Source organism: Dryas octopetala, chromosome 8 (genome assembly GCF_963921425.1).
Source record: "Dryas octopetala chromosome 8, drDryOcto1.1, whole genome shotgun sequence".
NCBI lineage: Eukaryota > Viridiplantae > Streptophyta > Magnoliopsida > Rosales > Rosaceae > Dryas > Dryas octopetala.
This window is the reverse complement of record NC_141373.1, coordinates 9,052,641-9,192,406: the sequence shown is the minus strand read 5'-3', so window position 1 is coordinate 9,192,406 and position 139,766 is coordinate 9,052,641. Positions and strand designations below refer to the sequence as shown.

The window sequence follows — 139,766 nt, the reverse complement described above, 5'->3', positions numbered from 1 at the left end:
TACATGACATAATTTGAATAGTTTAACATATTATTTTCTCTGAGTCTAATGGTACATTCTTTTTTTCTTTGGTCAATATTTGTTTATGTAACAAGCTTAAAAAAGTAGAGTCAAACATACATAACTAGAATTTTGTAACAAGATAAACATTAGCTTGAATTGTAATTAAAAAAAAAAAAAACTTGCATATATTATTTCAAGTTCCCCCATTGTTATGTTAATATGTTTCTCTGACTCCGTCCCTGTGTATGAGTTGGGATATATAGGATTGAATTCCTGCTAAACTTGTTTAAAAATTGGGACTTTCTGCTAAAGTTTGTTGAAAATTAGCACTTTCTGCTATGTTTTGTTGAATTATTGTCACTTTCTCAATTTTTTGTCGTGAAAAAAATTGGAACTTTCTGCGTGGGAATTTGACCAATGTTGCTTCCGTTTCTATGTGGGTTTGTGAGGTGCTACGAGGATGAAAGGCCCATGTCACAGCCTAGATTAGCACATAATCTATGTTCTTTATATTCCGATACCTTTGACAATGTTGAAAATCTTTCCGATGATTCGCAACTACCCACATCTACCCAACGTACCTCTGGTGCAAGCTCTGGAATTTCTTGAAGCCTCTTGCAACAATTCAAGTCAAGCATTGACAAGTTACCAAATTTGCTAATGCATGATGGAAGACAGACTAACACATGCAATTGTTTCTTGACAGGTCAAGTGTGGATCGATAATGTTGACAAGCAATCAAGAGTGACAAGAAAATCATGCACATTCTGATAAATTGCATTCTCCGACACTGAATACCTCTATCTTGGGAAGTACTAATGAGCCATGATTGTCATCCCAAGGGTTTGAATTAGTTGGAAGCAGCAAAGGAAGTAATTTTGCAGTCGAAGAAGCTTCAGAGTTAACCTTATTTGGAAAAGTAACAAGTTTTGGACACATACTTAGATTAACAACCTTTAGACGTTGCAATTCAAAAATGCTGCATGGCAGAGTTGCAAGGTATTTGTGTGAGATGTTCAAGAACCCTCAGGGCCTCAACTCGTTGGAGAGATAGCAGGCAACTTTACCATGATACCTTTAATTCTATTTGTTGCCTATAGTATTAGCAAAGCAAGTTAATTATTTATCGAATAAACGCATAAGTGTTTTAAAACTATGTATTTTTTTCATTAGGATTTTAAATATGCTACATCTTGTGCAAGAATGCAGAAGAATCGATCGACTACCTTTTCCTTCACTGGCCCTTGCTGTGGGGTGTTGGCCAGCTTGCCTTAACAAAATTAGATGAACATCATTCATTTGTCTGAGATCAGGAGTTTCTGATTAAAGGAAACCTGCTGGCTCTTGCAAAACAGTGCTTTTCTAATGGTTTCTTCCTCCTGCTCTTCCGTCCGGTTCTTCCTCCTGCTCTTCCATCCGGTTTATGGAATGTTTACCGAATATTCAGATTAATCTGGGCATAAGTTTTGAACCTAGGAAAAATTTAAACAAAATTCCAACCACACAGGAATGGATGGTACAAAGTCATCTTGCTTATCGCCGGGAATGCTTGAGGGTGGCACGATTGTCAATTGGCACCGCCTGGCTTGGTTCTCAGTTTTTCCTTGGCCATTCCATCTTGGCCCGACCTCTCCAAAACAAGATAATTACTCTCCTCTTATCTTTTACGAGAAGGACTTGCCTATCACGGAAATAGGAGAGGTGACATCCCTCCCTCTCATCTCTGTCTCTCTCTTGGGAGGGATACCAAGTCCCCTATCACTAGGACATGCAAGTTTTATTCATCTTTTACTAGTCTGATTATTGGTTCTGCGAATTTTGTGACTGAAGTCCCATTGCCTGATAGGAACCTACATTTGTTTACATGGGCATAAGTGAGAGAGTGGTTGATGCTTTTAGCCCAAATTATTTTACCCAAGCAGTTTCCCCACTTTCCTTTTCAGCCAGTTCTAGCTTGTAGTTATGTCCCTTGTGAATATCACACAGTGCATCTTCTTGCTAAGCATGCACTGTTTCCTGATTCTGTATGGGTTGAAGCCTACTTGCTATTGATGTTTCAACCCATATGAATAAGTATCTCTTTTCACACCAAAAAATACAAAACAAAGGTATTGTACAAATAGAAAGGATTTGGGTGCAGCCATGAACACAAGAAAACTCTGCATGATTACCATGTCTTTATAATGGAGTTCACAATTGTAATCGAGGATTGGCCATGGATGGAACATATTAAGCAGCCGATTCACTACAAATATAATATCATAAGGTGCCTTTGCCAAAGTAATCTTCATCACCAGTTTAAGTCAAAAAGCAAATACGCATCAGTCATCAAATAACTGCAAAAGGAATTTGAAACAAACGAAAAACCAAATAACCTGATCTAGCTGTTCTCATTTTATCAAACAGGTTTCACTTTCCCCAAAAATTTTACAACAGTAACAGAAAATTCCAGTATGCTATAATCCAAGGCAGTAACAGAAAATTCCGGTATGCTATAATCCAAGGCGGCATATCTGGGTTTTCTTGATGAGACCAAGATTGACCTGAATGAAAAAAAAATATATATATATATATATATATATATATATATAAAGAGAGAGTAACATAGGAAATCCCAATTCAGATTAATGGTAAATCAACATCGAAGCTTGAAGATGAGATGTAAGATGTTACCTTGTGTCCGAAAAGATCCCGTATGTTATTTATCTTATTGAGAATCATTGTTGGTCTGGTTCAAATTAAAATTCACAAAAGATAAGAATCAGTATATTCATAGTATTTTTCTTGCAAGAATCCATATATTTAGAGTATTAAGATTGCTCTTCAGAAATTCTTCACTTCTTAAAAAATAGTAGCAATGATCAACAGTAAATATACGTTTATTTGTACCTTTCGAGGGAGAGGCCCCATGCAATAACACGAACATCTTCTGGGAGTTCCATAGGAAGCAACATTTCAGGTCTAAACATGCCAGAATTTCCAATCTCTACCCATTTGTCAAAGCCTTCATGATAACTGATTAAAAACAAGGATAACTTTATCAAACTTCCAACTACCAGACAAGAAACACTTCCCACTTTATTGAGAAATTCATAAATTAGCACCTGAAAATCTCCATGCTAGGCTCAGTATATGGATTATAAGCTGGCTTGAAGCGCAGATCGGACATGCCTGAAAATAGAAAAGATGTTTCCAATCATAGTATTACACGATCTCCAACATCACAAGCACAAAAACCAAGAGAACAGCACAATGCCAGCCAGTGTATTACCCAGACGTGAGAAGAAGTCTTCGAGGACTCCAATCAAGTCACCAAGAGTAAGCCCTCGATCACACACCAAACCTAAAACAAGAAGCAGAAATTCAAACAGGTGATTGATTTGCAAAAACCTACTTGACCTAGTTAATCAGATCTATAAACCAGAAACAGCATTGCAACATGGATCTACGACATATCCTGAGAATGACTACTTTTACTCTTCTTCTATAGTTATGGTATTAAGGACCAACTAGTGCTCGAATTAGAAGATCAGTGCTCAGATAACTACCCAGCTTAAGAATTTAATTATACCAAATATTTGTATATAGTATAATGCAACTAAACCAGAGTGACCCGTTATGGCCTTGAAGTAGAAAATTGGATAGGCCAGGTGTGCTTCCTAACTGGATTGTTAACAATTTCAGGAACCAGGATCAAGATCGCTCACTTTTATTTTAATCCCTAAAATTAATTCAGTCGTTAATTTTATAGCACAGCCTGAGTTGAACAGAATTATAGACCTAGTAAATCCCTGTAGATACCTAACCAGCATATACATATAAACTGAATTAGACCTTCTATCTGGTGGAACTCTGCGAGATGAGTTCGATCTACTGCTTCATTTCTGAACACACGATCTATAGAGAAGTACTTCTTGGGTTCAAAGGGTTTCTGTGCACAATGCAAGAAAGAAACAATTAGGACTTGGAGACTGTGTGTGTGTGTGTGTGTATGTTTGTGTGCGCACAAGCATGTGTCTGTAGCCAGAAACTATTTCAAATAATCACAACATATAGTTCAAGATATATAGACATCTGTTGGGAAAATTAAAGAAATGTCTACCAAAACTTTAACTTTAAGTTGTGTGCATACTAATTAGGTCTTTTACTATGACAAAAATTCAACATCAAGGTTGAACACTTTTTAGTTTTGCATTAGCAAAATCATGGTGCAAGCAAATACCAACATCAGAAAGGCATTGTCAGAAAAGTAATTTTGCGCCAAGGCAGCATTAATTGAACAAACGGTTATGACATTAAACAAGAAAGAGCACAAGAAGCAGAAGGAAAGAAGAGGCTTAAGACATTAGGATTTGAAGCTGAACATAGAAGAGTTCCGCTTTAGTCATTTATAAAGAAAACAGCAATGTGAATATTGAAAAGACACATGAAGAGGATTTAGACAGTAAAAACTAAACACACCTGTGCTAGTGAGTAAAGCATCCTGGAGGAAACAGCTGTTGTGTGGGTTCGCAGAAGATTTTTGTCTGCTTCCTCTCTTTCCCAATCATATCCATATCTGCCAGGAAAAAATAAGATGAAAAAAATAGTTATTTTAAATCTTGTTCTTGTGGGGGTGAAAACATTAAAGCAAGTTCAAATGTTATACCCCCGGGACTGATAACCACCAGACTCATGCACACGCTTCACCCGCTCAACGTAATCTTCGGGCAATTCTTTGGTGGTTGAAGGAACTATAAATGAAAATGCCAGACAATTATCAGTTGGAAGCAAGATACAGAAGCAATCATAAAAAGGGAAAATGAAAAAAGTCAAAAAGACCTTTCAGGAAGAAGGTGTCATGCGAATCGCGGGCAGGATGTTGTTGGGGCTGGAACAGCGCATCAAAGTTCCAAAAGCTGCAAGTAACAGAAACTATTTTGAGTGTCTTACCATTAGTTAATGTATATATAAGGAGCTGTAAGCACTAAAATCCAAGGAAGAAAAATTTCAAAAAAGAAATACTCAATTTCACAGATATAAAGAAGAGATAGACAAATCCCTAAAATAAAGCTACTGAGTCCATTTTTCTTTTGGTTGAAAAATGCATTCAAATATATTCCAACCCATAGAATCGCATCTAGATTCCACAATCCACATTAGATGTTTTAGCAATATGGTTATATGTGATTGAATCGACAAGCCTATAAGTGCTTGACCAATTATAAGAAGCTATAATTGACAATGAAATAATTATAAAATAAAACAAGTTGGCTAAAAGTAAAGAGATAGGCCACCTGCTCTCAACATAATTGTTTGTAGGCATCTCCTCAAACCTGCAGTCAGTACAAAACACCAAATAAAAATGTCAGACATATATATCCACAATTCACCAGGAATCACACCAAGATGGACTGCTGTAGCCCGGGGGGTATATATGTATATGAGAGAGAGAGAGAGCACATAAATCAGTAAAATATTACACAAATCGGGTCTCACCCCATCTGTTGGAAAATACCCTTCAATTGTTGCCGTACCTGAAAATTGAGAGACTCAGTTAGTAATGTTATGCAAATAGGAAATTTATACAAAACAACTTGCAAAGAAAAAAAAAAAAATCTTGCTTATACCAGCGTACATACTGACATTCTGTAACCTAGTCCTCATCTAAGAAAAATATTCTGTTGTGTACAGCAATAGCTCAATTTGAGCACCTGGAGACTTTGGTGGGATAAATTATCCCATTCTAGCTTGGGTTGACTTTCAACCTTTTAAAACCTGCTCAAGTTGAAAGTCTGCTAAAACAAAAGAATCCCAAGTGATCCTTTTGCATCACTGATAAACCTATCACATCAAGCCCTTGCCCAGCTTGCAATAAAAAACTGTCAAGATGATATGTATCTTAACGAGTGTTTCTCATCAGAGGATACAAATCTACAAGAAAGGTCGCCAAACTTATTGGTACTAGATTACCAAACCAAAGGATGTGTTTTTATCTTCTTATTTTCTGTTGGCACGTATTATATAATCTTGTAATGCAGGAAATTTGCCCCTAATGAAATATACCTTTTTACCAGTTTTAAGCTACTTGAAATAAACTCATGTCTATAAAAAGATAATAAACAAAGGAAATTAGTTCCTTTCCTTGAGCAGTGGATGAAGATGACCAAACCAAATTACCAAAGCAAAGGATACCAGATTACCAAAGCAAAGGATGTGTTTTTATCTTCTTATTTTCTGTTGGTACAAATTATATAATCTTGTAATGCAGGAAATTTGCCTCTAAGGAAATATACCTTATTACCAGTTTTATGCTAGTTGAAATAAACTCATGCCTATAAAAAAATAATTAAAAAAAGAAAATTAGTTCCTTGCCTTGAGCAGTGGATGAAGATGACCACCTCCATTAGGCAGACCTTGAGCCTCGAAGTTATACTCTTTGAATTCTATTTCCTTCCAACTAGATTACAGAAACAATCATTTAATTCAATCAGAAAGATAAACTGCATATACCACCATTCCGCAATGTGCACACTTACAATCCACCAACAATAATCCATGTGTAGTCAGTATAATAGCCAGGACATCATGCATATCTAAAAAGGTGTCCCAAGAGTTAACATATGCTAATTCGTAATAACAAGGCTATAAAGAAAGCATCAGCACATCAGCTCATATAGGAATCGCAAAACATTGCTCATTTAGCTTAACTTCTTAAGAAATATGATTGAACTGGTGAAAAAGCTGTAGTCAGTATAGTAGCCAGGAAAACATTGAGTATGTACAACGGTTAACATATGCTAATTCATAATAACAGTGCTGCTCATATAGGACTTGCAAAACATTATCATTTAGCTTTAAGCAATATGGCTGAAATGGTGAAAAAGCAAAGGCATGATTATACTAAAAAATAATAAGCCAGTAAATACCTCTGCAGATTATCACGAGTCAAATCTGTAGCAGGTTTCTTTCTTTTTGGAGCATAATTGGGACCCTTTTTCACTGAGTAGCCCTTCCAAGTTCTATAACAAACGAATACAGAAAAAAAAAATTTAATATTCTGAGTAGCACATATAGAACCTTTGCAGGTGCAATAACCAGAAGCAAACTTCTCTGACATAAAATGAACTGCCAGAGTCGAAGAAATTTCATTGAAACCCACTCTGCAACCAAAAAAGGGAACCAAATAAGAAAAGGACACAAAAAGAATCTGATGCTTACTGTAGAATAATAAGCTTTCTTGTTTTAAGAGCCTTAATGGCATCTTGGTCCACGGCCTGCAATCACAAATAAGGAAAAGAAAATCCAAATGAATTGCTTGCAAATTAATTAAAGAGAGAAAAAAAGGAAATCATTCAAACAATGTAAGGATGACAAATGTGCATCACATATGATGGAGTGCGTGCGATAGTGTATTAAAAACCCTATCATGTCATTTTATGTAGAATAAACACAATGCAGCCAGCTCATTCAAATTACGATGAGACCCCACCTCCATTTGAGCGCTTTACAAGACAATGCCCTATTTCTAGCATGTTAAATACCCGCACCTCCTCAAGTTTTGATCAGTCCCCACCACAATATGAATACAGACATACCCCCATAATATCATTATGGGTACACATCAATGAAGCTTGGAGCTGAACATAAGTGCATGTGCATGTGTGCATATCATTGACGTTCTATGTGATATTATTGATGTTTGAAAATAATGCACCTGCCCATCTTGTATCTGTAGAAGCAAATCCTTGACTTTGTCATCCACATGTTGGATCTACAAAAAGTACAAAGAGATAATTATGATAAATATATTTAAGTAATAGGCATGATAGACACACAAATGAAACAAAATATGGTCATAGATAGCACCACCAGACACTTGGACCATTTTGGGATACAAATACAGCATGAATCACTTGAAATAAAAACCACGCAGCCACACACAGATAGAATGAAGCTGATGAACGTTTATACAAATATAAAATAAGAAAAATGAATGTGTGAAAATACTAATGCACCACATAAAAGAGACAATAACATCAGTCCATTTGACACCAAAATAAAGAATTAATCTTAAAAACAATCAAACAACAGGAAACATAGAGGCAACCATCAATAAACAGAAGAAAGAAGACCCATTGAAAAACAACTATAATTTTACAAAAATCATATTTTAGTGTATGCGAGTCATTTTGTTCCTAATAAAAAGTTCTTTGGCTGGATTGTCATCAGCCAACATGAAGGACTCCTGATTAAGAGTGTGTTCAAAGTGTAAAGTAAAAAACTATTCATAATTCTTGCCTAAATAAAATATAGACCCAGATTTGAAAGTAATTGAACAAGATAATTTTGTGGTAAATGGTGAAGTCATTTAAAATGACCAATCACTTTCAAAACCTACCCCACATCTGACTTAAAGTCAAATAATCAGAAGTTTCAGGCTCATAAAGCAGGACTGCAGGAGGAAGCCAAACTATTTGTACAATTGCAAACAAGAAATGTAAAAGAAAGGAAATTTTAACACAATACAAGTATCCATTGCTTCATCACCAATTATGCCCAAATACATCAATAAAAAGGCTTACTTATTTAGATGAATTGGAGCAAATTACTGGATTAGGATCAATTCCATAAAGCTAAAGCCTCTACGTAATATGTCTAAAACATTCTTAACAGATTAGTATTATTGAGATTTCATTAATAAAATGTTACCTTTCTGGTTACTAGTTGTTTTCCCATCTCCACCCATTTATTCTTTGCAGCCTGGGCACAAGCTATCTTGAAAACTGATGGATTGAAATTTCTCTGCATAAAACACCAGTTTCAACCACTAGACAAAGATACAATATAAAACCTATTATAAACATATGTAGCATCGAATGTTAATTAATCATCGTAACATGGAAACTACAAGCACGGGACATAATTGGATAGAACCACTAGGTCTTGCATCAGATCATAATTTCTAAATTAAAGGAGCAAGCAATAATAAACACCTGCAATTCTTCTTTTGAGATACCCTCTGGTGGTATGGCTAAAAACAGTTGCACTTCAGGAGATCCAGTAGCAGCATATGTCTGTCCTTCATCAGTAAGTACCCATGTCTCCCTTTTAATTTCCTGCAGATTAACAAGTAGCAAAAAGTATTCAACAGTAAGTATCCTCGTCAAGTCCACCATTTTACATCTGATAATCTAGGATTAGTAGTTGTACTTTCAATTATGTAAAACAAAACATGAAAATGTATTCCAACAAGGAATCAGAACTAACAATCAGAAAGAAATTCCTTTTGCAGGCAAATGTGAACTATCCCTCATGAGATTTGTTAAGTTGTAGCTCAAATTATCTGCACCAATACACCCACCACATAGCCCATGAATTCATATCCATGCACTGTCTGTGCCTCTATTTCTTTTTTGTTTTTGGCGGTAATATCAGTTTGTAACAAGTTTTTACATCTATTGGGGGGAAGATAACGAGTAAATGCAACCCAAATAAAGAAAAAAAGAAAGTACGTTAAAATTTTTGGGCATAAACTCTTTGTTAGTTTGGAACTAATAAAAATGCGCCATTACCATTCCTAATTATAGATTAGTATATAATACATAGTCATCAAATTTTCTCGGCAACCAAACTATTGTAGTTATGCAAAAACACTTTAAACAAATCCTCTTGTTGCTCACACTCAAATAATGGCGAAGAAAGTTTTAAGTACCTCAGCCTTGACGTATTTGAAACCATCGAGACTCTTGATAACGTTGACAATCACGTTGTGATCAATATTGCGTTCGGCAGCAAACTGACCTGAGTCTGAGATTTCATCATTCTTCTCCAGGTATCCTAGGATTGCCTCCTCCGCCATTGCCCGCACCTCCTCCGCCATTGCTCACTCGATTCTAAAGATTGAAAACCCAATAAAGATCTTGTACAGCTGATACTAGCTGATACTAGCTGATACTGTATATTTACGGCAGTAGTTTAGTTTTTCTGTTCTATTAGGAGATATTCCAGCTTAGTGCAAGCAACACATTCGCCATTAATTTCTGGCTTCTCAACAAAACAACGAAATCTGCCTTAAGCTCAATTTTTGTTTTTTTCCAATTTCGATATATGCTGAAAGTACGGTTAGAAAATGTAGCTCTTGTTTTTTTCTTTACACAGTTTTGATTTTTGAACAATAAAATTGTATGATGAAACAACCAGTTCAGGGAAAAGAAAGCAAAACCCTAATTAGCTTGAAAAGAATCTATGATATGAAAAGGGCATGGCCGAAATTATTAAAAAAAAAAAGCGAAAAAAAAAAAAAAAAAACAGTACTCAGAGATTAACAAAGAAAGAGAAGTAATAAAACAACTGAATAATACACTAACCTCTTCAAGTGACAAAAAGCTTGAAGAGTGAAACTAAGAAAAGAAGGAAGAAGAAGAAGAAGCAATGAATTGAAGAAGGGCCGTCGAGCCGAAGAAGAATAATATATGATGGGAGGGGGAGGGTCTGGGCTAGTAAGGCTGGGCCTGGGGACTGTTGCGTTAATTTTAAGGCCGAATGATACTTTCCTAAGGGCATGTTTATCTAAGGGAAATGAGAACGGGGGAATGGGAATTTCATCTTTGTGTTTATTAATATTTGGGAATCATTTTTGGAGAATGAGAATGGGGGAATGGAAATTTTATTTATGTGTTTACTAACATTTGAGAATCATTCTCATTCTCATTCATGTGTTTACTTAACAGTTGAGAATGTAAATGATTCTCATTCCCTTATTTACTAAACTTGAAGGGAAAAAAAAATGCATGTATGGCTCATTAAAATCAGGAATGGGAATTCCTGATTTTGGGGAATGAGATTCCTTAAAGGGGTCCAAAATGAGGGAGGGGGGATCGAAATGAAATTTTTATGTCCAAAATGCCCCCACATTTTTTATGAAAAATCAAAAATATCCTTTATTTTATCATTTAAAATAAATATTTAAATAAATATTCATCTTTTTGAATATTTATCATTTAAAAAATTGTGATTACTAAATATAATGGATTAAAAAAATTGTGAATATTAAATAGTTGATAGAAATAAATTGTAAAAAGTATTAAAATTGTAAATATAAATAGTTAGCAAATGGATTAATAAATAAAAATATTAAAATTGTGAATATTAATAAATACAAATATTAAAATTATGATTAATAAATATAATCGATTAATAAATAGTTTATAGAAATATAAATAGTAGTAAAATGAATATTTATCATTTAAAAAATTGTGATTAATAAATAACATCTAAAATATAATGAATGTTGTATAAGGGCATTTTAGTAATCAAACTCATTTTTATTATGATTCCTATTAGCTAGTAAATACATTTATGGAAATCAATTGTATTTTAATTCTCATTCTTAACAGTTAGTAAACACGTTAATGAGAATGACTGATTTCGATTCATGTTCATTCTGATTCCTATTCATTCCGATTCCTTCTCATTTTGGTTCATTCTAATTCTTTTCATTCTGATTCCTTCTTATTCATGTTCATTATGATTCATGTTTATTTCGATTCCTGTTTATTCTGATTCTTGTTCATTTCGATTCCAATTTAGTAAACATGATTTAAGTACTTTTAAGGGCATGTTTATCTATTGGGAATGGGAATGTGAATGGATGGAATGAGAATGATTCTCATTTCTATGTTTACTAATATTAGGAATACATTCACATTCTCATTCATGTGTTTACTTTACAGTTGAGAATAAGAATGATTCTCATTCCCTTGTTTACTAAACTTGGAGGGGAAAAGAAATGCACGTGGGGCCCACCAAAATTAGGAATGAGATTCCTGATTTTGGGGGAATGAGATTTCTTAGGGGGAGTCTGAAATGAGGGAAGGGGAATCAAAATAAAATTTTCATGTCTAAAATGCCCCCACATTTTTTTATGAAAAACAAAAAATATCCTTTATTTTATCATTTAAAATGAATATTTAAATGAATATTCATCTTTTTGAATATTTATCATTTAAAAATTGTAATTAATAAATAGTTTATAGAAATATAATGTATTAAAAAATTGTGAATATTAAATAATTGATAGAAATAAATTGTAAAAAGTATTAAAATTGTGAATGAGACTTACATGTCCCAGGGATACCTATAAGTGTGGTATCCTCATCCTCCTCCCTATCTCTCTCCTCTCTCTCTTTGTCTCTCTCCCTTTCTCTCTCCCTAAGGATACCACTTGTGTGGTATCCCAATGATAGGTAAGTTTTATTCTAAAATTGTAAATATAAATAGTAGTAAAATGAATATTTATCATTTTAAAAAATTGTGATTAATAAACAGCATCTAAAAAATATAATTAATGTTGTATAAGGGCATTTTAGTAATTAAACTCATTTGATTATGATTCTTACTAGTTAGTAAACACGTTTATGGAAATCAACTTTATTTTTTATTCTTATTATTAACGGTTAGTAAATACGTTAATGAGAATGACTGATTTCGATTCATGTTCATTATGATTCCTTCTTATTATGATTCCTGCTCATTCTGATTTATGTTCATTCCGATTCATTCTCATTCTGATTCATGCTCATTCTGATTCCTGTTCATTCTGATTCTTATTCATTCCGATTTCAGTTCAGTAAATATGCCCTAAAAAATTTTCAATTTGATCCTGTATTTTTATTTTTGGCAATTTTAGTCCAGTACTTTCTATACGATAGTAATTAATTTCAAATAGTTAACATTATTTAAATTGTTGACAGAAAATCTGACGTGGAATCACGTGTTTCGCACATGATTGGTATTTCGAACAATTTAGTCCTCTAGATGCCTATTTAAGCACATATTCGTCATTTAACATATTCAGTTTGATATTAAAACTTCTTATTTTTCCAAAATGATTGCATAGAATGGCGAGTATGACTTACATAGACATCCAGGTAGAGTAATATGTCTGAAATACCACTCACGTGCAAAGTACGCCAAATTTTTCATCATCAATTTAAACAAGGTTAACGATTTGAATTTACAAGACTGAAATTATCAAAATTAAAAGAACAAGATCAAAGTGGAAATTTCATAAAAATTACAAGGACCAAAGTATCATTTGGCCTAATTTCAAAGTATCTATTTTTAATTGTTTTAATTTTAACCTTTTTGTCTTCTTTTTTGGTCAAAATTTTAATCTCCTTGTTTATTTGATAACAGCTACATCCTACATGACCAAATAATTTTCGATTTAATTAATCTTTTACAGAGATGATCGTTGAAGGGTGATCTAGAAAATGAACGGTTTTGATCATGAGCTTACATAGTAAAACACGTAATTTTTATTGATTAATATGAGATTAGCAGAGATTTTGTTTGATTAGCGTTTAAACCAATCAAATCGTATGGCATTTGTCAAACCGCATATAATCGAGTAAACTGATGAAATCGAAACCCTACTTGGATATGGTTTAGCACCAAGGGATCATATACGGTTTGGTTTTCGATTTAATCAATTTAATCGATTATATGCCCAACCCTAAAGCTAATGGTCAGCCTCTTTGACAGATACCAATTTCTTATTTTAAATTAGAAATATTTAAAATGAGAATGATAAAATTGAAAAGTTCAAAAAATTTGTAGGAATAGAATATAGGTGGTGATTAAATTGTTAAATGTTAAGCATGTTCAAAGCAATCGGATCAAAAAGGCATTTAACAACATAAAGAACACTTTGCCCATTATTTTTGTGTCTCGCTATGAGTAGCAATGTAGCATAGATGGAAGGTTTTATCCTTGTGGTAGTTAGCACTTACAATTTGTTGCTTAGCACACGATACATGAATGGAAGAGTAATTCGTTAATATCAAATGATTGAATTAGTAAATCTTTAGAAAGAGTTAGAGACTGTGCAGCACAATGAACAGGCTGTGATGCCAGAACATTCTTTTTACTTAAAAAAATCATTTTGAAGCATGCTCAACATGTTTAAAAATCTTACAGAAAGAAACACTGTCCCTTGCATTTCATCACTTACAATGACTCAATGACAAAGATTAGGGTATCACAGACCAACAATACAACCTCTTTAAGATCCATGCATGGATCTATTATTTTTCCACATTATCAAAAAGTCAAGAACGCGCGAGTTTGGTAACTAGGAAAGGACCATTGGTGGAAAATCAGCGATAGAGGCTTTCAGATCTGAGGTTCTCAGCAATCTCAGTCTCCCAACGGTCTCCATTCTCAAGCAGCTTTTCTTTGTCATAAAGAAGCTCCTGCAACAAGGGCAGACAGAAATCCATGGATCAGTTGTTAGCCAAAGTTACTAAAATAAAGGTAGAAAGATAGAATTAGTTGCTTAAGAAAGGATGCTCATTAACCTCATGAGTCTCTGTTGAAAATTCAAAGTTCGGTCCTTCTACAATGGCATCAACTGGACATGCCTCTTGACAGAATCCACAGTAGATGCACTTTGTCATGTCAATGTCATACCTGAAAAACTAGACAAGTGTTAGGGGAAGATTGAGAAGGAGAGGAGGGGGAAAAGTGAGAATGATCCTTCACCTAGTAGTCCTACGGCTACCATCTTCTCTTTCCTCAGCCTCAATTGTGATTGCCTGTGCTGGACATATCTGACGAACAACAACTGCTTTGTGAGTTTAAATGCTACATTCAGCTGCCAAAACCTTATTACATGATAACACATGAAGCTATCCCATTGATGATTTGCACAGTGAAATTATTCTTCAAATTCTACATGAGATTAAATTACATCCAAAGCAGGGGATAATAGATGCAGAACGCACACCATGTATATAAATATAAGTCTGCAAGCAGAATAATATGATATATTACGTGTGCACATCAAGAATATATCCTAATCTGGCAAGCAATTGGACATAAATGAGCCCGGCTGCCAAACAAGGCCAAAAATTCAATGTGGTTTCCTGAATGTGACCAGGAGCAGTGTTGCATGGCCACTAATCTCTAGGCATTGTCCAATATAACAAAGTAGGAACTGTCCATTGGCAGCTCAAGGAGTACATATCAACAACAAAATAAACTCCGATGCAGAAAGCAAGTAACTGAAATGAGCTCCTATGAATTATCTAACCACGTTTAGCAGGCAGGAATGTTCACCATCATATCCTAAATTTATAAGGTCTGCTTCTTAATTCATATTTCAAAACCTAGAATAGCCAAAACAAGGTTTCAACACTTACAGCTTCACAAAGTTTGCATGCAATGCAACGCTCTTCTCCTGTAGGATATCTCCGCAGGGCATGTTCACCACGAAAACGGGGGCTCAAAGGGCCCTTCTCAAATGGATAATTGATCTGCAAAGCAAAAGATGGATGTCATAATTCACCAGGAAAAAAGTAAGGAAAAACAAAATGGAAAATGTGTGTAGGAAGACACTTACAGTAACTTTTTTCTCAAAAAAGTACTTAAGCGTCAGCATCAGACCTCGAACCATTTCAGTGAGGAATAACGTGTTTATGCTTCGCTCGAAAACTGCAGTTATTAAAGAAAATGAGGCTATATATTTCACATGGCCTACAATACAGTAACACCAAACTAAGAACAAAAATAATGGTTCTTTCTTTCTTTTTTATTTAGGAGAAGGGATACCAGAACTCCAATCCTTGGAAATCTCCTTTGCGAGTTGCTCTCTTTCCTCATCCTCTGCAGTTGGCATAAACATAGTAAAAATGAATTCTAAATAAGTAAAATCATTTACAACATGATGTTGTTGAAGATATCTATATAATTTTATCTTAAATTATCATTGTTCCAAAACCACATGACCCCTGAGAATAGCAAACCTTTTATCGTGGAGTAGTAGAATTCACCCTCTGCAGTTGGCATAAACAAATAATTAAAATGAATTCTTAAAAAGTAAAATTATTTACAACATGATAAAGCACCTTATACAGCCACATGATGTTGAAGATATCAGTATAACAATATCTTAAATTATCATTCTTCCAAAACGGCATGACCCCACAGAATAGCAAACCTTTTTTAGTGGAGTAGTTGTGTGAACTGGATCGCGGTCCATAGTAGTAAGAACCCTGCAATGCTTGCCCTGGTACAGCCTACACACAAACCAAAAAATAGACTGTTAAAAAAAGAATATGAAACAAGCATACATAAACCCAAAGTTCTAGGAAGGCCCTCCAGATAATTATACTAAAATGAAAACAGATATTAAAAAAACGAAGAAAAAAGTTTAGTCTAGGTTCATTAGATTCCATTTAAATATTTCACTTTTTCAGCATTATGATTCAAAATCATGACAATAATCTTACATGTATCTAGTAGAATTTTAAATCTACAAATTCTCATTTCATTAAATTTTTACATTTGATCTAACCTCTCTCTTCTTTTGTAAAGTTCTGAAAAGTATTAAACCATTAAGGATGATAAGGTTTTTTTTTTTTTTTTTTTTTCAAATTAAAGAAAGATAAGGAAGAGAGATGAGAAAGGAAAGAGAAGAGAGAGAGAGGAGAGAAATAATAGATAGAATTTTTTTTAAGATAAAACTAAAACCGAAGGTAAGAGATGGATATTCTAAACCCATACTCTTATATAGGTTTTTTCAGACGGTAAAATTCATTGGTGTACCTAATGAAATGACAATCGTTGGATTCCACTGATTTCTAAAAAGCCCATTCCAAGGAATAGGTTTAGGATTCTTAAAACCCCATCCCACAAAACAAACACACCCTAAATCTCAATAATCCAGAATTCTTCTAAGCTCCTTTGATAAGCACCAAAATCCCCCTAATTCTCAGCACAGATGATTTCTCGAGACGTGCTCAATTCTTTGATTTCTTATATGTTTCATGTCCTGTAAGTACAATTGTTTGTATAATAACTACTAACTAATACTTGTGGAGTTGTGGTGCACCACATGCTTTGTTCATGGATCATCCACATGCAATGAAACACCCATGTTTTTCCATTCAGACTAACCCTATATATGTCACTGGGCATGTATTAAGAAAGTGAATAAGAATATAAAACAGGTATATCCACCTCCTTAGTGCAAAAATTAGGTTTCTAACACAACTCCAAAGCTCACAAAAGGCATAGCACATTCAGAGAGCAAAAATTGGTCCATCTATAACCAAATCAATACCCAACCAAAAAACAAAGCAGTTAGCTTCAAACCCTTTCTATAACTAACTGGTATTAAAGCTCAAATATAGTGGCAGCTATATTAGATTTTAAGCAAGTAAAAAAATAATCAATATAATTATGTAACAGTAAAATCTAGAACTAAAGAAATAATCACTCAAAACTGGAGCTAATGATATCAGAAATAAATAAAAATCAGGTTTTGAATCGAAGTTCTTTTTAAAAAAAGAGCTCAGTTCTTCTCAAACAAATCAATTAATTGTACTATGCTTCTGATCCGAGAAATATGGAAGGAGTAAAAAGCTGGAAAATTTAACTCTGATAGGTGGCTAAAAGCGAATATCAATATTGAACCTTCGAAGTTTTGTTTTCTTCACCAATTTTCTCAGCAACCGAACGGAAAATAAGAAAAGCGCAGTTAGGGCAGGGGATAAACTTACAAGCTGTCTGGCGCGGAGAGCCTGAAGAGATTTCCGAGCTAAGATCGCAGCCATTGCCGATGATGGCTGAGTCGGTTGGGTCTTCTTCTATGCGACTCGGGTTCGATTTGGGAACGTTGAGAAAGAGGAGGGCAAGCAATGAAAATGGAACTTTGAGGTCCTCCTAGTTTCAGAGTATGTGTTCATGTGTCGCTCCGAGAGTCGTGCGAATGATCACTTAAACGGTGCGTTTAACCTGATGAAATACATGTTAACCTTTTTTATTTTTCACTATGCATCTTTATTTATTTAATAGCAAATTATAAAAAAATCAATAAAAAAATTTAATATTACAAATAGATCAATACAAAAATTTTTATCTCATATTAGTCAATGGTATATTTTAAGAAATTACATTTTAGTCAATGGCCCAGCCCATTTTAGTTACTAAGTTCAATTCACTTAATGATGTTATGTATTTTTGTGCATTAGAAAATATCAATTTGCCCATCTTTTTTCATTACTTATGTGCGTAAAATTATGACGTTACCCTTAATTTTGTTTAGAGTATAGAAATATAGTGCTTGTATATAAATGAGGTTTATGGTTTAAAATAGAGTTTCGGAGTTTATGGCTTAGGGTTTAAGTCTCAAGTTTTGGGCAGCCCAAAACTCGGGAGCTAAACGCTAAGCAGTTTTGTTGCATAACAGTCAAATACAAAATTATTATAAATCTAAATGAATAGTAATATATGTTTATTAATTTATTGTAATTCATATTTTTTCATTTTGGTTAATAATAACTAAAAAAAAATTATGAAAAAATACATTAATTAAAATGCAATTGTGCAAATTTTTATTAACTTATCTCTAATTAGCCCTTCATTTAAACTCAATCCAATCGTATGAGATGTAAAAGTAAAAGTAAAACCTCAACTTAAGTTCATTAAAATGCTATTCACAAATTTTATTTTTATTTTTTTGTTTATTTTTAAATTTTGGTTGTGGCATCTCATTCGTTAAATAATTATGATCATGTTTTTCTCCAAAACCCAAGGCCCACCCCTAACAAGATGAAGACATGTGCAAGACTATTTGTTATATGCTTTATTGCTACATTGTTAAGACAAGTGACTATATTGTACTAATGTATTGTTACATTGTGATTTTATGGTGCTACATGATTGATTAGGGTAATCTTATTTGCCAACCAGATATTCTAACAACAAAGAATGTTTATGTTATCGAAATCTAAATATAGACTAGAAGTTTGGAAAATTATCGATCTAATAGATAATTCATATTCATTAGTAAAGTATTTATATAGTGTGTCGATCTTTACTATATAAGTGATACAAGGAACCTCACCAATGACTTGTTTTCGGGTATCACATCAATGCGTTGAGCATGTCTCTAGGTTGTGATAATTTCGTCCTACTTGGTCTAAAGCTTTAAGCTACAAATCTAGTTTGTGTTTAACACTTGAGGTTCGAGGGTGGGGCAGGGGAGGGAGAAGAGTTGGGACTTGGGACAGGTGCTCGAGACTTTCTTTTTTCAACTTTTAATGTTTAATTTTTAATTAAATAGAAGGGTCAAAATAAAGATTTGATAAGAAAAAATAATTGGATAGGAAGTTTTTTAGCAAATGGGGAGTACATTTAGAAGGCCGCATAGGCCATAGGCCATATATTTAAACTTGAGCACAGTTCGACTTGTTTCATGTTTATCTTTTATTTTTATTTTTTGTTTGCAAAACGACTCGTCTCATTTATACTCAGCCAACATTTTAAGAATAAGAGAAATTTTTTTTGTAATAAGGATAGTGATGTAACATTACAAATAAAGAGAGGTCTGAATATTGAGATTTGAGAATAATTTTCATTGAGAAAAACTTACTTGTAACAAGTGTACACATTCACTCTCTCGTAACATCTCCTCACATGTTAATTATGTGACCATTTATTATGAGAAAAATAATGCATACACATGCAAATTTTTTTCATTCTCATCTCTATTTTGTGATGTCATATCAGGAAAAAAAACTTAAATGTAATAAGGATAACATTGTGGAATGGTGGCCTGTAAGTTATTCTCAGTGACCTGAGGGCAAGAATGACTTTACAAGGCGCATCAGGCCCAATCAGGTCTGGGCCCAAGCAAGTAGAAGAAATTATGAAAAGAAGAAGAAGCTGCTGTATTGTGCGACCAATACGGTGTCGTATAACAGCGCCTCAGCAACAGGTAGGGTTTAAAGCGAGTCTGCCTCTGCTTCTTCATCGACCTCTGCATTCATTCAACACTCAACTCACTCCCTCTCTACACTCTACTCTTTTTCCAAATCCCCCAAACAAGAAATGGCTTCGTTGTGCAGATCAGCGTTAGTAGCTGGCACAAGGTCCATGGCAGCTCGCTCCAGAACACTCAGCCAGAGCTCCCTAACCTCCCTAAGCCCCACAGCCATGCCCTCTCTATTTGCTTCGTCCACCAGAGCCGTCCCTTGCGCTTCAAGGTACAATATTTTCAAAACCCAGCTTAGCCATTGTTAACAAGTTTTGTGCTTTAGGACAACCCTTTTTGGGTCTCCATTTTTTCCCCTATAAAGATGTAAATTTAAGCAAAATTGTTATTGTTTTTATTGTGATTTTTATAGGTTGGTTTCGTTATTGGGAAGCATGGAATCAACGATGCCACTTCACAGTGCCATTGCTTCTGCTAGGCTCAAATCCAATATTGCTGTCGATTCCACCTGCTGGAGCTCCCTTTCTCAAGGTAACCCACTTTCTTTCTTTCTCTATTTTCAAAGATCTTTGTGTTTTTGAAGTGTTTTCTTTATCTGGGATTTGTTATTTCTTTCTTCCCGTTAGTTGTAGCTATAGAATTATATTGGCAACAGAAACTAGGATTGTTTTGCTGTCTATTTTTTGTGTAAAGTAAATTTAAGACTTGCTAGCTCTTGGAATAGTTGAGTGAACAAACCAGAAAGAAATATCAATAAACGTTGTCCTTGTTTTTTTTCAGTACTTACAGACTTTTTCGGCCTTCTTTTTCTCTCATTAATTTCGAGAATCAAAACTTGGGTCAGTGTCAAAATTAGATATTAATTAAGTTCCCAGTGCACCTTATGTGGTTGGAATTCAGTGTGTTCATTAACGAGTTGCTCTTAAGATAGTTGCCTGTTGTCTAGTGGATTTGGTGCACTGATTACATCTTCTTTCTGCGTTGGATGTCTATTTCTGACTCATTTTTCTACATCGTGGTATAGGTCTTGCATCACCATTGTGACAAGGCCGGCCGGCTATGTGAGACAATCGGTGCATAGGATTTTCCTTCTGTGTCACTTTCTGAACGGAAAAGAATCTTTCATGTCTTGAATTTTTGGACTTTGTATTCTGTAGCTTATGGAAACTTGTTTAAAATTTTAAATCAGCTATTTAGCTGCTGCAGTTAAACTTCTGTTAAGTTGTTTGGTGGTACTTTTCAGGATCATTCTTAATTCTTTTTTTTTTATTTCTTACATGTTGATTAATGCATAGAAAATGCACAGAAATTGCAGTTTCTTATTACAATAAAAATGCTGCACATGAATACATTATTTTTCTCTTTGAAACTCTGTTTAGTGTTAATAACTAATAGTTCATGTTTGTGAGTTGGTAGGGAGGGAGAAACTTTAAGGATTTTTTGTTGTTGTATTAAAGCCACATGTGATTGGGTAATCATGGCCAAAAAAAAAGAAGCCACATGTGATTAAGTGAGAACATCATTCAGCCTAGAAATTCTAAGGATATTCTAGTGCTAAAGCCACCTGTGATTAAGTGACAGCATTATTCAGCCATACCTGTTTGCGTTCATTCATTGTTCATAACAGAATCCACTTACCTTTGCTAGCGGAAGCTATGAAAAGATAGGATATTGTATTGCGAGGCAGTATAAACTTGATGTTCCCGTATCCTCTCTAGGTTAGATAAAGGAAAATAAGAAAAAGAGTTGGACATTTTCAAGTTAAGATCTTCCCATTGTACTCAAAACATCTATTACATGTCTGGTAGTGAAAGTCTGGTTCTATGAAAGAACCACTGACGTTGCAATTTTGCTCCTGACCTGAAATATGATGCAGTTTGTTGTCATCTTTCCTTTGAAACTTGAAATAATCTTAGGCTCTTCATTGCCACACCCCTTTTTCAACATGTTTTATCCTACTCACCGCTAAAACATATTTTTTCTCTTTATCGGTAGAATTTCTTCATCTGCTGATGTTCTTCCTATATTTCTTGATTGGTCTCTCTAGACGTTGCAGTTCCTCGGTGATAAAGACTCCTGGCTCCAGTCATTTCAAGTTTTCAACCAAATTGGCTTGCATATTGGTTCCTCTATCCTTTGTCCTTTTGCCTTTTCCTTTGGTTTCTGGAAAATGCATTGTGTAAGTTTCACTTGGCATTCCTAAAAATTAATGTTCACTTTGTCTTGAGTATTACATGCTAGTGTGCACATTGGCATTTTATCACTTACATTTGTAAGGTAGACAATGGAGGACCTTTTGTGTGCGTGCATTTTTGTTTGTTTTTTTTTTTTTTTTTCAATACACAGATATTTCACTTACACAGCTAATGTACTGAAATGATTTCAGCCTGCTTGAATGAAACATTCTTTGAGTCTGCCTGTCCTTCAATATAGGACTTAGGGATAGTTAAACCAGGAGTTTTAACACAAATATAAAGGTTTAGTGCGTAATGGAATGGTCAACGAAATTACAAACTTGTGTGGGGAATAGCTGGGTTGGAGTTCCTGCAAATTTTCTATTCATGATTTCCCTTGGGGGGTTGACCAAAAAAAAAAAAAAATAGATTTACCTTGGGGGCCTTCATGGGTTTCAAAATGACCAATCTAATGAATGGCTAGACTATACATCTTTTTGAACTGTATAGTGTAGTACAGAGAGTCCATTTGGAATGCAGTAAATTTTCTTGGTTACCTTATTTTTTTCATGTATTACTGCTCATAAGATTGTGTTTTAATACTCTCCAATAAAACCCATTAATAGGTTAAAGCACCTCTGTCCTAAACTACTCAAACTAGAGCACCTCCAATTTTTAACACTTAGATTGTGTGATTTGTTACATATGCTTCTTGGGTAAATAGTATGATTTGTGTTGAATGAGTTTAAGCTCGGCTAATTATAAATTATTCTTGGGTAGGACTTCTTGATCCAAGCTGAACATGAACCAAATTTAACCAAGCAACCTGGCCCCAGTGCGATCAAGTTGTACTGTACTGTGCTCCCCTTGTGTGCCTGTGGCGTAGAAGTTGCTGTTTCTTAAACGATTTCTGTTATCAATTTTTATTTTACTCAAACTGTAACAGACCCTTTTGATTGTGATGGCACATAATGTGGTGCTTGGACCGAAGAACTAATGAATTATGAACCTAGAAAAATAGGAATGGTACCTTCTCTTTGTATGTTAGTACTGCCTAGTCGGGTTTCTGCCTGTTAGGCATGTGGGATACATCATACATGTGAATGTGAAGGCATGGAGTTGATTTTGAGTTGAGATGAGGGACTTGAGGCCATGCTCATTAATAAAAGGTAATAAAATATTTACGGGCATAGTTTAAATTTATGTTTAGAACAACTTGCCTTGTGAGTTGTGATTGAAGAGGTGAAAAGCCTGAACAGAGCGGAACCTGAGATGAGTCTCAAGGTTTGTGCTATTTGCTGAGCAAGAAAAGAAAAAGAAAATTTTCTTGTTGCAGAAAAGCATGCATCCATGCCCAATGCATGCAATTCAGATTTTGTAGTACTTGCTAGCATATGTTTGTCAAAGTTCAAGGGAATTACCAAAATCTATAGCCAAAAAACAGAAGGAATATATTATCTGAAAACCCTTTTCATCATTACAATGCGAATACATCCTAATGGATTAAGATGATGTTCATCTATACTACGGTTACTACCAATATTCATGTTTATCACCTTCTTCGCATTGTGGGATTTTGACTCAAATGTTCTATGGGTATAGAAGATCACTATCTTCAAACAAAAACAATATAAAAAATGGTTTCTTGAAATTTACAGTGGAATTTCTTTCTCCTTTTTTTTTTTGGGTAAGAGAGTCAACTTTCAATTGCTTGAAATTGATCTCCTATTAAATGATCATCTGCACATAGAGTAAAAGTAGTATGAGTATTGACAATTGACCGAAAATTTGAAACTAATAAGAGAGAGCATTTATAATAGTGAGTAGGGGGTGGAGTTTCTAACTTAGTGTTAGGGCATTTAAATTTTTACCCCGTACCCATAACTTTAGTGGAATTCGAATTTTTTCATTCTCTTCTTTAATAAAAAAAAAAAAATAGTCAATAGAGAAGAATTGTATCATACACACATTCTGCAAAAACATCATACAGGAATACATGCTACAATGTTGCATGTCGTCTAAAGGTGAGGTTCGGCTCATGGATTGCGACCATAAGTCGGACCATGAGACTGATCCAAACTCATGCTACCAATTAGTTAGGAAAATGCTATGTCTATTAGAGCATCTCAAACATGCTCTTCAAAAGCTTGTGGCTGCTTGATTTGGTGAGTCACATCAGAAATACTTGCTTCAAGAGACTCATCAAACACACTTGTCAAATTGAGGACTTCAATCTCAATCTCACTCGGCTATTCTGCACTCTTCAAATAATTTTTTGTTATTGAAATACCAAAAGCTACAATACATTGGGACTATACTAAAACAATAATAAATAAAAATTACTTTAAATTAAAAACAATAATAATAAATTAATGAAGTTTGAATTAAGACTTTGTTGAAGTGAAAAATTTGAAAGTAACAATTATGACTCTTCAAAATTATCACATAGGTCAGCAAAGTAGAGTTTGAAGAGATAATTTTCCTTCTCTCAGAACATATGCATTGGTTAGCTATAAGAACTAGCTAAAGCTAAAATTTAGCTAAAATTCACAAAAATCCTCTACATTGGTTAGCATTTAACTAAACTAAAATTGCAATAGTTAAATTTTTAGCTAAGTTTAGCTAAAAATGTAAAAATGTAGCTATTGCAAGCTCAAAAGTCAATAAAAGGTTAGACCCCATATGCACATATGTTATTAGCAGAAAAGAGAAACTGAAGATGTGGCGCACACTGATTGAAAGATGTCCTGCAACTGAATCCCATGAAAGCTAAAGCTAAAAGTTATAAAAATTAAATAAATGGGTTTAAGTTATATTATTTATCAATATATAAATTTGTGGTTTTAACTAAAAGCTATAGTTAAATATTGCTTTTAGCTATAGTTAAAACCAATGCACATGCTCTTAGGGATGCTCTCAGTACACCAAATTTATTTATAAAATATAAAAATTATTGTGTATGATCGATTGATCGTAACACTAAATAACGTCTAGAAAAAAAAAATTTAATAAACCGGAGTCGATGAGCACTCACCCAAGGGACCGAGCGCTCGGTCCTGCACAAACACAGAGTGAAATAGCATTTCGATGAGATATATGTTTATATCATGACGAAACGGGCTTAGGAATTTCCCACGGATTGCTTCTTATGGTTATGGACTATGGAGAGTTACAGTATCTCGTAGATTCACATCCGATAAAGTTAAGGACGTCCCTTTCATATTACGTTGGCCTTGTCAAATGAGCACTCCATGCCCTCTCTCAGCACCTTGTAGGATAAGATCTGAGGAATAAGAGCGACCCCACTTCGAATAAACAAAACAAATAATATCCATAGCCTCTCGATCTCAATAAGCATCTAAAACCAAATTAAGATTAACCCATTGTTCTTTGTGAAATTTGAGGACTTGGGTTGGTCTTATTTCCCGATATTAATGCAAATCAAGCATATCCCAGTTCTCTCAGTCTTAGCCAGGAGTTGGGTACCTCTCTGTTTTCTGATTCGATAAAATTGTGATTTGCTTTGCGTGGCCACCAATTTCCTGTGGGGTGTAACAAAAGCTTCATTTTGTTGTATTGGAGTCCTTACAATTAGCATATGGACTGTAGGGGCTCTGAGATATTTGTGGTAAGTTTTTCTGGGTATTAAATTAGTGTTTGTGATTACACACACGCCCATGCACACAACACGCACACAGTTTGTCTGTTTATATGGCGTGGGAAAGTATGTCGTTTATAGCCTGTCATTTTGTTGGGGTCTGTGAAGTTTAATGTCTTTGTCAGTCTGTTATGATCATTAATAAGATAGCTTTCAGGGTCATTAGTTGGGTTTAATACTTATATTGAATTGTATATTTGTAAATACTTCATCAACAATTTGGACTAGAAATGAACATATCCTGTAGCCTTTAGCTTTATTGCTTCTGCTGCTACTATGTCATAGCTTTGGTGTATTGTTTTGAGCCTGATGTGATTTTAAACCAGCCCTGACTAGAGAGTCAAATACCATTTTTGTTGGGCTTTAGCTATCAATCTTTGGGGTTTCAACTTCCAAGACTTCTGATTTTTTTGGATTTTCTCCAATATTTTCCCACCTTATCCCTTATTTTATCTTTTTGTTTTTGCTTCGGTTTGGTGTGTCTTTGTCCTGCCGTTCTTGTTGTTCTGCAATTAATAGCTTTTTGTTCCTCAGCTGAGTTGTTACAGAAAAACTTGCATATATGGTGGTAAGTTTAGCCTCCTCTCTTACCATTTTTATCTCCTCTGATAATGGTTTTGTCTGTAGGAACTGGGTTCTCCTTTGTCTTAGCTGGTTTTGTTCTTATCTTCTGTTGCAAACAGAAAGTCCTTTCATTTTGAATAAATTCCTTTGTTCACATGGTAGTTGGACTGCTTACTAGTCAGGCAGGTTTCTGATGTTTCTTGCATCTTTTGTTTTCCATGACCAAGCTTTGTTGCGTAGATTGCTTTAATTTGATTTCATTGTTATGGATGTAGGCTTTCTGTACTCATAGGAGTTCCATTTGTATGGACTATCCCCATTCATCATCTCAATTAAGGAGGAAGGATTTCATTAAGGAGGAAAGTTGAATCATTGGGATTTGGGGGTCATGGATAATTCTTATGTGACATCCAACGGCCACGGGCCAACTGATAATGGCCACATGGTTGGAAGACAATCCACATACCAACCCTGCACTAAGGTGTCATTACCCTGGCTTGATGTAAGAGTTTTTTATGTTAGAATTAGCAAATGTGAGATAGATGATTCTGCTCCAGAGTTCCTCACACTAAATCATATTCCATTGGATCCCAATACCCTTCTTGAAGTCAATGGTGTTAGAACTAGCATCTATTCTGATGAGGCAACAACCCTTCTTCGAAGGGATCGGTTAGATAAGAAGTCTGAAGAAGCTACTTTTGTGAGCACTGATAGTATAAGGATGACTGGCAGTGTAAAGTTTGAGGTTTTTGACAAGAATGTTGTCGTGCTATCTGGGGATTTAGAACTGTGTAATAGTAATGGTTTCATTTCGGAAACAGATCATCATGGCCAGAGATGGAGAATGAATTGTGAATCAGATATAATTGCAAGCACTGGCTTCTGTAAAGGAAAGCAATTTATGGGTGCAGAGTCTGCTTCACCTTCAATTGAGGTATACATCGCAGGGTCCTTCTTGGGCACTCCAATAATTTTAACAAAGACGATTTGTCTTTCGAAGAAGCATATGAGGAAAGGGTTGCTGGATTCCATACCAGAGTATGAGGCAACCGAAGACCAGAAAAATAATCCTTCTAGGCATGCTTTTCTGGTACCTACTTTCAATTTAGTATTTGTTTAGATTTTATTTATAATGAACTTTCAAGTTTTAGATGTCATGCTCACCCTCATATTAACGTTTCATTAGCCATGGCCATGTTTGATACCATGGTTGGTTACTGCTCATACACTTCAACTGCTTGTTAAAAATTTCTTGTTGCATCAGCACCAACAAACAGATGAATAAGTGTTGCATAATGGATGCCCTGACAAGCAAATACAATCTTCTAATAGTACAGGCTCATATTGTGAAGCTGTAGTCTACAGAGCAACAGAATAATACTTAGTTTTATCATCTTATATAATACCTTGAGTTGCATATGGAGTAGTTATATGATATTCATGTGTGATATTTTCCTTTCAGTGTATCCTCCCAAACCCAAAATTTGCTCATCAAATAATAATCTAATAAAAGAAGCAGCAAGCTACTGTCTTAAAGAGATAAAAGTACTAGGAAACTATCTCTTGTTTACTCGTATTTTGAGGCCATATTACTCATTATGCATACCTATAGTGCTAAAGCTTCATTAGAATTCGAAAACCCTTCTCTGCAGCATAGTCTTAGTTTCCATAAAAAAAATAGTAAAGTTTATTCTATCCTGTTCAGTGTAAAGGAGATACTTGCATTTTAACACTTACAGAAAGGACTTTGCCTTCACCTCAATTGCTGAATACTTTATGGCTATTTGATTATTTGACATGAACTAGTTTTATGCATGAGAGATATGGAGGTATTTTGTCAAGACATAAAAATTGATATAATATTTGCATGTAGGATTGCATTAATTTGCTCACATTTGGTTTTAGCTGCCAATACTGATAATATTTGCATCATGATTTTCGTGTTCTTTTGGGAAACCATCCAAGTCCACTCACACTCAATTTGACCAAGCATTCTGCATTTTTTTGGTTGGGCATTCTGCATTTCATTTTAATCTTTCTCAACTTGCACATACTTTACAGGTGCCAGAATATTCAGACCACAAACCAGAAAACAGAGATAACAACCTGTACTTTGAAGGTGAAGATGGAGAGCTTTCATGGTTCAATGCTGGTGTGAGAGTGGGTGTTGGCATTGGCTTGAGTGTTTGTGTTGGAATTGGCATTGGAGTGGGATTGCTTGTACGAACCTACCAAGGCACCACCCGGAACTTTAGAAGGCGGCTTCTGTAATTCACATTTCCACTGATTGCCATTTTAGCCTAACACTGTTGAACTCAGTCACAGTCCAATGGCAGATCTGACATCCCACTCTGGATCAAAGCTCATGTTTACAACCTCCTACACTTGATTTCTTAGAGAATGATGTCACTAGTGAGTTGGGAACCTTGTGCAGCTAGTTAATCATCTGTCAGCCTTGTAGTTTTGTTTTCTTAGGGATGTTGATAGCAGTGAATTTTGGCATGGGCTATGACTTAATTTGTGTGTCATACATGTGTGTGGTTTTGCTTATGTGCTATATTGGTCATGACTCACTAGTCTCTTGGTATTCTCATTTAGAGTTTTAAATCTGCCTCCTTCCAGAGCCAATATCAAATTGCTAGTGGGAGAAGAAAAATGACCTACAGTAACATGAGGGGCGTTTCTTGAAGCGGAAGCCATCTATTTGGAAATGATATTCAATTCATGTTTGTGCTGGAGAACAGGAACAATAAACTCATCCAAAGTGATTGGGGGTTCTGATTTAGAAGCATTTTAGTAAAAGCCAGGCTTAAAGCTGTTGAATTATTCTCCTGCATAGTTATGTACAACTTATGAACTCCCAGAATAAGATTGCAGTTCATTTGCATTGCACAAAACGGTAAACGCATCTTGGTACTTATCAGTGTTGTTCAATTGCACTTAAGCTGAACGAGCATGCATGTTCTTATGGAATAAGATACGCGTAACAAAGACCACTTGGAATTTATTTCACTCGAAAAATTCACCACAAACAAACGAAGAAAGAAAAATGGGCAAAGCTGTTGTAATGTGGTGCCCAGCTTTTAAGATTTCATGTCACGTAAATATTTCAGAGACTGCAATATTGTCATCTTCTTCATAAGTTCTCTGCAATTCTCACCCAAATGACATGATGATGAGACAGAGGAAGCCTCAATTTTGGATAAGAGGTTTATCCGTTTCGATAAACCTTATTGATCGCAAGACCAAATACACAAACATCTATACTAAGCAGATAGAACAGCATCAAAAGCATTTAGGCTTCCTTCAACGTTAAGGTGTAAAGTTCTGCAATTCATATTCACATCAGAGATGGCAAGCTTGGACCCGCCAGATTTGTTAATGAACCAACTAGTACAACTCGAAAACAGTTAACTAGGTGTCAGATTGTTAACTTGGACAGTTGACTAGGTAGACTCTTATTTGATTATATGACAACAAAAGATACCAAAATTTATTGTAAGAGAACAGACCAAAAGGAACATTCACCTAAAAGATCATATATGTTTCAAGGATCCACTTATCCATTCGATTCTCACCACTATACATTAATTAAGCAGACTAAAATTTGAAATCAAAAGTTGGTCAGGAAGGTGAAGAAAGCTATCAGGAATAGCATCAAAAGCAGCTAACCTTCTTCCTGTTACAGAGGCAGAAAAGTTTCAGGTTTATATACCTAGTGCAAAGTATTGGCTCTCTAGGACAACAGTGTAATATGCACAATGTCAGAGAGCCTAAACATCCGTAGGGATAGGTACAAAGCAGCACTAGTTCATCTATTAACAAATGACCACTAGATTTTAACAAAGATTGTGTGCTTGAGGAGGATGAGTGGCACGGCGGAACCAAGTGTTGAATGCCCTGACCAAGTGAGGGCAGTCCTCCACATTTCGGGTTGAGAAACTGAGGCACTGCTGCAACAACTCCTGTGCATCTGACATTGGCAGCGTAGAGATGATTTTGAGGAATGTCTCTTCCAGGTCCAAGTACAGTGGTTTGTTATTCGGTGTCAGAGGTGAAGTATTATTGTCTTTGCATACAATCAGAACTGGAAGCCAATCTTTTACAAGCTTCTTTCGAACCTGAAAAATCAATTCGAAAATCAGCCTTAGATTACTTGATCTGCCTGGACCCCCCGATTTTCGGAACTTACATTGAAAAACACATTAAACCTTCATATAACATCTGAGCACCTAAGAAACAAGGATGAGAGGACACTGGTGAAATTGGGTTGCTAATTAAGTAGCACTATATTAAGTATTAGGATGTTCATAAATTTGGAACAAATTTGTGTAAAGCATTTTGGAGATCACGCATACACACTTCAGTAAAAAGCCACTTACTCTACATTTGCCACAAATGAATAAATATGTGAGAAGAGAAGAGAAGAAAAGAGAACCTTCTAATCAATCTTATTCTTGTGTGGATGGATAGGAAAGAAATGGAGAAAATCTATAAATGAGGTCATTTTGAAATATTCAAAATCAAACGACACTTGTATCTCATTTTCTCTCCAAATCCACTTTTGGAGGAACCAAAAATAAGGCTTCAAAAATCAAAAGTATCTTCTCTTCTCTCCACATATAACTATCCAACCAAGAAAAACTTTAAATTTCTCTCTTCTTTCTATTTTTCTCAATCAAAACATACTGTCAAAGGAAACCGTTTAGTGACTGCTGGTTCTATCAACAACAAAAGATTTACAGTTCAGGTGTTCAGCAAAAATCTACACGGCCCAAAAAATATTCCACATAAATAAATGTATGTAACATTTTTACAAGATAGTCCATTTTTCAAATGTATTAAAAGAAAACCAACATCAGCATAGATCAAAAGAAAACCAACATCAGCATAGATCAAACGAAAACCAACATGAAAAGTTCAACTATACCATCAATTTGAGCACTGAAGTGAAAAGGAAGAAAAAAAAAGATTCCTATCTAACCAAAACACATCAAAATTGTGGCTCCCAATCCTATAATTGAGCAAGCCACCATGTAAACTAATCAATGTAGAAATGTAGAACAAAATCATCTCTAATTCTCTATATTACAACAAATACCCATTATCAACCTAGCAAATGGCAAACCAACGAAGAGCAGTAATAAAATGTGCATGAAATTCCGCTAGTCTATTCAATACCTGGGTAGCAACCAAAATGGTACCGCCAGCCACGGCATGCGCAAGCTTGGAAGTGCAGCGAAGCAAGACACTAGGCAATCCGGGGAGGATGTTCCTCCATGCATCGTCGCGAAAAGCCCGCTGCAAATCGGCGGTAAAGGAGGGCTGCTCGCTCCACTCCTTAACAGCAGCATCAGCCACCCGGAGCTCAATCATCCTCTCCACCAGCCACAGCAAATTCCTCCCATTGGTCATGGCGGTGTGGAGGTTCAACCTCTGAATCGCCTCCGTCTCGTTGTGGTCGCCCCTAACCCTGGGGCTCGTGTAGTCCTCCATAGACTCCTTCACGACCTTGAAGGTGCTCTGGAACGCACGCTCCAGCACGCGCTCGGCCGAGTCCTTAGACGAGAACTCCCTCAGCAGCTTCGCCACGAAGGCCTTCACGAACGCCATGTTCGGGTTGTGGATCACGGCGCCGATCAGTCCGTACAGCATGTCCTCGCTGGAACCAGCGTTTCCGGAAACCCTATCGAGGAGGTCCCTGGACTCGTCGTCGGTGAGGTGGGGGATTAGGGTTAGGACACGGAGCTCTTCGTCCTCGGTCCACGGCACGGCCTCGAGGAACCGGACGGAGAACCGGACGCAGTCATCGAAGAGAAGCTCCAAGGCCACCGGGAGCAGGTCCAGAGCCGCCGACACGGTGGTGATGGCGGAGGCGAGGTCGTCGGTGTAGAGGAGCTGGAGGACGGCGATTCGGGTTTCGATGGCTCCAGGTGTGGGTGGGACCCCTAAATTGATGCGAATCGGGTCGGTGGCGGTTGAAGCGACGTCGTTTTGGTGTTGCTGCCATCGGTCGGATAATAGGGCGGCGAAGTATTTGGATCGGCGGAGGGCGGGGGAGTGGAGGTGCAAAACGACGTCGGTTTCGGAGGAGGAGTCAGCGGAGGCGGAGGAGATGGGGTCTAAGGGGTAGAGGTTTTCGATGAAGAGGCGGAGGATGACGTCGGCGGAGGCCGGGTCGTTGAATGAAAGATTCGGATTCGGGTTTCGGTTGCGGGTCGGGTTGGAGGGGGGATGTTGGGTTGCGGGCCTTTTAAGGTCGGAGTGGGAGGAGTCGATGATGACGGCGGCGCAGGGGCGGCTGGCGTTGGTGGTGGTGGTGGAGTTGGCGGCGCGCTGCCGCTTCTTGGAGCCTCCGGTTAACATTTCGGTTTGGAGGAGTGAGTTGTGGGGATCTGGAGGATTCGAGGAGTCGGAATTGGCGTCGACATTTTTCATTTTGGTGGGAAGAATAAAGTAACAGTTTCGAATATTTTTTTTTTTGGTGCTTTTTTTCTTAATAAGTGATGCACGGTGGACACGTGGACACGTAGGTGATGTTTCGTTTTCCTTTTTCTTTTCTTTTTCTTATTTACTTTCCAAATAGCTAAGTTTTAATTTAAATAATTTTGGTTTATCTAGTTTACCCATTTTTAGACATACTCACTCAGTCACTCTATACCTTCACTATTTCTTTTTCTTTATAAAAAAACAAAGGCTCACCTTCTGAAAAAACTGAGATGAAAGTTTAGAAAATACATATATACCGAGGATTTTTACTTATTTAATTATTTGTCAATTAAATGGGGAACTGGGGATTATCAGATTATGTGATAAGTAATAACTACGGCAAGGCTATCACTGTCGATTGTCAAAATTTGCTTAATATAGTTTCACAAAGTGGATAAGGTTGGAGATATTGGATAAGCCTAAAATTATAGGGGACCACGTGCTGGACATGCTCAATTTAAATGGTGCGATTTTCTAACTGCTACACGCTACTCGCGCTTCTTTTTCTTCTTTGGCCCAGTGAAATGCAAAGATGGAGTGAACAAGGGTAATTCTAAAAAGAAAAAGCCCAAAACAAAGATTTACACTTGATTGCAAGTTGCAACCTAATGTAAACTAGTACAGGGGTTTGATTGTACCTTTTTAAATTACAGGATGAAATTGGAAATTCTAACAAATTAGAAGGAATAAAGTGTTATTTGGCCAAAATAATATCAGGAAAATCTGAAAAGATGGAGTAAAACTTTCATATAACGGCATATGTATCAATTGTCTCTATCTCTCTAATTACATAACCTATCACGTGATAAAAGAGATAGACATATTAGTGTATACATCCGTGACATTTATTTTATTTTTTTTTTTGAAAAGATGAGAGAAAAGTTGGACTCCTAGCATGCTTTTGTAGTATTGGACTTGCAGTGGGTCTATTCATTCTATCCATGCAAGCCCAAGTGAATTTAGTAGCTTCAAGGCCCATCAAGCAAAGTTTGATAAAATCATTGGTTAAGCTTGAGGAAAATCATACCTGTAGTTTTAAAATGAAATATCTTCTTTAATTAGCATATAATTAAGAACTTTATCTATTGAAAATAATGCAAGAACAATGGCATGATTTGGAGGATATAAAACTTTTATCTAGTGTTAGACTTTAATTATGTGGTTCTAATCTCGAATCATTTTGAAGCAGGCAATGGTTGTATTGTCCACTGCCATCAAAAGAACCAAGTGATGAAATGATAAGTTATATTTGATGGTGAAACTATTAAAGCCCTTATGGGTCCACATAAAGAAAATATAAACACTAAACAATATTGAATAAGTAACTAAATCCTAAATTGTGGACCAAAGACCTTGGATTTAGGATAGGAGTTCCGAAATTCACGTACTTACATTTAATAAATAAATTCAACAGTCAAATAAGAAAAATATAAAATTCTTATATTTATAAGAAAAACTTGTGTGGTGTAGTTTTAAGTATTTCGGCTAGAACAACTATATACCTTTTTCAATTTTCTATTCACTCATGATTTGGTCTGGTCGACCCAATCATATCATGATATTAAAGGATTAGATCTTTTGTCAAAAAACTCCGGATCAAGAAAAGAGTTGACAATGGTGCAACATGGAATCCTGTTGAAAATGTAATGTGATTGAACAATTTAGTTAGAAAATATCATCAAATTTACGTACATGTCACACACTGAAACGTGCTAAAAGCAATCACACACAAGTTTTACTTCACCTTCTCTCTATTTTCCAGGTTGTTTTTGTTATTTATGAGTTGGGATCGGATTGAATTCTCTGGACCAAAATATGTTTTTGGGTGGTTATAAAAGGAATGTTGAGTTGATAGCTTTTGACCCGAATAATGTGGATATCTTGTATCTAAATATTGAGGGAGATGTTTTCATGTGCGACGTTGGTACAAGAGAGTGGTCAAAGCTAGCTGCAAAAGAGAGTAATCTTAATATTAATGGTTGCTTCTTCAAATTTGTGCTCCCATGGTGGCCGACACCAGTTCCTAGACTACCACAGCATGTCCTTGATCAGCTACCCCATGGTGGAGGAATTCGCAGCTAGCTAGTTTATAGGAAAAATTAAAGTAATAAGCACTTGAATTAGATTTATGTTCAGCAAAGCACGTGGTCCACTGTTTCTTATTATGTATGGATCAAGAACACTATGAATTTAAATAAATTCTGTATTATATGTATGGATCGATCTGCATACTTTATATTCTTACAAAGTGTAGTTTACCTTGGCAACGATGAAAAATATTAACTGTTATCTATCAAGTATCCATGCAAGCCCAAGTGAATTTAGTAGCTTCAAGGCCCATCGAGCAAAGTTTGATAAAATCATTGATTAAAGCGTGAGGAAAATCATTGCATTTGAAATGCAACGTGTAGTTTTAAAAGGATATCTTCTTTCATTGGCATATATATAATTAAGAACCTTTTCGTTTGAAAATTAATCCAAGAACAATGGCATGATTTGAATTGGGGGATATGAAACTTTTATATACTGTTAGACTTTGATTACGTGGTTCTAATCTCGAATCATTTTGAAACAGGCAAAGGTAGTATTGTCCCTGGCCATCAAAAGAACCAATTAAATGATGAAATGATGAGTTATATTTGATTATGAAACTATTAAAGCCCCTATCTCTCTGAGTCCACATAAAGAAAATGTAAACAACAATGAATAAGTAACTAAATTCTAGGTCGTGGACCAGAGACCTTGGATTTAGAATAGGAGTTCCTAAATACACCTACTTAAACATTTGATTAATAAATTAATTCAACACTCAAATAAGAAAAATATAAAATTCTTATATTTATAAGAAAAGCTTGTGTGGTGTTATACCATCTATGTGAAAATGCAATGTGATTGAACAATTTAGTTAGAAAATATTGTCAAATTTACATACACTTGACGTTACACATTGTAATGTGCTAGAAGCAATCACACACAAGTTTTACTTCACCTAAGATGCACTCATAAAAAATTGAAAAAGTTTAGAAAATTAAAATTAAAATTGGCTAGGGATGATGACATGATGCTCCCAACTATGATAGGGGAATTGAAAAGAACTTTTCTATAATAGAGATAGTGACGTGGTATCACAAATATAAGATGAGTGAGGATTTCACATCTCAATGTCTCATCCCTCTCTGGTTTATTCTTCTTATGTTTGTGATGTTACATGGAAGTTATTCTCTTTTAGCCGGCCAATCTTTCTTTTAGATAATAGCCAATTTTTTTCTTTTTCTACTTCAAATTATTCAACAGTGCACTAAAAGTAAGAAGTTTTAAAATTTTGGATGCTGGATGTACCCATCAAATTTTAATTGGAATATTGGATTTAAGCTCCCATTGGGATAAATTTCTATGAACAAGCACATGACCCCATGTCAGTAGATGGGCTTACAATGTTTCTCACCATATTAACTGAAGCAAAGAAACCAAGGAAACACGGCATGGTAGCCCCAAAATCTATGGTGTCCGAGGGCTCCAATCTGTAATCTCAAACAGTCCAATCTAATGAACAGGTGAGCATTAAAAGTTTCAAAAATCCAATCAGGTCTGTTTCATGGAAGCTTCAGGGGCACGCCGTTCCAGTGAACAACTGAACATTGGGTAACTTTTTCAATGCGTTTTGAATTTTTTGATGCTTATTTTCTGCAAACATCCAAACCAACATAGCCATTGTACAAAGCTTTCACAGCTAAGTTATCCATTTGTCCTGTCTTCTTGTCATACTCGGATTACATAAGCTTTACCAAGTAACAAAATTAATGTGTATCATTCATATATCGCTATCACTCATATATATAGGCCTACTTTTATAACTGTTTTAGAATAGGATACCAAACACACCCTTAGTTGATAAATACTTTATATATTAACCTAATTGACTATACACGATGTAATAACTTAAGGTAAAAGTTAAATAGGATGTACATTTTCATTTTGTAACATTAAGGACCCGTTTGGTTCACCGTAAAAGAGCTTGGGTATGGGCATCAGTGGGTATCTGTTACTACCCACATGGGTATCATATACCAATGTGTAGAGGGGCATCTGATACCCTTCATCCCCCTTGGGTATGCAATCCCCCCTTCATGGGAAAACATTTATTGCCAATTTTTATGACTAGCTTGCCCTCATTATAATTATATATATATATATGACAAATAAGGGCATTATTGGAAAACTGTATAAATTTGATTCCTATTTTTGCATGAACCAAACATTGGAATGTAAATAAAAAGCTATTTCTTAGTTATCATTCCTAATATTTCCAAACACTGTAATGAAATTTTTCATTTTTATCCCCCTGAATTGAGAAAGAGTATAGCATTCCCATGCAATCTATCCCGCGAACCAAACGGGCCCTAAATGAGATCAAAACTTATGGCATATCCTAATCTTAACCTTTTTTTCACCACCTTATTTACCACCTAACTAGATTTAGCCCTAAGGTCTTATACAACATATATAGTTAATATTTATGAGAAAGATTACACTAATCACAAAGAAAAATTTCTCCATATTGAGGTCGAATTATAACCTCAACTATTTTAAGTTACTCAATTATATTAGGAAAATTATTGTCCCTAAATTTTGCTACGTTTATATAATAATAATGGATGTCGTACAAAGAAAGCATCAAGTCTTAGGTAAACAATCGACATGGTATATAATATGCAATCCAAGTGAACCTCTTTAGGACTTCTCATTCTCAATATTTTGATTTATAATCCAAGCTAGTTTGTGATTATTTTCCTTTTTGCTACAATTAATTTTGAAACTCACCCTCCTTCAAAACCCTTTTTGCAAAGCTTTCTCACAGTCCCCCTATCATTTTTGCCACAAATTTGTATTAAATTGTGGCATTGAACTTTGAAGAGTACACAACATGGGTGCATTATATTTATGACCCATTAAAAGCATTTTCCTTATGACCTCCTTTAAGAAGAGGTTTCAACTTTCAATGCAACAATATTACGACATCCAAGTTGTTCATGACTCACGAAATTTCCAAATAAAAATTAATGCTTAACATCTAAAGGAAGGTCCCCCACTCGCGTACGCTCCCTCCAGATCAGTCCATACACACCCACAACCAAAATCACCTCTATTTGTCACAACATTTACACAACAAACCCATGCAGATATCGATCACGTATATCGCACAATTTAAGGGTCAATTAAGTAGCTACAAATAATCAACAATTAATAAGTATGTACAATTTTCTAAATCTAGCTAGGTCCATAGATACTTTTATAATTTTATTGGTTAAGGTCCAATGAATTTTTAAAGTATTAAATTATGTTCAGGAAGAAAAAGTATAAGAAAATAACAAATTGCCATTGACTTTTATTCTAAGGCAATTGTAATTGAAATATGCATGAAATCATCACGTCTAAATATTGTGCATTGTAGTCCATACTCCAAAGGATCCGAATAAGGATCTTTGGTTGACCAAACACAGATTTTAATAGTGGATAATGTAGTGCACTCGACTTCAAGTTAAAAGGTGATTATAAATTACTTATTAAATGTCTTTGGAATATTTGTATTTTTTTTTTTGTGCCTTTTCATTTTCCTATTAACTATACAAAAAATTTGAAGGGTCAATATTACAATGTACGTGCGTGCGAACGTTTTAATCTGAAGCATGTCTTCAATCTTGCGTCTATATTAAATTATTAACAAAGGACGTTTATATAAAGAGTTTAGGTTGTAAATATAAGATCTTATAAACTCTATTCAACTGGCCGGTGCTCTTTATCCACATTTTGTGGATGCAAGTTGTTGTCAAATTACCAATTCACCACTCACATATGGAACTATGGAAGGGTCCAAGGGCTACAAGCCTACAAGCACATGAATTAGGTAGTGAGTTACATTAGACAGCCACGTTCAACCTGATGTACTTGGTGAAGACAAAATGTTAATATATTGACATCGATGGATCGAATTCGTCCAAATGAATAATGGACTATAGATTATGTAACACGAAAAAGGGTTCAATGGCGATGACCCATCAAAAAATAAGAAGGTGGTTGAAGCTCAGACTAATATAGCCTATATAGGGAACATGACAAAGAGATGTTACCTCTCGTAAATAATATATAATTCTTTTTTTATATAATTAATATGCAATTATATATATGTATATGAACATCCTCAAAAATAATATATACTATATATCCAAAGTAGTTGATCTTTAATCGTGTTGTCACTTGCAACTTGCAAGACTAAAACAAATATATATACATATATAGCATGTGGGACAGTGGCTATATATTAGTTTATAATATCTTTATGGATATTGATCCATTCAAGCAATTATGGCTGCATGTGTGAAGTTTACAAGTGATAATTTGTGGCATTGTGAGCTACGAATTGTTTTGCTAACTATATATATTGTACCATCATCTTCATTGATAGATCATCTTTATAAAAATTAGTCAAATCAAAAATAATTTGCTTATCTGACTTTGATAAAATAAATGAACGATTTCATCGAAAAGATTTGGTTCGTCCATTGATTTAATCAAAGTTAGATAGACAAATGATTTCCAATTCGACTAATTTTTTGCAAGGATGATCTATCAATGAATAAAAAATAAATGGTTCGAATCGACACAAAATAACTCATGTGAGCCCTAATAGAGTATACCTTAACATATTTATGTTGAGATATACATCAATAGAAGAAGCTTGTATATAGATATAAACTGTTTTATTTTTCTTCTAAAAAAATATTAAAGATATTAAGCAATTAGGATTTCAACATAAAACGGCAAACCGGCTCAATACAACTTGAATTTGGTTTGTTTCTTTCTTTGTTCTAACTCAACTAAGAAACAAATGAGTTAAACTCAAACAAAATATTACATTTGTTAGAAAATGTTGTTTACATTATTTGTGTTTTCCATTTTTTCGGCTAAAGGTATGTAGAGTAAGTTTTACTCTTTAATAAATGTTTTTCTTGGCATCCAATAAAACTTTTATGACATATTCTCTTAATATAGATAACTAGACAGAATACATGCAATCAACTATAAATTACATATATCATATACTTTCTATGTAATATCAGATAAACTCAAATGCTTAAAGTTAAAGATGTTGAACTTTAAAAAACTTTTATAGAATTATTCCAAAGTAAACACAATAATGGCATACAACCATTCCAGTTTTCTCCCCTTCATAGCATCTGCAGTGATGAGATTCATTTTATTTTATTGTAATAAATTGAACTAAAAGTAAAATAATGACTTGCAATGATAGATTCAGTTTAAATTGAGGATGAATAATTTATTTTAGAAATTATAAAATTGAACTTTGAAGTAAAATTTATTTTAATAAATTGGCTCACTATATGAAAAAATATATCTCTACAACCTCTCTCATATCAACACATGAATTATATTCATTAAATGCCAAAACAGTTGATAAAATTAAACTGAATATTGAGCTTAATGCTCTCAAAACTATTTTACCTCAAAAGTCTACCGGCCATTGTGATTTTTGCCTTTACACTCAACCACATTTAAGTATTTAACTACAGACCACAGTGGCAGTTCCGTAATAACCTTCCAAACCAAACCCGGAAATCTAACAACTCTCACTTTTTTTTTTTTCTCGCGCTCCAACTCTGCCTTTCGCTTTTGTGTCCGTTGAAACCGCACTTTCTTTCTCTCCCTGCAAAAATCAAAATCCTCTCATGGCAGGCTGACTGAACTTTAACTTCAAGATATTCACCATCAACAACAACCAAACATTCACTCCCAACCTCTCTCTTTCTCTCAAACTTCCAAACTCATAATCTCGCTCGCCGGAAACAATGGCGGTCTCCGGCGACGAGATTCAGACTTCCAACACCACCACTACCTCCCTTTCCCACAAGCTCACCTCCAAAACCCCATTCTTCAGCCTCAAGCTCTACGCCGTCATCGCCATCCTCCTCCTCTGCGTCTTCGCCACCTTCCTCCTCATCTTCCTCTGCGTCCGCACCAATCGAATTTCGCGCAAGCGCAAGATGCGGCGCGTGAAGCACAGCTCCGGCCTCATTCCGCTCGTCTCCAAAGAGATCGCAGAGATCAAAGCTCCTCCTCCGGATCCTCCCGCCGAAAATGCCAAGAAAGATGAGGGCAAAATCGGAAATGCCAATAATAAGTTCAAGTTGGAAGCTCAAGAGATTCAGACTCAGACTGATATCGAAGAAGGAGGAGGGAATAAAGGGCAGAGGAGCGGCGGGGATGGTGACGTGTCGTCCGGGTCGCAGAACATCGGGTGGGGCCGATGGTTTGGCCTGAGGGAGCTGGAGATTGCGACACGTGGATTCGCTCCGGAGAACGTGATTGGAGAAGGAGGATACGGCGTCGTTTACAGGGGTGTTTTTCAGGACGGCTCTGTTGTCGCCGTCAAGAACCTTCTCAACAACAAGTACGTGAATTTACTGAATTTAAAATCTTGGCCATTTTTCTTTTTCTTTTCTTAATTCTTATACGTTGTTTTCTCGGCCTAATTTTTCATGGAAACATTTTCTGTCAAAACAGACAGGGGATTAGATCATTAGTTGACCAAAAGAATCACATATTTCTAGTTTATTTTGTGTATTATATCAAAGTTATGTAGTTGATAATGCTTAATTAGTTACATATTTTTCTGGTTTGGACCCGTAAAATTCAATTAGCTAGCTCAAGTAGCATTTCAAGGTGTGGTGGTGAAGGTAGAACCTACATGGCTACATTCAAATTTTGTTGTAAGCAAAAAAATAAATAAATAAGAGAAAATCAATTCGTGTGCTTTGGGGACTGTATATAATTCTGGGTTACATACCATAATTTTTCCAGTAATGGACTCTGTTTTTTGTCTTTTCTTTTTTCCTATATTCGTGGGTTTTGGATGCACAAAATTAATCCAATTAATATGTCACATCAATAATATAGACGTTAAATTAAAGAATATTATATATCATATATATGTATATTTTGCATATAATTATTTGTGTAGATGAGACTTTGAGACTGTATAATTATCACTGTCGTAGACTCCCGGCCAGCTTTTTTTGATTAAAAAGAAAAAGAGCCTGCCTTTGTTCCGCTGTACGAGGAAAAGAAAATAGTTACTTTGCGCTTTTATCATTTCTATTCTTCCTTCTTTTTCATTTTAAAATTATATATTTGTAATATGCTTTAAAGAATGTGCTTTCTACACTTCCTTTCATGCTTCATTGTATGTTATGGTGCTCTTCACAGGAACTTGATTTCACTTTTCATTGACCAGTTGTATATGCTATTACTTCGTCATCAAAATATGCCGATTTTAAAATTAAATAGCAAACAAAAATAATAAAAAATCAGTGACGCATCTCCTGTTAGAATGTGGAGTGTTGTTCCACATTGAAAATATAATTTTGTCTAAAGTGTTTATACGGGTTTTCGGTCTCTTCACCTATTATTATTGGATTTGGGTCCGATGTTCTAATTTCCTTCATAGTATCAGAACAAGTTCACCCACATATGTTGTCTATTTGTTTGGCTGAAATGGCTCCACACGCACGTGAGATGGCATATTAGAATGTAGAGTGTTGTACCACGTTAAAAACTATGGCTCTGTTTGGAAGGCATGACAGGTCTAGACAGTACAAAAGAGTAAAAATTTCATTGGGAGACAGCTTTTATGGTGGAGGAAGAACAAGGTAGAGATGACCAGAGTAAGTCATGTGTGAAGAAATTTTGTCCTAAGGTAACCCATGTGTTTGGAGGGGACAATTGTCCTGAGCTCTTATGGACACTTTCCCTAACATTTGGCTATCTCTCGATCTTCTTCCTCCACCAGAAAAACTGTCTCATATTAATATTTTTACTACTGAGTGCTGTCCAGACCTGTCCCGTTGTCCAAACAAAGCCTATAGTCTTTGTCTAAGTGCTTATAAGAGTCATGAGTTGGATGCTTCAGTTTCTTCGTCTCTATGATTTTGGATGTTTGTGACATTCCTGTGAAATTATATGGACTGAAATTGCTTTGTTTTTTTTTTTTCTTTTCCCTTTTAATGAATGGGACTGGAACTTGTTTTTAAAATTTCAGTAGGTTTTGAAACTTTCAGAACTGTACGCTACTTCATTGCTATGAATGCAAGTCTGTTAATTTAAACTTCATATTTTGGATAATATTTCTGTTAACTCAAAATTCAAGCTCTGCTTGTCATCTTATGTATAGGGGTCAGGCAGAGACGGAGTTTAAGATCGAAGTGGAAGCCATTGGGAAAGTAAAGCACAAGAACTTGGTGGGTCTAATTGGTTATTGTGCAGAAGGTGCCCAGAGGTAACACCATTATCATATCTTTACGTGAAATGAGATGAACCTCTTTTTTCCTCTGACATGTCCATGGAAACTTATACTTGCCTGCCAGGATGCTTGTATATGAATACATTGACAATGGCAATTTGGAGCAATGGTTGCATGGAGATGTTGGGCCTGTCAGCCCTCTGACTTGGGATATTCGAATGAGGATAGCAATTGGGACCGCAAAAGGGTGTGATAATTTTGCCTTCTCCTTGTTCATTTTATTTTTACCTTTCCTAGATTGTTAAAAGAGAAGCTAACTATGGTTTGTTTAGTTGTCTCAATATGCTTTTCAGTTGCCCAATAAACTTATCTAGACATAACTTAGCAGTACTATGACGATATCTGTAATCTGTTGCACTGATTTTGTCATTCTGATGAGGTCAACTTATGGTTCTTGTTTCTTTAACAGGTTGGCCTATTTGCATGAAGGGTTAGAACCCAAAGTGGTGCACCGTGATATAAAATCCAGTAACATTCTTCTGGATAGGAAGTGGAACCCAAGAGTATCAGATTTTGGTCTGGCCAAGCTCTTAGGACCGGAATCAAGCTATGTGACTACACGTGTAATGGGGACATTTGGGTTAGTTCTTCCTCAAATACTAACCCATATGGTATCTCTACTATGTAGTATTGATTCTTTATTATAACTTTTTTTGTAGATACGTGTCTCCAGAGTATGCAAGCACAGGTATGCTTAACGAAGGGAGTGATGTATATAGTTTTGGAATTCTACTCATGGAGATAATTTCAGGAAGAAGCCCAATTGACTATACCAGACCAGCTGGAGAGGTAAGACCAAGGTTTCCCTTTTCTGCTTCCTAAAAGCGCGCACTGCATCAATGTCATAACTGTTCCAGTTGGTGTATATCAGATGAACCTGGTTGACTGGTTTAAAGGAATGATTTCAAGTCGCCGTGGGGAGGAGGTATTAGATCCTCTGATAGAAGTTCAGCCCCCTCCAAAAGCTTTGAAGCGGGCATTGTTGGTTTGTCTCCGTTGTATAGATTTAGATGTCAATAAGCGACCAAAAATGGGGCAAATTGTTCATATGCTCGAGGCAGAAGACTTCCCTTTTCGATCAGTAAGTCATTTAATTATCATGTATATTTCAATGATTTCATATAAGTTTGTCACATTTGGTGTTATATCAATTTCTCAATCAAACTTAAATGCACGCTTAATTGTGGGCATCATGCTAGGAAGAGTACTATTATCAAAGACATGTAGTTGCAAATGAGACGCCACATCCTAATAGCGAGCAACTGATAGTCCCTTGTTGATTATTACAGTACTACTTTTACTAAATTTGTAACAAGAACTCTGCATCAACCCCATAGCAATGTTAGGAACATTTCAGTCTGATACTTGTATGGCATGTTATAATGTTACGAAAGCCATAAACTGTGCATATCCTTCGAGGATAGAGTAGTTTGTGAAACATCTAACCTTTCGAGTTATTCTGAATTTAGTATATCAGATGCCTCCGTGCATCGGTGTTGTCTGACTGCAAATTTTAAATATACCATGCTCATCTTTCTTTGGATTTTGGAAATTTTTAACATACCATAATGCAATCAGCAACAAAGACTGTCATATATGATTCTATACTTATCTTTTTTGGTCTGGTTGGAGAGTTGCCCTCACCCTTCACAAATTGCTATCTACCATAGACTCATAGTTTGATCTCACAACCTGTCTAGGGAGAGCTACCACATGGCAAAATTAACTGGTGGGATTAGACACACTGGTGGTGTCACTAGAAATTTTTCAATAAATGTAGAGTACTTTATTGATGCATATATTGCAGATTAGTAGTACTTAGGGTGATATTTTCAACAAGTTACTTGTCAGTTCGTTCTTTCCTCAACAGCAAGACATGAAAAAGTACTCATTTCTTCAATTGACATGCATGTTCTTCACTTTCAGCTTTTCTCAGTTTTCTGTTTTATGAGTTGCAGGAAACCCGATCAGCTCGATAGAAAAATCCTCCCTCTTTCCATGCAGCCGCATGCATCCAATCATGTTTATTATCCATCCAAGCATGCTGAGGGCAGTGATACAGAGAGATCGAGGTGGAGAAGATTATTTTTTGGCTGATAAGTGGTAGTTCCTGATGCCATTTTACTATGTGTCCTGATTCTCCATTAGTATATAGAGAAGAAATTACAAGCCTTGATTGTGCATATATTATTTTTGTAAAATATTTTCTTTATCTGATAGATTCTGTTGATATATTCAGCATCATACTTATAGTTATAGATATAAGCTTGTAAATACTTATATTTTTTATAGAGCAAATTACAACAATGGTCTTCGAACTTTACTCTTAGTATAACTTTGGTCCACAAACTTTCACCCATGTATCATTTAAGTTCATATATTCTGTCAATTTTAGTCGCGTGTCAAGCATGTGAGTCTCTTTGAAAGGTAAAAATGGTAACTCACTTCTTCTTTCTTCCCATTCGTGATCAAAATTAACGAAAAAATATAGATGAAATAAACACACAGGTGAAAGTTTGTGGACGTACTATATAATTCAAAAAATAAGTTCATAGAACAAAGTGATACTCAAAAAGTTTAAGTTTGAGAAACATTGCTATAATTCTCTCTGTTTTGTTGTGAATATCCAACTCTTTGTGGTCACTTTTAAATAAAATCAGAACAATTTTTAATACATGATGTGGTGCCAGCCAAGTAATGGACTTTGCAGGGAATCCTAAACTTGAATAGAATAGATCAGATCGGATCAGATCTGTTGGCTTTGGAACTAATTTATTGTAAATAAATCACTAGCTAGTGCTTGTGGTAGAATAGAAAGAGGTCTGAAGCCTCTTTTGTCATCTAGTTAGTGCGTGCTTCATCCGTTGAGTTGAAAAGGCATCCAAGATATCTCCAGACCCTGTGAGGTGTAAACTGACAAACAATGGTTGTAGTTAGAATTTAGAAATGGAAATGAATCAATTGAAGATCGCTGAATTCCTTGGTTTAAACCAGGTACACACCATAGAAAGGGGAAAAAAAACACCACTACTAAAGTAAAGAGAAGCACCAATTTTAATTGTATTTGAACCGATTGTAAACCTCATTTATTTCTAATAATACGCTGACATGTATATATTTGACATCATTTAATAAACAAATTTAATAGTTCTGGCATTATTCTTATCTTTGCATCTCTTTTCTTCATTGCTAGCCTACGACAATCCTTGAACTCATTTGTTCTTATCACTAAAAACAAACACATAAAGATATATCTAGGGTAATGATTTTGGGATTTAAAATGAGTGCCTTAAATTGTGCCTTTAATAACATGGAAATTCATGTCATTTGAAATTAACTCTTTATTAAGTTAAACATTCCACATCATTATATGTTAAATATCCAATTTACCCTTATGTGCAAATCTGAAAAACTTAATTAGTATTGATTGAAATTAAATACCCAATTAATATCTTTCCCTTTCATTTGCAACCCGCCTACAACCATCCAATGTCTCGCACAAACATAAAAGGAGTTTCCATTAGGCCTATTTTCTTGTGTTATAATCACACATAATAATTTTTTCTTATTATAGACTAATAATACAATTCAAGGCATGAGTAACATGAGAACAACTTGACAAATGAGCACATAAAAATATTCCATAAGAAGAAATTGTTATATCCATATATACTTGTCCAAAACAAAAAGCCAAATAGCATTTCTAATGGAACTGTGGAAGGTATAGAACTATATTTGACACTGACTTACTAGTTACCTTCTCTTTTTTATTTTTTCTTTTATAATTCTCATTCTGCACTATAGTCTTATTATCATAATTGTTTATTTTTTATACCACTCTTCAAAGATCATCTTTACAAAAAAAAAAATTGAAAATCATTTGGTCATTTAATTATTATCAAATAAATAAACGATTTTAGTAACAATTAGATTCACCATGTATGTATTTGATAACAGTTACATGATTAAATGAATTCTAATTTAGTTAATTTTTTACAAAAAATATCTTTATTAAAGGGTGATCTTAAAAATAAATAGTTTCAATAATAAAATTACACTGGAATGAAAATTTTAAGGTAAAAGTTAGAAGAAAAAGGTGAAAAAGGAAGGTAGCTACTAGCTAGCTTTCGTCTGTGTCACAAACCTACATATGCGGCATACCCAAAGGCCAAAAGAATGTCTATTATACCCATTTGTTCTACTCCAACGGTTTACACAATTTTTCCATATTCAAAGTGAGCTCCCTCTTAGTTGTTGTCTTGTGGCTTTTTGAACTTTTTTCTTCTCTAGCCAAGTAAGGCCATTCAAACATTTGCAACGATCAACAGATTTGGACTGTTGATTAGCAACGGTCCCAAACATTCAACCTTCTTGTGCCTAAGAAGCATGAAAGCAATGACATTTGCCTAATTGCCTTTAAAAATATTTGAGAAATATCTTCATTGTTGGTGACTTAGAGTCAGAGCGCTAAAATTTGATGCTTTTCTTATTTTTATTTTGAACTATAGCCGTCAGATTAAAGGCAACTCATTTGATCTAACGGCAGAGAGCAAAAGAACTAATTTTCTTCTCTGTAGCCTCTCAAATACAAATCTTCTCAAACCTGTCGTTCTCTTCTCCAAACCAAATTAACGTCCTTTCCCTCTCTCTCTCTCTCTCTCTCTCTCTCTCTCTCATGCACTTGCCAAAAAAAGATGTGGTGCATATATATATAAAGAGATGAATTACTGGGAGTACAAAAACCCACCTCGATCTCCTTCACTCCACCCAACTCTCCTCTCTCTCTCTCTCTCTCTCTCTCTCTCTCTCTCTCTCTCTCTCTCTCTCTCTCTCTCTCTCTCTCTCTCTCTCACACACACACACAAATATCTATCTATAACTTTCAGTTCTCCATATTGCAGTGCTTCAGAGGATATCATACATAAATAGCTTCAGTTATGAACTTATGATCTTCCAAGAACCAGTAGTAGTGAAGTTAGTTCCTTCAACTTTCATGTCATTTTCTTCAAATAATATTAATAGTAAATTGAATGAGCGATTTGAACTATTTGAAATTGTCTAAATCAAACCAAACTGAATAAGCTTAATGCATAAATCAAGATTATTAATTGATTCCCCTTATTTATCTCAAAGGGCAAAATTGACGTAAGAAAATAAGAAATGGGCTCAAATTTGGGCAGGATTTAAGAACCCCACGGGCCACTGATGGCTAATTTCATTTGTTTCAAGGTTTTTTTTTCCCTATCCTAACTGTTAATCTTTTATATTTTGAGAAAGGAGGTCTGTTTTTGTTGGCTAAATTGTATAATGTGATGCACTCAAATTTGATAGTTATGTTTGTTGGAGAAATTTTTTTAAGTAACCATAACTACGTAGCCGGTGTGATCAATTCATTTATATTATAATACGTACGTGTATACATGAATATTAATATCTAAAACTTTAAATCCTAAACAATATTCTTAAAATTATACCAAATGTTATAAATTTGAGTACGTTGGTCTCAAATTAAGAACTTTCATATTATGTCGCTGCATAAATTGATGGCAGACAAGGACAGAGGATTTAAGTGAGCAATAAATTCCCAAAATGAAACCCAATTCAACTTTTGCTTGTAAAACCCATAAAAGTTCTTTGTTGGTTGATTGGAGGCCGAAAGGCTCAAACTCACAAACAAAAAACGAAAAAATGAAGAAGGTAAGAACCTTTTGCATGCATTCGCTTAAGTTATTGATTGAAGAATATAGAGGAACAATCTTTCTATATTCTTGAATCAATAACTTAAACGAATCCACAACGTTCTTAACGTCTTCAACTTCTTGTAGTTTCTCTTCGATCAATTTCTTGATTCCATCCAATATTTCGTTAGCTTTGGATTCCATCTGCGAGTTAAAGTTAAGCTCTTTTGGCTTCTAACTACTTCTCTAGGAATATGGAGCTCTTGGAATCAATTGGGTCTCCATTGTCTACTGTTCCTGTGAAATCCCAAACTGTAGAATGGTAGTGGAAGTAATCATATTTTGAATTCCAAGCAGGATAGTTTGCAATCATAGCTATTCCTGGAGAGCTTGTGTTCATATAGAGGCATACCTCGAAGGTTCTCCATCAAGCTAGCTTGAGTCACCAAGTCCTTGAGTGTGGTACTGTGGTGGCTGCCAACAAGAAGCAAGAGATGTGCATGTGAGAGTGGAGAGACTAGGGTTACTCGTTCTCATTCCCTATTTTACAACATATATAATACAAAGCAAGAGGAGGATAGCCTTGAACTTTGCGTATTTTGAATGTGTATTTTGAAAAACAAGGCTAAGAAAAGTGAAACAAATTGAAAAAGATGATGTGGTAGACCAAATTGTGGTCAAATCCGTACCACTTTATCTGCATCAAATTTAAGTTGTCTTTGTGCCCCCACTGCCCAAATCAAAGCCACAGCCCCTTTCGACAGAAAAATGACTTCTCCTTGGAATGGTAGATATCATATCAAAGCATCAGACTTCTTTTTGCAACCTTAAGTTACAAGACTCTTTTGATTGCAAATTAATAAGACAGAAAAGTCACATGCTTGTGGACCATCTCAATTCTCATGGCAATGTGCCAACAGTACTCAAAATTCAAATGCTTTAATCCTTGAAATCCTAAACGAACTGTTTGAATGTTGGAACTGAAACCTCATTACCATCGACTCAAAACCATATTCATGATGGTTCTGTCAAGCTTGCTGAATATTTCAACCCTCTAGGCCCAAAAGCTTCTCTGACACTCAAGAGGTTCGAGTGTGTTGCATGGGCTTTTCACACTTTTTTGGATGGGCCAGACTCAAATTCTTTTGTTTCTTTTTTTGGTAACACACATTTCCTTGTCGTATCTTTCTTTCCAAGTTTCCATAGTATTTATATCAAGATATTTTTGGATTTCAAATTAGTGGTACGTTGGTAACCAACTAATAGTCCAGATGTTTCTCAAACAATAAACATTCGGTTCAAGTTTTGGAGGTCTATGAACGGAATTACATTTTCACGTTTGCGTAAGTACATGGTAGGGAAATCAATTCCTAACCCAAAGAAATCTGATGTCCTTATTGGAGAGAAAATGAAACTCTTGCTCCAGCTTCGGTTTTGTTTTCCCCCATTTTGGAAAAACATTTATTGCTTATTTTTTGAACAAAACTAACCATACTACTATTTTAAAATGTCATCTCTATTGTCATTCCTTAAATAAATAATAAATGAGGGTATAATTATAAAAATGACACTTTTCATTTTCAATTCCTGCACAACCCAAATATAGTAATGAAAATAAAAAGATAATTTCTAATTTACTTTCTCGGGATTACTAAACACGGGAAAGAGAATTTCACATTCTCTTCCTCCTAGAAAATGGGAAATCAATTTGGTGAACTAAATGGACTCTAAGTGCTTTCACCAATTTAAAAGTTCTTTTGGTCCTCTCAAAAAGCAACACCAAACCAGCCTTATATTGGCATTTCTCTCTACTTCGATAGAAAATGTTCAAATTTACCATAACAAATTATACAGCTAATTCACTAAATGCAATACACAACTACCCAATTAGTTTTTGGCTTATTTGTTGTCTTGCCACCCAAATTATTATGCGCATCTCATATTACAACTTAAAATAATTTTTGTCTTAGGTTAATTTACCTCCTATAACTGAAGTCTATGTCAACTTTACCCTTATCTCGTCAAGTCCACTAGCCATTCTATATGGCCACTGTGGACTTGTTTTTTGCTTATGAAAGATGCTACATGAACCAAAAAAAAATATCCCAAAAAGTAACACCCTCTCTTTCCTTCCTCCTCCCATCCCCCACCGAGCCCCGTCCCACCCGACCACCTTTCTCTCCCAGTTTTCTCACGACTTCCCCTTCTTTCTCTCTCTTTCCCTTCTCTCTGGTAAATGCTTGTATGAACATACTAGTCTAATGCCATATGCACTGACAAGCCAATTTATGCTCCAATAAAATTGAATTCAATCTATGACTAGGTGTTTATCTCCAGAGTGTTGTACGACAACAAATGCATTAGTTCCATATTTCTCAATTACTATGCTTGGTTATTCTTGAAATGACATGTAAATTTTCATCATTGTAAATAAATAAGTTCTATAATGTGCTCATAAATAAATAAATAAAACAGTAGTGCTAGACATCCCACATTTTTATACCATAATTTCATACCACCTTATGTGGCAACTTACATGGCATTCATGCATTGGACACTACAAAATAAAAACAAAAATCTAAAAACAAAAAAACAAAAATCCAAAAAGAAAAAGAAAAACTTTATCCAGTAAAATAATGACATGTAAGATGGTATAAAAATATGGTATAAAAATGTGGTAAATATACCATTATTCTAAATAAAATTACATCTTTTTGTGGATAAATCCACATGAATCCAACGACCAATCACTTATCTACACGTGGCTCCACATATCCTACATGGCATATTGATCGGTCAACGATTGACTTGGTCCTCATGCATCAGCCACCTCATCAGTCCAATTTAACTAGGTCTCGATCTGATCCTAACATCATTGTTCGGTTCGAGTCGAACACAATCAGGCATAGACTTGATTTATCTCGTCGCCACCACATTGTCTCGACCCTTTGGCTCGGCTCAGTCCAATACAGTGTCAGTCCGATCTGACATATCTAGCAACTTTACACTTGGGAGGATTACGAATGACATCTGCTCAACTCGACTCGGGGACTATGATCCACCACTCTTTTGGAAGGTTTAGATAATATCTTCAGCTACACTCAAGTGTCTAACACCTGACACTCTATTGTTCTTGACACTCTAGCTTGAGATGAGATTAGAGTTACTTTTGACCCCAAAGTCATACATATATGCATTCAATGCTACATTGCTGGGTAGCTATGCATGACATTGTTCCGAATTGGTGATGTGGCTTCATCCCTATCACTTATCAACATGTAGGTAATATCTTTCTTACCTCTTATATGTATATAAATACTCATTTATAACCACAAGGAAGGGGTTCATAACTCTAAACACTCACCCAAACTCTTGAGAGAATAACTTAGAAGTTCTTGTTTTGTTCTTTCATATTCTATCAAGTTCATCCATTGTTTTTGCTTGTTCTTGCTCAACTATCTCCACTTGCTCATCACTGACTTAATCATTGGAGCGTAGTTGGCTGGTACCACACCGGCACTATTTCCTTTGATCTTTGTTCATGCAAGTCGTCCTCGTTGAAGATCTCCAGCAAACTAACTCATCACAATCACCCTTGTTCATCCTCCAAGAAGGTTGAATCATCATCCACATCATCACTTTTAAGTTGTTGCATCATCTTACAAATTTTTTCATCAACAACATCAATTAAGATTTATAAAGTTAAAATTAATAATTAATCCCTCTAATACTCAGAACATATGCAAAATATCAACGGGGATCACTTAGGTCATACGCAAAATATCCAAGGCCCCACCATACATTACCACTATCCTGTCGGACTTCCACAAACGTTGAGCACAGTGGGTAACTATGTTTATTACTTTTAGTTTTAGAGGTGTTCAACAACGCACGAACAGCCAAGATTCGCTCCTTGTCCGCCACGTGTCCCCTCTTCTCTTTAAGCCAAAACCCCCAAACCCGCGCGCGAAGACTCAGATTACACCCGCCAAATCAAAATTCACTTTCTACCTTTCGGCGTCAGAAAAAAAACACTCCAAAAAACAAAAAATAAATAAATAAAGAAAACAAAAAAAGCAAAATACAAACGAACACTCATTCAGTCATTCTAGTAATTTTAACGGCCACACCACTCGCACTCAGATCCAATCTAACCGTAGAGAACAGACACACAGACAGAGCGAGAGCGAGAGAGAGAGAGAGAGAGAGAGAGAGAGAGAGAGAGAGAGAGAGAGAGTTTGGGCTTGCGATATGGAGGAGAAGCTGATACAGAGGCTGGAATCGGCGGTGGCGCGTCTGGAGACGCTGTCATTTTCGGGCGGTGGCGCGGCGGCGAGTGGGGATGACGCGCCGCTGGATCCGTCGGTGGTGGCTTTTGGGGATCTGATTGAGCAGTACCTGGGTAGGGTTTCGGCCGCCGCAGAAAAGATTGGGGGGCCGGTCTTGGACGTCACCAAGATTCTCCAGCAGGCTTTCGCTGTTCAGAAGGACCTGCTTACCAAGATTAAGCAAACTCAGGTCAGTGTCACTCACAATGCTTCTTTTTTATATTTGTTTAACTTTAATGTTTTGGTTTTATTTTGTGGTGAGCTTGTAGTTTTCCTAATTTTTTTTTTTTGTTTCATTTCTTTTGGGTGTTGAATTTTCGGATTTTCATATGGATGGTTTGGTTACATAAACATGGGGACGATTTTTCTTTTAGCTTGTGAAATGGTGGAATCCGAGTTCAAAATAGTGTCCTTGATGTTAAATATTAGTTGGGTCGGAAACTTGATCGATTATGTAAAGGACCATGAAAGGAATATGCTATATTGTTGTGTTTGGATCCAATCGGGTGCGTGTTCATTCTTCTTGGCCATTGGTTGATGTGTCATGTGGATTTGCTGTATAGTTGGTGAAGATTTGTAGTAGAGAAACTGTTGAAAGATACGATTGGCAATCGGGTTCCTTACCATAGCCAATTGGCTATGAAATGTTAGTGAATCGATTAGAGTTGATTGATTGATTGATTGGTCGATGCTGCAATTCTGACTAATATTCATGATGGAATTTGAATTCGGATAGTAGAATGAATTAGAGATTATACATTATCTACTTAAATGTGTTGTATCTGGTACCTTTCGTGGGAAAACAAAATTTGCTATGCTAATGGGATTTTTACTTGTTCTGCAGAAACCTGACAATGCACGGTTGGCTGAATTTTTGAAGCCACTGAACGAGGTGATCACAAAGGCAAATTCATTGACAGAAGGGAGGCGATCTGATTTCTTCAACCACTTGAAGAGTGCTGCTGACAGTCTCTCAGCTCTAGCATGGATTGCCTATACAGGGAAAGAATGTGGTAAGGAAAATAAATCACTGTTTTATTGTGTTAGAAACAGATGAACGGAAAATAAATCATTTCTTTATTATGTTAGAAACAGATGAACTCGTTCATTTTTCCAATCCCTTATTAGATTTTTCCCTTTCAAGGTATGAGCATGCCAATTGCACATGTTGAAGAAAGTTGGCAGATGGCTGAATTTTACAACAACAAGGTACTCTGCATATCTGTGAGAATCTGGTAATTTGCCTGAAAAGAACTGCACATGCGCAAGAATCACATGCTTGTATTGCATATGTCGTTTTCCTTGCAGTATTTAACTATTTATCATCAATTATGTAATGATTGCATTAAGGAAAAAGTTTTCCAGTGAGTAGGTGCTGACTCTGTGTTTTTTAAAAATACAGATTCTTGTCGAGTACAAAACCAAAGACCCAAATCATGTAGAGTGGGCCAAAGCTGTTAAGGAACTTTATTTGCCTGGTTTGAAAGATTATGTTAAGAGTTTCTACCCGTTGGGTCCAGTTTGGAATCCAACTGGAAAACCCTTTAGTGCTGCTCCATCAAAAGCTCCTACACCAGGTGCCCCTGCTCCCCCACCTCCTCCATCTGCTTCACTCTTCAGTTCTGAAACTTCTCAGGCTTCATCATCACGCCCAAAAGTAGGGATGGCAGCTGTTTTCCAAGAGATTAACTCTGGGAAGCCTGTGACTACAGGTAATTTTTTTTGCTTCCTGTAATTAATTTCTTAAGGGTATGTTGGAGAGATGTGATTTGGTTTTCTTGTTCCCTAGGTCTGCGAAAGGTAACAGATGATATGAAGGCGAAGAATCGTGCTGACAGAACTGGCATCGTTGGTACCCATGAGAAAGAAAGTCGTACAAGTTCACCTTCTGTTTCTAAAGTAGGACCTCCGAGGTTTGAGCTTCAAATGGGTCGCAAGTGAGTGTACTTGATCATTGTACTATGGTTAAACTTCATATGAGGGATTAAAGCAAGTAAGTGATTTGTTTATTTGTGTCATTGTTATGCCGTGGGCAGGTGGGTTGTTGAGAATCAGATTGGAAAGAAAGATTTGGTTATTGGTGACTGTGATGCAAAACAGTCTGTATATATTTTTGGATGCAAAGACTCTGTTCTGCAGATTCAAGGTAATAATTGTTTAAATATATTGAATGTCACATTGTCTTTCCATACAACCCTTTTTTTTTTTTGACCAATTATCTTTCCATACAACCTTTATATCATATTCATATGCATGTTCTACATAGATACTAGGGTACTTGTATGAAAGGCCATGTGAACTTATATTTGCACAATGTGCAGGGAAAGTAAACAACATTACACTTGACAAATGCACTAAGATGGCAGTTGTATTTAAGGTTAGTGTGAGATTGTTAATGGAAGCAATACACATTGATGTATCTAGGTTCATTTTGTGCATTCTTCTCTTGTGAACACAGGATGTTGTGGCTGCTTGTGAGATCGTAAATTGCAACCGTGTTGAGGTGCAATGTCAGGTATCCAATTCTTCCCATGAAACTTTGATGATTCTATGATTTGAAATTGAATGTGTGTTGCCATCCCAATTCTATGCAGTGGCTTCATATGTAATGGTATATAAAATCAATGGACAATCTTAGTTATATGCAATTTGGTTCTAGGACATCCAAATTGAACTTTTGCAATGTTATCAACCCAGTCAGTGGCTTTTATATAGTGATACAAATCTTTTTGTGATCTTAGTTTTATTCACTCATTTTATGGCTATTATAGGGCACGGCCCCTACAGTTTCAGTGGACAACACAGCTGGCTGCCAGTTTTATTTAAGCAAAGATGCTTTGGGGGCATCTATAACAACTGCTAAGTCAAGTGAGGTCAATATATTGGTACCTGGTGCTGAGCCTGATGGTGATTGGGTATGTTTCCAAGCTTGTTCTTTTATTATGTTGTCAGACTTTATCAAGACTTCCTTAATTGTTCATCCCCTGGGACTTCTCGTTATTGTGGAATGCAAGCTAGGGTTTTAGATGGTACTTCGACTTTCTAAATAATAGGCCTAAAACATAGTATACTTCTTGGGTATGGGGAGTATACCTAGATGTGTTTTTCATATAAACGCTACAGATTTTATTCTGACTAAAAGCTTGGTCAAAGTAGCATGTTTGTTATATCAGATGCTGCTTGAACTTAGAGTTGCACACTTGAATTTAATCTGAAAAATGGCAGAGTATGCAACAGTTAGATTGTCATCTTTTCCAACTCATTGGTAGATAACATTCTTATTGGCAAGTAGGGTGATGTGGTCTGAATGTCTGATGGTTGAAGTTGAGCTTGTGCGCAGTAGTTGTGCCCAAGTGTTTTTATCCTATATATGGATTATGGATGCTCACTACATCAAGTACTTGAGTTTTTCAGAGTGGAATTCCCTGTATTAAATCTTTCTGGCCACTTAACCTGCAGCTTAGGTGGGAAGGTGGGATTAGGGTTATTAGGCTTGAGGTCAGTGGTTCTAAGCACGCTGTTCTTAAGATCAAGAGGAAGAAAATGTTTACCACAATAGTAGGTTAACAAGATCAATGCTTGGAATACCATGCACTTTCAGTTGGGCTATGATATATTGTCTCACAATGCCTCATATATGAGATCCTGAAGATCAAGCCTTTCTGTCGGTACCTAACTTATATAGTTTCTGTAGGTACGTATTGGTTCACTACGAAATTTTTAGGTACTAATATACCATAAGCATCTGGGAACATACTCCGATGTATTAGGATTGTTATTTCCTACTTTGCTCCTACGCAGGCGATAACTATCTTTTATTCCATTAATCATTTTCAACCTCTATTTATATTGAGTACAAATAATTGGCCTCCTTAACAATTATGGGTTAACCAAAGAGCTAGAAAAAATATAAATGATGTGTATCATAGCTTTTTTATAACGAGGGATTGCATGCAGTTGATAAATGACCATCATTTATGTTAGTTTCTTGAAATTGACCTGGGAGGGCTTACCATTTTTTTATCTTGCAGGGGGAGCATGCTTTGCCAGAACAGTTTGTTCATGTTTTCAAGGATGGTCGTTTTGAAACCACTCCAGTCTCTCACTCAGCAGGAGGGTAATTTGGACTCTTTTGATTGCCATTTAAATGCGCGCATATCTCTTTGTTTTAATCAATTACTTTGGATGGTTGAGTGGCTTCCTTTTATTTGTCCTTTATCCAATTGATTTCAGTATATAAAGGTGACACTTTCACAGTATTGATAGCTATGCTCTTATCAATCTCACTGGTTTTTTGTGGGGTTTATCAAACCATGGGATTCTTTTACATGGTTTTTTTGGAAGTTTGTTTCTTTTTTTGGAAGTTTGTTACTAGATGAGTGTTGTTGCAAGGTTTTGGAACTGCGAGTGATCTGGAGTGAGCACTTGTGCTCTTGTAATACTTACACAATGTCAATTTTTCATTTTTAAATTTGTTATTTTATTTGTAAGCATCTTCCTACATATGGAAGTGATGTTTCAAAGGTGGAAACCTTTATTGGATTGGGATATGTTATTTTACTGAAGGCGGTTAATTTTATGGTTTTGAGTGTAAAAATTTGTATCAGTAAAGTCTGTAGGTATTTTTTTAATCATAAGTCAGCAGGTATTTGATTAAAGTTAAGTTGATCGATGTAGAAGCAAATACGAAAGTGGACAATGTTCATCCTCATTAATCATATTTGTAGTGTAGCCATATGAAATGGTTCTACAACCAATTTTTTTGTCCCAACGGGTTGCTTGAACCCAGTCACTTTCTACTGAGGAAATATATTGCCTAGGTGTCGGTGATGGTCCAAATACCCTTTTAGTAATATACTTGTAAGTTGTAACCAAATGAGCTAAAAAGATATGTGCCTTTAAGCGAAAGCTCAATAAAACAACAAAAGTTGCAAAAGGCTGGCCCCTACCTTAGGGTCCAAATGTGTATATATATATATATATTTTTTTTTTTTTTCGGTTATCGGGGGTAATCTATTCATGGACCTATCTTAATTCTAAGTTCTAACATATTTTTTCAATTTATCTTCTCCCTTATTATCTCATTCTATAGTGTAGTTTTATGGTCAAAAGTTCAGCACTGTTAACTTTTTAAATCATCCCTAAAAGATTATTTTGATAAAAAATTAACTAAATTGAAAATTATTTGAGTACGTAACCGTTATTAAATAGACAATAATAAGTTTAAGTGTTACTAAAACTGTATGTTTATTTGATCACAGTTATTAACTCAACGATTTTTTGAATTGGATGTTTTTTAGCAAAGATGATCATAAAATTGTAATCTATAAAATGAAGAGTGTCGATCAAGAGACTATACTTCGGAATGAAAATAATAAGAGAGTAAATTAAAAGGAGATGATAAATAGGAAAATATAGCTAGCATTTTTCTTGCTCCATCCATCCTCATTTAAAACTCCTTTAAAACTCCTTTTTTCTCACAATAACTCCATGATAAGAGGAGCATTTTACACACCCATGGTCCCGTTGTATACTAGTACTTTTTCTGAGGGGTCTCCTAAAACTCCTTAATCAAATCAAGATCAACACTCTCCCTCAGGTTTCCAAGTGGCCTATTCCATAACCATCCACTTGACCAAGCACAGTACAGCTGTACAGTAGTACACTATCTTTCTGAAACCCCCAACTCTCTTTTCCCACCACTCACTCACCAAGTCCTCCCCAGTCAAACCCACTCATTTCCATCGTCCTTCCAGTCCATCAAGTATAATTTTACACTTTTTTTTTTGTGTATTATTTTACTCATTCTCTCAGAATTTCTATATTTATTTTTATTTTCTTCTGAGTCAAAAGATAAAAGAGTGTAATTACCCAAGAACTTCCCGGGAGTGTTACTCATACTTTCCACATCAGACGAGTTTTTCTTCAGCTTTTCACATTGCGTTTTCCCTGAAAGTGTAATAAAGGAATAATACTTTTCAGCAACCAAACAGCCCTTAACCTTTTGAATCCCAGTTTCCACACGCAGTTGGTGGTTGCTTTTGGTTGCTCAGATTCGCAAAAGAAAATAAAAAAAAAACCAATGGCGAACCCTTTCTATACGCAACCACGTGGGACCACCCTCCCAACTTTATTATAGAAAAAATTGTAACATAATTTCGTCATGTAAAATTGTAAATATCATAACTTGACTATCAATAGAATAACTAACATTATTCGTTACTCATAGTATATAGCTTAATGGATTTGCTCTAAAGCTAATCAGTAGTTAATATGAAATTATTCATCTTTTTTGGGTCTACCAAACGACTATATTCATAATTTGAACAATTTATTTTTTTGTCTCACTTCAAATATTATCATTGTAAAAAAATCAATCAAATAAAGAATTACTTAGTCAAATGAATAGAGGAACATTATGTTCGATAAAAGTATATGAATAGTTTTTATTAGAATCAAATGGTTAAATAACTTTCGATTTTGAAATTTTTTTACAAATATGATATTTGAAGTGAAGCTAAAAAATGAATGGTTTGAATTATAAGATCACATATAGTAGGTTCAAAATGATAATTAACTTTGTATAGACAGACTTACTATTGATCACATTCTCCAATCCACCTTTTCTATCGACATTTTTATTATTATTCTCATTTCACAATATACTTTTATGATCAGAATTATTCATTTTTTAGATAATTGTTTTAAGATTATTTATGTAAAAAATTAAATAAATTAAAAATTATTTAATCATGTAATTATTATCAAATAAACTTACGGTAAATCAAATTATTATGAAAACTGTTTGTTTATTTAATCACAATACATAACTAAATAATTTTTGATTTAATTACTTTTTTTGCAGAGTTGATATTCTTAGTTAGAACTATTATGATCATGAATTTATACTATAAAATAAAAATAATAAAAGAGAAAATGAATGAAGAAGTGTGAACGAGCAGAAGAAAACGTGAGAGACAGACGTGGGTCCCAGTCCACGAGGCCCAGAGTCCAGTCCAGCTAAGTAAATAAGATCGATGATCGGGCTCAGAAGTTTCTTACCGTTATCGTTTGTTTGTTTACGACTTTTACTGCTCTTTCTGTCTCCTTAAATATTCCTATTCTTGCATCGTCTTCCACAATCTGCAGAGCACACACTGCTGAAACCTCTTAACATCATGGCCTCGCTTTCACACCTCCCCATCATCATCCTCTCCCTCTTAATCACCGCTTTCATTTCCGCAGGTCCGTCACTCCAAAACTCTTTTTTTTTTTCGTTAATTGAATTAATTCGACTGTTCACTTTCATTTCATCACACTTCAGTTACTCTGCAATAAACCAAAACGCACCGTTTTGACATTTACTTTTTGCTCTTTGCTCTTTCTATTCGCAGACTCGCAGTCATTCATCGGCGTCAACTACGGCCAAGTCGCCGACAACCTCCCGCCGCCATCCACCACCGCGAACCTCCTCAAGTCCACCGCCATCAAGCAGGTCCGCCTCTACGGCGCCGACCCGGCCATCATCAAATCCCTCGCCGGCACCGGCATCGGAATCGTAATCGGCGCCGCCAACGGCGACATCCCCGCCCTCGCCGCCGATCCCAACGCTGCGACTCAGTGGGTCAACTCGAACGTCCTCCCCTTCTACCCGGCCAGCAACATCACGCTCATCACCGTCGGCAACGAGGTCCTCCTCTCCAATGACCAGGGCCTCATCTCGCAGCTCCTCCCCGCCATGCGAAATGTCCAAACTGCCCTTACTGCCGCTTCGCTTGGCGGCAAGGTTCGGGTCTCGTCGGTGCACTCCATGGCGGTTCTGTCCCAGTCCGACCCGTCGTCCTCGGGTCGGTTCAACCCGGGATTCCAGGACGTCGTCAAGGGACTGCTCGCGTTTCAGCGGGACAACAAATCGCCCTTGGCGATCAACCCGTACCCGTTTTTTGCGTACCAGAGCGACCCGAGACCTGAAACGCTGGCGTTTTGTTTGTTTCAGCCTAATGCGGGACGAGTCGACTCGGGGACTGGGATCAAGTACATGAACATGTTCGATGCTCAGGTGAGTGAGTGTTCAAATTTTCATGGCGGTGTTTGCTTTTTTTTTTTTTTTTTTTAGAGTGAGTGTTCAACAAAAATTGTCTACCAAATGCAAGTTGTGTCCCATTTTAATCTAATAAAAAGCCATACAAAATTGACAGTTTAAACAAAAATGGGATATATTAACATTTCATAGTTGAAACTTAACCGTGTAGTATTCAAAAATTTTATTTTATTCTCTAATAATGTAAGAGGTGAACTCATATTTCATATTTTTTAAAAACATAAAAATAATAATATATTTTTTTGATAAAGGAATGATCAAATAATTTTAGTTAAAAATAAAATTATTTTTAAATAAAAAATGTTAAAAGGAGTAGGACTACTCCTATTTTTTCTTTAATTTATAAATTTTGTTTGCTGAGAGCCTGAGACTAAACCGAGACACAATGAAAAAGTCATGTAAACATTTGTTGAATATTACTACATATAATCTTTTTTTTAATTCAAGATTATGCGGGCCATGGCCCAGTTGAAAATTTGACCGGTAAGTCTACGTCAACGGACGCTTGTATACGGTTGGTCTTTGCGTCATACATTAATCGTAGCCACGAGTCCACAACATTGACGTAGGACTGTTCAGGGGGACAGCTCCTCTGCGGTCGTTATGATTTTATTCCTTGCAACCATCCCACTCCCTAAGGCCTAATCTACCTAATCTTTATTTAGTTTTTGTTTTCAATTAAATAATTTACATTCTCTATCTCTTTGTTGTAGTGGTTATAAATTATAATAGGTTCAATTGGTCAAAAAAATAAAGTTATAATAGGTTTAAGTTCTTTCTAGGATGAGGGTTTTGTTGAGTTTTTTTTTTTTTTTTTCTTATAAATTATTATTTCTAGTGGAAAATGGAATTGGGGTAGAAGTGGAAATACAGTATTTCAAGGGTAAATACAATAGTATCATTCACTTGATTCTTGTATTATTGTCCTTTTCTGTTTTAGTGAAATGATGAAGCATTGAAACATAACTGATGTGACTATATGCATGTTGACAGGCTGGCCATTACAATAATTTTAGATGAGTCATGAGTCCATGCATTACGATATTTCTCTTGTCATTTGGACTTATTAGATTAAACGTGCAAAACTATAGTTGTAGGATTGTTTTGGTCATTATTGCAAGTCGTTGAGATCGATAAAGGTTGAATCTTTGAGAAATGCAGTGTCAATCGATTCTCAATCGTTGAGGGTATATGGACCCATTAAAAGGACCCCAATCTTTAATGACGGTCGACCACTAACAATAGTAGTGTGGACGACCGACGTTAGTTTTTCTCGTGAATATTCTTTTATGGTGTCATTAATTGTTGGATACATATTACAAATGCATGACAATTTTGGATTTGCAGGTTGATGCAGTGAGGTCTGCCTTGAATGCAATTGGGTTCAATGACATTGATATTTTGATTGCTGAGACAGGGTGGCCATACCGAGGGGACCCAAATGAAGCAGGCCCAAGTGTTGAGAATGCAAAGGCATACAATGGAAATTTGATTGCACATCTTAGGTCCATGGTTGGGACCCCATTGATGCCTGGAAAATCTGTGGAGACCTATATCTTTGCACTCTATGATGAGAACTTGAAACCTGGTCCAACCTCTGAGCGCTCATTTGGGCTCTTCAAGCCTGATCTTTCTGCCACGTATGATGTTGGTCTATCAAAGACTAGCCAGGTGACACATACAATTAACCTTATAATTTATAACCCTTATAACATAGCTAGGCATTTGATTCTTAGTTAATTTCTTTATGAAATAACCCGTTTACATAATCATATATATATGTTAGAAAAATGCCCTTATGTCAAGTTTTTGAAATGAACTTGTTTTGAACTTGAAGAACCAAGTTGAGATCTCGTATCTCTTATTACAACTTGATCTTGACTATGACACGGTCTTGATGTAATACGAAATATGCTAATTTTAAAAAATTTAAACGGGTTATTTCTAAAAAGGACCAAAATATGTTTTTGGTCTCCCTAATTCGGGATAAGTTCCTTTAAGGTTCTTGGAGTTTTGGTGCTGATTTTACCCCCCTATAATTTCTTATTATTTGCAATTTGAGAACATGTTTTTAATTCTGACAATTTGTTTGATGGAAATAACACATAATGCACACAATTGAAAGTAACAAATTTTGTAATTATTAATAAACTATAGATGCAAAATTGGCACAACTGAAACTAGCTAGAAAAGCTTTTGTAGAATCTAACCAAACTACAAAGAAAAAAATGTAATTCGACTTTTTGAAAAACACCTTTATTCTTCTTTATCACCTGCATGGTCAATTGTAACCCTCAATCTCAATCCTCAGACTCCATCAACACCAACAGTGACTCCTTCACCAAAGCCTACAACAGCACAGTGGTGTCTGCCCAAAGCAGATGGCATTTCTGATGCTCAATTGCAGGCAAATCTTGACTATGCTTGTGGCCATGGCATTGACTGCAGCGCAATCCAACCGGGAGGCGCCTGTTTTGAGCCAAACACTGTGGCATCCCATGCTGCCTATGCCATGAATCTCTATTATCATACTTTCTCCAAAGATCCAAAGAGTTGCGATTTCTCACAAACAGCAACAGTCACTTCCTCAAATCCCAGTAAGTTCTCTTTCAACACATGGAATTTTATGTGTCTGTAGACAGAGTCCTTTTAAAATACAACCTTGTATCCTATGCAACCACATTGAGCGACAAAGGTGATCGAATCCAAAGGTTAAAAGAGTGGTTGTATGACATGAAAGGTTGTACTGTAAAATTCTCTGTGTCGATCTGCATGAGGTTATATATCTAAATGGCCCATTTTGCATGATGGGAACACACTTTACAAAAGGGTACATTTTATTGTCGGGGATTAATAATTTATAAAGTGAGTGATTAGAAATCTAAAAGATTATGAGCTTTTGATTTTAGTGGTGTATTCTCTTTGGAATCCACACCTTTTGTGAGTGATTGGAAACTTAAGAGAGTATGACAAAAGAACGATACCACAAGTATCCAATCTGTGAGAGACGTGATCAGCAGTGTGTTCCGTAATAGTTCTATTAGCTAGTCTCTCTAAAGACCAGCATTCATGTTTGCTTTATTTGATTGTAAAGTGTGAACTCTTTTTAATTGATTTGTTCAATTAATTTGATGATTGTAGGTTATAATGGTTGCGTTTACCCTGGTGGAAGTACATGACTACCTTTGGATCAGGCAGGCAAAATCAATATGATATCAAATAATGGGTTTTTGAAGGTTGGAAATCAATTAAATATTAGAAATAAGGTGTTGGTGTACCTTTTTTTGTTTTTAATTTATATATAGGTCTTTAATTGTAAAGATTCCTAGTTTTAATTGGGATATCTATTCATTATAAGAACATTACTGCAATTGGAAATGTGTATGTATTGGTTATCTCCCTCTCCCCCTTTTCTCCAAGTAAAATATTGTTTCTTAATCCTAGCAAAAGGTTCTATATATATTTTTATGAAAATATATTTAGTGGAGGAATTGTTCTAATGATGGAGTATTTACTTCTATATCTCGGATCAGAGATTCAGAGTTTAGCTCTCACAGTTTTTTGATCGTTTTCTTCCTTTCCATATCTTAAACTTCGTTTGTTAATTTGAAATGATTCATTTAGAATTTTGTTAGCATCAACCATCCCAATGAAATTAACCCTCAATTTGATGGTTATAAAATTTAGGGAAATTTTTCTAAATATGATACATACTTGGGGGTCAATTTTATTTCAGGAAATGTATTTAGGTTTGTGTTAATGAAAGACATTAATTTATCTTTTTTATCAAAGAAGGACTATCCCTCACGTGTACTTATGTTACTAACTCCGTTAAAATTGAGGGTAAATTGTAATTTCGTATTAAAAACAATTTTCATTCAATTTTTTAATTAAAAAACAGTAAAACAAAAAAATATTTAAATTAAAAAAAATTAAAACTAAAAAAGATTAAAATTAGAAAAAATTAAAACTAAAAATAAATTGAAAAATAATAAAATGAAAAAATATTAAAACCAAAAACAAAATAAAAAAAGAAGAAGAGGAGGTGCAGATCGCACCCCTACTCCACCTAGCCCGACACCGGCCCTCTTCTCCCACCCCCTCCTCGACGGCAGCCCTACTCGCCGGCCATGCCCAGTGCCCAACCTTCCCATTCTTTTTCTTCATCTCTCCCTCCATTCCTCTCTTTATCTTTCTCTCTAAAGTCTCTATCTATTTCTCTTTCTCTCTTTATTTTTCTTTCTCTATCTTCATCTTTGTCTCGCCGAAATGTTACCAGCTAGTGGGTTGGGCAAGGTGGGGTAGGGAGGGGAGGTGCAACATCAGGGCAGGGAGGGGGTGGGTAGAAAGCAGAGCAGAAGAGAGAGAAAGAGAGATAAGGGGGAGGGTGGGCAGCGCCAGTGCGGGCGGGTAGGGCTGTCGTTGGGGAGAGGGTGGGTGGGAGGGGGTGCGATCTACACCTCCTCTTCTTCTTTTTTCAATTTTCAATTTTTTTAAATTTTAGTTTTTAGTTTTAAATTTAATTATTTTTAATATGAAATGACAATTTTACCCTTAATTTTAACAAGTTTAGTAACATAAGTGAAAAATTGTCCTTCTTTGATACAAAACATAAATTAATGTTCTTCATCAACACAACTACAAATATGTGTCTTGAAATAAAATTGACTTCTAAATATTTGTCCTATTTAGAAACTTATCCCTAAAATTTACGTTGATCGGCAGTACTTTGTCTGTCATTCACGTTTGTTTGTAAGAAAAAAAAGTTTCCAACCATGTTTCAGACCACTAGTTGTGATTGTTCTACCTTACAACACTGTACACTGTATGTCTGTATGGTTACAAAGGTGTCTTTTTAGTCAGAATGATAGAAAAATGTTTAATAGGGTCGATTTGTTACACTTTATAGTTTTTATGTGTGTAGGTTGTGGTGGCTTTTTAGTCGTGTAAAAAAATTCCTCTTATTATCCCAATTAGAATCTTAACCCTCTCTTTTTTTTGGCCAATAATCCTCTTAATTATGTGTCTCATGATAACTCAACGGGAAAAATAAATAAGAGCATTCATCTCACATACATGTTTTAAAGAATATGACAAAAATAATATGCGATGTTCCAGCTGGCTAGCACAAAAAAGAAAAAAACAGAGGGGGTGTCTGGTTTTTTTTCTTACATAAAGGGGGTACCATAAAGAAAATGAAATGCAGACTGTCAAAGAAAAATAATAAATTAAAGCAAACTATAAGAAAGAAAAAAAAGGACAACACACATTACAACTAAGAAAAACAAGGAGGAAATTAAAAGAAACTCGATGAACCAATGAGGAAAATTGTGGGATAATGGAACAAACAAAGTTAAATTAGCTAAGAGGGAGCCAACCAAACAACACACGATTCTTTCATTACACTAGACAATTATACATTCAAAAGAAATAAGAAGCAATTAAAAAAAGAAAAAAATGTGTCTGTAACTTGCATTAAAAAAGATTGTAGGTGGATTCATTAACTAGGCTTGGATTGTGGGAGGGTCGTCATTGGCTTGAGCTGGGTTGTCTGGTTGAGATCCATATAGATTTTCAGCTTCATTTCATAAGTTTTTGGATTGATTGTGTTCTAAATTCTAGCCGGATCTATAATAGCACATATGAGAGCGCTTCCTTCTAAGAGTCTATATTGGCAGCGTATTCATATAAAAAATGCAGTGCATTTTCTTTTCATTTTCACTTTGACTCGCTTAGTCCAAAAGTTTGCCCTAATGTAAAACAAATGTAAAATATTGAAATTTAAAGCATAACTTTTGTTAAGTTTAAAAATACAAATAAAGTTATGCATTAAAAATATAAAAGAGAAATTTAGTTTTCTCCAATATCCTATTATATTTTGACTCAATAATATAATGAAGAAATAAACAAATTAGAACTAATAGAGAAAAATACTTGAAATCATTTTTTTTCCTTTTGATTGCATACTTAAAAATTAATTATAGAAAGCATAACTAACTTCGTTTTAAATAAGTGTCCATTTTATTTGCTATTCATGAGTTTATTGTTCGTCTTGTTAAAAATTTATGCTGCTAAGAAAATGTACCTTTAATGAATCATTCATTATATGATCATGCTACAAAATAACAGATCTTTGGTGATCGTCCATATAAAAAAACAGGTTTTTTGTGACACTTAGAAGAATGAATAATTATTTTGTGACATTTTGAGATATCAAACTTACCTCATGTATTACTTTTTCGAAATAAAATATTATATATATATATATACATATACATATACATGTGGGCTCGTTTGGTACGTCGGACTGTACTGATTAATTTATGTCGGATAGTATTAATATATTCCGGATAGTATTAATCTATTCTGGATAGTTTTGATTGTTTATCCAGAATATTATCAGACGTTTGGTACTGTTCCGGATAAACAGTTTGACTAAGTTATACTGTGTTTGATGCTCCATCAAATAGCAGCGTATCAGACTATATATATATATTTTTAATTCTTTAATAACTTAGTGAAAATTGAAATTCATATGATACAAATTATTTTTGGCAAGATTCATATGACAAGAAAAAAAAAATTTCTTTTGTTTTTGCCAAGATCTATAGGACAAGAAGACATGAATTAACCTATTCTCATAATTGTAGGACTTAGGATCATATGTTTTATATACAATCATATGTTTCAGTGAAGTTTAAGAGCTCAAAAAAGTGCCTATTCTTAGCAATATGAACCAAGAGCCTACTCTGATGAACCATATCTTCAATGATGCTAGAACTCATCTTATCCCAAAAATAATGATTCTGCACTACAAAGTCCCAAGGAACACAATCAAACAGCGTAGTACCACCTTATTCATACACAATGATTTCTAAACCCAAATGTTTACATGAACACCACAAAACAAATGAATTCAGCCCCTTTTCCAAAATAACCCCTGCACCCAACTAGAAAATTCCAAATTTTTATATCTTAAGCCTCGATAAAACCCCAAACTACCACAAACCCACCTCCAAAGTTTACAAATTTAACACAATCTAAACAGCCCACCAAGGATTTTATCGAAGAAAATCAATGATTGTCATCGACCAGCATTGAGAACTTCAAAAAATCCTAACATCAACAATACCCACCAGAGTTTTCTCATAATTGTTTGCAACTTTGAAGAAAAACTCTAAAAAAGATAAACAAAACCCTATTTGAAGAAAAACATTGTTGAAGCAAAACTTTGAAGAAAAAATCATAACCTAATTCTCATAAAAATGTAATAAAATCTGAATTAGATGAGTTTTCACGTAGAAACGTGTTTTTATTTTCTCAAATCTTTATAATTAAGCGTGTATTATTTAATCCTAAGTGTGTGTGTTGTATTAGTTAGTCAGGTAAGAAGAGGATTAAAAGCCCAGTCTGGTTTACATAGTCAGGTAATTAATTAATACAAGTTGACAACAAACAACTGATATAGACTATTTACTCATATCCAGAGTCTAATACGGTGTACCAAAATGCCCATATTGTATTGTGCAGACCCAAAGGAAAAAAATAAAACAAACAAACAAACAAAGATTACAGCATGATAGACCTGGGCCTTACACGAGTAACACGACACACATCATCCTCATTCATCAACCTCATGACATATTAATTTGGGGATGATGTGTGTCGTGTTAAACACTTGTGTAGACCAAAAATATTTTAGCAGACCCAAATCCAAAGAAACTGAACAAGGAGTCAACTAAAATATTTTGTTCCATATAAACATGCCCAAGAACACCCTCCCAATCACAATGCTAATAAAACATTCAACCTCCTTTTCGTGCATTCAGTGTTCATCTTAACAAAATGTTTTTGGATGAAGGAATAAAGTACAGTTTGATTTGAACTCTTGTTAAAAAAAAAATGGAAAATGATCGATGATTTTGATTTTGTTTTAACCTTAGTTTCAATTGAGTTAATGTAGTTACAATTTTTCAATCATATTCTTGTAGGTGACTTTGTTGCATCTAAATTCAAATTTAGAATTTTGTCAATTTCTTAGTTGGTATTTTTGTATACCAATTTCTTAAATTGTGACTATAAATACTAAAGTGAAACTTTAAACAAATTACAAGTACCAAAAGTGAAATTTAGCCTCATGAAAATATATTTGGTGGGAAAAATGTTAAAATGGGCGACAAATTGTTCTAATGATAAAATATCTACCCCTATATTTAGAGTTGGATCAGTTTGGCTATCGTTTTCTTCCTCTCATACTTTATTTGAAATGAATTTTATTAATTAGAATGATGCATTTAGAATTTTGTTGGTGTCAACGGTGAAAATCTCCACAATTTTTTTTTGGCCAGGGAAAATCTCCACAATTTGACGGTTATGAAATCCATTGTGAAATTCACATTGATTTACAGTTGTTGGTCATTAACGCAAATCGAGAAAAAGGTTTTCCAACCATGGTTCAAACCTCTCGTACGTTGTGATTAATTGTTCTACCTTACAAGTTACAACACAAATACACAATGGTTACAATCTTGGCTTTTAAATCAGAATGATTAAAAAGTGTGACACTTAGAATGGTTATAGATTGTTTGTGACACTTAAAAATTAGAAGAATGAAGAAATATTTTGTGATATTTGAAAATGTTAAACTTAACTCATGTATCACCTTCGTTAAATAAAATGCATCAAAAGGATGAGTCATTCCTATTCAAAGGTTTAAAATAAGTCTTTGAGGAAAAAAAAAAAGAAAAAGAGTTAATTGGATGAATTTCTTATGACCTTAAGATACATAATTAATTTAGTTGTTGAAAAAATTAACTATCTATTTATTTAATAGTATTTTTTTTTTTCATAATGTTAAAGATGTCCCAAATTTGATTTCTACTTACGCAGATATGAAAAAGGAATTAGTACTGATAAACAAATGAACCAACCACGCAGTATTGGCGGAACAAAATTGAGAAGAAAAGAAGTATTTTCGAGACCCAAAGAAAAAAAGATAGCAATTATGTGCGCAGAAGCCATTTGATATTTTTGTCAAAAGGAAAAGGACGAATACAATTTAGTTTATATAAATTAATTTTACATGAAATGACATGAATCCGTTGTCGTCCAGCGGTTAGGATATCTGGCTTTCACCCAGGAGACCCGGGTTCGATTCCCGGCAACGGAACTTTTTGCTACTACTTTCTTTTTTCTTGAAAGCTGTTTCTTCATTTCTCTGGAGTCTGTTTGTCCCTTTGCAGTCAGGTAATCAAATCTAAATTTTAAGCCTTAAATCCCCTAAAATATACTCAAATCTTACACTAATAAGTCCTAATAACTCACAGGAAAATCTATAATTTTTTGGTAAAAAATGTGAAATTTGGAAGCCCCAAATTCCAACTAAATATATATGCTATTTTCAAATTCTAAGATAAAACATAATTATCAGTACCTTTATCACTACTAATTTTATTGTGAACACCACTATTAGTACATCTATACCCCAAACACAGCCGCCCCACTCTCATTGCCACCACATACAGCTCCAACCCACCCTCGTTGCCACCAACACCACTCTCACTGCCACTGCCGCCACCACCGCACCCTTCCTCCACCACACCCTTCCTCCACCACTATCGCCACTACAATCACTATCACTATTGCCGCTATAGTCACTACAGACACCACCATCATACCATCATCACCATACCCGCTTCTATAAATGCTATCATTACCACCACCATTTATCAACACTATCTACATCGCTTTTAAATTTTATTATGCCTGATAAGTTAGCAAAAAAAAAAAAAAATACAAATTCCATATAACTTAGATTTCATCTTTAAAAATTCCATAATTTTGAAATTGTTTAGCACTTAACTCGCCCATCCAATTTCAAAGAATTTCAATTCCTTAAATTGGTTTATTTGGGTTATGGCCCTCCTTTTCTTAAGAGGCTGACCTCTAAACCTGGTCTTGGGATAGCAGCTAAACTAATCAATTCTCATTCCATTTGCCTAGTTTTGATATCCCTTTCGTCTCTCTGTCATTGTCATTTTTGTCTTTGTCAACCCATTTGCATACACACTTGAGCTAACGGAAAGAGTTAATTAAACAAGCTGGTCCCTTCCTCTTGATAAATTAAACACCATAGAATCATAGATTAATATTAAAAAATGGGTTTAGCATTTCATTGACCAAATTGGTAGCTTAAAAATATGTGAAAAAAAGTAAAGAAAAAGAAAAATCCGTATCTAGTGTAGTAGTATTCACATGTTCGTTGTGACACACCAACTAATACGTACTAATAAAAGACTTATGTGGCAGATAGATATTTAGGTGAGATGATGATATTATGTCACTATGCTATCGTGGTATGACGTTGATATTTGTAATAAAATAAAAAATTTAATATTATGAATGATTTTAAACTTTCAACTTTCATATATCATAATACACAATTAAGTAATTAACAATATTTTTAACTTGCCGAGTCTGTTTAATATAATGTTTGTATGACATAAAAATATATTTAAGGGTAAATATTCTATATCAAAATAACCAAAAAGTGACATTGTCAACATTTAATGTTGACATAATATTTGTATATTTTAGAGTGGTTGCATTTTAAATTAGTGAAATGTAAATTATGTAACACACTAGCGTGATAAGGTTGCATGATCATAAATTCATAACCAACCAAGCCTTTCTTGGCATGACATGGTGTCTTGCATTCAGCACTTCCACCAAGCACACGACAGGTGGAGCGAGGTGGGGCCCCCCGCAGCCGTCAGTCGAAATTACACTTATACCCTCACGACACGCGGGACTCACAAGTCAGTAAAGTCACCACAGGTCCACAAGCTCGTCACAGCTCTCTCTCTGCCCATCTCTCAGAGACTCGTTCAGAGACGACACCACATAAACACACTCCACCTTCTCCTTTTCACCTTCCACGCACGTACACGCACGCATACATACACAGTTACCTGTACTTCCTCAGAAGCTATAATTGCAATCGAAGAAGAAGAAGAAGAAGAAATGGAAACCCTAATTTCACTTTGAATCGGATCACTTACACTCCATGACCGAATTCTGAGCTCCAATTCCGACCAATGTCAGTCGCGGAGCTCAAAGAGCGCCATGTGGCGGCAAGCGAGACTGTCAACTCACTCAGGGAGCGCTTGAAGCAGAAGCGAGCCTCGTTGCTCGATACAGATGGTGGGTTATTTTTTTAATTATTGGTAAATATAAATTGTTTTTGGGGGTTTCAGATCTAATTGGTTTTAGGTGGTGAATTATTGCAGTTGCTGGGTATGCAAGGTCTCAGGGGAAGACTCCGCTCACTTTTGGCCCCACCGATCTCGTGTGCTGTAGGACCTTGCAAGGCCATACAGGAAAGGTATTGCACGCATACATATACGTGATGCATATACATTATGATTTCTTTGCGTGTTTTGTGTGTTTTAATTGTGTAAATGAGCTTCTTTGAATGCACATTCATATGGGTTGATGGGATTGTTGGGCATTGGTGGTGTGAAGACTGCTATTTAGATTACTAAGCTAGATTTTTGTGGTTTGAATGTTTGAAAATGAAATTGTGGGTTGAGTAATTTGGAGAGTGAGTGACTAGTTTTTGAAAGTGAAATCACGTTAACAAGAAAAGCACACAAAAAGCGCTAGATGCTTTATGTAGCAAGTTAGGTACAAATGAGGGGTAAAAGAATCCATGGCCAGTCGGCTCTGGATCTAGTGATGGTTTCTTCCATTTTTTAATATTTTATTTTATATTGTGGGTGTAGAATGGTAAAAAATGATAGGTGTAAATAGAGCTAGCGGTAGATAAAATACGTATAGAGTTTGTAGGAGTCGAGTGGCTAACAAAGTTATTTATAAAGTTTTGATTCAAGGTGATTTTCAATTGAGTGGAGAAAAACACCATACTACCGAGATTTATGAAAATAAAAGGGATGTATTAAACTTTGGAAATTTTAGAGCAATTAAATTGATAGGTCATGCTTTGAAATTATGGGAAAATTCAGACCAAAAAGAGATATATGGGAAAAAGTAATAGAACAAAGATTAAGGGAAGAACCAGCAGTGTCATACAACCATTTCGGATTCATGTCAGGTAGATTAGATAACCAATTTAGATTCATGCCAAGAGGATTTATTATTGAGGTAATCTACTTACTAAGAGAATTAATGTATGATTGCAGAAGTAGAAATAAAGACTTACTTACTTGTGGTATTTATTAACTGAAAAAAGACCTATGATAAAGTACCAAGAAATATACTTTCGTGAGTCCTACAAAGAAACAGAGCTCCTGTAATTGTGTTGAAATTATTTAAGATGTATGATGACACAAAAACTAGAGTTTGTACTACATGTAATAAAACTAACGACTTTCCAAGATAAGTAGGACTACACCCAGCATCAATACTAAGTCCTTATCAGTTCGCAATAGTGTTCGATCAAATAACAAAGCATATCCAAGAAGACATTCCATTACATGGTACACGTTGTTTTGATAATTCTAAAGAGACACTGCAAAACTAGAAACATGGAGGAACACATTAGAATTCATTCCATTAATTTTTACAATGTCATCTGATAGATTATGGAAAGAAAGGATGTGTCATTGTGATCTTCCAAATTAAGAACAGTGATGATAGAATAGGAAGTTTTACATAGAATTCATTCCATTTGGCGACGTTTGTTGCCATGTTTTTGGTAATTTGTAAGCATATAAGCCATATTCAGAGCGAAGAGACAAGATTTTCCATTGCATTTGAAATTCTTCGAGGGTCGACCATTTCAACAGTTTTGAATTAGGGATAGTGTCAGTAACAGTTATCACATTCTCACAACAAGTCATTTTTTTTTTTTCTTTTTTAATATATTCTTGTACCCATTCCTTTCCAAAGTGGGAGTAGGATACTTCACCTTTTCTGTTATCACTAATGACCCTGGAGATCCATAGAAATTAGCAACTATAATAGTCTCATAAACATTGATTTAAATGCTGATGATGATGCTGACAAGGTCTTTGATAGAGGTTGCAATTTCTTAAAGGTGCAACTTAAATTATCCTATTCCATTGTCACTAATCTTATTTTAAAGATTCTGATAAGATGTGCTTTGGCATATACATGCACACTAGTTTTATGCTTATTCTTTTATTACATTTTCATCCTTCTCTGTCTTCGTTATTGAATTTCTGGTTTTCCTTGAAATAATTTTTAGCATCAGTTGTTATACTAATTTTCTCCATGGTGAAATGCGTACCTGGTATTCATGTGTACTCAATAAAGCTTTACCCCAGTAATGGGGTTCTATCTTTGTCAAATTCTAACACAAAATTGGTCCATGGAAATGTTTTTGCTACTTAGTTTATGACCTAGGACAAGTCACACCATTATTTCATGTAGTTTCCTTTGGTGCTACAGAATCTTTAAATGTTTGGATGCCAAAAAAGTTTATAAAAAAGAAATCCATATTAGATTTAAAGCAGTAATAAGTTTATCATGTACTCATGATGAATTCGTGCAAAGCTCAACCTATACAAAGTAAAATTAGCCTTTTATTTTTGTTTTTATTTTTCTTATGGAAGACATGATAGTTGTATAAAGAAGTGGAGAGTACAATCAATGTGGACCAGCAGTCTAGTAACAAAGAAAAGTGGACCAGCAGTCCACAAGAAATACACCTCCCAACTTATGTTAGACAAAACAAAAATTGTAAAGGTATACAAACAAAACATAGACAAGCAAGTATCAGAACAATAAGCATCCAATCTGCACTAAGAAAATTCTGTGTATTATAGTCAATTTCTTCTCCAAGGAGCAGGGGTGACTGCTGTATTGCAATTATGCACAAAGTTGTTATATTAAGCCCTATGCATCAAGTGTTTAATTCATTAGGGAAGAATATATAAAGAAAATTAAGAACTTGAAAAAGGCCCTTCGAAAGACAGCAAAATTACAAAGCCCTTCTGAATTCAGGCTGATCATTATTTTTTTTTGACAGATCAGCAAAGAAGATATGACATTCTGGTGTATAATAATAAACTTTGAGATTGCAGAGTAGAAGTATTAAAATCTTCAATAATTTTGGCTTTTCCTTCCTTTTGTATTCACTTGTTGTGCTCTTTGCTTTTGGTTTATGAGTTAACGACTGTCTTTTGGTGTGCTTGTCTACTGGTCCCTAACCACTGCAGACAATATTTATTGCTAATCAAGTTCGGGTTTGTTTTATTTGGTGGCTTTCCAAAGGAATTAAACTAAGGATCATGTTTTCATGCATTAGGTTACCATATTTGTGATGACACTTCTAAGTTGATGAGGTTAAATAGGGTTTACACTCACTAAGACTGTTGCAGGTGTATTCATTAGATTGGACTCCTGAAAGGAATCGAATTGTCAGTGCATCTCAAGATGGGCGTTTGATGGTGTGGAATGCGCTAACAAGCCAGAAGACTCATGCTATAAAGCTGCCTTGTGCATGGGTCATGACTTGTGCTTTCTCACCGACTGGTCTATCTGTTGCATGTGGTGGTCTTGATAGTGTTTGCTCTATCTTCAACCTGAATTCCCAGTTGGACAAGGATGGTAATCTACCTGTAGCAAGAACACTTAGTGGGCATAAGGGTTATGTTTCTGCCTGTCAATATGTTCCAGATGAGGACACTCACCTGATTACTGGATCTGGTGATCAAACATGTGTTTTATGGGATATTACTACCGGACTCAGGACTTCAGTTTTTGGAGGTGAATTTCAGTCTGGACACACTGCAGATGTACTGAGGTATATCGGGTGATTTTAAATGGATGTATAGATAACATTTATTGCATCAGGTTCTTGTAGGTGATTGTGCTCAGTGAATGTGTGTATTTTACTTTTCAGCCTTACAAGTTGATGCATCTGCACAGTAGTGATTAAAATGATCTTTCCTTTAATCGATTTGCTATGAAATTCTTTGATTTCGCATTTTCTAGGTTTTCTATGGGTAGGATTATCTGTCCTTATTCATGTCCACTGATACTCACAATTTAATGGAACTGTTTGCCCTAATTGATTCAGTGCGGTGAGAAACTGTGACTACATCTTTTGCTATCTTTGTTAAAGGCTAGTGTGGTTTACCCTTCACGTATAGCTTTTGCTTGGAAAGCATGATGTCTTATTGGTGAATGCTCTTGTTGCTTATTATATGATTGGATCCTATACCCCTACATTAGTTAAGCCTGGTAGAAGGTGTTTTTGTTTTTGTTTTTGTTTTTTGAGTTAAAAAGAATCTTCCATAAAACCGTAATATTGCCATTTTACCTTTCGGGTTTTGTTTTCCCATCATGACCACACTAAATGTGACACCCAACTCAGTGTTGGTGACTTGTGGCAAGTAATTAACAAGAGTTTGTGGCAGAAAAGTTTGTTTTTTATACGAGAATGTTACTGCTCATGGAATTTTAAAGAAATTGTTTTGCATTTTTCCAGTGTCTCCATCAGTCAAATCAACTCAAGAATGTTTGTATCTGGTTCATGTGATACAACCGCTCGATTGTGGGACACTCGTGTTGCAAGTCGAGCAGTGCGGACGTTTCATGGTCATGAGGGAGATGTTAATGCAGTAAAGTTCTTTCCAGATGGAAACAGATTTGGAACTGGCTCAGATGATGGAACTTGCAGGTTATTTGACATCAGGACTGGGCACCAGCTTCAAGTATACCATCAGCAACATGGTGATAGTGATGCCGCACATGTGAAGACCATTGCATTCTCAATATCAGGAAGGCTTCTCTTCGCTGGATATACAAATGGTGATTGCTATGTGTGGGATACTTTATTGGCAAAGGTATTTGAATTTTAAAGTCAATTTGATTGGCCATATATTTACCTTTCCACAATTATTTTTTTGCATCGTCAGTTGAGCCCACTTCACTTTTTAAGAAATATAGCTGCTGATGCTGTATGATCATGTTGTCTTGTATGTTAGATTCTAGTTTGATTTCAGGGTTAGGTTTGTTGCCACAGAATCCTGCCTATACTGTGATATTATAATGTCAAACTAACATAGCCTTGCATGCAATTTGAAGAAGAAAGTTAGTTCAGCAAACATCCTTGAATACCTAAGAGGGGGAAAAAGTGGAAAGAGTAGCTGTTGGCTTCCACCGTGGACAGTTATGATTGTCCATGCTGTATCATATGAATATCAGACTTCAAAATTTTCATAAATAAAAGTATTAACACCTTAAAATGTCTAAGTCATAAGTTGACCCTATTAAACATGCATTTTGATTTTCTTCCATTTTTTTTTCTCAACATTGAATTGTGCGTGGTGGATTTTGTGGCAGGGCATGTTAATGAATGAATTGGCTCTAATTGCTCTGTCATTTTGTGGCAGGTGGTTTTGAACTTGGGATCTCTCCAAAACTCACATGAGGCCCAGATTAGCTGCTTGGGTTTGTCAGCTGATGGAAGCGCCTTGTGTACAGGAAGTTGGGATACAAATTTAAAGGTTAGACTCTTTCGGCCTAGCTCTGTTATTTCATTCAGGGCGTGCTTTGTGCTTGGGAGAACACACCACTTTTACTCAAATTTGTCAAATTTTTTTCTTAATATATTTGTTTCTGCATTAATGAATGCAGATAAAAGAAATGGTGAAAAAAAATGAGGCAGTGTAATATTCATGTTTCTCTTGCAAGTCTGCCCCTTTTAAGGCACTTTGGCCTGCAAAATTATTTTTCTATGTATGACATATCTATAAAGTTTGATGCTTTTGGTCTGGCACAATTGCCATATTTGTAAAATCATTTTCAATTTTGAAGTGCAGGGAACAATGAAAAAGAAAGAAAAAGAAAAAAGAAAAAAAAGAGCGTTTTTGTGAGCTAAATTCCTAGAAGTGAGAGAAAATTCAAGTTTTGATGAATAGTCCAGTGCTTCAGTTTGTGATGGTTTTCAAATTTTAATTTTTTTTACTCATAAGCATATGGAATGAAGTCATAGATAGAAACTTGGACAGTGACAAATGACGGATAACTAAGTTAACAAAATAATTTTCAATGTTATGCTATAGCATTGAGATTCATGAGCCTGACTAGTAATTTCCCTATGGTATTTTAATGTGCTTAAATAAGATGAAGCTTTAATGAAATATGACTTTGCTTTGTTTTATGTTTACATGTGCAGATATGGGCTTTTGGAGGGCATAGAAAAATAATTTGAGCCGTTAGAGAGCAGCGATCCCATCTTCTTCTGTATTGTGAATTTCGGCGCTTCTCAGACCCATGGTTCTCAGTGTTTCTCATAGTAAATCCTTTGTAGCTTTCTTTGTGTTGTTGGTGAAGAGCTGGGTTTGAGAAAACTAGAATCCTCTAATGTGTTGCTTGTTGTAACTCCCCACATTGGAAAAAAAAAAAACTGACGATTTTTGTATTGCAAAAAGAATATATATACATTTCTTGAGAACTTGGGCTGGAGAGACCGACTGATCTACTCTTTGCTTGAAAATGTTGCCTCCTTTGTACCTACCATCTCAAACATCATGTAGCTTCTATTAGAATGTTGTAAATGACCGTTTTTTCTAACCTTACCACACGTATGGTTTTTACACATGGATTGGATGCTGCTGTTCTTTTGTTTAAACGAGTCCATGCTGCAAATTCACAACAATCAACGAAATTGGGTCAAGATTTTAAGGGTCTAGTTTTTCTCTCCCAAGCCTATGGTCCTAAAACGACGAGGATTGTCCAAAACGGTTAAACCCAAATTCAAAGAGAGAGCAAAACTAGCAATGGCATCAACAACATAATTTCTCTCCCGATAGTTACAAGTAATATTACAACCCCACGCCTAACGCAAAAGAGCTTGACACACCCATCAATCAATGTATCCACAGGGTGAAGACTGCGTTTCTCCCCACATCCACTCCGTTTTCATCCCTCTCTTCTTTTTTTCTTCTTTTCTTTAATTTTTATTGTTTTTTCAAAAGTATTGTTAAAAAGACTAATTACTCAAAAAAAAAAAAGACTTAATTACCCTTACTTCTGTTAAGTTAACTGACAAAAATTTGATTGGGTATTTATTAGATCTAAAATAAAAGTTTAAATAGTTAATTGGGTCAAATAAAAATTCTTATATCAAGTTGAGACATGAGTTAAAGTTTATGAATCAAATTTGAAAAAAACCCATTTTAAAATATAAAAATTGTTGTCGAGAGTTTTAAAATGGACACCCAACTCCCAAATATTTGGACAGAACCTTTCAATTTTATCCCTATACTTTTTAGGCATAATATGTCCCTATACTTGCCAATTAATGCAAGACATTTTCAAAAGTGAATGGTGTGGGTCTCCTAAAAATTTAAAATAAATAAATCGGAAAAGCAATAAAGAAAAATATAAAGAAAATTGGCAAGGTTTTTTTTTTTTGGTCGAATAAATTGGCAAGGTTGATTCATTGAGTAATTTGAAGTAAAGAAAAAGAAATAAAAATGGTATTTTTTTTTTTTTTAAAAAAAAGGCCAAATGAAGGGTCCTCTAAAAAGAAAATTGGCAAGGTTGATTCATTTAGGAATTTTGAAGTAAATCGCACGCCTTGTAATTACGTGCGAATAAAAGGGTAGTTTTCAAAACCCCACTATCAGTCTATCACTACCCCTTGACGTGGCGCGCTTTCATTACCGAAACACCTTCACCACCCGACCTCACCCGCACTGGATCTCCGCTCCATCTTCTAGTTCACGCTCTCTATAGGCTTCTTCTCTGTCTGAGCGTTTAGAAACAAAGCCCATCGTTGGTCTTATTATTCACCTTCGAGCCCTCATCAAAAACCTCACTAACTACGCTCAGAGCGAGCCACCGAGCGCGCGCGCGAGAGAGAGAGCGAGCCCAACAGGTCCGTACAGTTCCTCCAGATCTCAGAGATCCATTTCGCTTCGCCATGGCTCAGCCTCTCGTAAAGAAGGACGACGATCGTGACGACGAAGGTGAGTGTGTGTCCCCGTCACTTGCAGACATTCAATTTGTTTCATTTTTCTCGCTCTCGAAATTCGATCTGGTTTTTCGCTCCCAATTTTGTTTAATTTTCGGTGCTCTACGTTGCGAGTAATGAATCCGCAATTCGTATTCCCAGATCTCTTTGTTTGTAGCTATTTTGTTTCCACCATTTGCGTATTGCGAGGCGTGTGAATCAGATTCCAGTGAATTAGGGTCTAATTCTTGTTGATCTGCTTCACTTTTGGCTGATCTGGTTCATTTCTGAGTTTTGCCACGCTTGTGTAGCAATGCGGATAGTAAACTCGTTGCAAATTTGCTTGGTTTGTTTTGATTTAATGTGATTGGCTTAGTGAGTTGGATCTTGTAGCCTTTCCGAATTGGTTTGGGTTTCTGGGGTATTAGCAATGTGAATTTTGTGAATTTTATAGTTATTATAGCTGCTTACTCAGGCTGTATGTTTGATAATGTTGGTTTACAGCAGAGTACTCACCATTTCTGGGGATTGAGAAGGGTGCTGTTCTTCAGGAAGCCAGGGTTTTCAATGATCCTCAGCTTGACGCAAGACGATGCTCTCAGGTTGTTGCTTTGCACCACCGCATTGCTCATCCAATTTCAGTTTTCTTTCTTCTTATTTGTTATGCAGAGATTGATTCTGTGTATTTTGTGTTCTCACATTTCAGGTTATCACAAAGCTTTTGTATCTTCTGAACCAGGGAGAAACCTTCACAAAGGTTAGCTTCCTTCTGTACTTAGTGGTTCTCGTTGCTTGTTGAACTGAAATCAATATTTTGTGTGTCAATTTTATTGATCAAGTTGCAGAATTTTGTTATTGACAATAACTTATTGTATTATTGGCCATCAATTGAATTATGTTATTTTTATAGGTTGAAGCTACAGAAGTTTTCTTTTCCGTGACTAAGCTTTTCCAATCGAGAGATATAGGATTGAGGAGAATGGTTTATCTGATGATAAAGGAGCTCTCACCCTCTGCGGATGAGGTGACATAACTTGATGATGTGATTTGATTTTCTTTATATATTTTCATGTACAAATATTGGGACTGACTCCTTATATATCTCCGATAACAAGGTTATTATTGTGACAAGCTCCCTGATGAAGGACATGAATAGTAAAACTGATATGTATCGGGCAAATGCTATTCGTGTGCTTTGCCGGATTACAGATGGAACCCTTCTTACCCAGATTGAGCGGTATTTGAAACAAGCCATTGTGGACAAGAATCCGGTGGTTGCAAGTGCAGCTCTAGTTAGTGGGATCCATCTGCTCCAGGTACTATTTCTGTCATTTCTGTTGTAGGATTTATTTGTTTGTTGACCTTGTCCCCTAACATTCCTCTTTTGACAGACTAACCCAGAGATTGTCAAAAGATGGAGTAATGAGGTTCAAGAAGCTGTCCAGTCAAGGGCAGCCCTTGTACAGTTCCATGCACTGGCTTTACTCCATCAGGTACGTGTGACTATTAGTTTGATTTATATTAACGATTTTTCTTTCGAAAATAGAGTAATTTGTTAGACTGAAATCCATTCCCTATGAAGGTTTTACCATATCATACCTAACTAATTATCTGAGTTCATAGACAAATGGTTGGTTGATGCCAGCATGTAAAACATGCAGACTAGGTAGTGCAGTGTGCCTAATGATTGGGTATTTGTACAGCCCTGTTTTACCTTTTAACACTCAGTCGTGGGCCTCTCAAACTTACTCAATCTTAATAGGTTCTATGTGTTGGCATTTATTCCATTTATGTGATCCTTGTAGTTAAGCAGGCACCTTTATTTTTTAAGTTTGTATTTGGAATATAAAGAACAAATCTTCATATTCCCAACATCTGTCAGTAGATTAAATTATAACGATCATGTTTAGAATTGAATGGTGTTGGGAAACTTGGTACTTTTGAATTTGCAGATACGGCAGAATGACCGTCTTGCTGTTAGCAAGTTGGTTACCAGCTTGACAAGGGGGACTGTTCGCTCGCCATTGGCCCAATGTCTGTTGATCCGTTATACTAGTCAGGTGCTTATTCTGCTGGAATTTTTTTTTTCATGAGTTGGTGTTTTTGTGCTTTATTTTATTTAATTATTTGTGTGCAGGTTATCCGTGAGTCAGCTGGAAATACACAAGCAGGCGACCGTCCTTTTTATGATTATCTTGAGGGTTGTCTGCGCCACAAAGCAGAGATGGTGATTTTTGAGGCTGCCAGAGCAATTACTGAGCTCCATGGCGTGACCAACAGGGAATTGACTCCAGCAATCACGGTTCTTCAGCTATTTTTAAGCTCTTCCAAACCAGTGTTGAGATTTGCTGCTGTCCGTACCTTGAACAAGGTTGCCCTTTTCCCCTTCTGCTGTACCACAAGTTCTGTGAAATTTATGCTAATTCACCATCAAGTTATTTTAGTGTCTCCTTTTGTTAGTAAATGAAATCAAAATGACATGCTTTTGTAGTTTTGAGGTAGATGAGATAACCTATATGAAAAGAGGTTGAGTGTATAATTAATCTATGAGACATTTATCCATACTTTATGGATCTTACTTCTCTCGTTTTTATTTTATGTAGAAAAGAAGCATTCTGATCTGTATTATCTTTATTGTAGTTACTTTATTAATGCACTTGATATATATTCTTCCTGATATCTTTTACTGATGACTTTGAACTTTCTGCAGGTGGCAATGACACATCCAATGGCTGTCACAAACTGCAACATTGATATGGAGAGTTTGATTTCTGACCAGAACAGAAGCATCGCCACACTTGCAATCACCACACTTCTGAAGACAGGAAATGAATCAAGTGTGGATCGCTTGATGAAGCAGATAACTAATTTCATGTCAGATATTGCTGACGAGTTCAAAATTGTAGTTGTGGAAGCCATAAGATCATTGTGCTTAAAGTTTCCATTGAAGTACAGAGCTCTGTGAGTGAGATATCAAATACTCTATTGTTATGTTTAACATCGGTTGGTTTTGTATGGCTCATATCTTCATTGGACATATCTTATTAATTTGTCTATATTTTTTCCCTTGCCTTTTTGTTTTTCACAGGATGAACTTCCTAAGCAACATTCTAAGAGAAGAAGGTGGATTTGAGTACAAAAAGGCAATTGTTGATTCAATTGTGATTCTCATAAGAGATATCCCTGAAGCAAAAGAAAGTGGTTTGCTTCATCTTTGCGAGTTCATTGAAGATTGTGAATTCACCTATCTTTCTACACAGGTGGCATTTTCTCTCATAATTTTCCTCAACAGTTTAATCAGCACAATTTGTTCTTGCCAATCCAACTCTTAATGTTCTTTTGGTTGATTGGATTTTATTATAATCAGATACTCCACTTTTTGGGGATTGAAGGGCCTAAAACCTCAGATCCAAGCAAATATATACGTTATATTTATAATCGAGTACATCTTGAGAATGCCACTGTCCGGGCCAGTGCAGTGAGCACATTGGCAAAATTTGGTGCTATGGTTGATTCATTGAAGGTAACATCCACATCTTTTTTGTTTTTGTTTTTTTTGCTATTTCTTTCCTCTTTTATGCAAATGAATTTTGTTTGCTGGCTATGGCTGGTTACTGATTTAAGTAAAATGTTTGTGTTCTTCTATGTTTCAGCCACGAGTGTTTGTTCTGTTGAGACGATGTCTCTTTGACAGTGATGATGAGGTATCTTTTATGTACTTTTGAGGCTTTATGTTTAGGTTATGTATAGCATACGTGTATGAACATTCACCTAAGAATAGGTGTGTGATAACTACACCTATTTGTTTTAGCTTTGGGCAATAACTACACCTAAGAATAGTATTTGTTTAAGAATAGGTGTATGAACATTAACGATTTATTTGTTTTAGCTTTGGGCAATAATTACATTGTTTTAATACTCTATCCTTCAGAAGATATTGAATTACTTTTTTGCTACATTCCCAGGTTCGTGATAGGGCAACGCTCTATCTGAATACACTTGGAGGAGATGGTTCAGTTGTTGAGACTGACAATGATGTAAAAGACTTCCTCTTTGGGTCTCTGGATGTTCCACTTGTCAATCTGGAGACAAGTTTGAAGAATTATGTAAGTCACCTCCAATCGATTTTTCCATTCTGTGCCATTAAGGTCCTTATCTCTTTACTGTTTTAATTTGGTTACAGGAGGCTTCAGAAGAACCCTTTGATATTAATTCTGTACCTAAGGAAGTTAAGTCTCAGCCTCTTGCTGAGAAGAAAGCCCAGAGTAAAAAACCAACTGGTCTGGGTGCTCCTCCAAGTGGTCCTGCATCCACAGTCGATGCTTACGAGAAGTTGCTATCCTCTATTCCAGAGTTTTCAAACTTTGGGAAGCTATTCAAGGTTCTGCAACGTGAATATTTCCTCATACTCCAATGCATGTTAAAACTAATATTTTTTTCTTTGGAATTAATTGTGTACTTTGTGCATATCAGTCCTCAGCACCTGTGGAATTGACAGAGGCAGAAACCGAATATGCAGTTAATTGTGTCAAGCACATTTTTGATAGTCATGTTGTGTTCCAGTACAACTGCACCAATACCATTCCTGAGCAATTACTGGAGAATGTAATGTCTGATTATATAGAACATCATTTCACTTTTGTAGCTCTACTTGAGAATTTCTTTGTAACTCTCTTTGTCTCTCAGGTCATTGTTGCCGTGGATGCTTCAGAAGCAGAGGACTTTTCTGAAGTGGCAACCAAGCCTCTCAGATCTCTTCCTTATGATACACCTGGACAGACCTTTTTGGCATTTGAGAAGCCAGAAGGTGTTCCTGCTGTTGGAAAATTTTCAAACATGTTGAGGTTCATTGTTAAAGAGGTACCAAGTTCTTCTCTTTATCCTTGTTTGTATATCAAGTTTCTTTACTGTCAATTGATCATTTAGAACCGGGCATTAGATTGAAACTGGTTTTAGCCATAGAACCCATGCAAAACTATATGTGAGTTTTGAAGTTCTTATAATGTGCCAGTCTTGTCATAAAAAATTATTGCATGGGAGGATATGTTATTCAAAGCTTATTTCCTACTAGATAAACTTCACACTCCATGTGTCTTGTTTGCTAATAAAGCCAGTTGATCTCCACTCATAACTTACCTCTTTAACTCACATATGAATTTGTTTGTAAATATTTCATTTATGAATTTGTTTTAATTCATGGGGATTCTCTGAATTGTGTGTTTGTGAAAAGAGACTAAAAAGATGTGTTCTAAGGACACTCAACAATATCATAGCTTCTTGTCTGGTTTTCATTTCTTATGAGTTGCGTGTATCTCACCAGGTCGATCCAACCACTGGCGAGGCAGAGGAAGATGGCGTGGAAGATGAATACCAGCTGGAGGACCTTGAGGTGGTTGCTGCTGATTATATGTTGAAGGTTCCGGTCTTCAATTTCAGGAATGCATGGGAAAGCATGGGCCCTGATTTTGAGCGGATAGATGAATATGGCCTGGGCCAAAGGGAGAGCTTGAATGAAGCTGTTAATGCTGTCATCGATCTCCTCGGAATGCAGCCCTGTGAGGTAATTTTGTTTTAAGGATAGAGTGTTTATCATTTGTTGATTATGCATTACTAATAATTATAACTATCGGAATCAGTTGATGTTCTAGATTGCAACAAGACTGATGCCTATTCAGTATATAAGCTTCTAGAAGGTTGATGTATCCATACTGTACTTGTTGGATACAATACTTCTCTCAATCCACATTTGACTAAATTACAACTTTTGTCACACCAAACTCACTTTCATCCTTGTGGTTGAAATTGCAACACATTTACCTTAACCACTTCAAGTTAGTCCAAATTGGTAATTTTATGAGCTTGATTGACAGAAAACACACCCTAAAATTATCTGACCTCATATTATGCCCTCCATTCCTCATTTGCTCCCTGTTCTGAGACTGAATGTTTGTTAATAATTTGTACTTTGTTAATTTGATTAGAAGCTTATGTCAAAATTGCTCTTATCTCAAAATTGCTCTCTAGAAGCTTATGTCAAAATTGCTCTTATCTCAAAATTGCTCTCTAGAAGCTTATGTCTATATGTATGGTTTCAGGGCACAGAGGTTCTTGCCAGCAACTCAAGGTCACACACATGTCTATTGTCTGGTGTATACATAGGCAATTTGAAGGTCCTTGTGCGGTTGTCATTTGGAATTGATAGTTCAAAGGAGGTTGCAATGAAGCTCGCAGTTAGATCCGAGGATGGGACCGTCAGCGATGCCATTCATGAGCTTGTGGCCAGCGGCTAGTCAGTAAACAACGTAGGAGGAATGTGTCATTTACACTATGGCCTTTTCTTTTTCTCCGATGAGAGATCACTGGTGGGATGGGATGGCTGCTGCATACAGAAACAAACATTTTGTAGAAAGAATTGCACATTAAATTTGAAGTTCAGGTGCTTGCAAGGGGTCAATTTGCATTTTTATTGAGCGTTTGCCTGCTCATCCGTTTAATTAGTAATAATGGTCGGAAGAATCATGTCAAGCTCATTGGATTGTAGCATCACCTGTTACCTTTTTCTCTCTTTTTTGGTTTTTCGTTTCTTTCATGTGTAGTTTCCCTTACATTGTCTAATGTACAAGACATGAATTTTGAGGCAGTCTTAATCACAAGTGAATTCTATTGTTTGGTTTCTCTGGTATTCAATCTGAACAACTGTATCACACAAATTGTGATCTCTCTCACGCACGTATATAGGGATAGAAATACTTGCTTAAGGGACTTAAATTGAAGAGTTGCATTTAATGGTTTAACATAGCTATTGAAATCAATAGCTCATTAAAGTTAATTAAACTCTTCAATTCATACTGTCTCAAGTTCGATCCCTCCCACCAATTCAAAAAAACAAAAAAAAAAGTGAAGTGCGCATCTAACGTAACGTACTTCAATTGAGAAATAATGAATGCTTGACGCAAGTTCATTCAAACACTGAAATATATATAGATCGGGTTCTTTTTTCAAGAGGGTTGGACCATTGTGTGCATGTTTGGTTTCATTTGTACTTATCTAAAATTATTTCTCTCACAGAGTCACAGCTACAACATTAATTACTTGTTTACACTCAGTTATATACGCTGGTTTAAAGATCCTATCAGTTTCTTTATACATTTAGATTACCTGGATATCCATGCATGGGATATATAGAATAAGATTGTAGCCAAAAGTTTTTTCCTTTCTCTCAATTCTCACCGGTTCAGTGAACAATGTTTAGATATAAAAATTAGAAAGTACGTACAAACTTGATCAACTACGTAGAAAGTATACTTGTCCCTCCAAATGTGTTGTTTCATATTTGGAATAAGTACAAACCCATATATATCCCCCCACCCTCCTCTCCCCCAAAAAGAAAGACATAGAAAAAAGACGAAAAAATTACAACTCCATCAATGGCTATGTTTGGGATACTCCGGAATGGAATGTCACAATTATTCATGTGCTTTCTACCATCATCAGCAATATATCATCATGGTGGTGAATACAAAAATGGCTGCAGGAGGAAGAGTGCCACTTAATCACTTTGACATGGTACATACATGACAATTAAATAAAGCAGTACCTAAATTAATTAACTCTAATTTATTAATTAACCTGCAGGATCTTTATGCATGATCTCTAGTACTCCAAGGACCTCCAGTTTCTCATCATCCCTCATGTTATTCTAGTTCAAGTGTTTGAGTAATTGGTTCAAGCAGGACTGTCCATCCGGCTTGCTCCAGCTTTCCTCTCAATCTCTTGCGAGTGATCGCTGCTAGTGGCCCCATATTCGCTGCTCGGATAGTCCGTGCTGTCATTCAGTGCCGTCTTCCTAAACTGCTTCATGTTCTCATTGTATGAGTCACGATCAAACTCCGAACTAGTACCAGAAGAGCCGAAGAAACCACGTTGGCCGGGCTTAACGCCCTCGCTCAAGTCTTCCATCGACACATCGCCTTCCAACGCACGCACAATCTATTCAAACAACATTTCATAAGCGACCACATCTCTAATAAAAGTGAAATTCATTTGAATAAAACTATTTGGACCATTTTAATTGACAACCTTTCTTTACCACCTCTCTATTACCTGACTCATTTTTGGACGCTTCCTTCCGGCCTGACGAGTGCTTGCAGCCGCACACGCAATCATGCGTGCCATCTCTTCAGGATTATAGTTCTTCTCTAGCCGTGGATCCGCCAACTCAGAAAAGTTCCCATCCTCTATTGCACGCTGGCAGAGAGGCCTAGCCTGTTCATCATCCATACATATGTATAATCCAATGAATTACTCAAATTCTTAATTTGTTATAACTAATCTGAAAATTAAGCAGATATATATGAAGTCATGCTCTCTTTTGATATATTGATCTGATATGTTATTTTGTTAGGCTAAAAATTAAGATCACATGTTCTTTTTTTTCTTTTTTTTGGCCAAAATTAAGATCACATGTTCAAACATGCATGATTCAACATAATCAATGGTTCAAATTTACAGCTTAAAACATGATAATGTTCTCTAATCATATCAATAAACTATGAATCTAAGCCAAACATTTAATGGATAGTTAACTTAATCAATAATCTAAATTCATAATATCAAAAGAAAACATTGTGCATATATAAATTGAGGGAGGTGAGGTGTTCAAACCCAGTCTACTAAAGTATCCTCCTCGTAGTCACCAGTGGTGTCTATAGGGCGCCGTCCGGTGATTAGCTCCAAGAGCATGATACCAAAAGAGAAAACATCGGACTTCTCAGTTAGCTTGCCACTTGATGCGTATTCAGGAGCCAAGTACCTGCATAACAATACTTTGTTTAATTCCATAATTTAATTTTCATCTTCTGTGAGTTTTTTATTTGGGTAAGAGAAGATTCGAATTTGAGATTCCTCCAACAATATAAAAAAGAATATCATCAGACTAATAACTAGTTGGTTAGAGTTTCTTAATTACGTACCCAAAAGTTCCCATGATGCGAGTAGAGACATGGGTTTCGTTTGCTTCATTGAGCTTTGCCAACCCAAAATCTGCTACCTGAAGAAAAGTATTCATGCACAAATGCACATATACCCCAAATCAATTAGCTGATAACAATTAATTAGCCAATGCAAATAATTATTCATAAGTCATATCATAGGATTTACTATTTGTATAACATTTCTTTTTTATCACATATCTAATAGAAGCAGGATCCACTTATATAGGTGGAGTTTGTCCTGCCTCTATTAAAAATATGATACTAATTAATACTAATTAAGGTGGTGCAAATAATATGTTACATTTAACATTACTCACATTCTATATATAATATCTTAAAACTAACAAATTAATTGGGGTAAAAGCTATGTAACAGCATATACCTTAGCTTCGAAATTATCGTCAATCAGAATATTTGCAGTTTTAATGTCTCGGTGGATAATCTTTGGGTGACCTGCAACACATAACATGCATTTGAGAGAGAGAGAGAGAGAGAGAGAGAGAGAGAGAGAGAGAGAGAGAGAGAGAGAGAGAGAGTTTCTGAAACTACTAACAGTCTTCGTGGAGGTAAGCAAGCCCTTTAGCCGATCCCAAAGCAATTTTGATTCTGGAGGCCCAGTCCAATGGTGGGCGACCCTTGCCTGTGAGATTATGATCAATATATATGGTGTTCATCAATAAATTCAATATGGAACTTGACCATTAATTATGGTGTTCATTCTGTTTGTATTGTTTTTGGCACTGCCAAAACCCTTTCAAATGACTAAAAACGGTTTTGGAAGTTAGGAACGCACTTGTAGTGCTTCCTGAAAAAGTACTTGTGAGTATGGAAGCACCTGCATTCTTAATGAAAATTTTGACCTACTTCTAATAAAAGTGTTATTGAACAATAGCGCTAAGTGTCATTTCAACTGATATATATGCATACCGTGAAGGTGGAACTCAAGGTTGTTATTAGGAACAAATTCATAAACCAAGAGCTTTCGTTCTCCGGAAAGGCAATATCCCACAAGAGAGACAAGGTGGCGGTGATGGACTCGGCTAATAATCTCAACCTCCGCTGCGAATTCGCGGTCTCCTTGTCCACTACCCGCCTTGAGGCTCTTCACAGCGATTTCCTTACCATTTGGCAACACCCCTTTGTGCACGTACCCAAACCCACCTTGCCCTAATAGCTTAGCCTGGGCGAACCCTGAGGTTGCAACTGCTAGTTCTTCATAGCTGAAGGTACTCTTGTTGAACCCCAGAGCCACAGAAGGGTGTGGTGGCGGCAAGGCGGGGCCATGTGGACCGGAGTTGTACGCCGAGCTCATGTCGCTACTCATCATGGCCGGCGGCGCATGCCCAGATTGCCAACCTCCATGGGGTGGAGGCATGTTCATAACATGCTCGTTGCTTTTATATGGTCCACTCTGCCAATAATCACTCCCTCCTCCTGCATGCACATTACCCATGTAAGTCTTTGGGATTGAAAGTATAAATATATATATTCATACTATCATTATTGTTTCACACAAAGTCATTAAGTATATTCTTTTTAGTTAGCACCAAGCAGGGTCCAAAACATAATTATTTCTTAAACTTCCTTGCAAGCCAAGATTCATTTATGTTAATTAAAAAGCCATACATGTTTTATATGTTGAAATAATCTTGAATTTGGTCAAGAAAATGAATGAGAAATTAGAATAAAACCATTCCTATCATCTCAAAAGACCATCATATATACTATATGTCTAATAAAAGTAGAATCCACTTGAGATAATACGTACAGAAGATGGTAAGTTGGGATAATCCACATAAGAGAAATAAATAAATAAAAAACATAAAAGGACTCAAATTGTATAAACGTTTAAGAATGAGGGCCTTGGAGAGTTAGAGTTTTGAAATACCAATGGGATTATTTTCATGGTGCATCCGTCGCTTCTTCTTCTTTTTAGAGCATGCCAAGCAGAGCAAAATCATGAGAAGCAACAATATCCCTGCCGCAGCTACAACTCCTACTATGAGAGGTGTGGTTGAGTTGGAGTTCGAGCGCGAAGGTGGCGAGCTATCATTTGATGTATCCAATGATGTTGCAGGGGACTTGTTTGATGATCCGAGTGCCGGTGGTGGCGACCATTTTCCATTGGACGATTTGGGTGGTGACCAATTCCCTTGGGATGAATTGGGTGATGACTGCGAAGATGAATTGTTATAATTGCTGGAATTTCCTCCATTGTTGTTATTGTTGGAATTTCCTCCATTGTTGTTATTGTTGGAATTCCCTCCATTATTGTTATTGTTGGAATTTCCTCCATTGTTGTTATTGTTGGAATTCCCTCCATTGTTGTTATTGTCAGAATTCCCTCCATTGTTGTTATTGTTGGAATTCCCTCCATTGTTGTTATTGTCAGAATTCCCTCCATTGTTGTTACTGTCAGATTTCCCACCATTGTTGTCAGAATTCCCACCATTGTTGTTGTTGTCAGAATTCCCTCCATTGTTGTCGTTGTTGGAATTCCCTCCATTGTTGCTGTTGTTGGAATTCCCTCCATTGTTGTTGTTGTTGTTGTTGTTAGAATTCCCGTCATTATTGTTGGAATCCCCACCTCCACTATTGTCAGAATTCCCTCCGTTGTTATTGTCGGAATTCCCTCCGTTGTTATTGTCGGAACTCCCTCCATTATTTTGGTTATCTGATGCTGACGATGATGATGAGTCATTTGAAGGCGATGATTGATCCTTTTGAGACTGTGAATTCGAATCCGAGTTTGATGAGCTATCCGAAGTAGGCGCCATTTTGAGGCGGAGTTTCCGACCAAGATTATCGTGGAACGGTGCCGGAGAAACCCCACCGCTCCTTCAATTAATGGTGAGCCTGATGACCCCTAACCATAACGTTAATCAAACATATAAAATATTAGGTAAACAATACTTCACTATTTCAAAATTAAACCAATCCAACACAATAGATAGATAGGTAGAGAGAGAGAGAGAGCTTAATTGGATAGAAATATCATGCATGCATGCATGACATGCAAAGAACAAAGAGTTAATTAATGTACAAAACAAATTCAACATGCATGCATGCATGCATGGATGAATGAACGTCAAGTTAATTGTTCTTGTTGCATGCATGCATGGTGTACATACGTAGGTGCGTGTGGTTGTGTAATTGAGAGAGGGATTGCAGGCACCTGAAGGAGAAGGGCATGCAGGGGAGGATTCTCAAAGGAGGAAGAGGAAAACGAGGTGCATGGTAATAGTTTCTTCAAGGGAACGAGCAAATCGTGGTCTTTTCCACATATCATCCCTCCCCCGACAAATAAGGATCAGGGTTAGTTTTCTCTGCCAACTTCTATTTTTAAGCAAATGCTTTCTGGTTTTTGCTATTTTTGAGCTACCATTTTTAATTCTTTGGTACAAAAAGAGGGTCAAGGTTGTTCAAACAATTTGCTATATATATATATATATCCTCATTTCCCCGTCCTCCTAATACTAAAGACATGTACATGTCCACATTAACAGACACAAAGGCACAAAGCACACCGTTAATTAACTCTCATCCAAAAAACTGAAAAAACAAAAGTTGATTCAACCCTCCCAGTCACAGGTTCATGTCTTCCTTACAACTTTTTTATACGCGTAAATTTTTGTGCAATAACTAATTGGTCACGTGATGCTCATATGAAGACTTTTTTTTTTTTGGGCCAACACATATGAAGACTTGGATATATAAAGCCTACGTACGGTTGTGGAGAAGAATTTTTCTTTCTTTTATTTTCTTTATTACTTTTAATACCATAAGTCATTAAGCATGAAAGAGATGGAAAAAAAAAAAGGTATGTTTAACTATAAGCTAGGAGAGAAACTTTCCGGTAATAAAGATATGACTGATTCAGTAACATGATAGAACATATGCTCATAATGCTCTTATACTTCATCACATAAAACTTTCTCTAATTTTAAAATAAAACATATCTCATGTAATGTCAAGTTATCCCTTATCCCTATTATAGGTAAATTTTTTTCCTAATTGTAAGTGACATACCACTCATTTAATTATCCAAAAGGACATCAACTTGTGTTATTATAGTGATCGACGCTTAGTGTCTAGCACTCGGCAAATGTAGTTATGTAGTTGTAGCTGCAATTAACTACAGTTGCAGTAATAACAGTGTAGCTATACTATATATCCCCAATAAAAATATTAACGTTAAATCTTAAACCAATAAATCTAGAAAACTTAATCAACCCAACAACTATTAAGATTTAAGTAGAAAATAAAGAAAAAAATTGATTGGCAACTATAGTTGCGCTATAGATATACTACCGAGCGATTATGGTAGCTACACTGAACACTCGTCGCACAGTCTAATATTCATTGATGCACACACCTGACACACACGGAAAATGTCCTTATTGTTATGTTATCTAGTTGTGCACTTGTGCATGTCCTTCTGAATATATAACAAATCAAATTTGCGTTAATTTTGAATATTTTAGAAGTTCGTACGCTAATAGCATGCACAATGGACATGCTAAATGCTAAATGCTATAGCAGAGATAGCATTTTTTTGGTAAAAAATGAACTACAATGGGAGAGGTTTGCTAAATGCTAATTTAGCAATTGCTAAATTTTTGTGCTAAATTTAGCATAGCAATCTTTTGAACCAAGACAAGTGTGGAACCCGACCAGAATAATGTGGAAGAAATGCTGTGCATGAAATCCATGTAGTGGCTTCCTAGCTTTTGTGTCATTGGAGCAAAACCAACAAAAGCTATAACTAAAGCTAAAAAGTTGTGCTAAATATAGAATTTAACAATTTAGCATAGCAAGTGGCCAAAAAAAAAAAAACAAGGGTAAATTACAATTATATACCTCAACTATACACCACTTTTCAATTAACTTAATACCTCAAGTTCAAAAAGTTGCATTAAGGTACACTAACTACGAAACCGTGTCAATTAGGTACCTCTGTTAGTCTGGCCGTCAAAAAGGCCGTTATCTGATGACGTGACATACCACTAAAAGACTTCATTTCAATGTAGTACCTCAACTTTATCATGTTTTTCAAGTTCATACCTCAAGTTAAAAAAGTTGCAAATAAATAAATGTTTTCAAGTTTTTATCTCAACTTCACCTCAACTTTTGACCCATCAAATCTTCACCAAAATCAACAATCTTATACTCATTTTGAAGCTATGAATCTCCTCTTTATAACCATATAGACATAATTCAAAAAAAAGCTATAAAACGCGAGATAAGTAGTCACAAATTAGGCTACCCGAAATTGCCAATTTGTTTGGAAAATTTGGCAGTTTCAAATAGCCTATTTTGTGACCAATTATCTCGAGTTTCATAACTCATTTTTGCATGATTTTTATATGGCTGTAAAGAGGAGATTCATAGCTTCAAAATGAGTATAAGATTGATAATTTTGGTGGAGATTTGATGGGTCAAAAGCTGGGGTGAAGTTGAGATAAAAATTGAAAAACATTTATTTATTTGTAAGTTTTTGAACTTGAGATATGAACTTGAAAAACATGGTAAAATTGAGGTACTAAATTGAAATGAAGCCTTTTAGTGGTGTGTCACGTCATCTGATAACGGCCTTTTTGACGGCCAGACTAACGGAGGTACCTAACTGACACGATTTAGTAATTGGGGTACCTTAATGCAACTTTTTGAACTTGAGGTACCAAGTTGAAAAGTAGTGTATAGTTGAGGTATATAATTGTAATTATAGAAAATTAGGATTAAATTCCAAATCCCAATAATTTTTTGGTATAGCATAAAAACCATATAATATTTCAATTGAACTACCAAATTTAAATGTAGTTTTTAGATTAGGTCACAAATATGTTGACCCCTTTGATTTGATCTTTTTCCATTTGACATTTTTATCCTTTGGCCTACATATGATGAGTGTTAGTTAAAATTTATAAGGTTTTGACAAAATTGCCCTTGTGACTTTTATATTATCTTAAAAATTTGCTAATGTAATCTCAACTTCACATTTAGTTGTGACTGTACGACACTCACAACTTCAAATTTAGTTGTGACTAAACGACAGTCACATCTAAGTTGTGACTTAATTGAATTTTTTTTAGAGAAATTATACTACAATATAGTATAAATAGAGGTCAAAACAATACTTTTACTCAAAATAATATATAATATAGTGGTGTGAGTTGTCTCTAACAATTTACCAAGACAGTCACAATTAAGTTGTGACTAGATTAATTTTTATTTATTTTATAATACAATATAGTATAAATTAATGTAATATTTGTGATGTAATATTATTTTTATTTTTTTTACTGTAGTGGCATGTGATGTAATATTTATAAATTCTAATACTTTTTACTTTATTAATTTGTTTGACTTTTCAATTAGTACCTAGTCTAAAATGCTATTTAATTTTGATACCTAAACTAAATTTTTTTTAAAATTTAGTAGTTAAAATCAATGGACCTTTGTAATTAACCCAAAAAACAATTTAGCATAGCAAAAACCATTCTGCATGCTCTTAATCATAATAAATGTAAAAAAAATAAATTGCATATGTGATATTCTCTACCAACAAGGAGCCCAATACCTTGACAAAATATTACAAGCTAAGAAGCTTTGAATTCTAAATCCAAAACTTATAAGTTCGTGTTGACCCGTAAAACATGTTAAGAAATAAATATATTTTATTTTATTTTTTCTTATCATATTAATAATTTAATTTGCACATTTCTTTAGATTTTTCTGATGTATGTATAATATTTAAACTATACATTCATGGAATAAAATGTATTTACTTATGTAATACAGTAAATTAAATTTAAATTTTTGTTGAAAAAATGTATATTTTTATTCTTAATCGAGTCAAATGGGTCATGTTGTGTTCCTATTGGCATTTTTTTACCCGTTAGCTTAACAGGTTGTGTCGCGTTCACCCGTTAGCTTAACGAGTAGTGTCGTGTTTGACCCGAACCCGCAAAAACACAACTCGTTATAAGGTCTACCTTGGAGTATGACTTTAGAAGCATCAAAACATGACTTAGAATTTCATTAGGTACAATATAAAATTCATCAAGTGTATAAACATTTAAAATGCTTCGATCTGGAAACTGAAATTCTCAAGGAACAACTTAGCATACCCTAAGGAACGACTTAAGATGCCTTAATGTACGATTTTCGAAATTCTAGGATATGACTTTGGAAGCATCAAGACATGACTTGAGATGTCACTAGATACAACTTGAAATGCATTAATGGTATAAAAAAAAATTAAATTGTCTCGAGTTATAAACTGAAATTTTGAAGAAATGACTTGAGATGCCTTAAACAACGACTTGAGATGCCCTAATGCTAGACTTGAGATATTCTAAGGTATGATTTGGGAAACGTTAAAACATAACTTAGGATGTCTATAGGTATAATATGAAATGCATCAAGGGTATTAACATTTAAAATGCCTCGAGCTATGAAATGAAATTCTTTAGGAACGACTTAGAATACCCTAAGGAACGACTTGAGATGACATAAGGCACGACTTGAGAAATTCTTTTGAAAGAGTCAAAACATGATTTGAGATGTCACTAGGTACAATTTGAAATGCATCAAGGGTATAAACATTTAAAATGTCTGGAGGTACGAACTGAAATTCAGAAGAAACGATTTGAGATGCTTTAAGGAACGACTTAAGATGCCCTAAGACACGATTTGAGAAACTCAAGGGTATGACTTTGGAACCGGCAAAACATGACTTGGAATGTCACTAAGTACAATTTGAAATGCATCAGAGGTATAAACATTTAAAATGCCTCGAGTTAAGAACGAAAATTCTTAAGGAATTACTTCGGATGTCCTAAAGAACGGCTTGAGATGCCCTAAGGCACGACTTAAGAAACTCTAGGGTATGACTTTGGAAGCGTCAAAACATGACTTGAAATTTCATTACGTACAAAATAAAATGCATCAATTTAAAATGTCTCGATCTATGAACTGAAATTCTCAAGAAACAACTTAGCATACCCTAAGAAAAAATTTAGGATGTGTTAAGGCACGACTTGAGAAACTCTAGGTCAAAACATGACTTGAGATGTCACTAGGTACAATTTGAAATGTATGAAGGGTATAAAAAATTAAAATTTCTCGAGTTATGAACTTAAATTATAAATAAACGACTTGGGATGCCTTAAGTAACAACTTGAGATACCCTAATGTTAGACTTAAGAAACTCTAGGATATGACTTTGGAAGCGTTAAAACATGATTTGAAACTTCATTAAGTACAATATAAAATTCATCAAGGGTATAAAAATTTAAAATGTCTCGATCTACAAACTGAAATTCTTAAGGAATAACTTAGCATACCTTAAGGCACGACTTTAGAAACTCTACAATATGACTTTGGAAGCGTCAAAACATGAATTGAGATGTCACTAGGTACAATTTGAAATGCATCAATGGTATAAAAAAATTAAAATTTCTCGAGTTATGAATTGAAATTCTCAAAAAATGACTTGGGATGCCGTAAGCAACGACTTAAGATGCCCTAATGCTAGACTTGAGAAACTCTATGGTATGACTTGGGAAGCGTTAAAACATAACTTAGGATGTTTGTAGGTATAATATGAAATGCATAAAAGGTATTAACATTTAAAATGTCTCGAGTTACGAAATGAAATTCTTAAGGAACGACTTAGGATGCCCTAAGAAACAACTTGAGATGACATAAGACATTACTCTTTTGGAAGCGTCAAAACATAATTTGAGATGTCACTAGGTACAATTTGAAATGCATCAAGAGTATAAACATTTAAAATGTTTCAAGTTATGAACTGAAATTTTCAAAGAAACGACTTGGGATACCCTAAGGAATGACTTGAGATGTCCTAAGGCACAAATTGAGAAACTTAAGCGTATGACTTTGGAAGTGGCAAAACATGACTTAGACTGTCACTAGGTACAGTTTGAAATGCATAATGGGTATAAAAAAAATTAAAATTCATCGAGCTACGAACTGAAATTTTTAAGGAACGACTTGAAATGTCCTAAACAACGACTTAAGATGCCCTAATGCATGACTTGGGATACTCTAGGTTATGACTTGAGAAGCGTTAAAACATAACTTATGATGTTTGTAGGTATAATATGAAATGCATCAAAGGTATTAACATTTAAAATGCCTCGAGCTACGAAATGAAATTCTCAAAAATTGATTTGGGATGCCCTAAGGAACAACTTGAGAAACTTTAGGTTATGACTTTGGAAACGTCAAAACATGACTTGGAATGTCACTAGGTAAAATTTGAAATGCATCAAAGGTATAAACATTTAAAATGTCTCGAGGTAAGAACTGAAATTCTCAAGGAACAACTTGGGATGCCTTAAACAACGACTTAAGAAACTCTAGGGTATGACTTGAGAAATGTTAAAACATAACTTAGGATGTTTGTAGCTATAATATGAAATGCATCAAAGGTATTAACATTTAAAATGTTTTGAGCTACGAAATAAAATTCTCAAAGAAACACTTAGGATGCCCTAAGGAACGACTTGAGATGACATAAAGCACAATTTGAGAAGCTCCTTTGGAAGCGTCAAAACATGACTTGAGATGTCACTAGATACAATATATTTGAAATGCATCAAGAGTATAAACATTTAAAATGTCTTGAGCTACGAACTGAAATTCTCAAGGAATGACTTAGGATACCCTAAGGTATGATTTGAGACACCCTAAGGCACAACTTAAGAAACTTAAGCGTATGATTTTGGAAGCGGCAAAACATGATTTAGAATGCCACTAGATATAGTTTGAAATGCATGCATCATGGGTATAAAAAATTAAAATTCATCGAGCTACGAACTGAAATTCTTAAAGAATTACTTGAGATGCCCTAATGCATGACTTGAGATACTTTAAGGTATGACTTTTATATTATAGTTAAACCTTATTTGAAGATGGGTTTTGTCCAGGGGTTGACACTCGATCGAACGAACCGTTGCAAAGGTTTGGTGACATCAATTGCTACACAAACTCGTAGAAAATCCTCGGCATAATTACTCTCCCGATTTTGCTCCACACCCACAAGTCGTCCCAACCCCTGCCTTAGGGTTTCCCCCGTACTTGGAGTCAATAATAATGGAGGGAGGCCATTACACTGAACCCAAAACTTCTTATGGTTGACCAGAATACAAATTGGATCTTTCATACCTAATATATATATGTCTCCTCCAACACCAATAAGGCTTGATCAAAGGTCTAGAGTCCACCTCTAAGGATATGCTTTTTATTTCCATCAATTCGAAATGCAAAGAGGAATCGTTTGGCAAATATGCCTTGGATGTGCACATAAGCCCTGGAACTCTAGAGTCGTTTCATGGTGCTAATGAACGCGCCTTGGTTGACATCTTTCTTCGTGATTAATTGATGCATAAGGTAATTTTTTTTTTAATTTATGACTCAACATAGTCACATCTCCAACCACGATTTCAACATCCTCATCCTCAGTTAAAGCAAAATGCCAATGAAAACGATTAAGAATCTCGTCCATAATAAAAACACTTTGAAAATCCAAGAAAAAAGAGACATAAACCAATAGCAAAAACCTTTCAAATTCATGCAGAAGCGTAGCCGTAATTGGGAAGTTTTGTCGCCTAGGTTTAGCTCACTCAAACAAGACATTCTTTACCCTTTAACGTCAGAGTCGTCCCTGAGCAAGGGCACCAGGGGCAACCGCCCAGGGCCCAATTTCAAGGGGGGCCCAAATTTTTTTGGCTTATTCGCGCCAATGCCCCCTGAAAGTAACTTCGATTTTCAATTTGCCCCCTGAAACTTCATTCCTCCCACTTTGCCCCCCGAACTTTACAATTTCAATATTCCGTCAACTCCATCTATGGGTCCGTCAAAAACGCCTACGTGGAAGGGGCAATTTGGTCTTTTACATTAAAATAAATAAAACAGCCCCAGCATTCCCTCCCCCACCTGAACCCCGACCCCACCCAACCCAACCCACCCCACCCCACCATTCCCTCCCCCATCTGAACCCTGACCCAACCCACCTCAGTCTTCCGTCATCACATACCCACCAACCCAACCCTCATCGGTCTCTGCTCCGCCGTTCCACCACCTCCTGCAGCACCAGCACCAGCAGCTCCAGATGTTCTGGACCTACCAGCGCCACGACATCGAGCAAGTGAACGACTTTAAGAACCACCAGCTCCCCCTTGCCCGCATCAAGAAGATCATGAAGGCCGACGAGGACGTCCGCATGATCTCCGCAGAAGCCCTCGTCTTCTTCGCCAAGGCTTGCGAGCTCTTCATCCTCGAGCTCACCATTTGCTCTTGGCTCCACGCCGAGGAGAACAAACGACGCACACTCCAGAAAAACGACATTGCTGCTGCCATCACCCGCACCGACATCTTCGATTTCCTCATCGATATTGTCCCCCGGGATGAGATCAAGGACGAGGCCGCCGTCGGCCTCGGCGCCATGGTGGGGGCCACCGCCAGTGGGGTTCCTACTATCCTCCAATGGGACAGCCTGCAGGTGCCCCCGGAGGGATGATGATTGGGAGGCCCGCCGTGGACCCCACCGGGGTTTACGGCTTGCATCCGCTGCCCTCGCATGCCTGGAAGTCCGCGTGGCAGGCGGCGGCGGAAGATGGGTCGTACGGCAGTGGAGGGAGCAGTGGGCAGGGCAATCTTGATGGTCAAAGGTATGTGGCTGTGTTGTGTCTATAGATAATGTGGGTTCTTTTGGGCTTTGCTGGGTGATTCTTCATATGGGTATTGTTTGTTTGCTTGGTTTAATTGAGATTTCTCTGAGTTTTGGTTGTTGGGTTTGTGATAAATTGATGCTTCTTTGATGAATTAACTTAAAATGTGTACCTTCATTTGTGCTGTTGAATTTCATGGTTTCATTTTTTGCCTGTTAATGGTGTGGTGGGGAGGTTGGTGGGGTGGGTTGGGTTGGGTGGGGTCGGGGTTCAGGTGGGGGAGGGAATGCTAGGGCTGTTTTATTTAGTTTAATGTAAAAGACCAAATTGCCCCTTCCACGTAGGCGTTTTTGACGGACCCATAGACGGAGTTGACGGAATATTGAAATTGTAAAGTTCGGGGGGCAAAGTGGGAGGAATGAAGTTTCAGGGGGCAAATTGAAAATCGAAGTTACTTTCAGGGGGCATTGGCGCGAATAAGCCAATTTTTTTTAATTATATATATAATATATGGTATATATTATAATATTTAAAATAATAAAATATATATATGATTGATGCTGAGTAGCCTGATGTGTTGTTATAAAAAAAAAACGTTAGTATGTATATATAATTGCTAGTGGTTAGAAATTATAGTTTTTTTTTTAAATGGGGCCTAAAGTTATTGACCCAAAGGTGCATAATCATTGCATATGCCTTGGGAAAAAAAAGAGAAGAAGAAATTGAAAGTTGAAATGTTTTTTTTTTTTTTTAAACAAATATCTCACTCTCTCACTCTCTCTCTCTCTCTCTCTTTCAGGCTTTCAGCTCGCCCAGAACTAATCCAGTTTCCCAGTCGCCCTCTTCCTCGATCCTCAATTAATTGATTCAATTAAATTGAAGACTTGAAGTTAATCTATTCGATTCTCAAGGCATTTTCTCTTGAGTCTTAATCTCTTTCTTAGCCATGTCTTCAGGCATTTTCATTAACTGTTTTAGCCCTTATCCTTATTGTAATTGTGTTTTTTAGGTGGTGCATTTGATCACATAGTTGCTCAGATTGTTGAAGAACCTTTTTTTGACAAGTCTAAGGATTGCAACTTTAATTTCTTTTTGTTCAAAGTTTGTATGTTCAAAGGCCCTATAACTTTAATTATTTCTTGTCCAAAGTTTTTTATTCAAAATTTGTATAAAATGTGATATCATTTTATTATTTTCTTTTTAACTTTCAAGTAAAAGTAAATGAAAAACATGTCTATAGAATTTTATATATATATATTGTACAAAGGCCCATTTCAGATTTTCGCCCCGTCTCTAAAATGTTAGAAATGACACTGTTTAACATAGGTTATAGAGGGACCCATATATTACGGATTATATAATTCAAAAAACAAGTTCGTAGATCAAAATAATATTAAGGGTAAATTTTGATGATCATTGTTGTAATTTGCTCAAGTATTAATTCTATAGTGTAACTGCAATTTTGTTATTGTGGTCGCAGGCTTGCAGCTGCAATTAGTAACAGTGTGAACCATCAATGATCGAGATAAAGCAACGATCAATTGGTTTTACTTTTTATAATGTAAGGTAAACCGTAAACCCAAAAGCTTTATGTCCTTGTGGGAAATAAAATCTATTGTCTGTCATTTATAATTAACACACCCAATTAATTATTAGTTTCTTTACTTTGTAGCAATCGAGCACGTACCCAATTGGTCTTTAACATTGGATATAGTCACCAACAAAGTGAGCCAAGGAAATTCCTGAAAATAAATAAATATTTATTTAATAAACGATCGCTTACAGGTCAGCTCCAGCTTTGGATGACCAGGAGACCAACAACAAGACTAGAAAGCTCCGACCAGACCAGCTTCTCTTCTCAGAAACGTCTACTAAAAAACTAAAAAACTAGAAACTAGCTCTACTGTCTCTCTCTCTCTCTCTCTCTCTCTCTCTCTCTCTCTCAGCTCCGAATTCAGATCGTTTCCCAATTCACTTCACCAAAACGATGCCGTCTCGGAGAAGAACGCTCTTGAAGGTCATCATCCTCGGCGACAGCGGGTCCGTCTCTCTCTCTCTCTATCCCTCTCTCCTTGCTTGTAACCTTTGTGTGTTCTAGGGTTTTCTGCTTAAGATTGGGCGGATCTTTCTAGATCTTACATCACACACAACGATCCAAAAACCTAATTTTCAGCTCTTACTGTAGCAGCACATGAATTTGACTTTCATATAGTTTAAGAATTTATGATTTCATTAATTTTTTTAATATTTTGGTGATGTTTCTAGATAGTGAAATTTAAATTTGTTATGCTTATTAGTAAAAGGTTACAATTTTTTTTTTTGGTGGTAAGAGGGTTTGTTTAATTTGTGATTTGCAGGGTGGGGAAGACTTCTTTGATGAATCAGTATCCTTGGCAGCTGGAATGTTGAGTTTATGTATTTGGTTATTCAGTTTTAAGCATAATGGTTTTGTTGGTTAGTTAAAGCAATTTCATTTTTTTAGATGGTGGGTTTGCCTTTAACATAATTCTTATAGATATGTAAATAAGAAGTTTAGTAACCAGTACAAGGCCACGATTGGAGCTGATTTTTTGACGAAAGAAGTGCAGTTTGAGGATAGGCTCTTCACCTTGCAGGTTTCTTTGTAGTCCTAATGCTTATTTTATTATTCAAGTTTCCAGCTTTCTTTTTTTAATTAATAAAAAGCTTCCAGCTTTTTAATTTCCTTAAGAAGTGGAAAAAGATGTTTCTGGGCGTGTGTGCATTCTAATTGGGCGTGTTTGGTTGGGTTTATATTTGGTTGCTTATTTTGGGACTTTTCTATATTTATTGTGTTTGCATTACTTTTGTTCAATCTTTGATTGTGGTGGCCTAGAGGAACCTATGCCAATCCAGCCTGGACCAGGTGGTTTAACAGGGGAATGGACACCCAAATTAGCAATTTCTTGTATCCTATAAGTTGGGGGGTGGGGGGAGAAAAACTAGGACTAGATAAATTTTGCTGTATCTCATCAATTTTCCTTTTGGGATTCTCACACTAAATCCCACTAAAATATAATTCTACAATTTGTTACTGTGAGCGAATGGTTAGGATCAACAACTTTTACAGCTACAGAAAACATTCACATAATAAAACTAGAATGGTCAGATGGTTCTGACCATTTTATTCAACCGGGTAATTCTTAATGATTAGAGGTTCCTTTAGGACTTCATATTAACAATTTCATTTAGTTTAATGGTCCTATCTAAGGAATCATTTACTTAACATGATGATTTTCGGCTTAGCCATCTGCTAGTGCCTAGTATGAACTGGTGGGTCCTACACTTTTGAAAGTTTTCACGTGCATTTTAGAAGTGCTCAAGCACCCTCAGTTCCCTTAGTTCGTGTTTTTGAGAACCATACATTAAAAGAGGCACCCCTATTTGGTTACTACCCACAAGAAGTGGTAGAAATTAGACAAGTCTTCACCCTTGAAGATTATCAGGTGATGTCTTTTAGGAATATAATGAATCACAACTTGCTAATATTGCATGTGTGGAGGCTTGCATTTTCTCCTGTGTTTTTTGCAACAACTTTCTCTTCTGTCTCTGTGGACAAGGATTCATAGAGAATCCTTTGTTTCTGTGTCTAAAGACTACAATGGCACTTCTGATAAATCTGCATTTACTTGTCTCTGTTTACTTGGAGGAAGCCGAGCTTTGACTTTGTCTTCATTCTCTCCTACCTGTACTGTTACCATGGCCAAGGCTTTCATTCAATTATACTATCCTTCTTGATAATTAATGACGGATGTGCATTTTTCTTTCAGGATTTGTCTTTAGCTATGCTGGCTTGTCTTCACTTCATTTTTAGTTTCACAATATTACTTTTCATTTTTTTAAAAAAATCTGGTTTGGTTTTTATCATCCAAAGAAAGTTGTTGTATGAACAAGCTAATTGTAAATTGGTACCTTTAGTATATTGATTTGAATAGCATGAAAAGGATTTCACACTGTTAATTTATGATCATCAGATTATCACAGTTGATTAATTGATTGTTATCTCAATTGCTCATTGTGGAACTACTTTTCTTTGTATGGCTACTGCATGAAGATTGTAATATAGGGAATTATGTTGGCCATATATAGCATAAGTTGCATAACCAAGCAGAATTCATGTGAGAAATTGATTTTCTTATCTCTTAATTGATAATAATAGTAATGATACTTTGGAGTGCATGTTATGCCCTTAACCTCATAGCTATTGTTGAAAATGTTTTGGCTAACCACTTCTGCAAGTACTTTCTGCAGTATTTTTATGTTATAAATTCTTGGATAAGTTGGTGCGAAGTGTGTTTGAATGTCAACCCACATTGTATTGTTTTGTCAGATTTGGGATACAGCTGGTCAGGAGCGATTCCAAAGCCTTGGTGTAGCTTTTTACCGTGGTGCTGATTGCTGTGTTCTAGTTTATGATGTTAATTCGATGAAATCATTTGATAACCTTAACAACTGGAGGGAAGAATTCCTTATTCAAGTATGATTTTGGCTTTTTTATTATTTTTTAAAGAGTTGCATCCCTTGCAGATTTTTCTGTTGGTTATTTTTTTCTTTTTGGATCAACTTCCATTTGTTATGAGGTACAAAAAAAAAAAAAAAAATTGAACTTCTGATGATGACTTGACAATTCTTCGGCAGGCAAGTCCTTCAGATCCAGAAAATTTTCCATTTGTTGTTATAGGAAACAAGATTGATGTAGATGGTGGAAATAGTAGAGTGGTATGCATCTCTTAACCAAAAAATTTGTCATCTTCTCTCTCTCTCTCTCTCTCTCCCCCCTCCCCAAATCTCTTTCACACACACGCATGCAAACTATGCACAAATGATTTAGTTATAATATGTGTTTGAAGTCTACATTTCACTTTCTTTTTAATACTCCAGGTTTCAGAGAAAAAGGCTCGAGCTTGGTGTGCATCAAAAGGAAATATTCCATACTTTGAAACCTCTGCCAAGGAAGGCATTAATGTGGAAGAAGCTTTCCAGACCATAGCAAAGGATGCTCTGAAGAGTGGGGAAGAGGAGGAGATGTAAGTTGAACTAGAAACCACCTCCATTGATATGCTAATGCACCCACACATGTCCTCGGGTGTTTTTATAGTTCATGCCATATGCTTATATAAAACAAATTTAATCATCTAGTACTAGCCAAACCATTTCCTCTAAGGGAATTAAAATCCACAGTGCCCCAGTTAGATATTATAGCTCACCTGCTCACAAAGTAATAATTTAGTAGTTTTACTGAAAACGTTTCTCTCAATTTTCTTTTATATGTAGGAAATGAACTTTACTCTTGAGCTGTTCTTAATATTAGTTTCAGAACAGAAATCGGTCGCATAGTTATAATTATTACTTTTTTTTGGTAAACAAATTGGTTTGCTTGGTTTAACATTCTCAAAAAATTGATTAGGTGCCCCACTAACACAGAAACACATAATAAAAATTGGTGTTGCATGATGTACCTCAATTTCATTCGAGTTTGGTATGCCCTCTACTCTAGGACTCGTATTATTAGTGTATATATACCTCATTGAATAAGTATTAATATTAGTTTCAGTGTGACAGTTGGTAACTATTCAGCCTATTCTGATTTTGAGTATTACATCTATGCTAAAAAAGACAGTTACATATTTTTCTTTTCCAGAGTTCATCTGTTGATATCTTTTTCCTTTTGTTTTTGTTTTTCCTTTTGTCTCGGGTTGGAATTATCTGCTTCATAAAGATACTTGCCGGATACCATTGATGTCGGAAGCAGCAATCAGCCGAGGTCAACTGGATGCGAGTGTTAAATATTGTACCTGAATTCTTTCCCAGTAAACAATAAGTCATCTTTGGAAGTTACATTTATTGTTATGTATGCGGTGACAATGTACATTAGTGTTTGTGTGGAACAAAATGGTCTCATCAATGTTTTTTCAGTTTGGTTGTACGGTGCCTTCTTCTGAGTACTGTTTGATTTAATCAGGTTACATATAAGATTTATCCCCTTGATATGCCATTATTCTTGGTGAAAAGGATGGTCCAACTTTTATTTTTGGGAAAATAATGCAATTTTCATCAACCATAATGAGTTTGTCGATTGGTCATGCATTTCTAGTGCATTTCTAGTTCAACTCCTACAAACTTAAGTAGTTGGGGACAGACTTCTTGTTCCGCCGAGGCATCTTAAATTAATACATCCATTTTCCTAAAAATATTTTCGAAATTTAACTCTGCCCGAGGAAAAATAAAAAGTAGGCTTATTTACACTATTGCTCCCTGTAAGATACATTTTTTTTCACTTTGCCCCCTGAAACTTAAATCTTCTCAGTTTGCCACCTGAACTTCACAAAGTTATTACAAAAAACCCTATGCCGTTAACTCCGTCAATTTTTCCGTTAAAATAGCTGATATGGCACCTATATGGCATGAGTGAGGCCATTTTTTAGTTATGTAAAATCTATGTGGACAAAAAAAATAATTTTTAAACTAAAAAATAATAAGATCCATGTCAATTTTTTATAATTTTGTTTGTCTACATGGATCTTACATAACTAAAAAAGGGTCTCACTCATGCCATATAGGTGTTATGTCAGCTATTTTAACGGAAAAATTGACAGAGTTAACGGCATAGGGCCTTTTGTAACAACTTTATGAAGTTCAGGTGGCAAACTGAGAGGATTTAAGTTTCAGGGGGCAAAGTGAAAAAAAGTATATCTTACAAGGAGCAATGGTGTGAATAAGCCTAAAAAGTAATAATTGGCACTTAAACTTTAAATCATAAAACACTCGCGAACTTTTATAGGTAGCAACTAAAATTTGGCATTTTTGGAACGCAACAATTCAAGCAAATGAATGTGTCATTGGACATTTGTACAAAATGAGATCCTTCCCCTCCTTTTTTCTTTTCTTAGTATGTGAGAGAACCATTTTACACGGTAAAGAGTTGAAAGAAAAGGTTCCAAAACAGAGCACAATGGACTGTTGAATATCTCTCTGGCGTCTGGTTTATCAGCGGCAATGTTGGCAACTAGGACAGAGGTTGTATTCAGTTGGGGCACCTCTAACTTCTAAAACAGCATCCAAGAATCTGCCAAATTCTAACACACTAGGTATAGAAGATGGTTGATGACCGTGGCATAAGAATGGATTAGCACCTATTCACATGTTCATAGGTGAAGTTTACTTTGTCCCAACTGAAGAAAGGTTGTCCTGGCTGGGAGGCCGTATTGAACTTCCTGCCAATGTTGTGGATGAAAATTGGTTCGGAGGAGTCGGAGCCATTTGCCCCATGGGTCTCAACATAGGTGGCCTTTGGGAACCCATGCTTAGTGGGGGTCTTGGAGCTGAGTTAGTATTCATGGCAATTCTATTGGTAGGCATTGCTCTAGATGAGGAACCTTGTAAGCCAAGTCGGGTTGCAATTATCTGCGCCCGTTCATGGTAGAGCTTCTGTCTTGACCTGTCCAATTGCTCCCTTACCTTCATCACAACACTTTCCATCTCGCTAAAGAAAGTCAATTTGGCTTCCAACTTATGCAACTGCAGTAAAAAATAATAATAATAATAATTAAAAAAAACACCTCCAAAAAGTAAAAATTGATTTTATTAACAACAAACAAAAAGGAGGCAATTTGGCATTGGGATGACCTGCTTCTCTATCAACATGGCTGTAAGTTGTCGGATTTGATCTTCTTCCTGCTCTGCTAGAAGTTTTGCCTTCACTGCAGCTGCTGAGACTGCAGAAACTGCAGCATGCTTTATTTTATCAATTTTCTGATCAGCTTTTATCTCTGTACCATCATGTTTCTCTCTTTTACCATCTTTGGTTTTATCCTCAGCTGCAATGTACAAACAGGAAATCAGTAAATCACAGGCAATGAACATTAAACTCATGAAACTAAACTTTCCAAGTTTTTACTTGATTTGTTGCACAGTAATTTATGATCCAAGCATAACTGGCATGCATAAGAACCATTTCCTAGATTTTTATTTCTATCAAAATCCAACATGCTCACTTAACCAAAAAAGCATCCAATATGATCTAATTCTCCCCCTTGGCTTCTGCCAACCCCCTCCCCTTCACACATGATCATGCATGCACAAACACAAGAAGACTCAATTAAGCATTAAGTTCTTCCTCTCAATCAAATTTGATATGCTTTACATAGTATCCTAATACTGTAAGAATCCCCACAAATGAGGGGGGGAAGGGGGGGGGGGGGGGGGGGGGGAGGGAGAGAGAGAGAGAGAGAGAGAGAGCTGTACTTGCTCCATCTTCAACCATTGAATTCGATGTAACTGGTTGTGGAGGCTCATTCTTTTGTGGGGTCTGAGAATCACACACCATATCTACATCCTTTGGTATCTCTGTAGGTTGAGGGGGTTCTTCTGACTTGGTTGTAACTGGTTGCGGAGGCTCATTATTTTCTGAAACCAGAGAATTAGACACATCCACATCTTTTGATGCCTCTGTAGAACGGGGAGGTTCTTCAACTGAATTTAATGTTTCTGGTTGCTGAGGTTCATTCATTGTAGAGGGAAGTGAATCAGACATCTCCACATCCTTTGGTATCTCTGAAGGTTCAGAAGACTTTCCGGCTGAAATCCCTTCTTGTGACTCCTTAACAGAACTTGGTGGATGCTCTGCCTCGACTTTTGAATCATCTGACTCCCCCACAGTAGTTGGTGGTTGGTCCTTTGCTAACTCTAAATTGTTTGTTTTGTCCAAATTATCAGCTCCTACTTCCTCATGAGAAACTATGTCATCTTGTTCTGTTGCAGATTGTGACTTTTCTTCAGGAGGAAACTTTTCAAATTTCTTGTCACTATTTTCATTTGATAAATCTTTCTCTTCCAAACCTGAGGTGGAGTTATCATCTTTCTGGTTTTTGTCTTCATGGACTTTGTCTTTCTGAGCTTCCGTTTCAGAAGCAACACTGCAAATCCATCACTGACATTAGATAGAATACACACAAACAAGTAGAGGAATAAATGCTCTACACAAAATCACATACCTATCAGGACCAGCTTGCTCCTTACTATCATTCGGTGGATCTTCCAAAAGAAAGCAGTGCCTTGCAGCCAGTTCAATGCCAGGAGAGTTAGCAGATATGGATTTTAAAGAATTATGTGCTGAAGCAATAGCTACATCAGGTCCCACCAAACGTGCCAGGAATGCTGCCTGTAAAAGAGTGCAACCTATAAGTAGTGACACATAAGCAGTGTTTGAAGGCCAAAGTATGAGCTATATGTTTTCCTTGTTGCACCGAAATGCTTAAGTCCCACAGCATTAACGCCAGTCCCATTTGATTTTACTTGTGTATTGATACTGACATAAAATACATCATACGTAGACGGATGCATGTACGCATCATAGATATATTGATACCTGCATGCACTTACACACATACATCATACATACAACTAGCATGAATAATCAAGTAAGCAATAGCATCTAGAGATCACTTCAAATGCTCCAACTGGAAAAGAATGAAAGGTGAACAAATTCAATTCAGTCATAGTTATCTCAACTTCTGGAAATAAGCAGGAAATTTCTGAATGCACCTATAGTTGATAATTTGAAACATAAAATAAAATTCAATTGCCAAACATACTAGACCCACTAAAGGCACAAAAATAAGTATTAAGTTGTTGAAATTTGTAATAGAATGGGTACCTCAACAAAATACTTGTACCTTTTATTTATTGTTATGCAATATTGATATTTGGCTAACCATGTGAAGTGTGCTAGCCACCTGGGTAACAAAAGTTGTATAACCAGAGCAGGCTACCCGGAGACAAGATCTTCTAAAGAGATTCTTCAGTACTGTTATATGTCAAAGGTCCAATCTTGAATCATTTCAGTTTATTTTAGAACTTATATGCGAGTTCATAATTTAACTTTTTACATCACTTATTAATCTATTTATTTCTTTGTGGAACAAGTTCAACAGATTTACTTAGAATCATGTTCACTAACCCACCTGTTGATGCACCATATATCCACATATATGCATTCAACTTACCAGTGCCATGACAGGGTTTCCCACTTCTGCAAATGAAAGTTGACCTTCAGGTGTTGGAGAATAACCAACAACTTCAAATGCTTCTTTAAGAGCCTTGAGTGCAATATTCTCATCTGTTTCCTGATCAACTTTCAATTCACTAGTATATTCCAATTTTGAGGTTTCCTGACCAACTTTGACTTCATTTACATCTTCTGGCTTTGAAGTATCCTGCCCAACTTTTACTTCAGTCACTTCTTCTTTTGAAGTTTCCATTGCGGAAGTTTGGGGGTCACTCTCGTTAGCACCAGTATTATTCTCTGTTGTTTCGGGGGCATCTTTGGGGCAAGTTTTGGGGTCAGTTGAAGTTGGATCTGCAGTTTCTTTGGCACTAGCATCAAGATCATCATAATCAAGAAAGGTGTCCTCAATTGGCATTTGAACAAAGTGCAAAATACATTGAGCTTTTGTTTTTGTAGCAACATGTTCAGCAATCTCATTCCAGTTTTCTTTATACAGTTCCAATGCTTCAAGGAGAAGGAGGGTCTCCTGATCTGTCCACTTCCCACCACTTACCCCGGGAGCCTCAGCAGGCTCCATAAGAATGAAATCTGATGGAGACATACCAGAGTCTAATTTCCCATTATTAAAGCAATCAGTACATAGGTCATAATCAGCCTGTTAAAATGAATGTAATCAGTACACAGAATAAATGTAAATAGGACACTGAAAGTTCCAATAATCATAACATCCACTTCATCTCAAAAAAAAAAAAACAGAAAGTTGACATGAAAATCAGGTTGGATAAAGTTCTCGAGGTGGGATGCATTATTAATAGTAAGTAACTTTAATGCAATAGCATAGACTATTGACCAGGAAATATTAACAATTTACTATCAGCAGGTGATAAATCCTGCTGAACTACCAGAGATGTAAACAATACTGAATCTGACAACTTTGATATGAACAGATATAGCTTCATAATCATTAATACCTCGATCACATACATTACAATCACACACTTCAGATATTGCAGAAATATGACTGCAAAAGATTTGGTAAAATGACTTCTTTTCTTATTAACAATTTCAATTGGTTGAAGTGATCCACATGTTTTAGGACCCTTACAAATGTTCTACACTATTTAATTTAAAAAGCAAAATCAAAATGCAAATTAAGGTCAGGCAAAGTGTATCTTTCCATAGCAAGCATTGCTACAATATTCAATATACAATTGCTATGAAAGAACCAACCTGCTTCTGGCAATGGTAGCGCTTGCGTGAGCAATCAGCTGAACAAGAGTTGCAATGGTATTCAACAGCTGGCCCCTCAGGCCTCACCAACTCTTCAGCAATTGCAGACTCTGGAAATAACCCAGATGGCACAGTTGGGGTTGTGGTAGTTAAATTAGTCTTGGGAACGACTGATGAGCGTGATTCTAGTGCTTCAAAATGATATAACTTATCTACCAAAGAATCCTTTAGTGCCACCTCATCACTATCGGCACTGGCCACAGCAGAATCTGTTGGTTGAAACGGGTGGAAATTAATCAAACCCCAGTGATCCAAAAATTCCATTACTTCTTGTCTAGCATCAAATTCTCCGACTTCAAGCTCCAACAAATCCTTCAACTCAATCAATGTGCCCGGATTCATATGAAATCTCTTCATAATACAATTGCGTATCTCCAAGTACTTATCAGGAGTTCGCGTATCGGACTTCCCATTAAAGAAAGACGGCAACATACGCTCCTCAATGGGGTGAATTTTTGTCCATGAAAACCAACCTGGAAGCCAAAACAATGGTCCAATAAAAAATCAAGGTTAAAACCAAAATGCTTCCACCCCACATTATCAAACCATGCTCTTAAAACACAAAGTTTCAACACTAATGTTCCCTTTGCCTCCATTTGGTTCCAAAGTAATTTATTAACCTAACATTTCAAAGTAATGCTTCTAATTTTAAGAACTAAAACCAGTTCAGCACCAAAAAATTTAGCTCAGTCTCTCACTATCAGTAAACAAAAACCACCCAGTACACAGAATCAGAAACCAACCCAAAAAAAAAATTCAAACTTTCATTGAATTCTAAATTTCTAATCAAAATGTGCACAAAATCAAGGGTTTGACAAGAGCCAAAGAGTGTCACCACAATGACTGGGAACCACGTGAGCATTGACACCGCAAGATCTAATGGTTTCAAAGTCAGCCTCCATAGAAGCCTCCAGAGCCTCCAGCTCACTCTCCCTCTTCATCAGCTCAGCCACCGCCTCACCAGCCGACTGCTCAGACCGCTTAGCTTGCGCCGCCGCCGGCTTCGAGGCTGCAGCTGAAGCCGAAGCGAGGCTGTTGGGGCCCTGGCGGGCCCGGGTCAACGGGCCGTTGTGGTTGTGGATCGGAGGGTTGTGAGAAAGCGAAGTCTTCTCGCGAGTCATGCGCTTCGAAGGCGCGGACGAAGAGCCCGAGGCGCTGAGATTGCTGGCCTTCCGCTTTTGGGCTCCGGCGCGGCGCCGAGAAGAGGCCGGCTCGGATGACGGAGAAGAGTCGGCGTTAGCCGCCGGCTGAGCTCCAGCGTCGCGGCGTTTCTCTTCCATCGGGGAATGTTTGTTTGTTTGGAGGGTTTGGTTGTGAATCAAGGTTTGGCTCCTGGATATACACAGTTGGTTCACTATTGCTGTAGATTGTTACGGCCACAATTCGGAGGAATTCTATATGGACTTACCAAAATTAGGGGTGAGCGTGGTTAGAAAAACCAAACCAGATAACTTTAATCAAACCAACATTTCCAAAATGGTCAGTCTAAGAATCAAAATCAAACAAGCTTTAGCCCTATCTTGGTTTTTAATCGTGAATATTGGTTCAGATGGTTTAGTTATTCAAAAACTAAATAACAATTGGGCTAAAATATTAAGCCCAACTTTGTGAGTTTTATGGATAATGACCTTTTTTAAAGCCTAATTTGGCTAGCTAAAGACTCATTTTGCATACTTAATATAGCTATATAAAGGCTCATTTTGACAAAAACAGAATGAACAGCTATCATAATGAACAAGTGACAAGTACTTACATTTCTATAGTTTAAAAACATATATAAACTATAATAGGGAATTTGATTTACTCTATAATTAATAGGTATTAAAATTATATATAAAACAATTAAGATATAAAAATTAATACATATTATCAGTGGTGGTTTGGTTCGGTTAAAATCAAAAATTTTCATATTGAAAACCAAAACCAAACCACAAAGTTTGGATTGGTTTGGTTTGGTTCGAAACTCGATTTTTTAGTATTTTTACACACCCCTAACCAAAATCTTTGAGTTGACCCTGCGACCATTTTTCCCAATTTACTTTCACATCCGATTTTCTTTTTTATTATTATCAGTTTGATGTTTATTTTTTTAGATCATTTTTAAAGAGCAATTCTATAAAAAATCAACTAAATTGGAAGTCTTTTATTTATATAACAATTACTTTATATGATTAAACGATTTTTAATTTGGTTGATTTTTTGCAGAGATATCTTTCAAGATTGATCTAAGAAATAAATGATTCCGAAAGTCAGAAAGATGGTAAATTGTGAAAATCCGGCACATTTTTTTGTTCTTAAGTGTGAAAATCCTAGGTACGGTGGTTTTTAAGTGAGTAGAATATAGATTAGGGGCTTTTAAGTTGAAAACCTTTTTTTTTTTTTTTTCCTTTTTGCCCGCACTGTGCTGATTTGTGTGTAATTACAGCTAGGTGTCAAAAAAAGTTTAAAGAAATTATATTTACACCCACTCGAATTGCTCTTTATATATACTCCCTCATTTTGAAAATTTCAGTTAATTTATACCCTCATTTTTAAAGACTATCATGAACAACACCATCACCTCAGTTTCCTTCCTTCCCTCTCTTCTTCCATTCTACACCAAACCGCCATGGTGGCTGATTACCCTTTTGACCTCTAGACCGAGTGATAATTTCAAGTTTTTAGTTCAAGAGAAATATGAGTTCACACAAGCACAACATGATTAATAAATAGATTGTTTAATTTCAAGTCATTTATTACAATTAATTAAACAAGTAATGTTAAGATTGACTACTATTGGATACAAATTTGAAAGAATAATATTTGGCAGCTTACTTGTAAGGAATCATTCCTTCTCAAGTCAATCACAATTCTATACATAATGACTTACAATAAGGAATTGGTCATTGAAAAACAAAGTAAAGGGATAAAAAGTTACACACTTGTCAAGCACGGCTCATCCTTAGATGTTTGGGATGAGGTCTGTGAGTGCATTGCTGAGGTGCTTTCTGGAAAAATAACAAGAAGGGGTGGGGTGGTCGCCAGAGGTGGTGAGCTGCTCGGCGGCATGGTCGGGGATGGGGATGTGTGCCAGAGAGAGGAGAGGTGGCTAGGGAGGTGGTCGGGGTGAGGGAGGGGTGTGTAAGTGTTGTGTGTGTGTGTTTATTTTTTTTTAAGAGAGGTGTGCAAAAAGATAAAAGATGGGATATAAGGTCTTTTCTCTTGAGGTTTTTCTTTTTTTCTTGAAAGAGGTGTGCAAATAGCAGCTTTTTTTTTTTTTTGGGAATAAATTGTTTTTAGTCCCTGTGTTTTATTTTAAAAACAGATTTTGTCCATGTGGCCGGTTTCAAAACTTTACATTTAATCTCTGTGTTTAATGTTATTTGCAATATGAGTACAATTTTAATAAACTCAAATTTTTAAATTTTGTTTGAAAACTAAATTGAAGGTAACATACATGATTTTTTTGCCAGAGTTTTGAAACCACGGAGACCAACCAAGTATGTTTATGAGGTAAAACACATGGATCAAAATTATCTTTTTTTCATCGGAAATGAGAGAACTCATATTAAGGCTATTGGCCAATGAAGGGTAGGATACAACCAAGGTGGCGCATCTTCCACCCAAACAAAGTCATCAGCAATTGATAAAAGAAAACTGAACTAGCCGGTGGGCTAATTTATTAGGTATCAAATTGTAATTGATTTGTAAAGAAAAATAATTTTATTTTACAAATAAAGAGCCAAATAGTTTTTCAATTTAAACCAACATAACTTGACATGAATCCGAAATGACTAACATTCTCTATTATTGTAGTTGAACTATTAGGCAGTCCTAAGCGGGACGTGCAAACTCGGCACCCGCATAAGGCTGCAAAGCTAATGGTAATTATAACAGATGGTGCATCCTTCGCCCAAAAAAAAAAAAAAAAAACAGATGGTGCATCCAAATAAAATCATTTTTTGTTGATGAACAACACTATTTGACTATGTGAATCTCAGCCACCAATTTCTCTAACTCTATGTCAGATTAAGTGGCAATCATTAAATGTATCTTTAGTATTATGAGTTTAGTATTAAGTACATTAATTTTCTTTGGAGCTTCCAATTTATTTATTATAAAAAATATATTATTTAGCTAGCCACATAGTACATGACAATAAGGCACAGACTATTGACAAAAATATTACATTCATGGCTGAAGCTATTTGTTTATTCGTTTTAAGATTACACAACTGGAAACATCAAATCCCAGACCACATATATCTTACAGTCATAATAATACATAGACTAATTCTCACATAGCCAGTGGCTTTCTTTTGGGGGGTACATAACACAACAGCTAATTACTAGCTACTTTTAAAATAGCTCCAGAATTGCACCAATTCAATATCTCTGTTCCTTCAGTCATTGTAAAAAGAAATGTTTGGCCTTGGCTCAAAATCTTCCTCACTCTTCTCTTCAGCACCACTATTACTATTGTCAGGGTAAGCCATGGACTTAGTTTGTGGCTCAGAGTCTTTCAAAGAGGACTCTTTTGCTTTACTGTCATCATCATGGTAAGATGAGATGTTGGGTCTTGGTTCAAACTCCTCATCAATCTCAACCTTAACCTCAACAAAAGGTTTCACAGTCTCATGGCAGTTGGCTTTCTCTTTTTCTGATGCTGAATCAGAATGATCACCAATGAGGCCTCCAATTGCTTCTGGCATGGGCTGCTCTTTCATGACACTTTTCCAGTAGTCTCCTGCACCTCTTCTTGATTCTGCAGTCTTAGCAAACTGCTCCACAAAAGAGAAACACCACAGAAAATGTTATGAAAAATTTCCAAGGCATTTTAAAGATCATATTGCTTTTCATTCATAAATTATATTATCAAACTGTTAATTCAAGCAAGTTTTCATTCAATTTAAATTCACAATTGAACAATATAACATGTCATAAAAAAACATTATCCTGCAATTAATAATAATATAACATGCTAAATCTTTAAATCGTAACACTGATATTATTAATGTGTTGTCAAACTGTCAATATTTAGACTAGATATGCAAATAAGGACCTACTTAATTTAATTAAATTGACAATTTGGTAGCGTAGCATCTCAAATTATCTAATAATATGACGTTTTCATGTGAACGAAAGATAAAATTTTGAGTTGAGTTTGCTTTTCCCACCTCTCAACTCTCAATTATAACCATTGGCTTGAACAATTGATGACATATGTTAAGCAACTAAGCAAGAACAGAATGACCAAATTCTTACCAAAAGAAGTGAGAAGAGAGCTAAAATGGAACAAAGAGATTTCATGTCTACAGTATGCAAAAAAAAAACTTAATCCTTGTAGTTGGACTGGAAGGATACGTAACCTCATGAGTGATGAGGCTACTTATAGATAATTATTTTGGAGCAGAATAATTGTCTAGGAAGCATGAAGACACGAGGGCACGAGAAACATGTCGGGTTTGATGATGAATTATACACATATATATATAATATGTATGGTACTACAATGATGATGAATAAAATATTATGGTAGTCCCATTAATGGCACTTGTCTAGTTGTCTTGATTATCATACCTAGCTGGAAGACATCAGGGGCTGATCTAATTGTGGACCCTAAAATTTTGGAAGGCTTCCAACATAGATATGCTTTTCTATTAACAACTAGTCACACTCTTGTCTCTCGCACTTATTTTTTGAATGCTCTACTAATGTTATTGATGATAATCTTGTACTTATGTTTAAAATTACATTTAGACTTTTATGCAATTAAATGTTATATTCATTCTAAGTGACAATTACCTAAGAATTCTTAATTCCTTCTTTATGGTAACAAATTTAAAATATTTATTATAATGTCACACTTCAAGTCTTAAGAGTCATGCATGACATAATGCACGACTACTATCGGCCCAAATCCCTTTGCCAGTCGACCATGAACCTTAATTCAAGTGACATGAGTTGAATGAGGTGAGGGTAGATATCTTAAATTAATTAAAACCCCCGTATTATAATGAAAATAAATCTTTTGGTCATTCTTGGTCAAAGATTTGGTCCTATATTAATAATCAATCAAAGCAACGAAAAAGAAACATTGTATATATAATTACATTTGTCTTTCATCATTTATGGCCAATAATATACAAATATTTCCTCACCAAGGAGGATAAAACAAAAAGAAAGATTAGAACTAAATCAAAAGAAAATAGGGTTGGTCTAGAGTATCTTAAAAAAAACGTGTTCTTAGCCTTTCTCCTAACTTTGTCTTGTCTAGTGAACAACTACTGATGATCTACAATTTGTTAATCATGTAGTCGCATCTTATAGCACATTTTTCACAATTTCTTTGTAATCTATTGGTTCATACATTTGAAATCAATGGAATTAATCATCGACATTTTGCATGCTTAATTAAATTTGGATTTTTCAATTAGATGAAAAATATTGGGATTAATTTTTTCTTTATTTTGTCTATTCGTATAAAGCATCAAAGCCTAGTACTTTATCCAATTGTTTGTAACAAGTTTATGGTCTTGCCTATTGGTGCCTAAAATCCTTGTAATTGAGTTCTTGGATGAAGAGAGTTCTCCCACATTATTGCTCTAGGATGCATTTTCACGTGGGTTGTCATATGTCTTATCGTCTACAGTTGAGGATATATAATCGAATCTTCAAGGTTGGTGACACTTTGTTTGTTTGCAAGTAATTACCATAGAGATGTGACTCAATGATGCCGACCCTTGTTTGTCACTTTTTCACTTTCAAATCTTAATGCAAAATAAATCTTTGTGCACGTGCAGTTGGATCTTGAGAATCAACTTTTATAATTGGATATTCCATCAGAAACCAATGAGCTGAGTTTGGATTATTTTCTTATTGTGGGTTTTGTGTTAATATTATGTTTAGTTCCAAACTAGCTAATTCGGTCTACACATTTGTCAGGTTGCTTTTTCTTATTTGGATAAAACTAGAACGAAAGTAGAAAGAAAGTCATGACTGAATGATTTCTCATTAAATAATAAAAATTTTCGATTATCAAAAGCTTATTTTGTAGTGCAAATAACATTCTCTTGACATATAAAGAAATTGTACTGTTCTCTAAATTAAGTAGATGTTGTCACAATGTGTTATACTGTTATGATTCAAATAATTCATCTTTTAAGCTCTGATTCAAATATAATCCCTAAAAACAATAGTCAAATAGAATACATAGATGTCTATTTTTTGAGATATATTTTATTTTAAACATAATGAGGTATGCTTTGTGGAATTCACTCCACATTATAATTCGATGATCGAAGTCATTTATTTTCTAAACCTCTATACAAGGATCATTTTTGTAAAAAATTACATAAATCGAAAATTGTTTAACTATTTAATCAAAGGGCCATCATTTCAAGTGTACGTTTATGGAATCATTATATTTGTCTATTCATTCAATCACAATTAGATGTCTTAATGGTTTTCGATTGACCTAATTTTTTGCAAGAATGATTCTTGTATAGAGGCTTAGAATATAGATGGCTTCGATCATCGAATTACAATATAGACTAGGTCCCACAAATCATGCCTTATTATGTTTAAGATAAAGTATATTTCAACGAAGATGGTCTCATAATCCATATTTATGTTTTTACTTGAAATCTCCTCCAATAAAGTCCAAAAAAATACAACTATACCATAGGGTCACGTGTATGGGCATTCCCTATAAATAATTGTTTTTAATAAAAATTTTAATAAAAAATATTCTACACGATATGGAAGAATATAAAAAAACAAAAAGGTATGTGTCTATTAGTCTATATGACTAGATTACAGGCTGACAGCAATAATAATTATGAGAAGACAAATTAAAGAGACAATAACAAGTGGATGGCCAGTAGGCCCATCCCTTACAAGTCAAATTAAGATGCATAGCAACAGTAAAATATCAAACTATAGTTGTAACAAAAAAAAAATGTCAAACTATAGCTGCCCATTTTTAGTCAGTAAATGAGTTTAGCCTATTGTTTTTAAGCTGAGTTGTGCCTGGGGAAATCACTTACTTGAGAAACAGCTTTCCCATATATATTTTGTTGGTCAAAGTTTAGGACTTCATATCTTTGTGCTCTTTCAAAATTAGCAGATGAACAGAATGGAAAAGAGTTGTAGTAAGGGAAGAAACATGTGTTCAGGACTTGGTTTCTGGAGCCCCTTGCTTCATCTACTGCTGCTTGTTATGGTAAACCAAGAATTTGACTTTGTTCACTCTTCATATTTATGTCCTTTAATTGATAAAATCTGATGATATTGCAGCATGTGAATTTCTAGTTCCAACTATTAGCTTTCCTTTAAAATTTAGGCTTGATTAAACATACAAGAAAAGAATGATCAGCGATTTAGATGAAATTTCAATTTTTCATGTCTTTTTCTCTTTTTATTTTTAAACATTTAATTGGTAATATTATGCAGTGTGCTCAAGGAATTGGAGGCAGGCAGATGAGTGAAAAAGAGTGGGGAACAACACACAACTTGATGTACCCTGTGGATCAAGGAATTCATGCTAAGCAAGATAGTGATGATGCCCATGAACCAAAACATACAGAGCATGCTCATGCTCATCCATCATCCCACATGGATCACATGGACCCTTCACTCATGATTTTCTTCACCTTAAAAGACCTAAAAGTGGGGAAAACAATGGCCATCTATTTTCCCAAGAGAGACCCTTCAACTTCTCCCCACTTTTTGCCGAGGCATGAAGCTGATTCAATTCCTTTCTCACCAAAACAACTACTGCACCTTCTTCAAATGTTCTCATTCTCTCAAGACTCACCCCAAGCCAAAGCCATGGAAGATACTCTAAGACAGTGTGAGATTAAACCCATCAAAGGAGAGACCAAGTTCTGTGCTACTTCCTTAGAATCCATGCTTGACTTCACAAAAGGTGTCTTTGGATCTGATTACCCTTTTAGTGTTGTAGCCACATCCCATCTCACAAGTTCAACTACCCTCTTCCAGAACTATACTATTTTGGAAGTGCCTAAAGAGATCTTAGCTCCCAAGATGGTAGCATGTCACACCATGCCTTACCCTTATGCAGTTTTCTATTGCCACAGCCAAGAAAGTCAGAACAAGGTGTTTAAGATTTCATTAAGTGGTGAGAATGGAGATAGAGTAGAAGCTGTTGCTGTTTGCCACTTGGATACCTCTCAATGGAGCCCTAATCATGCATCATTTAGTGTTCTTAGGATTAAGCCAGGGACTTCCCCTGTGTGCCATTTCTTTCCTGCAGATAATCTTGTATGGGTTCCAACATCCAAATTAATGTAATAATTTAATGCAAGACAACTACACATTGTCACTGGTTTCTCAATCAAAAGTTGATTGTATCTCTCTGTGAGTAAGAGCCCAATCAGTGAGACAGAGAGAAGATGGGGAAAAGGACTATAATCATGCTTTTGTTAGCAATGTGTTTCCTTGCTTTAGTGGTGAAGCAGCAGATCATCATCATGTAAATTCTAAAGCTAAACAAATTTCTTTGGAAGTTAATAACAAGAAGCTTCTCAATAAGCATGCAGTGAAGAGCATTAAAGATAACTGTCTAATTAAGTACTAATCAAACGGTAGAATAAGGTTGAAGTGGGAGACTAATTTCTATTAGTAGAATAAGGTAGGGTCCATTTGTAACATCAATTCTTCTTCAGACTAGTTGATAATTGACACATTACTTGTCACATAGTGTTCATGAATCAGAAACAATTAACAACAGAACGGTATAAAAATACAATCAGATTCAGACACAAGCCAAAGTCTCCTTATAACAATAAGCAACCCATCCTCTAACTTGTAAAGTCACAGAGCCTTTGGGAGTTAAGTCACAAAGTATTTTCCAGGTGTTATCCCTAAGATTATAAGAGATGAGCTTACGAGGAATATGCAGCACCAGAGATGAATCCTTGTCCTCTTCATTTTCATTTTCTGCTCGAGCAAAAAAGAGAAAATCCAGCAGCAGAGATGAATGAACCATCTCAGGAAATGCAGCCATCATCAGCCGGAGATCAATACGGTACTTTACAGACCAACCAGAGTAGTCCCTCCTCAATTCCAGCACACCCAATTGTTCCTTATCTGTGCTACAACCATCAATACGAAGCAAATGGCCACCAGACTCCCCAAAATAATGAAAGTTTTCCCAATCCTCTTTGAAATCCGGGGAACTATGCACAACTCCAAAACGCTCTTCATTTATGTCATAGTACACCAACGTACCTCGCCAGTTCATCCAATGAATTGCACCATTGCAGTATACCCCGTAGTGGTACCCATAGGTGATGTAGGAGATAGCATCCTCATCATCAAAAGTAGATGCTCCCAGGCTCCAGCTTCGAGTCTCAGACGAATATATCTCAATGTCAAGAGATGAGACATCCCAAAAAACGCAGACCACCTTGTAATGAATCGATTTGGCAGGGTCAAAAGCCAATGCAACACTCCAAATGTCCTCCTGTCTGGATGTAATAGTAGCTGGAAGAGTGAAGAACTGGCTGGTTGTGGGATTCAGAACATAATGTATCCACCGTATGTCCTGCATGTCCTGTATGTCCTCCTTGTCGTCCTCACAGTACTTGGGAATGACGCTCAGAACATAGGGAATCCAGGGTTTGTTTATTTTGAGGCAGGAACCGCATAAGAGCAAGCCATTACAGGACTGCAGGATTTCAATGCCTGCAGGGTGTTTGATGGAATTGAGAGGTTGTGAGGGACACCCAGCTGATGATGATGATGGGCTGCTTTCATTGTTAGGAAGAGGTATGGAGTAGAAATCAGAACTGCTCCACTTTAAGAAGAACACGGCGGAGATGTTAGGGTTTGGGTTTTGGAGGGTGTGGCGGTTGCGGAATTCGGGGTTGGAGATAAGGGAGTGCCAATGCTTGGACACGCATTTGAAGCGGAGCAGAGATCGAGCTGGCAAGTACATCAGGATTTGTGTAACTTCGATGTTGGCTCTCACTTTTGCTGCTGAGGATTGGGGCCGGACCCGAACTTGCCGTTGCAGTGGAGGAGGAACTTCCGCCGGTGGAGGTTTAATAAGGTGCAGAAAATGTTCTCCCCCTTTGAAGAAGAGTAGGTTCTGGTAAGACAAAGACCGCTCACTGCCTCTGATCCTGGCAAATCCCTATCAACAATATAACAATTCGTCTATTAATAAAAAATTATATAAATATAAAAGAGCCATAATTAAACAAAGCTTACCAACTTACCAGCCCAGTTAAAATGTTATTAAAATTGTTCATATGTATGAAGTCTGAACCGGATATGTATTGCAACAAACCATCTGTAAATTTCTCTTCATCTACGATCACAAACAGTGAACCATCCGTGCTCCATTTCAATGACGCACTATTTGCAGGGTTCTGCAATGCTTTATACAGCCTCTCCACAAAGCCATCAATTGGCTCCTGTCTATAAAAAAAATAATAAACAAAGGAAATTAGTTCCTTGCCTTGAGCAGTGGATGAAGATGACCACCTCCAGTAGGCAGACCTTTAGCCATGAAGTTATTCTCTCTGAACTCTATTTCCTTCCAACTAGATTACAGAAACAATCATTTAATTCTATCAGCAAGCATATTCCACCATTCAGCAATGGGCACACTCACAATCCACCAATAAAAAGCCATGTGTAGTCAGTATAATAGCCAGAACAACATCATGCACATCTAAAAAGGTGTCCAACAGTAAACATATGCTAATTCGTAATAACAAGGCTATTAATAAAGCATCAGCTCATGTAGGAAATGAAATACATTGCTCATTTAACTTAACTGCTTAAGAAATATGACTGAAATGGTGAAAAACATGTCGGTATAGTAGCCAGGAAAACATCGAGTGTGTACAACGGTTAACATATGATAACTCCTAAAAAACAGTGCTATTAACAAAACATATACTCATATAGGACTTGCAAAAGATCATCATTTACAAAGGCATGATTACACTCAAAATAATAAGCCTGTAAGTACCTCAGCAGATTATCTCGAGTCAAATCTGTAGCAGGTTTCGTTTTTTTTGGAGCATACTCAAAATAATATTCGTTTATTCTATAACAAACGAATACAGAAAATAATAATAATTAATATTATGAGTAGCACATATAGAACCTTTGCAGGTGCAATAACCAGAAGCAAACTTCTCTGACATAAAATTAACTCCCACAGTCGAAGAAATTTCATTGAAACCCACTCTGCAACCAAAAAAAGGGAACTAAATAAGCAAAGGACACAAACAGAATGATGCTTACTGTGGAATAATAAGCTTTCTTGCTTTGAGAGCCTCAATGGCATCTTGGTCAACGACCTGCAATCACAAATAAGGAAAAGAAAATCCAAATGAATTGCTTGATAATTATTGCAAGAGAGAAAAAAAGGAAATCAATGTAAGGATGACAAATGTGCATCACATATGATGAAGTGCAGTAGTGTATTAAAAACCCTATCATGTCATTTTATGTAGAATAAACACAATGCATCCAGCTCAATTAAATTACGATGAAGCCCCACCACCACTTGAGTGCTTTACAAGACAATGCCCTTTTTCTAGCATGTTAAATACCCCCCACCTCCTCAAGTTTTGATCAGGCCCCACCACAATATGAATACAGACACCCCCATAATATCATTATGGCTACACATCAATGAAACTTGGAGCCGAACACAAGTGCATGTGCATGTGTGCGTATCATTGACATTCTATGTGATATTATTGAAAATTATGCACCTGCCCATCTTGTATCTGTAGAAGCAAATCTTTGACTTCGTCATCCACATGTTGGATCTACAGAAAGTACAAAGAGATAATTTATGATAAATACATTTAAGTAATAGGCATGATAGACACACAACTGAAACAAAATATGGTCAAAGATAGCACCACCAGACACTTGGACAACATTTTGGGATACAAATATAGCCAGAATCACTTAAACTAAAAACCACGCAGCCACACACAGATAGAATGAATTTTCCTAATAAATAGTGTTTGGATACCAAGAATCGAAGAGAAAAGTCGTCTGACACTCAAGAAATGCAAGAAACGAAGCAACGAGGAAATACCACGTATTGCTGTTCATTTTCAGATCCCAATTGAAAACCAGTGACAAAATTTCAACAAAATTCACAAAAAAACCCAAAGAAAAGAAAAACGTACCAAATCTGTGAATCCAACAATACAAATTGTAGAATTTCACAAGGAAAATCATAAGGAAATACCACATACCGGAGCATCATCAACAACCGGATCAAGATCATCGATCCCATCAAAATGGATGACATCAAGCCAGTCATCGCCTTCCGCCGCCATAGTAGTGACTAGTGAGAAACGAGAGCTTAGCCGAAGCGTTTGGTTCGCGTGTGAGAAGGAACAGTGAGAAAAAGTGGAGAGGCAAAGCGTGTCGTTTCTTTTTTGTGAATGTGTTATAGAGCAGTCACCCCTTTTAACTCTAGGCCCCTCCCTTCTAAAACAGTAGTGCTAGACATCCCACATTTTTATACCATAATTTCATACCACCTTATGTGGCAACTTACATGGCATTCATGCATTGGACACTAAAAAATAAAAACAAAAATCCAAAAAGAAAAAGAAAAACTGTCCAGTAAAATAATGACACGTAAGATGGTATAAAAATATAGTATAAGAATGTGGTAAATATAGCATTATTCCTTCTAAAATATTGACAATATTGACATGTGTATAAAAAACTAATATATTATATTTAATTATTAACCCAAATTCTTTTTATTTTTTATTCCTCTCTCTCTCTTTTTTCCTCCGCCCACTGCTTAACCAGAAACCTAGTCAAAACCCAGAACAAAGCCCAACCACCCCGTTCACCTCTGGCAGCGATTCAGAGTTTCCGGCGGCGTTGTGATGCTGGACCGGCTTGGCTTTGTTCCTCTCGTCGTCCTGAGCACGGTGGTGACCTCCAATCAGCCACCCAACCGCCGTAGGCCGAGATTCGAAGTAGAGAAGCCGTCGGGCCCTCGCCGGCGATTTTATTTGGGTTATGCTTGGTTTGGTTTGGATTTTATTTGGTAGTCGAACTTTTCAGTGACAGTTGTACTTAAATGGAATGGGAACCTGAGATGGGATTTGTTTTGGGTGAACTTGATCTCATGGGGTGGTGGGCTCTGTTTTGGGTGTATTGTTGTTTTCCTACTAAGCTGGTTTGTTTATGAATAAAGAATCTTAGTGAAAAAGGAACATGTGAAAATATTGATGCTAAATATTAGTTGCAAAATCCAGGATAGGTGATGGGGTTTTGTACTTAAGAAAGAATGGTTTTGACTGGGTTTCTGGTTAAGCAGTGGCCGAAGGAAAGAAAGGAAAAAAACAGAGAGAGAGAGAGAGAGAGAGAGAGAGAGAGGAATAAAATATAAAAAGAATTTGGGTTAATAATTAAATATAATATAATAACTCATGATTAGTTTTTTATATACACGTGAGCATTTTAGAAGGGAGGTGAACATACACCTGAGTTAAAGGGGGTGAGCAAAACTGCTCTCATGTGTCATACTCTCAAAAGAAGCGTGTCATTTAATAATCCAACGGCGGATTTATTTTTTCATTTTAAATAAAAGGGGCAAATAAAAAAGGCTTATTTTCACAAACACCACCTGTCAAATAGGTTATGTTCGAATTGTACTAGTTTTAGCAGTATTCCGGTATAATTCCCTTGTCTACACTTTTCTTTGCACAATGAAAAGACACCACACAAATCCTTTGCTCAATGAGGCCTTGTTTGGAAGGCAATATTGCCAATTGAACAAAAGCGCCACGTTACGGGGAAATGAACGCCTACTTGAGAGAGACCATTTTTGGTTGAGCAAGTTTTAGGAAAAGACGACTATCAATTAATGAATGTCAATGAAGATATGCATGCAGCACCAATTAATGGTCAATTTTTAAAGAAATATCATCCAACGATTTGAGAAAATACAACATGAATAATCAAAATTTCCTTTCCTTTTCATTCAAAATTAAAATGTCAATTACAGGACACGGCCAAACCGGTCGAACGAGAAAAGAAAATTAAAATTACAAGTATGGTTGCAGAACAGCTTTCAAGGCTTCCCAACTCCCAGCTCGGGCCTTGGTGATAATGTCCTTCTCCTTGCATTTCCGCCGGAAATCCTCAACCACAGGTTTTAAGCCTTGATACACCGTGGCGTCATCCTGAGTCTCGGCGAGTACTTGGCAAATTTTTGAAGCACGTTCCTCTTTTTCCTTCTTCAAGGCAGCAGCCTTCGCTTCGACTTCGGCGATCCTCTCATCTATGGTAGATTGAGCCTTCTTTAACTCTTGGAATTTCAGTGTGTGGGGTTGAATCTTTGCAATTAGAGCGTCAAGTTGGGCAGACACCTTCTCCCTGCCGAGATCTCGCAAGCAGTCCGTCAAGAAATTTGGAGGTCAACCTCGGCAGAAGCCAGCTTATTCTTCACTAGATCAAGACTTGAGTCCTAATTAAATAAAGTTTGAATGAGTGTTTTGCCTATGATGTGGACAAAAAAGACATTAAAACCATGAAGAGAAAAGCATTTACAGAAGAGTCACTAATGTTGATGGGCTTCGAGGAAGCTTAAGCTTTCGCCGAAGCCTTGTGATGAGTAGTGGCCGCTGAATCTGGCAAAACATTTGTTATTTTCTCAACCACTTGAAATTCAGAGAAAGTTAATAAAGGTTCTTAAAGATTACAAGGATAATAGATGCCAAAAAGAGTAATCTATTGGGGTAGGTTGAGATACTCGGATTTGTGCAGGAGATGGAACTCTCGGCGGGGACCTAGGTGGCGTGGGAACCCTCGGCGGGGTGAGAGGACCAATGGAGACATTCTCCACCTAACATTATCAGAGATAGGAATTTTCAATAAGAAGATTATTCTTTTGTTGCTTATATATATGAAAGGAAAGAAACTCAAGGCGGGTGGAAGGTTGGTTGATTGGGCGGCCAAGTCATAGCCGGAAGGACTCGAAGTAGGGGGATCTTGAACGACAGATTGTTGAGAAGCTCCAATCGCCAGTGCAGCGGTACTCAAGATGGTGGCTGGAACCTCTTCCTACACCACCACAGTTAAGCTAAGTACGAGGCCAAATAAAGTTAAACTTTACTAAGAATAATTCTTACAGTTTGCTCAAGGTTCACGACCAAGATGTCCTCAACCACGTTTTCTTGAGGCTGATCAAGAGTCTCCTCAGCAACCTGTTCCTTAATAGCCTGCTCTTCGATCCTCTAAGAATTTTGAAGAAAAGAGAGTATTAAATTGGTTGAAGTGTGAAGTATTAAGTAAAGAGGAAAAAATCCTAATAGGTATGGTATCTCGGGTTCGCCTGAACCTTTGATGGCAGCGTATTTGAGCCGGGTGTGTTTTTGCCGAGGAAGCTCCTCGTGATCGCTCTCGTCTAAAAATCCAAAGAGTTAGTATAGAACCATAAAATGTGACAAAAGTTATAAGTTTCAGTCACTTACCAATAAGCAGAGTTTTCCTTTTCCTTGAAACATAGCCGAATGGCTGGGGAGCCACATCGGGCTTGCTTAGCAAGCTCGTTTGCATCATCGTCATCAGTCTTTTTCCCTTGCCAGGAGCTACGGCAAAAAAAAAAACTTAGGTAAATCAAACATGATAAGTGTTGAAATAAATATGGCCGAAGAATTGGAATATACCTTTCAGCGAAGCTTTCTGAGATTTGGTTGGCCGTGATCTGAAGTCAGGAATGCCTTTCAGTGCATTCCCTCGCACCTCACTCAATTCACGGCTGGAATTATCAGCATAGGGAAAAAGAGCCAACTTTGGTAAGTTGAAGTAATTGCTGAGGAAGCACGGCAGTATTTGACAGTCAGCTCCGCACTGTTTTCATCCAGATCTTTTTGAAGTTCCTTAAAGACTTGGTTGTCATTGATCATTTTTCTAAAGGAGCTGAAGTGATTGTAGGCTTAAATTAAAAGAAGGGCACGGCTTGGACGAACCCGAGCTGCCGAGCATAGAAGTGGGAAGCGTAGAACTCCACACATTCTTTCTGGCCGGGGCCTTCGCCAGTTGCGTCGCATGCCAACTCGCGACTATCAAGTATACTCCCCCAAAGAGCTCGTATCTTGTCCAAACTCTTCTCATCAGTGAGGGGTTGGGTGTTATGGTACGGCACGAGGAAGGATGGATAATTCCTCCTAAGGCAAACATGTCATTGTTCATCACTTCGCCCTTCAAGCTCATAGAAGAACTTTAAGCAATCATGCGCCGAAAGATTGGGCACAGCAACAAAAGCACGCTTTCTGAAGAGAACTTCATCGTCTCTCACTGCATGCGATGCCATTTCTGGAAAATAGACTTAGAGCCACACCTGGAACATCCAGAGTGGCCTGCCACGTTTCGGCATCATTTCATTCGTGGTTATGTCGTGAAGGCATTTGTACATATGGGCCAAAATGAATGGCCCAAGGTTGAACACATCGCCGGACGCCATGGCCTCGACGATGGGGATAAATTCCTTGGTTATCTTGACACTGTGGGTACAAAAGATAAATTTACAGAACCAATAGCAGAGGAATTGGACATGCTCTTCAATGGTTACTTCGCCCTTAGTCTTGGCAAAAATGTTGAGCCAAGACTCATAGTTCAGAGTCTTATCGTGGGCGTATTCCAGCGCTACGTCATATTGATAGTCATTAACCCTGATATCGGCGAGGTTGCCGTGCGCACGGAGGCTGAAGATTACTGCCATGTCCAAGACAGTTGGCGTCATTTGTTCGAACTTCAAGTTGAGAGTATTGGTCGCCGAGGACCAAAAGCAAAGCGCTGCCGAGAGTAAGGCGCGATCCACTCGCACTTCTTCAAGGCACATCAAGATCAAGTCCTTGATTCCTAGTTTCACCCACAATCACCCACAAGTCGCCGTGGGCAGCATCCATCCTCAGAATCCTTTTTTGCCAATCAGTTTTGACTGTGGGCCATTGTGATTGTGGCTAAGAAGTGTTCCATCCAGACCAATGTGCATACTTAAAGTAGTAGGAATCATCCGGCCAGCACCTTGCAAGAACATCCTTCATGCTCTCTGGGAGGTTCCCAGCAAAGATTGGGCTAAGACAACGCGTTTCACCTTTGCTGCCATTCTTCTCTCCGTTGCCGTAACACTTGGTCAAAATGTTTTATGTTTCACTTTTAGGATAAGTGTCCACGAGCAGCGATAGTTTTATGCATGTTTTTTAGGCATATTTTCCATCACCACCACATATCCTATCATCAGAGGGACATGTACAAGCTTGAGAGTGGCTGTTTAGGTGAATAGAGGGGCATTCAAGGGGTTGTCAACGATGGTGGCTTCGAGGACTCCCCGGTTTGTTGGCATATGAATGAGGATTCCAGCCTCAACGACGACGGTGACAGTGGAGGTAGCAGCGGCAGTGGAGGAAGAGGAAGTTGATGAAGATGAAGAAGCCATTAGAACATATATGGAATGAGAAGAGATGGTTTTCTGGAAATCGCAAGAACACAGAGAAAGTTGTAGAGAGAGAGTTTGAGAATTTGAAAGCAGAAATGAGTTATGTGGAATAAATTCGCTTTTATATGTTTCCAAAATGGGAAAAAATGCGAGTGGGGTTTGGTGGGAGGTTTGAAATTTTTTTATTAATCAAAGGTTGTGATGATGAATTGCGGATATTGAGGCATTTTTGGGGGCTGAAGTGAGTTTGATGATTGGGACTGGCCTTGAATTTTGCAAAACGTGCTCTGTCAGGTCATTTATATGATGGGGTGGTTGAGAGTATTAAATACTTGGATTTTATAGCTATTGAGATCTTATCTCATTACGAAATTCTCGGCGTGGAAGTTTGAAAGAAAAGAAAAGAAGAAGGATCCATGTAGGTTTTTGAGATATTACAAGTATTAGCCCATTCCGAGACTTATGAATAATTGAAGTGCAGATATACATTTTCTTAACTAACTCGACGATATGTTACCGAAGATCAAGGAAATTGGGGGGGGGGGGGGGCATATGTTTACAACCAAAATTGGGATTGGGCCGAGAGCACAGCTGGATCCATATGTTTGTTAGTAAACCCCAATTGTAGTCAAAGCCCGAGTACAAGTGCAAGCAAACAAACCTTATAGTCAAGGCCCAAGTCGGAAAAGTAAATTAAAAATATTCTGAAGTCGCCGAGAGTCCTTGGAAGACTAGGATTTTGAATCAGATAAGGCAATGATATGTTACTTTAATATGAAGAAAAGAGATAAGAGTCTGAAATCAATCAGGAAAGGGTTTCTTAAGCCTAGGAGGCTGATCACTATATAAGCAAGGCTTTGGAGGCATAAAATCTCTCTCAACACTTCTCACAAAAATCAAGCACAAGTTTTTCAACAACTCAAGTTTCAGATTTCTCGCAGATTTCAGTTTATTTTCAATTTTGTTCTAGTTCTTTAGGCCTAGTTCATTGTTTTTGGCTCTGCTAGGATATTTTCGTAGTATTGATTTCTCTTAGTTATTGTTTTTTTTCGTTAGTTATTTTCTTTCATGAAATTTATCGAAAAAACTCGTATTGTCACTCAATTTCGAGATAATCAAGTTGTTCATACCTTTTTCATTAAAATTCATTATTTTACAATCTATCTAGGTACTCAAGTTACAATTTTATGTACTTACGAATTCGAACATCAAGTCATTGAAACAAGTGATTAAAGTCCTTGAGGATCTCGGCAAGTTTTTGGTCCTTGCTCGTTTGCAATTGTTTTGGTTTAGAAGTTAGTAAGCTCGGTGCAAATAACAATTCACATATTTCTATTACGGTTTTTCAACTGAGTATAGTGGCACGCCCAAATCATTAAAGTAGGACTGCAGTGTTTCTAGCTAAAGTCTCAGCAATCATTGCCATGATTTTTAGAGGTAACACTTATATTTTGCAAACTGCATTCTAGAGAATAATTTCAGATTTTTGCACTCAAAATTGTTTTCAACATCTACGTGCTAGTGGAAAAAGTTCTCAATTGCCATTTAAGAGATTTTAATTTCTTATAGCCCTAATACAATCAGTGCTCATTAGTTAAATCAATAAAACACTCTTTACTGTTCTTTTTCATTACTAGCAAGGTTTCAGCCTTTGCGTACATCCACAGAACATCTCAGAAGGTACTTTTGTGATGCCACTCTCATTTTCGTATAGTGCGTACATGCAGTAGTAGTTAAAATCATTGGACAATGTGGTTGTGTATGTGTTCTTAGACATGTCTACATCTATGCAAAAGGTAATTCTTTTTCATTTCTAGTCTAACAAGTTATACAATATGCATAGTAAATTTTGTGAATAAAGTGTTGATACTTAAGAAAATCTTAGCTCTTATATATTCCGGGCGAATATAATTTTCATTGCCTGTATGTGCACCAATTTTAATGTGAGAATACACAATTCTGCAGGTTAAGATCACTGAGTCTGCAAAGTTAATGGAATCTCCCAAAACTATCAAATTGGATTAGACTAAACCCCTTCCATCCAAAGTATGCTTTTAAATTCGTATGATAAAATATTTTATTACTGCTAGGTAAGAACAATTTTTCACGTTTGTGTACATTGAGTGACATTTGATTCCAAGTCCAAGGTAGTACTTAATCCATAACTAAGATTCAGAAGATAAGGTGAATTTGCAGCTATCAAAAGAGAAATATATTTGTTTAATTTGTCTTCTTTTATTTCTTTAAAGGAGAATCATGTTCAATGCATAATATGGATGTGGAAATTCTCCTTTTCAATTGACTCCCTTCAAAACAGGCCACAAATTTTTGTGAAAACAGAATCCACTCAAGAGACTCTAAAACCAATCTAATCCTTACACGTCTTCCCTTCTTATGAATTAATGTATACTTTATATATATAATTAATGTATTTTTGGTGCTCTGATATTTATTTCAATAGCTTAATTCCCTTTTGCATAACTTGCTTAATTCATTCTTAGAATGATTTATTTAGTGGACATCTGTTTGGTTTTGAATGATTTGTATGCAAGAATTCATTTGAGTATTAATGTAAAAATTCATACTGCTCTACCATTGGATTACTGCATTTTGGAATTTCATACCTGCTCTGCCATTGGAATTTTATGCAATCTGCATTTTGGTTTATTGATTTATGGTTTGTATTTTGGAATTGAAGCTCTGTTGAATTTGCAAATTAGTAGTGCGTATCAATCTGCCATTTTGACATTGAATGGTTTATTTATGCTCTAATTATGATGTATAATCAATCTGTCCCACATTGGATAATTATTTGAGTTGATGATCGAATTTTACTTATATGCATGTTGACTTGTGATTGAAATGCTTTTAAGCATCAAATCTGATATTGGGTTTACTTTGAGTAAAAAAAAAGTAGGGAAAGACATGGTATGGCTAATTTTGGTATTACTTTGCTCACCATGATTTTAGATTTCATTTAGTGTCTCTGGATTGAATCTAACTTTCATATATACAGCTTAATTAGGTTGTGTGATTAAGTTATTCATTTTGATATTGTTGTTTTTCTTTGATGTTTTTAGTGGCCGAAAGGAAAGCAGAGCAGCTTCAGCCAAGAAAAAATTGATGAGGTACGGGTTGAGTGGGAAGAGTTTGTTAGCTCAAACTACTTGTAGACATGCATGTTGGTATTTGGTATTTTGCCATTTTTCATGGATATTGTTTAGATGAATATATCTAATTAGTTCTGCCATGACCCTTTTTTTGTGAAGGAAGCTGGGATTTTTTACCAAGTGTGCTGGCATGCCTATATTTTATAAATGGAGGCAGCTTTTATTGCTTGAAAGGAATATTTATCTAGGAGGTAGCTTAATTTAGGTATATACTAGTTAGCTAGGATGATATCTAGATATCAAGGCATGAGTATTACTTTTATCTTTGTTGGATTTGTAATACATTTGCCTTTGATGACTTTGAATACATTTGATATATGGATTATTTTGGTTGTTGGGATTTTATGAGAATGGATATGGATTATTTGGATTTTATATGAATGAATATGGATTGTTTGGATATATGGAAACTGATTTGCTGAGAATGGAAATGAATATAAACTATATTACTTTACAGGAAAATATACCGATATCTATATATATTACTTTACAGGAAAATATACCGATATCTACAATTGTTTCCTTATAGCTTTTTTAAACAAATCATATCAATAATATCATTTTTTTGGTAAAAACTATTATGTTACGAGTTACCTTACAGGTCAATTATACGTAACTTCATATCAGTTTTCTATGAACATACTGTTGGAAATTTCAAACAAATTAAATGACATGAGGGAATGAGACATACCCTTTTATGAGTAGGTTATAGTTTATGAACAAATGTAACCCTTCACATATGGGTTATATTTTGAAACAGTACCAACCTTTTGTAGAAATGTGTAACAGCTAGATGTTTTGAACCATTGCATCTTTTGCTTTGAATTTCAAATGAAAGGGTGCTTCACCAAAAGGTGGAGATACCTACATGAAAAATCACCTCTCAAGTCAAGAGATGTCTTGGAAGTCTATAAATAGCATACCTACTGCAGTCATTTATATAGTACAAAATATTCTTTTTTTCTTTACTGTCTCTAAATATTTAGGTTATTCTTGTGTAGTGCAAATTTCAAGAATAATATCAAGTGAGTTTGAGTCTATAGTATCATGGAGACAATTTGTTTTTTAAACTCTTTTTGCACAAAGGAAGAGCGACAAATTAGTCTTAAAAAAAGCAAATTTAATTCGTGTTTTGACTCAAGGCTCTCATTTTTCTTTTGTTATTGCCTTCATATTTTCTACATACTTCTAACACATACGATATGTAAAATATGTAAAATATTTTACATATCGGTGTAACACCGATATAAAATGACCCCCCTTTAATATCGGGCATTCCTACCTTGGTTGAAAACCCCCTTTAATATCGATTTTTCACTGAAATTATACGGGTTATTTGTAATAGTGACAATTATGTTGAGGGTTGCTTTTGGCCTACACATGCCATTTCCTCCTAATGTGCCTATGAGCCTCAATGTAGAAATTAATGGTGTCAATCTTCAATTCATCTTATCAATGATTCATATTTATAATCTGATAACATATGGTCTTACATAGAATATATCCAAGTAAAAGAACTCAATTTTACTTTGGAAAGATCCAAGCACAATTCATAAAACAAAGACCAAATTAAACACTCATAAATATGGTACAAACTTGAGAGCTAGCTTTATTTCAACTTGGTCTCATACATAATAAGTTTCTGATTCTGATTCTGATTCAGCCATGGTTAACTGTTCTAATATAATTTGTTTCTTCTTCTTTGGGTTCCACATCATGCTTCTTTTCTTCAGGCTGATGAGTATGGTGGGCATTGTGGTACATAAACAAATATTAACCAATGAAAAAAAGAATGTACCATACTCAGAGAAAATGAGAAAGAGATTTGAAAGAATTAACATAAGGGGAACCAAAATAATTAACATAAGATCAAGTAAATGAGGGAAATAAAGAAAATAAATGGAGTAAAAGGGGGACATTTGAAAACTTGTGAGCAATTTTATAATTTAGATGAAGAAAAAGTATATATATTTCTTTAAATTTCTTAAAATGTACCTTTGGGCCTGCTGTGGCTCCGTCCATGCTCATACATAACAAAAATAACCTGGAAAATAGAGAAAGACCTTGGGACAGTTAAACAACCTGAAAAAAAAAAAAAGAGTAAACGGTGTTGTCCCTGCAGGACATCAGTTCTCCTTTAGATTTGGTTGTCTTTAATCTAACGGCTAGAGTTTAATACAAAAAAAAGACAGAACAAGTGAAAACAACTTGTTCACTTGTCAACAACACGTGGTTAGAAATTTGGTCAAATGATAATTTCAGGGGAAAATTTGGGAAAACTACCAAAAAATTATTGATTCTCAAAAATTTCGGATCTACTACCAAAATCTTTTAAAAACCCCATACGACCCTTTAGCTATATCTAACCATCTATCACGTGAAGACAAAAAGACCAAACAAAGACTTGCAATAAAGAAAGCCAAGTCAACAACAGCAAACTTCCATGCAACTACAAATTCCTATGCAGCAAACTTCAATGCAACACCAAACTCTCATGCAGCAAACTCCCATCACATGCAATTTCTGAAGCCTTCACAAGCATAACGAGCAACTCCAGATGAGTTATCACATGCAAAACTGATACAACAGACGTTCACAAGCAGCATATTTTCACATGCACATCAGACTTTAAAATTCTGTAATTTAGCTTGCCTCAACATGTATAAATACTAGAGGCTTTCATTGTTGTAAGTACGGTTTTCATAAGCGCGCTCCTTAAGTCATCAAATATCTCTTGTATTAGCTTTCACATTTTGTATACACCACCTATGCAATAAAATTTTCAGTTTCCAAAAGCTCTCTATTTTAGTTTGCATTTAAATTTCAGTTTCTGGTTTTAACTAAAGGACTTCTAGTCTAAAACAGAGAAACACTACTATAAATATACAATTATTCTGTTAAACCGGGTCCTTATATTAGTCTTTAGAGCTCCTTGACTCTCTAAGAGCCTTTCTATCTGTTACCTGTTGCTATAAGGAAAGTCCCTGAGTGAGCAGGTCCCTGAGTTCCAACCGCCATTATAACCTGAGGTGCTGCGTGCGGTCTTCCATACTTGTTGTACCATACTCTACACAGTATCCAGATTGACATTTTCGAGACACTCTCGGTTAGCCTTCTCTCTCTAAATAATTGGTATCAGAGCCTATATATTTTAACATTATAATTGTATGTTTATGTAGTAAAGTATCTTGAGAACAGAAGTCATAAATACAATTGAAAAGAAAACTCAATTTTATTTGCATGTCTTATCATACTATTACTAAAATTAAGGAAATATTATCAATTATTAATAGAAGTCTTAGATATAATAAAAAAAGAATAAAATATTACGAAGAATAATTATTATTACATATTGTTAGTAATCAAAGTAGAACTGATTATTATAATATTATAGAAATACAAAATAGAATGGTTACAAGACATTTTAGCAATTAGGAGGGAACAAGGAAGATTATGATAGATTACCTTAATCTAGAATTAAGTGAACATCAAAAGAAGAAATTAACTTTAGATCAGAATACTTTGCTTTGTAATTTTCATAGCACTCAATATAAACATATATTACATAATAAAGATCAACATATAGAAAATAGTATTGTAGACTTAATAATTAATTTATCACAAAATATTAAGTTAGAACAAAATAAACAAAATCAGTTAATTGAACTTTTAACACAAAACAAAGAAAATAACTCTATTACTGTTATAAGAAAAAAATTTAGATTATATTACTGAACAATTAGAAGAAAATAATAAAAATATACAAAATTTTCATGCTATTATATATCAACTTAAAAAACAATTACAACAAATTCAATTAGTACAAAAGAATTTAGCAGAACAAGTAGATTTATTACATAACAAAATAAATAAGCTACTAAATTAAATGCAAAGTGCAAAAATTAGTACAAAATATATAGAAGTCTTTCAAACAATCCAAGAAATAGAATCAAATACAACACCTATTGGAATTTCAGACTATACATCTAGTATCCCAAACCAGCATATACCTATTAGACAAAACAATTTTATAATTCATAATGTAGCAGATGCAATAAAATAAACCCTAAATTCCTCAAAGAAAAATCTAAGGAACGTAGAAAGTTTTCTACGTAAGATAAACTGGAAAGACAGAGTCTTAAAATAATTATCTGATTGATTTCAAAGCTGAAAAGTGTCCTTTCAAGGTTACAAAGGGTCTTTCAAGGTTACAAAGAGTCTTACTTAAAGGCCAATTCTATTAGAGACATCCAATAAATGGAAATTATGAATGTAAATTCATAATGCATTAATGGATGTAAGTTCATAATGTATCTAATTATAAAACTGACCCTTAGGCTTCTCTCTTTATTGCCCACTGACTCTTAGGCTACCCTCTTTATTGCCCAGCCCATTAAATGTACTACATCAGGTTCACCCCCTCTTGAACAGGAAACTCGTCCTCGAGTGGAGCTTGTAGGAAAAAAGACTCATCTGGAGGGTGGTATTTGAAGATATCAGAAATGTTGAATGTGTTGGAGATATTCATATCTTTAAGAAGAGCGACCACATAGGCATTGTCATTAATTTTCCTCACAATTCGAAAAGGTCCATATTTCTTATTATTCAGTTTGCTGTAAGTACCAGCAGGAAACCGGTGCTTTCGAAGATATACCATCACCAAATCATCAACTTCAAAGGTTTTAACCCTCCGATGCTTATCAGCAGCTGCTTTGTATTTCTCATTAGCGTGCTCTAGATTTTGTTTCACCTCCAAGTGAATGGTTTGTACCTGCTCTGCCAATTTTTCTGCTGGAATTTTAGATCCTGGAAGCTGGGGCAAAGGCACCAAATCAAGAGCATGTTTAGGCTTCTTGGTATACACAATTTCAAAAGGAGTTTTACCAGTGGATCTATTAACCATGCAATTATAAGCAAACTCCATTTAAGACAAGGCTAGATCCCACTGTTTTGGTCGTTCCCCACATAGACACCTAAGCATATTGCCAAGAGTCCTATTGGTAACTTCCGTTTGACCGTCCGTCTGAGGATGACAGGTACTACTGAATTTTAGAGTAGTGTCAAATTTCTTCCATAAAAACCGCCAGAAATGACTCTCAAACTTCACATCCCTGTCAGAAACAATGGACTTTAGCACCCCATGTAAGCGAACAATCTCTTTGAAGAAGAGATTTGCAACATTAGAAGCATCATCGGTCTTTTTACAAGCTATAAAGTGAGCCATTTTGGAGAATCTGTCCACCACAACAAAAATGGAGTCCTTACCACGTTGAGTGCGTGGTAAACCCAACACAAAATCCATGGAGACATCTTCCCAAATATTTTCAGGGATAGGCAGTGGGGTGTACATTCCAGTATTCTGTGCTTGTCCCTTAGCTGATTGGCAGATGGGACACTTCATCACAAATCGCCCCACATCACGTTTAAGTTGTGGCCAATAGTACCTTTCCTCCACCAGAGCAATAGTCTTATCCTTACCAAGATGTCCTCCTAACCCCCTACTAAGCAGTTCCCTAAGAATTTGCTCCCTCAAGGATGACCGAGGGATGCAAAGTTGATTTCCTTTAAACAAATAGCCCTCCTGAATGTGAAAGTCGCCAATAGGCCGATTAGAATGACATTCTTCCCAAATCTGCATGAAGTCTTCATCTGTCACATACAGCTCTTTCAAACATTCAAACCCAATAATCTCCACACGTAAAACTGATAACAAAGTAGCCTTCCAACTAAGTGCATCAGCAACCTTGTTTTGTACTCCAAACTTGTGTCTTAACAGAAAGTTGAATTTCTGTAAAAATGTAGTCCCCCGAATGTGCATTGGTTTTACTGTCTTCTGATTGTTGAGATGTTTCAAGGCTTGGTGGTCACTATAAAGCACAAATTCTTTATGCATTATATAGTGCTCCCAATGTTTGAGAGCTTTAAAAACAGCATAGAACTCCAGCTCATATGTAGTCCACTGTTGTCTAGCTTCTCCCATCTTCTCACTCATAAATTCGATGGGTCTACCTTCTTGAGATAAAACAGCCCCCATTCCTTTAGCTGAGGCGTCGCACTCT

The 139,766-nt window shown here is 35.9% G+C and overlaps 15 protein-coding genes, 1 non-coding gene and 1 pseudogene across 23 annotated transcripts; 11 read left to right on the top strand and 6 right to left on the bottom strand.

Annotated features, from left to right (window-relative positions):
- Positions 1–2,163: 2,163 nt before the first annotated feature.
- Positions 2,164–10,498, bottom strand: LOC147276956 (phenylalanyl-tRNA synthetase, putative / phenylalanine-tRNA ligase). Of its 2 annotated transcripts, XM_086253471.1 has the most exons (19): positions 10,353–10,498; positions 9,698–9,878; positions 8,979–9,101; positions 8,695–8,787; positions 7,700–7,756; positions 7,204–7,259; positions 6,912–7,004; positions 6,358–6,442; positions 5,482–5,519; positions 5,280–5,318; positions 4,825–4,901; positions 4,652–4,736; positions 4,465–4,561; positions 3,838–3,934; positions 3,275–3,346; positions 3,108–3,174; positions 2,893–3,018; positions 2,677–2,731; positions 2,164–2,546 (listed from the first exon to the last, which is right to left on the bottom strand). In XM_086253471.1, the coding sequence occupies exons 2-19, from the start codon at positions 9,863–9,865 to the stop codon at positions 2,496–2,498; spliced, it is 1,479 nt and encodes a 492-aa protein (XP_086109597.1). In that variant the 5' UTR covers positions 9,866–9,878; positions 10,353–10,498; the 3' UTR covers positions 2,164–2,495. The 2 variants fall into 2 exon arrangements, with proteins under 2 accessions (XP_086109597.1, XP_086109595.1); XM_086253469.1 differs by lacking the exon at positions 10,353–10,498 and having other exon boundaries at positions 9,698–9,939.
- A 3,374-nt stretch (positions 10,499–13,872) lies between these two features.
- Positions 13,873–17,724, bottom strand: LOC147276955 (uncharacterized). The gene is made up of 9 exons (XM_086254175.1): positions 17,550–17,724; positions 15,986–16,064; positions 15,792–15,821; positions 15,598–15,651; positions 15,389–15,480; positions 15,189–15,302; positions 14,530–14,597; positions 14,346–14,457; positions 13,873–14,240 (listed from the first exon to the last, which is right to left on the bottom strand). Exons 1-9 carry the CDS (start codon positions 17,601–17,603, stop codon positions 14,145–14,147), a joined length of 699 nt encoding a protein of 232 aa, XP_086110301.1. The 5' UTR covers positions 17,604–17,724; the 3' UTR covers positions 13,873–14,144.
- Positions 17,725–19,757: 2,033 nt separating this feature from the next.
- On the top strand, positions 19,758–23,073 carry LOC147276954 (envelope glycoprotein). 3 transcript variants are annotated; one of them, XR_015123910.1, is made up of 4 exons: positions 19,758–20,036; positions 20,178–20,296; positions 21,813–21,944; positions 22,720–23,073. XR_015123910.1 is itself a non-coding variant. In XM_086254548.1 (3 exons), the coding sequence occupies exons 1-3, from the start codon at positions 19,882–19,884 to the stop codon at positions 22,737–22,739; spliced, it is 294 nt and encodes a 97-aa protein (XP_086110674.1). In that variant the 5' UTR covers positions 19,758–19,881; the 3' UTR covers positions 22,740–23,073. The 3 variants fall into 3 exon arrangements, 2 of the variants coding, with proteins under 2 accessions (XP_086110674.1, XP_086110675.1); XM_086254548.1 differs by lacking the exon at positions 21,813–21,944; XM_086254549.1 differs by lacking the exons at positions 21,813–21,944; positions 22,720–23,073 and adding an exon at positions 20,790–21,112.
- Positions 23,074–25,073: 2,000 nt separating this feature from the next.
- LOC147276953 (uncharacterized protein At1g01500-like) lies at positions 25,074–28,886 on the top strand. Of its 3 annotated transcripts, XM_086255304.1 has the most exons (4): positions 25,074–25,567; positions 26,225–26,343; positions 26,437–27,251; positions 28,223–28,886. In XM_086255304.1, exons 3-4 carry the CDS (start codon positions 26,550–26,552, stop codon positions 28,430–28,432), a joined length of 912 nt encoding a protein of 303 aa, XP_086111430.1. In that variant the 5' UTR covers positions 25,074–25,567; positions 26,225–26,343; positions 26,437–26,549; the 3' UTR covers positions 28,433–28,886. The 3 variants fall into 3 exon arrangements, with proteins under 3 accessions (XP_086111430.1, XP_086111429.1, XP_086111428.1); XM_086255303.1 differs by lacking the exon at positions 26,225–26,343; XM_086255302.1 differs by lacking the exons at positions 25,074–25,567; positions 26,225–26,343 and adding an exon at positions 25,704–26,165.
- An 818-nt stretch (positions 28,887–29,704) lies between these two features.
- On the bottom strand, positions 29,705–32,616 carry LOC147276952 (BTB/POZ domain-containing protein At1g63850-like). Its single transcript, XM_086255300.1, has 2 exons — positions 31,343–32,616; positions 29,705–30,282 (listed from the first exon to the last, which is right to left on the bottom strand). Exons 1-2 carry the CDS (start codon positions 32,597–32,599, stop codon positions 30,001–30,003), a joined length of 1,539 nt encoding a protein of 512 aa, XP_086111426.1. The 5' UTR covers positions 32,600–32,616; the 3' UTR covers positions 29,705–30,000.
- A 7,773-nt stretch (positions 32,617–40,389) lies between these two features.
- On the top strand, positions 40,390–45,339 carry LOC147276951 (Protein kinase superfamily protein). The gene is made up of 7 exons (XM_086255301.1): positions 40,390–41,117; positions 42,897–43,001; positions 43,090–43,212; positions 43,435–43,605; positions 43,685–43,814; positions 43,897–44,106; positions 44,984–45,339. The coding sequence occupies exons 1-7, from the start codon at positions 40,516–40,518 to the stop codon at positions 45,002–45,004; spliced, it is 1,362 nt and encodes a 453-aa protein (XP_086111427.1). The 5' UTR covers positions 40,390–40,515; the 3' UTR covers positions 45,005–45,339.
- Positions 45,340–52,796: 7,457 nt separating this feature from the next.
- CAP1 (cyclase associated protein 1) lies at positions 52,797–57,610 on the top strand. Its single transcript, XM_086253234.1, has 11 exons — positions 52,797–52,890; positions 52,921–53,221; positions 53,876–54,044; positions 54,176–54,240; positions 54,434–54,743; positions 54,821–54,968; positions 55,068–55,177; positions 55,353–55,408; positions 55,490–55,546; positions 55,803–55,946; positions 57,063–57,610. Exons 2-11 carry the CDS (start codon positions 52,955–52,957, stop codon positions 57,150–57,152), a joined length of 1,416 nt encoding a protein of 471 aa, XP_086109360.1. The 5' UTR covers positions 52,797–52,890; positions 52,921–52,954; the 3' UTR covers positions 57,153–57,610.
- A 2,518-nt stretch (positions 57,611–60,128) lies between these two features.
- On the top strand, positions 60,129–64,529 carry LOC147276949 (O-Glycosyl hydrolases family 17 protein). The gene is made up of 5 exons (XM_086254245.1): positions 60,129–60,276; positions 60,426–61,090; positions 62,480–62,803; positions 63,444–63,729; positions 64,274–64,529. The coding sequence occupies exons 1-5, from the start codon at positions 60,210–60,212 to the stop codon at positions 64,309–64,311; spliced, it is 1,380 nt and encodes a 459-aa protein (XP_086110371.1). The 5' UTR covers positions 60,129–60,209; the 3' UTR covers positions 64,312–64,529.
- A 5,700-nt stretch (positions 64,530–70,229) lies between these two features.
- Positions 70,230–70,301, top strand: TRNAE-UUC (transfer RNA glutamic acid (anticodon UUC)). Its single transcript has one exon. It is a non-coding gene; the product is annotated as a tRNA-Glu (tRNA).
- Positions 70,302–71,968: 1,667 nt separating this feature from the next.
- On the top strand, positions 71,969–78,589 carry AGB1 (GTP binding protein beta 1). Its single transcript, XM_086253734.1, has 6 exons — positions 71,969–72,334; positions 72,421–72,515; positions 75,496–75,920; positions 76,608–76,965; positions 77,515–77,628; positions 78,300–78,589. Exons 1-6 carry the CDS (start codon positions 72,229–72,231, stop codon positions 78,333–78,335), a joined length of 1,134 nt encoding a protein of 377 aa, XP_086109860.1. The 5' UTR covers positions 71,969–72,228; the 3' UTR covers positions 78,336–78,589.
- Positions 78,590–79,814: 1,225 nt separating this feature from the next.
- LOC147276946 (coatomer gamma-2 subunit, putative / gamma-2 coat protein, putative / gamma-2 COP) lies at positions 79,815–86,756 on the top strand. Of its 2 annotated transcripts, none has more exons than XM_086254692.1 (18): positions 79,815–80,097; positions 80,589–80,683; positions 80,788–80,838; positions 80,992–81,105; positions 81,197–81,397; positions 81,473–81,574; positions 82,034–82,141; positions 82,219–82,452; positions 82,792–83,042; positions 83,170–83,341; positions 83,449–83,604; positions 83,735–83,785; positions 84,047–84,187; positions 84,265–84,462; positions 84,555–84,686; positions 84,768–84,941; positions 85,402–85,641; positions 86,177–86,756. In XM_086254692.1, exons 1-18 carry the CDS (start codon positions 80,052–80,054, stop codon positions 86,369–86,371), a joined length of 2,661 nt encoding a protein of 886 aa, XP_086110818.1. In that variant the 5' UTR covers positions 79,815–80,051; the 3' UTR covers positions 86,372–86,756. The 2 variants fall into 2 exon arrangements, with proteins under 2 accessions (XP_086110818.1, XP_086110817.1); XM_086254691.1 differs by having other exon boundaries at positions 80,586–80,683.
- A 1,050-nt stretch (positions 86,757–87,806) lies between these two features.
- On the bottom strand, positions 87,807–91,851 carry PERK5 (Protein kinase superfamily protein). The gene is made up of 8 exons (XM_086255583.1): positions 90,963–91,851; positions 90,002–90,508; positions 89,628–89,714; positions 89,457–89,527; positions 89,054–89,130; positions 88,746–88,893; positions 88,185–88,346; positions 87,807–88,070 (listed from the first exon to the last, which is right to left on the bottom strand). Exons 1-8 carry the CDS (start codon positions 91,849–91,851, stop codon positions 87,807–87,809), a joined length of 2,205 nt encoding a protein of 734 aa, XP_086111709.1.
- Positions 91,852–99,337: 7,486 nt separating this feature from the next.
- On the top strand, positions 99,338–100,798 carry LOC147276944 (nuclear transcription factor Y subunit C-1 pseudogene; annotated as a pseudogene).
- Positions 100,799–102,581: 1,783 nt separating this feature from the next.
- On the top strand, positions 102,582–106,717 carry RAB7B (RAB GTPase homolog G3F). The gene is made up of 7 exons (XM_086253277.1): positions 102,582–102,813; positions 103,131–103,157; positions 103,289–103,388; positions 105,122–105,268; positions 105,430–105,510; positions 105,673–105,818; positions 106,511–106,717. The coding sequence occupies exons 1-7, from the start codon at positions 102,761–102,763 to the stop codon at positions 106,575–106,577; spliced, it is 621 nt and encodes a 206-aa protein (XP_086109403.1). The 5' UTR covers positions 102,582–102,760; the 3' UTR covers positions 106,578–106,717.
- Positions 106,718–107,545: 828 nt separating this feature from the next.
- CHB3 (DNA-binding family protein) lies at positions 107,546–113,601 on the bottom strand. 2 transcript variants are annotated; one of them, XM_086254883.1, is made up of 7 exons: positions 112,923–113,601; positions 112,028–112,560; positions 110,796–111,452; positions 109,785–109,951; positions 109,036–109,706; positions 108,418–108,608; positions 107,546–108,309 (listed from the first exon to the last, which is right to left on the bottom strand). In XM_086254883.1, exons 1-7 carry the CDS (start codon positions 113,365–113,367, stop codon positions 107,950–107,952), a joined length of 3,024 nt encoding a protein of 1,007 aa, XP_086111009.1. In that variant the 5' UTR covers positions 113,368–113,601; the 3' UTR covers positions 107,546–107,949. The 2 variants fall into 2 exon arrangements, with proteins under 2 accessions (XP_086111009.1, XP_086111010.1); XM_086254884.1 differs by having other exon boundaries at positions 109,054–109,706.
- Positions 113,602–116,268: 2,667 nt separating this feature from the next.
- Positions 116,269–117,415, bottom strand: LOC147276941 (organ-specific protein P4-like). The gene is made up of 2 exons (XM_086253007.1): positions 117,331–117,415; positions 116,269–116,846 (listed from the first exon to the last, which is right to left on the bottom strand). The coding sequence occupies exons 1-2, from the start codon at positions 117,373–117,375 to the stop codon at positions 116,469–116,471; spliced, it is 423 nt and encodes a 140-aa protein (XP_086109133.1). The 5' UTR covers positions 117,376–117,415; the 3' UTR covers positions 116,269–116,468.
- Positions 117,416–120,102: 2,687 nt separating this feature from the next.
- LOC147276940 (BURP domain-containing protein BNM2A-like) lies at positions 120,103–121,381 on the top strand. The gene is made up of 2 exons (XM_086253005.1): positions 120,103–120,289; positions 120,520–121,381. The coding sequence occupies exons 1-2, from the start codon at positions 120,194–120,196 to the stop codon at positions 121,378–121,380; spliced, it is 957 nt and encodes a 318-aa protein (XP_086109131.1). The 5' UTR covers positions 120,103–120,193; the 3' UTR covers position 121,381.
- The last annotated feature ends 18,385 nt before the right edge of the window (positions 121,382–139,766 follow it).

Excerpts from the sequence above, each read along its gene's own strand:
- LOC147276941 (XM_086253007.1), bottom strand. The coding sequence starts at position 117,375 with ATGAAATCTCTTTGTTCCATTTTAGCTCTCTTCTCACTTCTTTTG. Across the intron at positions 116,847-117,330 it reads CTCTCTTCTCACTTCTTTTG|TTTGCTAAGACTGCAGAATC; the intron begins GTAAGAATTTGG and ends TTTGTGGAGCAG.
- LOC147276952 (XM_086255300.1), bottom strand. The coding sequence starts at position 32,599 with ATGAAAAATGTCGACGCCAATTCCGACTCCTCGAATCCTCCAGATCCC. Across the intron at positions 30,283-31,342 it reads CCATTTTGGTTGCTACCCAG|GTTCGAAAGAAGCTTGTAAA; the intron begins GTATTGAATAGA and ends TTGATTTTTCAG.
- AGB1 (XM_086253734.1), top strand. The coding sequence starts at position 72,229 with ATGTCAGTCGCGGAGCTCAAAGAGCGCCATGTGGCGGCAAGCGAGACT. Across the intron at positions 72,516-75,495 it reads TGCAAGGCCATACAGGAAAG|GTGTATTCATTAGATTGGAC; the intron begins GTATTGCACGCA and ends AGACTGTTGCAG. Across the intron at positions 75,921-76,607 it reads CACACTGCAGATGTACTGAG|TGTCTCCATCAGTCAAATCA; the intron begins GTATATCGGGTG and ends GCATTTTTCCAG.
- LOC147276953 (XM_086255303.1), top strand. The coding sequence starts at position 26,550 with ATGGATAATTCTTATGTGACATCCAACGGCCACGGGCCAACTGATAAT. Across the intron at positions 27,252-28,222 it reads CTTCTAGGCATGCTTTTCTG|GTGCCAGAATATTCAGACCA; the intron begins GTACCTACTTTC and ends CATACTTTACAG.
- CHB3 (XM_086254883.1), bottom strand. The coding sequence starts at position 113,367 with ATGGAAGAGAAACGCCGCGACGCTGGAGCTCAGCCGGCGGCTAACGCC. Across the intron at positions 109,952-110,795 it reads GAAACCCTGTCATGGCACTG|GCAGCATTCCTGGCACGTTT; the intron begins GTAAGTTGAATG and ends ACTCTTTTACAG. Across the intron at positions 109,707-109,784 it reads GAGCAAGCTGGTCCTGATAG|TGTTGCTTCTGAAACGGAAG; the intron begins GTATGTGATTTT and ends ATGGATTTGCAG.
- LOC147276956 (XM_086253471.1), bottom strand. The coding sequence starts at position 9,865 with ATGGCGGAGGAGGTGCGGGCAATGGCGGAGGAGGCAATCCTAGGATAC. Across the intron at positions 3,347-3,837 it reads AGAGTTCCACCAGATAGAAG|GTTTGGTGTGTGATCGAGGG; the intron begins GTCTAATTCAGT and ends TTCTTGTTTTAG. Across the intron at positions 3,019-3,107 it reads CCTAGCATGGAGATTTTCAG|TTATCATGAAGGCTTTGACA; the intron begins GTGCTAATTTAT and ends GTTTTTAATCAG.
- RAB7B (XM_086253277.1), top strand. The coding sequence starts at position 102,761 with ATGCCGTCTCGGAGAAGAACGCTCTTGAAGGTCATCATCCTCGGCGAC. Across the intron at positions 103,158-103,288 it reads AAGACTTCTTTGATGAATCA|ATATGTAAATAAGAAGTTTA; the intron begins GTATCCTTGGCA and ends TAATTCTTATAG. Across the intron at positions 105,819-106,510 it reads AGTGGGGAAGAGGAGGAGAT|ATACTTGCCGGATACCATTG; the intron begins GTAAGTTGAACT and ends TGCTTCATAAAG.
- LOC147276949 (XM_086254245.1), top strand. The coding sequence starts at position 60,210 with ATGGCCTCGCTTTCACACCTCCCCATCATCATCCTCTCCCTCTTAATC. Across the intron at positions 62,804-63,443 it reads GTCTATCAAAGACTAGCCAG|ACTCCATCAACACCAACAGT; the intron begins GTGACACATACA and ends CTCAATCCTCAG. Across the intron at positions 63,730-64,273 it reads AGTCACTTCCTCAAATCCCA|GTTATAATGGTTGCGTTTAC; the intron begins GTAAGTTCTCTT and ends TGATGATTGTAG.
- LOC147276951 (XM_086255301.1), top strand. The coding sequence starts at position 40,516 with ATGGCGGTCTCCGGCGACGAGATTCAGACTTCCAACACCACCACTACC. Across the intron at positions 43,213-43,434 it reads GCAATTGGGACCGCAAAAGG|GTTGGCCTATTTGCATGAAG; the intron begins GTGTGATAATTT and ends TTTCTTTAACAG. Across the intron at positions 43,815-43,896 it reads ATACCAGACCAGCTGGAGAG|ATGAACCTGGTTGACTGGTT; the intron begins GTAAGACCAAGG and ends GGTGTATATCAG.
- LOC147276946 (XM_086254691.1), top strand. The coding sequence starts at position 80,052 with ATGGCTCAGCCTCTCGTAAAGAAGGACGACGATCGTGACGACGAAG. Across the intron at positions 80,098-80,585 it reads CGACGATCGTGACGACGAAG|CAGAGTACTCACCATTTCTG; the intron begins GTGAGTGTGTGT and ends GTTGGTTTACAG. Across the intron at positions 80,839-80,991 it reads AGGGAGAAACCTTCACAAAG|GTTGAAGCTACAGAAGTTTT; the intron begins GTTAGCTTCCTT and ends TTATTTTTATAG.
- CAP1 (XM_086253234.1), top strand. The coding sequence starts at position 52,955 with ATGGAGGAGAAGCTGATACAGAGGCTGGAATCGGCGGTGGCGCGTCTG. Across the intron at positions 54,744-54,820 it reads TGGGAAGCCTGTGACTACAG|GTCTGCGAAAGGTAACAGAT; the intron begins GTAATTTTTTTT and ends CTTGTTCCCTAG. Across the intron at positions 55,547-55,802 it reads GTGTTGAGGTGCAATGTCAG|GGCACGGCCCCTACAGTTTC; the intron begins GTATCCAATTCT and ends TGGCTATTATAG.
- LOC147276940 (XM_086253005.1), top strand. The coding sequence starts at position 120,194 with ATGAACAGAATGGAAAAGAGTTGTAGTAAGGGAAGAAACATGTGTTCA. Across the intron at positions 120,290-120,519 it reads ATCTACTGCTGCTTGTTATG|TGTGCTCAAGGAATTGGAGG; the intron begins GTAAACCAAGAA and ends AATATTATGCAG.
- LOC147276954 (XM_086254548.1), top strand. The coding sequence starts at position 19,882 with ATGGCTTCGTTGTGCAGATCAGCGTTAGTAGCTGGCACAAGGTCCATG. Across the intron at positions 20,037-20,177 it reads GCCGTCCCTTGCGCTTCAAG|GTTGGTTTCGTTATTGGGAA; the intron begins GTACAATATTTT and ends TGATTTTTATAG. Across the intron at positions 20,297-22,719 it reads CTGGAGCTCCCTTTCTCAAG|GACTTCTTGATCCAAGCTGA; the intron begins GTAACCCACTTT and ends ATTCTTGGGTAG.
- PERK5 (XM_086255583.1), bottom strand. The coding sequence starts at position 91,851 with ATGGCGCCTACTTCGGATAGCTCATCAAACTCGGATTCGAATTCACAG. Across the intron at positions 90,509-90,962 it reads CCATGAAAATAATCCCATTG|GAGGAGGGAGTGATTATTGG; the intron begins GTATTTCAAAAC and ends ATGTGCATGCAG. Across the intron at positions 88,894-89,053 it reads CGCATCATGGGAACTTTTGG|GTACTTGGCTCCTGAATACG; the intron begins GTACGTAATTAA and ends ATTGTTATGCAG.
- LOC147276955 (XM_086254175.1), bottom strand. The coding sequence starts at position 17,603 with ATGGCTGCGATCTTAGCTCGGAAATCTCTTCAGGCTCTCCGCGCCAGA. Across the intron at positions 15,481-15,597 it reads TTCCAAGGATTGGAGTTCTG|TTTTCGAGCGAAGCATAAAC; the intron begins GTATCCCTTCTC and ends TAATAACTGCAG. Across the intron at positions 15,303-15,388 it reads TTTTTGAGAAAAAAGTTACT|ATCAATTATCCATTTGAGAA; the intron begins GTAAGTGTCTTC and ends TTTGCTTTGCAG.